General features: G+C 34.3%; 24 protein-coding genes, 2 long non-coding RNA genes and 1 pseudogene across 48 annotated transcripts; 11 read left to right on the top strand and 16 right to left on the bottom strand.

The window, feature by feature from the left end:
• The first annotated feature begins 5,634 nt into the window (after positions 1–5,634).
• On the top strand, positions 5,635–7,133 carry LOC106361820 (probable E3 ubiquitin-protein ligase XERICO). Of its 2 annotated transcripts, none has more exons than XM_013801626.3 (2): positions 5,635–5,878; positions 6,457–7,133. In XM_013801626.3, exon 2 carries the CDS (start codon positions 6,465–6,467, stop codon positions 6,918–6,920), a length of 456 nt encoding a protein of 151 aa, XP_013657080.1. In that variant the 5' UTR covers positions 5,635–5,878; positions 6,457–6,464; the 3' UTR covers positions 6,921–7,133. The 2 variants fall into 2 exon arrangements, with proteins under 2 accessions (XP_013657080.1, XP_048632567.1); XM_048776610.1 differs by having other exon boundaries at positions 5,764–5,933.
• Positions 7,134–12,750: 5,617 nt separating this feature from the next.
• Positions 12,751–18,966, top strand: LOC106361819 (subtilisin-like protease SBT5.3). The gene is made up of 10 exons (XM_013801624.3): positions 12,751–12,995; positions 13,098–13,213; positions 13,300–13,397; positions 13,663–13,827; positions 15,510–15,618; positions 16,509–17,043; positions 17,125–17,222; positions 17,336–17,581; positions 17,670–17,998; positions 18,208–18,966. The coding sequence occupies exons 1-10, from the start codon at positions 12,903–12,905 to the stop codon at positions 18,744–18,746; spliced, it is 2,328 nt and encodes a 775-aa protein (XP_013657078.1). The 5' UTR covers positions 12,751–12,902; the 3' UTR covers positions 18,747–18,966.
• A 270-nt stretch (positions 18,967–19,236) lies between these two features.
• LOC106361817 (probable disease resistance RPP8-like protein 4) lies at positions 19,237–24,189 on the bottom strand. The gene is made up of 6 exons (XM_048776609.1): positions 23,960–24,189; positions 23,163–23,272; positions 21,956–22,849; positions 21,675–21,824; positions 19,549–21,447; positions 19,237–19,411 (listed from the first exon to the last, which is right to left on the bottom strand). The coding sequence occupies exons 3-5, from the start codon at positions 22,839–22,841 to the stop codon at positions 19,568–19,570; spliced, it is 2,916 nt and encodes a 971-aa protein (XP_048632566.1). The 5' UTR covers positions 22,842–22,849; positions 23,163–23,272; positions 23,960–24,189; the 3' UTR covers positions 19,237–19,411; positions 19,549–19,567.
• A 4,735-nt stretch (positions 24,190–28,924) lies between these two features.
• Positions 28,925–31,924, top strand: LOC106361816 (protein DETOXIFICATION 3-like). Its single transcript, XM_013801619.3, has 6 exons — positions 28,925–29,616; positions 29,701–30,245; positions 30,872–30,958; positions 31,047–31,103; positions 31,178–31,622; positions 31,725–31,924. Exons 1-6 carry the CDS (start codon positions 29,371–29,373, stop codon positions 31,773–31,775), a joined length of 1,431 nt encoding a protein of 476 aa, XP_013657073.1. The 5' UTR covers positions 28,925–29,370; the 3' UTR covers positions 31,776–31,924.
• A 771-nt stretch (positions 31,925–32,695) lies between these two features.
• LOC106361815 (60S ribosomal protein L5-1) lies at positions 32,696–46,055 on the top strand. 3 transcript variants are annotated; one of them, XM_013801615.3, is made up of 7 exons: positions 32,696–32,830; positions 33,158–33,227; positions 33,307–33,525; positions 45,038–45,117; positions 45,200–45,316; positions 45,421–45,725; positions 45,809–46,055. In XM_013801615.3, exons 1-7 carry the CDS (start codon positions 32,828–32,830, stop codon positions 45,921–45,923), a joined length of 909 nt encoding a protein of 302 aa, XP_013657069.2. In that variant the 5' UTR covers positions 32,696–32,827; the 3' UTR covers positions 45,924–46,055. The 3 variants fall into 3 exon arrangements, with proteins under 3 accessions (XP_013657069.2, XP_013657072.1, XP_013657070.2); XM_013801618.3 differs by lacking the exons at positions 45,038–45,117; positions 45,200–45,316; positions 45,421–45,725; positions 45,809–46,055 and adding exons at positions 33,614–33,693; positions 33,764–33,880; positions 33,959–34,263; positions 34,350–34,612 and having other exon boundaries at positions 32,697–32,830; XM_013801616.3 differs by lacking the exons at positions 32,696–32,830; positions 33,158–33,227; positions 33,307–33,525 and adding exons at positions 44,071–44,245; positions 44,579–44,648; positions 44,733–44,951.
• Positions 46,056–46,250: 195 nt separating this feature from the next.
• LOC106360098 (GPN-loop GTPase 3) lies at positions 46,251–48,361 on the bottom strand. The gene is made up of 10 exons (XM_013799695.3): positions 48,236–48,361; positions 47,900–48,001; positions 47,698–47,806; positions 47,528–47,609; positions 47,371–47,456; positions 47,175–47,278; positions 46,958–47,088; positions 46,761–46,854; positions 46,626–46,681; positions 46,251–46,533 (listed from the first exon to the last, which is right to left on the bottom strand). Exons 1-10 carry the CDS (start codon positions 48,344–48,346, stop codon positions 46,428–46,430), a joined length of 981 nt encoding a protein of 326 aa, XP_013655149.2. The 5' UTR covers positions 48,347–48,361; the 3' UTR covers positions 46,251–46,427.
• Positions 48,362–56,099: 7,738 nt separating this feature from the next.
• On the bottom strand, positions 56,100–57,383 carry LOC125607052. 2 transcript variants are annotated; one of them, XR_007338317.1, is made up of 3 exons: positions 57,280–57,383; positions 57,043–57,180; positions 56,100–56,735 (listed from the first exon to the last, which is right to left on the bottom strand). It is a non-coding gene; the product is annotated as an uncharacterized LOC125607052 (long non-coding RNA). The 2 variants fall into 2 exon arrangements; XR_007338316.1 differs by having other exon boundaries at positions 57,043–57,383.
• Positions 57,384–62,051: 4,668 nt separating this feature from the next.
• On the top strand, positions 62,052–65,898 carry LOC106361814 (formin-like protein 1). Its single transcript, XM_013801614.3, has 4 exons — positions 62,052–64,250; positions 64,316–64,521; positions 64,618–64,862; positions 64,941–65,898. The coding sequence occupies exons 1-4, from the start codon at positions 62,293–62,295 to the stop codon at positions 65,751–65,753; spliced, it is 3,222 nt and encodes a 1,073-aa protein (XP_013657068.2). The 5' UTR covers positions 62,052–62,292; the 3' UTR covers positions 65,754–65,898.
• A 394-nt stretch (positions 65,899–66,292) lies between these two features.
• On the top strand, positions 66,293–67,687 carry LOC106361813 (rhodanese-like domain-containing protein 4A, chloroplastic). Its single transcript, XM_013801613.3, has 4 exons — positions 66,293–66,950; positions 67,042–67,144; positions 67,255–67,381; positions 67,469–67,687. Exons 1-3 carry the CDS (start codon positions 66,352–66,354, stop codon positions 67,357–67,359), a joined length of 807 nt encoding a protein of 268 aa, XP_013657067.2. The 5' UTR covers positions 66,293–66,351; the 3' UTR covers positions 67,360–67,381; positions 67,469–67,687.
• LOC106361812 (putative rRNA methyltransferase YqxC) lies at positions 67,688–69,912 on the bottom strand. The gene is made up of 9 exons (XM_013801611.3): positions 69,658–69,912; positions 69,264–69,330; positions 69,097–69,179; positions 68,911–69,013; positions 68,653–68,809; positions 68,437–68,565; positions 68,272–68,358; positions 68,113–68,157; positions 67,688–68,008 (listed from the first exon to the last, which is right to left on the bottom strand). The coding sequence occupies exons 1-9, from the start codon at positions 69,752–69,754 to the stop codon at positions 67,859–67,861; spliced, it is 918 nt and encodes a 305-aa protein (XP_013657065.2). The 5' UTR covers positions 69,755–69,912; the 3' UTR covers positions 67,688–67,858.
• A 1,398-nt stretch (positions 69,913–71,310) lies between these two features.
• Positions 71,311–72,909, top strand: LOC106360097 (putative F-box protein At3g25460). The gene is made up of 2 exons (XM_013799694.3): positions 71,311–71,431; positions 71,532–72,909. Exon 2 carries the CDS (start codon positions 71,591–71,593, stop codon positions 72,806–72,808), a length of 1,218 nt encoding a protein of 405 aa, XP_013655148.2. The 5' UTR covers positions 71,311–71,431; positions 71,532–71,590; the 3' UTR covers positions 72,809–72,909.
• Positions 72,910–76,778: 3,869 nt separating this feature from the next.
• On the bottom strand, positions 76,779–79,691 carry LOC106360096 (protein NRT1/ PTR FAMILY 4.1). Its single transcript, XM_013799693.3, has 4 exons — positions 79,479–79,691; positions 79,175–79,392; positions 78,586–79,094; positions 76,779–77,629 (listed from the first exon to the last, which is right to left on the bottom strand). The coding sequence occupies exons 1-4, from the start codon at positions 79,573–79,575 to the stop codon at positions 76,903–76,905; spliced, it is 1,551 nt and encodes a 516-aa protein (XP_013655147.2). The 5' UTR covers positions 79,576–79,691; the 3' UTR covers positions 76,779–76,902.
• Positions 79,692–82,101: 2,410 nt separating this feature from the next.
• LOC106360095 (protein NRT1/ PTR FAMILY 4.1) lies at positions 82,102–84,644 on the bottom strand. The gene is made up of 4 exons (XM_013799692.3): positions 84,409–84,644; positions 84,109–84,326; positions 83,526–84,031; positions 82,102–83,114 (listed from the first exon to the last, which is right to left on the bottom strand). Exons 1-4 carry the CDS (start codon positions 84,503–84,505, stop codon positions 82,388–82,390), a joined length of 1,548 nt encoding a protein of 515 aa, XP_013655146.2. The 5' UTR covers positions 84,506–84,644; the 3' UTR covers positions 82,102–82,387.
• A 656-nt stretch (positions 84,645–85,300) lies between these two features.
• Positions 85,301–86,802, bottom strand: BNAA03G57760D. The gene has a single exon (XM_013799691.3). The coding sequence runs from the start codon at positions 86,462–86,464 to the stop codon at positions 85,616–85,618; it is 849 nt and encodes a 282-aa protein (XP_013655145.2). The 5' UTR covers positions 86,465–86,802; the 3' UTR covers positions 85,301–85,615.
• A 206-nt stretch (positions 86,803–87,008) lies between these two features.
• On the bottom strand, positions 87,009–90,190 carry LOC106361811 (peptidyl-prolyl cis-trans isomerase FKBP62). The gene is made up of 13 exons (XM_013801610.3): positions 89,857–90,190; positions 89,687–89,773; positions 89,217–89,477; positions 89,058–89,132; positions 88,887–88,967; positions 88,599–88,793; positions 88,422–88,514; positions 88,147–88,322; positions 87,938–88,060; positions 87,722–87,868; positions 87,497–87,624; positions 87,313–87,409; positions 87,009–87,231 (listed from the first exon to the last, which is right to left on the bottom strand). The coding sequence occupies exons 1-13, from the start codon at positions 90,038–90,040 to the stop codon at positions 87,226–87,228; spliced, it is 1,653 nt and encodes a 550-aa protein (XP_013657064.1). The 5' UTR covers positions 90,041–90,190; the 3' UTR covers positions 87,009–87,225.
• An 825-nt stretch (positions 90,191–91,015) lies between these two features.
• Positions 91,016–92,435, bottom strand: LOC106361810 (peptidyl-prolyl cis-trans isomerase FKBP15-1). Its single transcript, XM_013801609.3, has 6 exons — positions 92,271–92,435; positions 92,089–92,138; positions 91,950–92,012; positions 91,710–91,800; positions 91,511–91,615; positions 91,016–91,311 (listed from the first exon to the last, which is right to left on the bottom strand). Exons 1-6 carry the CDS (start codon positions 92,338–92,340, stop codon positions 91,226–91,228), a joined length of 465 nt encoding a protein of 154 aa, XP_013657063.1. The 5' UTR covers positions 92,341–92,435; the 3' UTR covers positions 91,016–91,225.
• Positions 92,436–94,372: 1,937 nt separating this feature from the next.
• LOC106360093 (vacuolar iron transporter homolog 2.1) lies at positions 94,373–95,821 on the bottom strand. The gene is made up of 2 exons (XM_013799690.3): positions 95,341–95,821; positions 94,373–94,834 (listed from the first exon to the last, which is right to left on the bottom strand). The coding sequence occupies exons 1-2, from the start codon at positions 95,695–95,697 to the stop codon at positions 94,532–94,534; spliced, it is 660 nt and encodes a 219-aa protein (XP_013655144.1). The 5' UTR covers positions 95,698–95,821; the 3' UTR covers positions 94,373–94,531.
• Positions 95,822–97,744: 1,923 nt separating this feature from the next.
• On the bottom strand, positions 97,745–100,225 carry LOC106361808. Of its 18 annotated transcripts, none has more exons than XR_007338311.1 (6): positions 99,785–100,162; positions 99,437–99,703; positions 99,219–99,330; positions 98,801–98,900; positions 98,507–98,707; positions 97,745–98,407 (listed from the first exon to the last, which is right to left on the bottom strand). XR_007338311.1 is itself a non-coding variant. In XM_048776608.1 (6 exons), exons 2-6 carry the CDS (start codon positions 99,608–99,610, stop codon positions 98,027–98,029), a joined length of 561 nt encoding a protein of 186 aa, XP_048632565.1. In that variant the 5' UTR covers positions 99,611–99,706; positions 99,785–100,225; the 3' UTR covers positions 97,745–98,026. The 18 variants fall into 18 exon arrangements, 2 of the variants coding, with proteins under 2 accessions (XP_048632565.1, XP_048632564.1); XM_048776608.1 differs by lacking the exon at positions 99,219–99,330 and having other exon boundaries at positions 97,745–98,064; positions 98,325–98,407; positions 98,507–98,672; positions 99,437–99,706; positions 99,785–100,225; XM_048776607.1 differs by lacking the exon at positions 99,219–99,330 and having other exon boundaries at positions 97,745–98,064; positions 98,325–98,407; positions 98,507–98,672; positions 99,785–100,218.
• Positions 100,226–106,482: 6,257 nt separating this feature from the next.
• Positions 106,483–109,064, top strand: LOC106361807 (dimethylnonatriene synthase-like). Its single transcript, XM_013801608.3, has 3 exons — positions 106,483–107,578; positions 108,165–108,384; positions 108,565–109,064. Exons 1-3 carry the CDS (start codon positions 106,661–106,663, stop codon positions 108,966–108,968), a joined length of 1,542 nt encoding a protein of 513 aa, XP_013657062.1. The 5' UTR covers positions 106,483–106,660; the 3' UTR covers positions 108,969–109,064.
• A 2,006-nt stretch (positions 109,065–111,070) lies between these two features.
• Positions 111,071–113,296, top strand: LOC125607189. The gene has a single exon (XM_048777025.1). The coding sequence runs from the start codon at positions 111,071–111,073 to the stop codon at positions 113,294–113,296; it is 2,226 nt and encodes a 741-aa protein (XP_048632982.1).
• Positions 113,297–113,542: 246 nt separating this feature from the next.
• Positions 113,543–113,976, bottom strand: LOC125607188 (uncharacterized protein At4g04775-like). The gene is made up of 2 exons (XM_048777024.1): positions 113,857–113,976; positions 113,543–113,767 (listed from the first exon to the last, which is right to left on the bottom strand). The coding sequence occupies exons 1-2, from the start codon at positions 113,974–113,976 to the stop codon at positions 113,543–113,545; spliced, it is 345 nt and encodes a 114-aa protein (XP_048632981.1).
• A 693-nt stretch (positions 113,977–114,669) lies between these two features.
• On the bottom strand, positions 114,670–116,000 carry LOC106359212. Its single transcript, XM_022717329.2, has 4 exons — positions 115,977–116,000; positions 115,567–115,907; positions 115,419–115,500; positions 114,670–115,353 (listed from the first exon to the last, which is right to left on the bottom strand). Exons 1-4 carry the CDS (start codon positions 115,998–116,000, stop codon positions 114,670–114,672), a joined length of 1,131 nt encoding a protein of 376 aa, XP_022573050.1.
• On the bottom strand, positions 115,946–120,336 carry LOC111214668. Of its 2 annotated transcripts, XM_022717683.2 has the most exons (3): positions 118,065–120,336; positions 116,940–117,790; positions 115,946–116,862 (listed from the first exon to the last, which is right to left on the bottom strand). In XM_022717683.2, the coding sequence occupies exons 2-3, from the start codon at positions 117,786–117,788 to the stop codon at positions 116,143–116,145; spliced, it is 1,569 nt and encodes a 522-aa protein (XP_022573404.1). In that variant the 5' UTR covers positions 117,789–117,790; positions 118,065–120,336; the 3' UTR covers positions 115,946–116,142. The 2 variants fall into 2 exon arrangements, with proteins under 2 accessions (XP_022573404.1, XP_048632563.1); XM_048776606.1 differs by having other exon boundaries at positions 116,940–120,336.
• Positions 120,337–120,521: 185 nt separating this feature from the next.
• LOC106361805 (ER lumen protein-retaining receptor) lies at positions 120,522–122,125 on the top strand. The gene is made up of 6 exons (XM_013801606.3): positions 120,522–120,835; positions 120,979–121,178; positions 121,266–121,406; positions 121,570–121,650; positions 121,717–121,844; positions 121,951–122,125. The coding sequence occupies exons 1-6, from the start codon at positions 120,607–120,609 to the stop codon at positions 121,988–121,990; spliced, it is 819 nt and encodes a 272-aa protein (XP_013657060.1). The 5' UTR covers positions 120,522–120,606; the 3' UTR covers positions 121,991–122,125.
• Positions 122,126–122,287: 162 nt separating this feature from the next.
• On the bottom strand, positions 122,288–124,483 carry LOC106361806 (galacturonosyltransferase 8). Its single transcript, XM_048776605.1, has 3 exons — positions 124,116–124,483; positions 122,819–124,048; positions 122,288–122,737 (listed from the first exon to the last, which is right to left on the bottom strand). The coding sequence occupies exons 1-3, from the start codon at positions 124,269–124,271 to the stop codon at positions 122,462–122,464; spliced, it is 1,662 nt and encodes a 553-aa protein (XP_048632562.1). The 5' UTR covers positions 124,272–124,483; the 3' UTR covers positions 122,288–122,461.
• Positions 124,484–126,369: 1,886 nt separating this feature from the next.
• On the top strand, positions 126,370–132,871 carry LOC106360092 (annotated as a pseudogene).
• A 69-nt stretch (positions 132,872–132,940) lies between these two features.
• Positions 132,941–133,584, bottom strand: LOC111214205. Its single transcript, XR_002663710.2, has 2 exons — positions 133,437–133,584; positions 132,941–133,204 (listed from the first exon to the last, which is right to left on the bottom strand). It is a non-coding gene; the product is annotated as an uncharacterized LOC111214205 (long non-coding RNA).
• Positions 133,585–136,009: the final 2,425 nt, after the last annotated feature.

Raw genomic sequence — 136,009 nt, 5'->3', positions numbered from 1 at the left:
CATCCTCCACTTTGACATTAAGGAGAAAATGAGGAAACCAACTGTGTTCGGGCAAGCCTTCTACATTGAAGAGATGGCCACTCCTGCTGATGAGCATCTTGAAGAGTTACCACCTGAGGACGACGAGGAGGGAGCATCTCCCTCTACTCATTCCCTATAGAAGGTAAACCACCACACTCCCTTGTATATACCATTTCATTTTTTGCATATTAGTCTTCTTTTCGGTATCTCTCTCTACTTGACAACACAGAGACTGTGTAACTCAAGTTTGGGGGAGGTACCAAGTATTTGATCATGTTTGCTTTGATGTTGTTTCATTGAGTCATGCATTGCATACCTATTTGCATAAAAAAAAAAAAAAAAAACAATCATTTAGTTTGCATCATTTGCATTTCTAGGAGAGTCTAGAGCATATAGGTTGCATTCACTTGCATTGGGAGCAATGATTTTAAATGCCTTGTAAAGAACACTACGTTGCACCTGAGTAGCTTTTGCACCTCTCAAAAAGACTTGTATGTTTCGAGCCTTGAAAACTCTTCCTGAAACTTGTTGATTGCTGAAACTCAGTCTTTGAAGCCAACTACAACCTTATTTGAACTGAACGAACTTAATGCCTCTTGCTCATGGTCCCTTGTGTACTGAGTCATGGCTATACACACTTGAGTTGTCACATCCTTTATGCCAATCTTATTTTGACAAACTCTAGTGGTAGACCACTCCCAAAACCCTTCCCTCCTTTTAAGCTTTCATTGTTTGATGAGTGAGGCCTTTTTCGGAAAGTCTTACATGTGCATAATGTTGAGAGTATCGGGAACGACAATGCTTGATCTTCATTCTTGCTAGATTGGGCACTCTATTGTCTAGCTATAGGTGGGGGGTGAGTGTTGTGATTATGATTTGGGAGGAATGAAAAGGAAAAGAATAGACTCTTTGTGCTTAAGTGAATTGTTTTATTGGGATAAGTAGAGAAGCCTCTAGCTCAAGTTTTGAAAAGTCTTGGCCCCCAGCCTAAAAAAAAAAAAAAAAAAAAAAAATAAAGGAAAAAGAAAAACGAAAAAAAAAAGAGAAAAGAAAAAAAAAGAAAAAGAAAAGAAAAAGGGGGCTAGCAAAGTTGTTAAGAGCTAAGAAATGTTTTGAGGTTGTGAAAAATCCCTTGTAGATTTCAAAGAGAAAGAGTTGATGTTCTTAGGATCTTTTGGTGAGAGATGTGAGTTGGGTTTGACATTGGGAAATGATTGTGTAGTTGTTTGTTTGGGAAAAGGGTAGAACAATGGAGATTGAGCATTGTATGCATGAGTTGATCCCTTTCTTAGATATATTATGTGCAATGTCAAGGCTACTTGTTTCGAGAGTAAACCACCTTAAAGATCATATGTTTTGAATCTCTTGAATCACTTGAATAAAAGCCTTCCCTTACCCAACCAAATGACTTGGACCAACTGACCATTTGCAAGAATTCACCTGATGTTTTGTGCTTAATGAATGTGAGAGTTGGTTGATTTGAATGTGTGGATGCTTGATGATGAGTGTAAGAACAAAAAGAGTTAAGATAGGCCTAGAGAAGCTAGAGTGTAATAAGAGAGTGTGCTAGTTGTGTTTCTTTTGGCTATGTGCTCCCACCTTCAACCTCTCTCCCTATGAGTTCTAGAAAGTTCACTTGTGGACAAGTAAAAGAACAAGTTTGGGGGAGTTGATATCTTGCATATTTACATTGTTTTATCCATTCATCCATGAGCATTTTCATCATATAGATTAGGATTTAGCCATGTCTAGGTTGCATTTTGCATTCATTGTCCTTATTAGGTGCTGGAGTGTGCCATGGAGTGATTTGAGATGTTTGGGAGCATTATGATCCAAAATGGGGTGAAAGATGAGCATGGATGGAGGCCTTAGAGAAATCTTCTGTTGCTAAGATTTTGTGGAGACACAGAAAATTGAGTTAGCTTTCTAATGGAAGTGGTTTCAAGTCATTTGGAGATGTAATGAAGGAGTTATGATCAATTTACTAGAGGCATATCCATCCTGGTCGAGCATCGCGGAGGGACCTTCCAGAGCGACACCATAAGGTAGCTCCCAACCCAGAGCGACCTTCCAGAGCTACACCCCTACGTCACTCGCCTTTTCATCACTTTGGAGGCCAAAACATAGGCCTGGAGGGACCTTCCAGAGCGACACCATAAGGTAGCTCCCAACCCAGAGCGACCTTCCAGAGCTACACCCCTACGTCACTCGCCTTTTCATCACTTTGGAGGCCAAAACATAGGCCTGGAGGGACCTTCCAGAGCGACACCATAAGGTAGCTCCCAACCCAGAGCTACGTCTCGGAGCTACACCACGAAGTCCCTCCGCGTGTTTTGCTTGGACGAAACTTATGATTTTTCAGGGACCTTTTGGTCATTTGTTTTGATGTTTTACACTTTCTAAACCTAAGTTAAGTACTTTGTAAGCCATTGGAGGCAAAGATAATCTCTTTTCTAGAGAAGAACTAGTAAAAAACCTCTTTTGATTCAGATTTCATTGCTTTCATCTTGTGTTCTTGTTGATTTCTTATCTATTTCTCTACATGGTTAATCTAAAATCCAATATGGGTTTAAGAGAAATCATGGAGATTAGTGAGTAATCACCTTTTGAATTCATGGGTTAGGGAGATTAAGGGTGATTAGGTTAGAGCTAGGATGTTTTAGTGTAGATCATTCATATTTCCTTGCTAGTAGAGTAATCATAATGCATCTTCTGAGTTGGCCACTCAGTTGTTGATCCTTAGGCATTTCTCACCCGAAAGGTGTTCGATGAAATGCCCGAGACAACTCTCCTAGGCTTTTAGTATACTTTGCCAAAGACATTTGTTGTTAAAGGTGCTAAGATAGCTAATAAACTTGTTAGTAATGATTGCTTTCATATTATTCAACCAAAGACATTTGATGTTTGAGATATGTTAGCAAATGAGCATTCATCTAGACATAGAGCTTGCTTAGAATTGTGTCTAGGCTTAAGGTCGATAGTTTGATTGATCATTTGCCATCCTTAGTTCGATACTTGATCACCCAAGGTCTAATCCCTATACCCATGAGTTCTCTTTTCCCTTAGTCAAAAAGTATCATTCTGTTATTGTTTTTTAGTTTTAGTCATAGCTTAAAACCCATCTAAATCATTGTTGCACTTAGATTAAGTGAGTACTTGCATTCTCGGTGCTTTGATATCCCTCAGAACTGGTTCGACAATCTTTTATACTACAACATTTGTCTTAGGAGCCTTGAAAACTCCTAACATCAATGATATAGAACTGTAAAATAAGTAGGTTTTTGGTAAACCAAGTTTTCATATGATTACCTATTTACCTTTTATTTGTACGTTTAGCATTTTTCTTTTGTATGAGTTTGATACTTCTCACGAAAGTAAAAGGTTTCAATTTTATTTTGTAATTGGTTGTCGATATATATAATTGTGTATTTTATATATTAGAATAGTTAAGAATAACATTTTCAATAGTGGTTTTGTTCATAATCTTTCAGTTAAATATCATTTAGTTGTTTCATATCACTTTTACTTTCTGTTATTGTTTACTCTAAAATACTATATTAATTAGGGTAAACAAATATAATTAATATATATAAGTAAATATTGTAAGAAAGTGTTTTAAGTGTTTGGTGATATAAAACAAATGATCATAACTTTTTGGATAGTGACAACGAAGCGGACTAAAATTCTACTTGAGAATTTCAAAAGATATTAGTGAATCGAAATGTAATATTTTTGCATTCATCAAAAATAGATTACAATCTATAATTAATAAATGATTTTTTCAGTGGTTATCAAGAGGAAAAAATATATTCTTATAAAATCTATTATCTTTCCTTTTCCAATCTATGTTATGTCCAACTTCCTTTATCATTGGATATATGTGAAAAGTTCGCGAGTGCTATTGCATGATTTTAGTGGAGCTCCAATCCACATAAACGAGAGATGTATTGAACCAAATGAAAAAAAAATCTGTGTTGCCAAAAAGAGAAAGGCGGTTTTGGTTTTTGTATGATCTATGATTTTAGTTTGATATTATTGACAAACAACTATGGTGTATGGTACGGTTCTCATATCCTCTTCTCACAAGAGTATTGTGTGGAAAGTATTATAGACAAAGTTTGTCTTTGTATTCAGTTGCTATTGATAGTTCTTCTTATGTTTGGACAAGTATATCAGTAGCTATGCTCTTACCATTTTCAGATATCTGATAAAAGTGCATTCTAGATTGAAATAAAAGCATAGAAGGATCCATGGATTCCAACGAGTCATGTGAGACCAGCTCGGCCTAATGTCTTGGTTGTTCATCCAAAGATGACAGTGATCAACTTAAAGAGTGAAATATAGATATGTTTTGAACCAAATGATATACCATTTATTCAGAATTTGTCCGTTATGCAATTCACCCGAGGTGATAAATTTTGTTGAAGCTACAAAATAATGTTGATTATACAATAAAATCTAGTTATAATGTGGCAACGAATATTATAACCGTGAATATGAGGCTATGGTAATTGAAACTAGCATCACAAAGCTTCAAGTCTTTTCTTGAAAAATAAGTGTTCTTCCAAAGATACGTCATCTTATATGGCAGATTGTAAGATATGTCATCTTGTATAGCAGATTGTAAGATATGTCATCTTATGTGGTAGACTATAACAAGACATTTTGCGGTAACACGAAACTTAACACATCGTTATATGCAATGTGATAATTATTACCTTCGATGTGGGGAAGTAAATGAATATATTAATCATGCTATTTTGAATATTTTCATGTTTTGTAGGCCTGGACATTACCATCTACACTTTCATGTCCATTATTTTCCCCATTTTTAATGTTTATATAAACATAGATTATCTATTATGAAAAAAAAATGTTATCGAAGATTCATAACTGGAGAGAGACTTTTTGTCCATGAGTAATATGATATTTGTGAAAATTTTGTGATGACAAACTATTTAGGAGAATCACGGAAGCGGAAGGTGAATGTAAAGCGTGTTTTAAAACGAATACAAAAGAAACTAAGGAAGTGCAACCATTTCATCATTCACTGACACCTTACGTTTATAAAACATATGTTTAGTGGATGGTTCTTGGACTTATGAAGCATAATTCAATATATATGGAAGGGTACGGAAAGAGCCTCCAAAACAAACATGGACTATGGAACTATGATTCAACACACAATCTATCAACATTGTTAGAACATATTGCAAGTTTTTAATTTCAATGATTCAAGATCCAACATCATGACCAGACTTCTCAAAAGGTTTGAATGAATTAGTTATCATTAAAGACATATTTTTAAGACTTGAAGATTATCTATCATTTTTGTTATTTTTCTCTAATATTTGTATAATCTGAAAAATTAACGAGCGATTTCGTGCATAAACTAAATGTAAAAGAAAAGACAAACAATAATATCAATGATATTTTATATATTATAACAAAAATTTTATTAACAATCGTACAAATCACTAAGCTATCATCAACACCAAAATTAATATATTTTCTTTTAGAAACATGGTCTACTCTATTAGCCTGTGGGGAGATTATGTGTATATCATTATAAAAAAGAAGAGCAAATAAAAAATTGCAAAGGAAGTACAGTTGATGATATAAAGTAACCATGGTTAAATCCAAGAACACGAAAGGCTGAGATAGAATAAACTGGGTCGACTAACCATAGTTAAGGCTTCTCTGGTTAAAGATGTTGGAAGCTCTGTGATGTGCTTAACTATTTATAAAATAACAATGGAAGAAGCACTCAAACCAAACCCATCTCTCACTTTTCAGATTCTCCGAAACACCACACACTACCTTTCACCAGAGGAAAACACACACAAAGGGTATTAAGGTAAATTATATCTTTCAATCAGTGACCATCATCGCCTTTCATACTTTGACTCCAGGTTTTTGTTTACTTGATTTTCATTTGTTCCCTTTGTAATTTCGCTAGGAAAAAGGTTGATGCTTTATCAGAAAAATTCTTGATTCTTGGTTTCTTGATAAATTCTTTGATTAACTCGTCAAATCTTGAATCCATTACTGAAGTTTTCATCCAAGTTCCTTGCTTTAGAGGGAAATATTGTATGACTCACTGACATGAGCTTTGATTAAATGAGAATCATCTGTGTGGATTCAAGAATTACTCTGGCAAATTATTTTTATTTTCGAATCATTTGGAATCTCTCAGTCTATAATTGAGTCTCTCTACGCCTAGTTGGAAAGTTTGATATGTAAAATTTTTTTTCTTATTTTTTGTAAAAATTTTTATATATAAATTTTGATAAGATTAGCTGTGTAGGGTTGGACAAACTTGGTTTCAAGTTTCATTTGAGACCAAAAGTGAATATATAAATAAATAAACAAAACATTTCCTCAATGTCTTTTGAGTTCGGTTTGAAGCAAGTTTCTGTTGTTTATTTTGTCCAGATCACAAGATGGGTCTATCAAGCCTTCCTGGTCCATCAGAAGGAATGCTATGCATTATATTAGTCAACGCAGCATTATCAATCTCCATGTTCAAAGGCATTGTCAGATCAGTGCTTTACCTAGTAGGAATCCGTCTCTCTCCTTCTTCAGTAGCATCTTCAGAGATTCCAACTTCCGAGACTTTCGATTTCCGGATCTGCCAGCCTGAGAGTTTCCTTGAGGAATTCAGGAACAGGACTCCAACGCTCAAGTTCGAGAGCTTGTGCCAAAAACAGGAGGACAGCGAGTGTTCGGTATGCCTGACGAAATTCGAAGAGGGTTCAGAGGTCAACAAGCTAAAATGCGGACACTTGTTTCACAAAACATGCGTGGAGAAATGGATAGACTATTGGAACATCACTTGCCCCTTGTGTAGGACTCCTCTTGTAGCAGAAGACCAGCAGGTTTCTTCTTATGTTTGGTGACTACTTTTCTTTGGTATAGAGGCTGTTTTTCTTTTGGTTGGGTTTGGGTGTGTTTGTTGTTGTGTACAGCTACTGCTTTTACTATGAAAATTAGGCTGCGTCACGGTTGATTCTTCAGCAGATTTAGACCGGGGATGGGGTAATCTGATGTACATACATATCATGTGAGTTATATATGTATACCCATGTGTAATGGAATCTCTTGTTTGAACATAGTCTTGATGAATCTATCTGTGTGTGAGTGACACAATGAGTTTACATTCAGATTTGAGGTATTACCTGCAATTGACAGTTGGGTGTAACTGAAATGATATTTGAACTATTTAAAAGGCTTGTCATACAAATGTGGAAAGAAGAGAACATTACTACGTAATATCAATATGGTAGCAGATAAAGTAAATACATCACTCCAAAATCTAGATTCTAGATTCAATGTAAGATGGGGATAAGAGTGAGTGGCCTACACCATTTTTATTTTTTACTTATGTACAACTGTGCACACAGGTGTCAACCAATTATTAACGTTTAAAGTCTTGCATGAATAAGGTCTTGCCATCATTAATATACATAGGTATACCTGGTATCTTGAAATGTAGGCATGACATGGTGAATTCAGTTTTTTTTTTTTTTTTATGGTGAACAAAGAGTTTCAGTCTTTTTTTTCATAAAACAATTTTACAAAATGCAAACGTAAACACTACATGAAAGATGACAAAACAATCTAAGTTTGAATGAGAGCAACCAAAATTAGTTATAGCCTCACCTATTCACATATACAGAACTCCCCAAAAAAAAAAACTAAATTGTGACAGAGAAAACCTTTTGGTGATGTACTACTAGTGTAGTAGTCATTGTGCCATATTTACAAAACAAACCAGCAAAATATGAAGTGTTACGAAATGAGATTATCATCTCCTGCTTTCTGAATTCTGATTGCAACAATTTGGAAACGCAACGACAGAGCCTCAATATCCGAGGATATCCGACTCCAACACCATCCAATGCATATTCTATCTCATTCATCAGTTGTTTTAACGCAACACTGTTTCTTTTTCTGCCCGAAACTTCTAGTAACTCGCAAGTAATTATAACGTCACCGGGACGCTTCCCACTGTTACAACAGAGTACACACAGTTTCATTATCCAAAGTCTTTTATTCACAAGCTTGATAAATACTAACACAGTTTCATTAAGATACTTACTGTGTCAAACATGGCATATCTAGAGCCATGCTTACTTTTCTCAAGATTTTGTAATCAACAAAGCTAATTTGATCCTTGGACCAAATTCGGTATCTCCATCCATTCCAGCTAACTGTAATTCATCAAGCCACATTTAGCAGACTATGTAAGGCCAGGCTCGAATTCTGCATTCTCAGAACAAAATGAGTCAAAATTCAGAGGTCTGGCCCAAAAAGATTCAAGAGAAAGTGATTCATTCTTCTAAAGAAACATACAAACAGCAAGGACAAGGCAAACATGACTTGCCACAAATATATCCATCAAGATAGAAAAAAATACCTAAAATATGCCATGACAGTATTAAGAGAACCATAACAGTAAAGTTAGGGATGGCTAGGAAGTATATTGAGGAGTGAAGAGGGCATAATGAATTAGGGAGCATTTTAAGCAATGAATAGCTAAATACAAGTTGTGGTCCGTTTTGCGTCTTTCCTGTATTGTATCCAATGTTGATAAACTAATACGCTTGCAAAACCGCTTGTGTAGGCTACCTTCTAACTCATACGTGGCCTTACATAGTCTGCTAAATGTGGCTTTGTGTACTTTTATTAGTCCTTGATTATTATGTCTATCTGACAGGACTATTCTTTTTTTTGTCAGCAATTACAGGACTATTCATAAAAGCTATTTTTGTATTCCACACGTTTGTATTTTTTTCATGTCAATAATTTTTTTTTTCATGTCAATAATTTCAATAATAGCCTTACCAAAAACTCTAGAAAAAGGACCAATGAACTTAGTTTTCCTTTCTTCTCTGTACAGACAACTGAATTCTATTGGTCTAGTTAGTGAAGTTTTGTGACTTCCTTTCAATTTAAAACATACAAATGCGTTTTAATGTGTATGTCAAATGCCCGTCGGAGTAATTCTATACACTCAGAACGTTTAGTTAAGTAATTTTGAGATAACGATCCAATGCTTGCATCTAATCTACATTTCTAGATTATAGTTGTCACCATGAAAATGTATGGTATCTCATCCAAAGGATTTTAATCGATATAGCAATAAAAATATGTAAGTTTGAACGACTTAAACCAATTCATGGATGATACGAGCGTCGTAAATTAAAGAAGGTGTGGTGGTGCCACATTAAAACGTTGATTTTGGGATCTCAAGTTTTCAATTACCTTTACTAGCTAGTTAGCATCCAAAACAAGTAAAGTAGCCTCCACGCACGCACGCGTATGTAAATATTGGTAGCAACTAGCAAAGATGCATTCAAAGACATGGATAAAAGTAGGGAATGGGTCCATTTGGGAATCATATGAAACCAAGGATGTTGTCTAATTTGTCATTCTATCATTGGTCCATTACGTTATCTTCATGTTCGCGTGTGCAGTTCAACCTTACCGGATTTAGATTCTTCTATCTCTTTTTCTTGTTAAGAATATGATTTGAATATAGTTTTTAGAGTTATAGCCTTTCGATAACATTTGTAAACTTATGACAGTTTCTAAGGTTTCTTTAATTAAAAAGAAAAATATTAATATGCAAATGCGTAATATATTTTTACTGCATAATTATGATATTTCTGATATGTCTATATTTTTTTTTTTTTAAAACAAAATCAGTTTTTTTTTTTGTTTTTGACAACATACATACATCTAATAAATCAGTTAAAATCTTATAAGTTGTTATATTAAACACACGTCATTGGACATACATACATGTTACATCTGATTATAGTCTTAGACAAAACTTGTATTCTCTTTTTTTTTTTTTTTTTGAAAAAAAACAAAACTTGTATTCTCAAGATTAAAAAGAGAAGAAGAAAAAAGCTTTTTCTTATTTCTCTATATCCGGCGTAGATTTATTAGCAATACATTCTTGAATCTCACGGATACTTATTAAAAATTCAGAGGATGTTCCAAGAGCTCAGCCCATATTCCTAAATATATATCTTCTTGTTCCATCCAACAGCTCATTTTCTGTGTAGACAGCTCTGAAGGGATTCTACATGCTTTCACACATTTTAGAAGATATATTGCAAGGTGAAATTAAAGGTCTCCAAATGTAAACTGGAATATAATTTAAAGAGAACTTTAAATAGAATGATTAAAAATGAGGAATCATTTTATTTTTCAGGCATATGGATATTTTAGTCAAATTTTATAGTTATTTAGTCAAATTTTATATTTTTAATTTTTTCATTATAATAATGCATGTTTAAGAAGTATGATTTGTTATAGTAATATTTTATTTACTTGATAAACTATAATTTTAGCATGATTATCCGTAAAAATAGTGTTCTTAATTAAAAGTCTCTCAGTTAAAGATAGTTGGGATAAAAGAATCATTCATTAAAAATTCATACAAAATTTCTTGATTAATTTTCCGCTTGTTTATGTTGTTGAGAAAAATAGTTTAATGAAAATGCAATTAACTAAAAATGATTGGCTAAAAATCTCTCAACTAAAAAAACTAAAATCCTAAATAATTTTTTGTTAGTTTTTAACCTCTGATTCTATAAATCACAAAAGTTTTAATGAATATTATTTAATTAAATTGTATATTTCGAATATAAAATGATATATATTATAAGGGTTGTTAGGAAAAAAATCAATCTGAATCCAAATCCAGAAAAATCCAAACTGAAAAAAAAATCTTCTTTCAAATAAAATTTGGTTGCGAGTAGGCTCAAACAAGTAGTAAATACCCAAGAATTTAGTGTATATTTTGAAATACATTTTGGTTAAAAATATTACTAGTCATTAGAAATTTTTTACAAAAATTTATTGTTAGTCTTAGTTTGGTTTAAAAGAAGAACTTTGACTTTCAATTTAAAGATTTTTTTTTGGAGGGGGGAGGGGGGGGGGGTATAGATTCAAATTAGTTACGAATTAGTTATTTTGTTAGAATTAAATCTTAAACATATGTTAGTCTTGATTTTCCAAATACATGATATATATTTGGTAACGATTATTAAGTTTTAGTAGCGTTATAAGCTGAGGAGTTAAAATACCAACCAATAATTATTTGAGAAAAATTTATATTAGTTTTAATTGATAAGTACCAAGTGATCTTTATTTGAAAAGTTTTTTTTTTGGATCAAATATTTGAAATGTTTTTTTATCTGTTGGTTTTAACTTTTAAGTAGGTAGCATGTCCTTTTTTTGATGAAATTTCATATTTATTGATCAAAAGAGTAACATTTACAAAAAAAAATGAGTTTGATAAAAAGAATGTAGACTAATAAGGCCAAAAAGAATTTTTATGGAGCAATTAAGAAAACTAAGGAGTCACTTCAAACCATCTCCGCATAAGCTCTTCAAACTTGTGATCTCTTCCATACTTAAGAGAAGAAATACGGTTACGCATTGTTCTATCAATGCAACGAGTAACCTGAACAGCTGTCGACCAAGATTTCTGGTGCCTTCTCCTATTATGTTCCCTCTAAACACTGTAAATTGTCATCTGGTGCCTTCTCCCATTACGTTTCCTCTAAACACTGTAAACACCGAGTCCAGAGGTGGAAAGCGAGCATGTCTTATTTTAGGAAAGATATATATTGTTTCTAGGGTCCCTTGTTTTTACATATTTCAAACTGTACAGTTTTGATTGTCTGCGGAAAGGTCAAAAGTTCAAAACATTATATACAGTTATTTGAATACTTATATTATAATTTTAATTCGCAGAGTCTATATGAATCTGTTTGTTGACGACAAAAAAAAATTGTAATTTTAGTTGAATGACTTTTGTTAGTTGATAGTTTCTTCTACTAACTCTCCTCCTAAAAAAGTTTGTAATTTTCTATCGTTGTGCTATCTCACTACCTTTTATGCTAATTTTCAAAGGTTCAATCTAGTAGTCTAATACAATTTTCCTTATTATAAAGATCTAATTTGTTTTAGAAATACTTTTCATCCTTGAAATATAGACAAAACAATCCATGATTAGACTAAGACCAACCAGTCGGAAAGAAAAACAATACTTTTATCAGTTTTTGCTGCCGAATATAGATAGCATCATTGGGACTCGACTCCATTATTGTGACGCAATGTGACCACTTGAGCATCTTATCATTTTTACTCCAAAACCACCATTATTTCCTAAACTTTCCCCTTTTCTGCAACAAATTAATGCTGGAAATCAATTTCTGAAAGAAAAATATATAACTGGAAAAATTAATAAAGAATATAGTCAATAGTTTACATAGAAAATCACTTGTTTCGAGATGATTTTTTTTTTTTTGATGACCCTGGTATCTAGAACCTCGAGAAGATCCGATTAGCGCCAATGACCGTCCATCAGAGTTTAGCCTGGGAGTCCGTTGAGGTATCCAGGAGAACTGGTGATTACCCTATGTAAATTTTACCAGTTACCACACGTTAGCAGGTTTCTTCGTATTGGACCTGAAAGTCCCTCAACATAATCACTTCCTAACAATATTCGAATCTATGACTTCTCAGATTGAGTTTAACCACTGGATCACTAACACGTGGTTATTCAAGATGATATTATGCAGCGCTTTTGGAAGTGATAAGCATATCGTTCTTATTAAAATATTTTTTTACATCATCGTTCTTATTAAGTTCTACAAAACGATATATTACATTACTACTTTTCATATAAAGCTGATAATATATTAATAAAGTAATTGGAATTTTCTCTGGAATAACACTACAAAGAATTTTCAGTTCAAAAAAAAAATAACACTATAAAGAAGCAACTCACAGCACGACCAAAACAAAGAGTCTAGCAAATATACAGAGAGAGTATCAACAAGAAGAAGAATAGAAGAATGAAGCGTACAAATCTTTTATCGTTTCTTCCCTTTCTAGTTCTTCTTCTTCTTCCTCACTTGGGTTCGAAACCCATCCTTGCATCTGAAGATGTACATTCATTACTCCTTTACCATAACAAATATTTCATTTCGCATTCAAAACACTTCTCGATTAATCATTCTTTTCAATGTTTGATGTGTATGTGATTTCAGGTGTCCTCATATGTGGTGTACTTTGGAAGTCATTCCCATGTCGGAGTTATAACCCAAGATGCTATGGATCGAGTCAGAGAAACACATTACGACTTTCTTGGTTCCTTCACTGGAAGGTCTTTTGAACAACCCACTATTTTGTTACTATTTAATATTCATCCTCCATTTAATTGACGTGAGTCTTCATTTTTGTGGAAAGCAGCCGTGAGATTGCCACAGATGCCATTTTCTACTCATACACAAAGCACATCAACGGCTTTGCCGCTCATCTCGACCACGACCTAGCATCAGCTATCTCCAGTAAGTATACACATTGCAGTCCTACTCTTTTGGGAGGTCTCTCACAATATTAAAATTTTGTGTATAGATCGTTGGCTTTTCTTTCTAGTAATATTGAAAGAAGCCTTAACTTGTTTTTTTACTAAACAAAGGTCTTAAAAACCAAAGCATAACTTTATTTGCCTATTCTCTGTATTTGGCTTGAATATACATTATGCGTATGTGTCCGTTTTTATATTTATGATTGAGAGTGACTCTACTACTTCTTTTGTCTTGATTTTTCAAGAACACCCGGAAGTTGTGTCCGTATTTCCAAACAAAGCCTTGAAGCTTCACACGACTAGATCATGGGATTTCATGGGTTTGGAACACAACTCGTACGTTCCTTCCTCTTCCATTTGGAGAAAGGCCAGATTCGGAGAAGACTCCATCATTGCAAATCTCGATACAGGTTTTCTCCTCTTCTCCTTTAAAAATTATTTTTTAATTGTCTTAAATCTATTGGTCCAGCCTTTGCAACTTTGGGAGCCTTGAGATCGGTCTCGGGGAAGATACGCACCTTCCTTTAAAATTAAGAATTACACAATTTCAACATGGATTTGACTTGCACTACAAGAAATATACATACTGTATTTATTTATTTATTCATTAGCTAGTGGTCAAGATCTCTAGATGTCAGCAAGAATCAATCCGCCATTTATATTTCACGCATGTGCGCATGTGCATATTCATTAATATACATATTCTCTTTTCTCAACAAGAATTTTAGCGTCTCTTAATTTTTTTTTTGGTAAAATAGCGTCTCTTAATTATCTCTAATAATATTCTTTATGACTGAATCATATAGTTTGACTTGAATAATAGACAACAAAGATTAACCTTATGATTATAACCGCTTCGCAAAATTAATGTAAGCTATTTTTTATCGTAAGAATAATAATAGAGAAATCACTTAAAATATCGTAAGTTAGATAGTAATTTTCAAAAAAAAATTTATTCAAAATACTCTAGCACAGCTTTAGTGATTATTATTTAGGAAAATAATTCAATTTATCTATACTATTAAAAGGGAATCACTCCTAAAAAATCTACTTAAACAAGGTTGTTGGACTATTTCATTAGATTTAACTATTTATTTGGTCTTAACTTATATTTTTCTAACTATATAAATACTTTACATAGTTTAAATGAATTCATTTATTATTATCTCATAATCTATTATATAATTACTCTAACAATAAATCCATATGAATATATGATAGATTATTCAAATGTGATCATTACCACATATAATTCTATTAATAGTATAAATTTTTAATGGTTTAGTTATATTTAATAGGTATATAATTTGTATTTTAAAATTTTAAGTACTCATTTGGTCCTTACTTTGGTTTCTATTTTTCCTATGCTCGATTATTTATGAGATTCAGTTTAATTTTGAGTTTTTTCCCAGTTTGGTACGGTTCAGTGCACTCGGGTAAATGTATTCAAACCTGTACATTATTTCTTATATAAGAAGAATTTATTTAATTTCAAAAACAAATCCGCGCTTTCTAAGCGCGGGTCAAAATCTAGTATTTTATTAAAGAATTATTAAACATTTATAAATTATTTAAAATAATACTTTTAATTCGTTTCATCACTAACTTAAAATATTTATAAAAATAGTTATCATTTAACAATAAATTTAAAAGAAATATCAAATTTGTGGTAAAAATAGAATTTTCCGTAGTAATACCACATCTAAATTGTTTGGTTGTGTGATTATCAGACACCACAAGACATTAAAAATATTTCCACTTATAAATAAAAATTTGGAATCTAAAAAAACACTCTTTTTGTTTCATACTAATAAATGTATTTAGATTTTTCATACAAGAAAAATAAAATAAAATTTGATCATAAAAACATCATTTTCTGTAGTTACCTATTATCAATAACTTTAAACTAATACCAATTTAATACACATAATTATTGTATGTTTATAAGTTGTTACTATTAATTAATGAACTTCAGAGTTTATTAAAATTATATATTTTAGACAAAGTTATTTTTGTAAACGGAAAATACTGTTATAATTGATTTTATTTTCCAAACAAATAATTTTGAAAATGATTGTGTCTGGTAAAAAAGGTGTGTGGCCGGAATCGAAGAGCTTTAGTGATGAAGGCTTGGGACCAATTCCTTCAAGATGGAAGGGAATATGTCAAAACCAGAAAGATGCCACTTTCCATTGCAACAGGTTTCTTTTCTCTCTCTCTCACACACACACACATGTTTATCCTTCCAAAATGGTGTTTTGTCATTTTCACGTTAAGTAACTATATCATAAGATTTTTTTTTTTTGTAAACTAGTAACTATATCATAAGATACAAACAAAATATGATCACCCTATTCAAAACATAACTGAGTTGACTATGGCTGGAAATAATATAGCTCCTTTTAGGAACTTTTGATGGGTTTCTGTATATTCTTCTGTCACTCACTTTGCCGACTGTTGTAGAATCTTTCTTTTTTATCTAGACACTTGCTCTTAACTTTCTTTGACACCTTTCTATCTATTTTTCTCGGCGAAAGATAAACATGGAATCCCAAAAAGAACAAAATTACTTAGTTTAGTTTCTTTTTAAAAGTTTGAAGAGTATCTTTGTTATCTTTCATTGACTAACCGTAAATAATGTCTATGTAGATGTTATGCAATAAAATTCGAATGATTGTTTTAGAAAGACAAGTAAACATCCAAAGAATCCCAAAGCCTAACTAAACAAACCAAATTGAATTGCAAACAGTTTTCAAAAAAAAAGTTTCGATAAATGAATAAACAATTATTCAAACCAATCACATTTTTAGGTAATTTACTTTTTATATAATCAATAACGTTAAACTAAAAATTTATTATTAATGTTGGTTCGCTCAATGATTATTAATGAAGTTTCAATAAATGCATTTCGTAGCCTGTTAATTCATCAATAAACACATGTTTAGATGTAGGGAAAAACTAAACTATTATTGTTGTGTAATTGCCTATAGAAACCATATTATTTTATTTTTCAAAAGAAAAGTAATTGCATATAGAAAATAGTGAATTTTTTTACTGACATCTTTGACTGAATAAAAATTGTGCATGAAAGGAAGCTTATCGGAGCAAGGTACTTCCACAAGGGCTACGCAGCTGCCGTGGGACCTCTCAACTCCTCCTTCGACTCTCCACGCGATATCGACGGCCATGGCTCCCACACTCTCTCCACCGCCGGAGGAGCTTTCGTCCCCGGAGCCAACGTCTTCGGCCAAGGCAACGGCACGGCTAAAGGTGGCTCCCCACGTGCCAGAGTCGCCGCCTACAAAGTCTGTTGGCCACCGGTCAAAGGCAACGAGTGCTACGACGCCGACGTGCTCGCCGCTTTCGATGCCGCCATCCACGACGGTGCCGACGTCATCTCTGTCTCCCTTGGAGGCGAACCAGCCTCGTTTTTTAAAGACAGCGTAGCGATCGGGTCGTTTCACGCCGCTAAGAAAGGGATCGTTGTCGTCTGCTCCGCCGGGAACTCTGGACCGGCGGATAGTACGGTTTCGAACGTTGCGCCGTGGCAGATAACCGTCGGAGCTAGCACCACGGACCGCGAGTTTGCTAGTAATCTCATTCTTGGTAACGGAAAGCATTACAAGGTACTTAGATTAATTTCTTGAATCATTTTCTTGAATTTTAGCTTGAATCTTTGAAATTAATATCGTTCTTGGTTGATTTAGGGACAAAGCTTGGCACCATCATCTTTGCCACATGCTAAGTTCTACCCAATAATAGCAGCTTCGGATGCAAAAGCTAAGAACGTTACAGCTTCTGATGCGTGAGTTTTTTTTTCAGACAAGCTCAAGTTGTTAACTCATTCCAAATATTTTTTTTGCTTAATTAAAAAAAAAATTATGACCATCGTTGACTTTGTGTCATCTCTTTATGCAGACAATTGTGCAAAATTGGATCGCTTGACCCGCAAAAGGCAAAGGGGAAGATATTAGTGTGTCTTAGAGGAATCAACGGGAGAGTGGAAAAGGGACGAGCCGTGGCTTTAGCTGGTGGTGTAGGGATGGTTCTCGAGAACACTAATGCCACCGGGAATGATCTAACCGCTGATCCTCATGTTCTCCCTGCCACACAGATCAGTTTCAAGGACAGTCTTTCCCTGTCAAGATATATCAGCCAAACCAAGTAAGAGGATTATATTCTTCAGTCACTTAAGTCAAACCTAACTTGTGTCTTAAGTAATAAAAGAAACAATCATTGTTTATGTATGTAGGAAGCCTATTGCGCATATTACTCCTTCAAGGACAGTTTTGGGAACAAAACCAGCACCTGTAATGGCTGCCTTCTCGTCCAAGGGTCCTAGCTCGGTGGCTCCTGAGATCCTGAAGCCGGATATTACTGCGCCTGGTGTGAGTGTGATCGCTGCCTACACTGGAGCAGTATCTCCAACAAACGAGAAGTTTGATCCTCGACGTCTTCTGTTCAATGCTGTTTCAGGAACCTCCATGTCTTGTCCTCATGTCTCTGGCATTGCCGGTCTTCTCAAAACTCGCTACCCTTCTTGGAGCCCTGCAGCCATCCGCTCTGCCATCATGACTACTGGTATGAATGTATTTTGATTCTGTATCTTAGGCATCACGTATAAACACATTTAAGTTTTATTGATTGAGGCCTTTAACTAACTATTGCTTCTTTCATGAATTTTTTTTTTCTTGTTCTTGTGTTTGAAATAGTATTAGTTTTTCTTAATCTTTTACTTAATCTTTTTATTTGTGAAGTTATATTTATTTACTCGGTGTTTGGTTTTGTAGCAACAACAATGGATGACATTCCCGGACCCATCCTAAACTCAACCTACATGAAGGCAACGCCTTTTAGTTTCGGGGCAGGACACGTCCGACCAAACCTAGCTGTGAATCCTGGTCTGGTTTACGATTCAGGCATCAAGGACTACCTCAACTTCTTATGCTCCCTTGGATACAATGCATCACAAATCTCTGTATTCTCTGGGAAAAACTTTGCATGTTCAAGCCGTAAAGCCAGTCTTTACAACCTTAACTATCCTTCCATCACAGTTCCAAACCTGTCATCGAGCAAAGTCACCGTCTCAAGAACAGTTAAAAACGTTGGAAGGCCGTCGACCTATACCGTCCGGGTGAATAACCCAGAGGGTGTTTCTGTTGCGGTTAAACCGACGAGCTTAAATTTCACCAAAGTTGGAGAGCAAAAGACGTTTAAGGTGACCATTGCGAAGCGTAAGGGGAAAGTGGCTAAGGGTTATGTGTTTGGAGATTTGGTTTGGTCAGACAAGAAGCATCGTGTCAGGAGTCCCATTGTGGTGAAGCTTTGACTTGGTGCAATCCAAGTTTATATATCTATAAGAAGGGACTAACTAGATCTTTAGTGCCGATGATGATATTTGTTCCATGAATTTTAAGTTGTTTATGTTTGAATTTTAAGGCTTACAAGAAGAATGGCCTAATTGTGATTTATGTTAGAGAGACTCATGGTCATTCTTCCGCAGTGTACTTGTTTGTGCTGATCATCAAAATAAAAATGGCACATTATCATTCTGATTGTTATAAAATTTAATTTAAGCTAACCGGTTTTTCTTCAAATTCCTGATAATTTAAAAGATGATCACAAAAGATTCAAAGCAGAGTTATGAATAGAGCCTAAATATATAGATAGCACAATATGACTTATGAATGATAAACTAAAGTTTGAACACTTTGGCTGGTAATGAAATCGTTGCCAAGACATAGAAGAGTATGTCATATTCTGTATGTATTAGATTGCTCATAAAACAAGGGAAGAGAAGGAGAAAGGCGATGAAAGGATGGTTCACAATATTATATCAAACTTAAATAGAATGAAAGAGAGAGTTTGCAAGTATGCAACATACAAACGTAAGTTCGTAAATACGATATGTTTGAATATTATACATCAACACACAAGATAAAACGACTTATCACATCACACACAATCGGTAGCATATCAGGTCAAGATTCTCACCTGCAAGCCAAAAAACATAAAGTTTAGATCAATGTATATAATATAATATAGTTGAGACTGTCTAACGTGACTTTCACAACTAACGCCAAAAAGGATACATAACCAACGAAATGGACATAAACACCAAAAAGATTTACCTGGTAGACTTCATTATTCTTATTCGCCGACACAATTGATAAACTGAACATCAGGAATGTGTTGGACTCTGCAGTAGTGTTCCCCACCTGGTTCCAATTTCTTCGTCCACTCCTTGTTCATTCTTTGAATCTTCAGTTCCTTCAAGCAAGTCATATACTTCAACCCGTCATGTAGCTCCTTCAACTTTTCACATTTCTCTATAGTCAAAGTACGAAGACATGGCATCGACCCTTCTTCTACTATCCACTCTTCCACTTCTTCTTGTTTAGATATTTGTAGAGCACATAACCGAGGGAATCCAGATTCCGAGCACACCATTCTCCTCCCGACGAAGCAACTATCTGATAAATCAACCGACTCCAGATGAAGCAGCTTTTCAAGAACCCGCATTGGATCCTCCTCCATCCTGCAATATTGCAGACATATGTGTGCAAGTAAAGGAGGGAATTGATCTTGCTCAAGAGACCTTGGCATATGCATGACCAGCGTTAAACTCTTTAGACGATTGCAGTCCCTAGTGAAATCTCCCCCGTTATAAACATGTGTTTTGTCAGAAGCAACTAAAGTAAACTGCTCCAGCTTACTTAATCCACGAAGAGATGAAGATAGTGTTTCAGAAGTACACCCACCATTGAGATATACACGGAGAGTCCTGAGCCTAGTCATACATAGAAGGTCTGTCACACTGATGTTTTTCGTTGGGAAATACCACAACGTCTCCAGCTTTACTAGAGCAGCCAATTCCAACTTCGTTTTATCGTCCATAAAAGCTGGTAGCAAAAGGTACCTCAACTCTAGCATCTCTTTTAAAACATTTGGGACATGAACTACCTGATTGACGCACAAGTTCAAATAGAGCAGAAACTTTAGGTTCCCTAGGGAATGAGATAGTTTAGATACGCAAGCCCCGCGTAAACTCAAGAATCTCAAGTGGATGAGCTTCCCAATACTGGAAGGTAACTCCCCTCCTTTAAACTTGGCTCCATTCAGATCTAACATCCTGAGTAATGGTAAACTTCGGAATCCTCGAGATGACTGCTTCCACAAGTTTCCCTCAGCTCCAAAACACAAAATAGATCTAACCCTTTTATTTTTTTTACGTCCCAGCATATGGAGTGCACTGCCACCATGTACAACGAGTCTTCGAGATCTGCTAGGAATGTGAGCATTGATGGTAGTGGTGGAAGTATGTGCGTTGATGAAGTCAACAAAGTTCTCTTCTTTGGCTTTTAATAAACATACTTCTCTCATGATGTCATGCATCTGACAGTAACCCGATCCCCAGCTCGAATAGCTATTTACAATAGTGACCATATTTCTCCTAACTAGGTCTTCAAGGTAGTCTTCTTTACTTTCTTGAATGGTCGCTCCATTGCAAACTGACTTTATTATTCCTTCTGCACCCCAGTTTGTGAATAATTCCTCAACGTCCATTTTGTAGTCTTTAGGGAAATGAGTCTCCCAACTCGAATTGCTTTTTACAACTGTAACCATATTTCTCGTTACAAGCTCTTCGAGATAGTCTTCCCCACTTTCCCGAATGGTGGTATCTCCATCATGAAATGATTTTATTATTCCTGCTGCAGCCCAACAAAGGAACAATTTCTCCAAATCTATCTTGTAATCTTCGGGGAAATGAGCTAGGTAAAGGAAGCAATGCTTCAAATGCATTGGCAGATCTTCATAACTCAGACACAATACTCGGTAAACTGAACTGAGTTTTTTATCATCTAAACCAGATTCTCGTGCAACTTTGTCACATACTTTTTCCCATTCAGAAACCGTAGGTTTCTTAGCTAACAAGCCTCCTAGCACTTTAACGGCCAAAGGTAGTCCTCCACAATGTGTGAGCATTATTTTCTTACCCATGGCTTCTAGTTCTTCATCAACAACAAATTCTGCAAACCATCACAAGGCAATATTTTTAAAAAAAAGATTTTAGCCTCAAAATAAATAGGTTGCATAACTAATATACGTAGGATCAAATATGATTAGACGTATCAAATATAGTTTAGTGAATTAATCCATAATTTATTTGATATAATAAACATTTGGAAGGCATAACTCATAAGAGAAATCACGATTTTTGGCCTTACGAAATCATAATATTCTTATGAAAACGTACCAGTTGCATCTTGTTTAGGGAATACTATGCTCTTACACAGCTGCCAACTTTCTTCGAGGGTAAGGGTTCTTGGTCTAAAGGGAAAACATGTTGGATCTGCGTGTAAACCCACACCTTCATTGCGAGAAGTAAGTATCACCTTAGAACCACCTGCCAAATACTTTTCATGTTAGCTAGGGATGCATTTCATAACCCACGTGAGTTGTCATGCTATAATCTCTTTTATTACAGTAATTGATGAAACGGAAAAGGAAAGTAATGTATATGCAATCAGAATTTACCTCTTTTTAGGGGAAACGCCGCTTTGATTCTGTCCCAAGCTTCATCTTTCCATACATCATCGAGGACAATCAAATATCTTGACGTTTCCAATAATTCACAGAGTTTTCCTTGAAGAGTACACTCATCCATCTGTTTAACGTCTCCATCAAGTGGTCTAAGATCTTGCAATACCCTTTGCCAAATGTTCTTTTGAGTGAACTCTTGCGAAACATAGATCCATGCAAATCCTTTAAAATGACGTCGGACATCAACATGCTGAAAAACTTGTTTGGCTAGTGTTGTTTTACCAATACCACCCATTCCGGATATGGAAACCACTTGGATGTCATCATTGTTATCCACCAAGTGACCAACCAGTGTTTTAACACTTTGTTCCACTCCCACGAGATTGTTTTCAGAACTTGGACGAAAGGTTTGTTGGGTCTCCCGTTGCACCCTTTGTCTCTCTTGCGAAGACACTGAACAGTCACCATCGATGATCTTGTGTATTCGAAAATCACACATTTGGGCAATCAGCTTAGAGATTCTCTTATTTATGCCTTCAATATGTGTAGCAAATTTCAGGCGATTATATAAGAAGAAAGAATTTCTTTTCACACACGTCATGATCCCTTTTTCTTCTCTACTACGTTCTTTCAATAGATAGGAATCTTCTGTAGCTTCAGCATCCTCAATAACGTCCTTGACATCTTCCAAGAGGTTTCTCAATCTTTCACACCCATATTTCTTGGCATCTGCATCTTCCAAAAATGATTGTAGCGCTCTCTTCTGACGTATTAAATCATCAACTTGCTCGTGAACTCCACGCAATCGCTTAGTTTCTCGATTCACGACGCCCAAGAGTTTCTGCATTCCATTTACGGACGATACAACTTCCTCAGCCATAACTACTCCTGTTCCACCGTCAACACATTAGCCAACAAAATAGTACTACAAACTTGTAGTGAGATCTAAACCTCTTTACAAGAAATAATTGTTTGATCTACTGAGACATGAATATCTTTTATTCTTTCTTCAAACAAACTGGTAAAAGTTAATGATTAAATGATTCACATGCGTCAAATTCCTAAAAAAAAACAAGATTTTGTACAAATCCAAAGATTTTATATATTAATGCAGATTCGACTATAACAGAGTACACAAGACAGATCAAAGCAAGTGCATAAGAAATAATAATGCAAACCGGAAAAAAAAAAAACGAATTACCTATCCTGAATCAGCTCACTCTCTTCTCTGGTGGTCGCGGCGTTCTTTGGAAGAAAGAGGTGATTGAGAGGCAATGAAATAATAGACTCCTCGCCAATCTTTTCAACGACCTGGATCAACAGTGTGAAAATTAGAATTTCAAAAGTTTTGAGAATTTAAAATATTTTTTTAAATAAAACAGTGTACGGTCCAGAATCCATGCTCGAGTTTACCTTTTTACAATAATAATCTACCCCAAACTTTAAGTTACTCCAAATTCAACTAAAAACTCAAAACAATTACTCTCTTTACTGTCGAAACAACTAAAAAAAAGACTAATATGTATTCTAGATTTTGTTAGGATAATAAGATTTACTCTATTTTTCCTCTCTCCTTATTTTTATTATTGTTTTTTACTCTTTTCCACTTCTTTGTTTGCTCTGTTTTACTCTAAATGTTGACAGAAAAAAAAAAGAATCATTGTTCCTTCAAAGAGAAGAAATTGGTACAGGGAAGAAGCCAAAAGAAAAGAAAAAAAGCAAACCGACCTAGCCGACAAAGCTATTCCACTGACACATTTCTTTGCAAAAGTATTTTCACGGCCAAAACATATGAACACTCTCAGACGAATTCTCTTTCTCCCTCAAATTCACGAGCATACCACGTCATCCTCTCCCGTAATATAGGCCAAACGTAGGGGAGGGGGGGGGGGTATAAAAGTAATGTAATAACTAAAATTTATTACCAAAATTAAACATCTCCTCCTCTATATATAATAGCGACTAGGTTTGGGTGGTTGGCAAAAAAAAAAAACTTACTGAACTTATTTCACATTTGGTAACTTCACCGAATCATCGCTCAATCAACACAATACCGCTTTACCACTGGCCTTCAAATTACTTTTGCAGGCTTCTCCCACTCAGATTTGCTAGATTTTTTAGTGTGATTTCCATCAATCGTGAGCAAGTTAAACACCGCTACAACTTCTAACAATTTCAGATTAAAATATTTGCTAGAACGCTTTCATACAAGAAAACTCTAACTCTACTTACTTCAACTCAAGAAGGGTTGAAGAATAACCTCAAAACTCAACTCTTCAAAAGGAAGAACTCCACTCCATGAGGATCAAACAAATCCATAAGAGAACGAAGAAAATTTAGAATCTAGAAATAAATAATCAAGCAGAATCACATGGGAAAGAAAACACATTAAAAAAAAAAAAACAGAAGGATGCTAGAGAACATGTGAGAGAGTTATTATCAAGAAAACAAAGCAAACCAAATATGCAGTCGGAAAAACAGATTCGCGACAACGAAAGAAAATCCGATCAAAATGGAGAGATAACTAGAGAAATTTTGAGACTCTACCTCTGGTGGATTTTTTGATCTATTCGGATTTTAGTGGCATGGTTTCTCCAGATAAACTACCAGCTCCCCCAATTTCTACGGTAGGTTTATTTGTCGTTTCTATTTATCATACATGTGATGTTCCAATCATTGACTCTTCACTTTGTGGCCCAAATCGAAACCATATCAGAACCAGTTGAGCTATGCACCATCACTGCAGAAGATTTTCCAAATCTGATGAAGTTCGATCAATGTATCATTGATTCCTTCCACTAGGTCTATGCTGAAGATGACACATGATGAGATAGAATCGCTCCACCTTCTTCAATCCAACTTGAAGATGAGACTATGTTGCAAGCTGGATATCTTATGTTGACTGATAGTGCAAAATATAAACCAATTCTACACACTGTTATGTTTAGCTCCTACTCCCTAATCTTGGTCTCCTTATGCTACAGTGATGAATCATGTGCTAAATGACTAAATGAAAACTCATCATCTAAAGATGGTCTTTAACAAGGAGCTTCGGCAAGCGAATCCAAGTTGATGGTTGTTTCCTCGGTCAAAAGAATCCATCTAGTAAGAGCTCTCAAGATCTTTGGATCTCATCCAATGGAGGAATCACAAGTATAGGCACAAAGAATCAACTCCTAAACATCATCTTTCAAATGTAAGGAAAATAGAGTTACCCCATTTGCAACTCAGAATTATTCATCCTTCATCTCAAATGCTAAAGAACACCTTTGGAATGCACGGATGAAAGGCAAATGTAACTTGAATCGTCACTAATTCTATATACTTGGAGAACGGTACTCCGATAGGCGATAGTAAGTATTTCCAGACACATTCTTTATGAAGGGTTAGATAAATCAATGGGAGTATGTGGTAGGATATAGATTAATAGATAGTTTTATCGATGCTTAGTGTCATCTGGAGGTCAAAATCACGTTGTAGTAAATAATCTCCTATAGGGTAGTAAGGGTCTCGCATATATACTCGCAAGTTAGGGAAATTTTCATTTATGTTTCATATTCTTGATGAGGGAATTGGTTCTTTAGCGTGGAATTTGGCGTGTAGATGACTGCTTATTGTTTGTATCACCGTGAATCCCATCCAAAACTAGGTTATTTGCCAGTTATCTCTATCGTTCCCGTTTAAAGACATCCCAAACCTAATATACTCTTTTAAGGGCATAGATTAGATTGCTTAAAGTGATGCAAGATTAGAAACCAACATTAACCAGTCCAACCAAATACCGACCATAAATACTGCTCCAAAGACACGTTCCGGTACAAAAGATTTAAGAAAAAAGTTTAAGCCAGTCAATTGAAGTTCTCTTGGCTCGACCACCCAACTTAGACGATCTAACCACCCGGTTCAACCAGCTCAGTCTCGACCAAAAGACAATCAGACTAGAAGAAGGCATAGTTGAATAAATCGACCCAAAGGAAGTGTTTGCAAAGGTTAGCTCAAATCCAGTCCAACCCAGCTTCAGCCCAGCTGAGAACAACAAGGAATGACCCATATTTCCATCAACACATTGCCTCACCTTGCTTGTTATCGACCCGCCCCAACCATATCTGACCCGCCTAACTCGCCTAGACAAGAATCAACCCACAGATAATTCTAGGTTCATGCGTGTCCAACCTAGCCAAAGACATTCATTGTCGATCAGCTTAAACAACGTAAGTGTGATATCGCAGTGAATTATTGAATTAATTGATTAACAATTTGTTTCCTTTGGGTTTTATTTTTTTGTTTCCTTTTGTTTTCCCATTTTTGAGTAAGAATAATATTTCAAGGCCATTTTTTAGCCTCTACTTAAGGTCCAGTCGAGTCATGTATGGTAATTTGTTTCCTTTGAGTTTTATTTTTTGTTTTGTTTTCCCATTTTTGAATAAGAATATTTCAAGGCCATTTTTTAGCTTCTGCTTTAGGTCCAGCTCGAGTCATGTATGATAATTTGTTTCAAATCTTCTAGAAGGGCATAGCTGCACCGGATCTCATATAAATCCCTTATAAGCAGCCTTGTATCATTTAGCTCATATCAATTTAAAAAACTGAGTTTTTGCCATAGCAAAACATCTACCCTAAGTCTTTGTGTGTGTGAAGCGGCGCATAGCATCTGTCCAAGAATCTTGTGGCGTTCATCAAAATTTTGTAATATTTTTTTTTTAAATCAAAATTTATCCAGAGGCTAAATCAAATTATTAATTTTTATGTTTCTGTTATTCACAGATATTTCAAAGTCGTTGCTGATATGAATCAGGCTATTTATTTTATGGAAAGTGTACTCTTTAACCAATAAAAAAAAACATAATTCACTAGCTAACCAATATTACACTATATTTCCTATTTTCTCTTCATATCTCTCTTTACAAACTAATTTCTCCTTCTTGGTTATTTCACAAATTAACTCTTTACTTAACCATTTGAGTTTTGTAGCTTTCTTCAAAAAATATTATAGAAATTTCACTCTCATAAACCATTAGGAATATGTAAAATTTAAACTCGACAATAGCAGTGGATACAAGATTGAATGTTCAAACTGCCTTGTGGTGCAAACTAAGTGACTTTTCAAGTGATAATTCATACTCGTCTTGATGTAAATAATTCAATATATAAATGAACGGTGCTCGTAGATAACAGAGCATTCATTCATCTTATGTCATAGATTGGATATTCCGACCACTAGTAGAGTAGTAGTCATGCTTTCAAACAAGTCAAAAAGAATATTGCTACACTATCTGCTTCGGCAGCACGTTCGTGACTGTCCACTTGTTTAGCGATTTTAGTCGTTGACAAGAAACGTGATCCCCAAGTTTAAATACGTTTAACAAAAAAATCAGAGAAATTCTTTTTATTTATGCTTCTTTTTACATGGTATTAGAAACCGCAAAAACGATGAAATTACTACATATCACCAAAGAAAAGGATGAAGATGTGCTTTTGAGTATTAAATTGGCTTTTTGTTGGATGAATGTTTGTGCCAACTACCCATGAATTAATCCTACCAAAAAAAAAACTACCCATGAATTAATCTACTATAAAAATATTTAACAGCTCAATAAATATTGGGCTAATAGGAGATATAGGCTCCCAAAACTGATGAACTAATAGGAAGTATGTATAGGCAAAAACATTAGTAATCTATCTTATTAAAACTCAAGTACAAAATTGGAGTGTTTGGAGACTTGAATAGGATTTTTAAAAATTTGGAGTGTTTGGAAACATGGATTGCAGTCTTTTAAAAAAAATATTTTTATTTGAAAACAAGGATAGTAGTATTAATAAAAAAAGTAATGGGCTTATGTTTTTTTTAAAAACTGAAAGTTATCTAGGCCACTTTTAAAATATACCAAAATGGGTCAATCTAATTCCGTAAATTTTTTTTTTCTAAACTAACCATAAAACAAGATTTAAACTTTATATACATATTTCAAATCAAAATAATAATTCAAATTTGATTTATATCAAAAATTGATTCAAAAATATACATATATTCAAAAATAGATTTTTACTAAACTATTTTTCAATAACCATTATAAAAAAATATTGTCAATATATATAAGAAAAATATAATACAAAGCCCAATTTGAAATACCAACTCAAATTATGGTTTTCATATTTCATATTAAGTTTTAAAAATATAATATATGTAATTATTTATATGATGGTATGTATAAAATACTATTAATTATATGATTACTTATATGATGGTACATATAAAATACGATTAATTATATGATGATAAAATACGATATATAATAATGACTAGGGATGGGCTTTTGGATACCCATACGGGTTTAGTTCTGATCGGTTTGTATTTTGGATTTTCGGGGTCAAAGATTTCAGCCTTATTAGAATGTTTCTAAATTTTGGTTTGAGTTCGATTTGGATCTTTGCGGGTTTGGTTTGGGTTTGGATAACTAATTTAAATTATTTTTAAAGTCTTAAATCATTATATATTTTAAATTTCTCAAAATGTATAAATAAAATAATATATTACGTATAAATTTGAATAACATATGTCATAATACTTAAGCTTAACATATCAATTGGCTTGATTTAAAATTTTGGATACGAAATCAATAATTATTTTAAGTATTTTTGGTGATTTGAGTATACTTTAACTATTTCAGATATTTACTTTTGACTATCTATATATATTTTCAAGTATTTAAACCAATTTAAAAGTATCTTTTTTGATGTTTTATATACGTTAAATCTAAAAATAATTAATATATATAAGTATATAAATCTATTTTTAGATAAATTCGGATACCCAAATACTTCGGTTCGGATCAGATTCGGTTCTCTAAATAACAAAATTTTGAATAATTAGAATATTTAATCAATTTATGTTTGGGTTTGGTACTATATCTTTGGATCGGTATCGGTTATGTTCCTCGGATTCATTTTTCCAAATCCTAATAATTACATGAAAAACAAATATCAACATATTTTTCAAAATATACACCCGCGCGCCTGCGCGGGTCAAAATCTAGTTGCTGATTAACAAAAAAAACTTATCGTATAAATCTTGATGCATCCCATGATTCCAACACATTTTAATCGGTTATTTAACCTAATATAGTGTTTATGCCCATAGATTTCGACCTCATTATATATTTTAATTTCTCTTTATTATATCATGATATGGAAAGTTCACACCAATTTCCTCGTGGAGTGTTTCCTTTTTTAACTCGACCCAAAAGTCATCTAAATTCTCTTTTTTAAGTCATCTAAATTCAATAATAATAATCCTATATTTTACAGAAAGAAAAGTCTTCACAGACATTGACACATTGGTTCCTTCTCTTTATAAAGATTCAAATTATCTTGAAATCAAAGGCAGAGACTTCAACACTTCTAAGACGATAATGGAAGAGCCATTTCTTCCGAGAGACGAGGAGCTAGTCCCAGGTAAAACGACATGGCAAAAAGGTCATCTCACCGTCGAACTGAAGAAATTGAGCCTCTTAGCCGCTCCTATGGCCATCGTGACCATTGCTGAATACCTTTTACCTGTCATCTCAGTCATAGTTGCCGGCCACAACGGTGAGCTTCAGCTCTCCGGCGTCGCTCTTGCCACCTCCTTCACAAATGTCTCTGGTTTCAGTATTCTGGTAATAACTATGCCAAAATTCTCTCCTCTTTAATTCAAGAATCTAATTGAATTGATTCTCAAGTCTTGAAAACGCTTTGTGCAGTATGGTTTAGTGGGTGCTTTGGAAACTCTTTGTGGCCAAGCTTTTGGAGCCAAACGATACGAAATAATCGGAACCTACACATACTCAGCAATCGCCTCTAACATCCCAATCTGTTTCCTCATATCAATTCTTTGGATTTACATCGAGAAGCTTTTGGTCTCCTTCGGACAAGACCCTGACATCTCCAGAGTCGCTGGCTCCTACGCCTTTTGGCTCATACCGGGTTTGTTCGGACAAGCTGTTGTCATACCACTCACTAGGTATCTTCAGACACAAGCGTTGGTTTTGCCTCTGCTCTACACTGCCGTAGCCACACTTTTGTTCCATGTCCCAGTTTGCTGGACTATGGTTTCTGTGTTTGGTCTGGGAAGCAATGGAGCTGCTATGGCTATTAGTGTGTCTTTCTGGTTTTATGCATTGATACTCGCATGCTATGTGAGATTCTCCACATCTTGTGAGAAGACTCGCGGCTTAATATCTGATGATTTTGTGTCTTGCGTCAAACAATTCTTCCACTACGGAATCCCATCAGCTGCAATGGTTTGGTAAGTCATTTTCAAGTTTCTTGTGGATCAAGTTACACTTTAAAGCTAATATTTTCGATATTTTTATTCCAAAAAAGTTTTTATCATAAAATATAAAATAGACTAAATAGTATACAAGCGGTGACGGCCCTTGGACAAAGCCACCTGCTTCCAGCCGATTATTTTATAAATTAATTTCTGCCACAATTTTCTTAAAGTTCCCATTCGACCAGTGGTATGTTTGTTCCAAGTTACGGTCAACAACCAGCTCCTTTTTTTTTGTTTCTAGTCCGTAAATTCCTAGTACCGGCTCTTTATATAAAACCAAAATAGTGTTCATTAAAATGTCTAAAATATATAAACCTAGGGTTAATTTAAAATTAGGGCTAAGATATTTAGAAGTGGAGTTTATGGATTTATGGTATAAAATTCACAGTAATACTATTCTAAAATATATATATTTTAATTTTTTAAATTGTTTTGTTAATTATTGCGTTATTCAATGGGAGTTTTTTAGTATTTAATAAATGCTATTTTGATAAGGAAAACATTTTTTTTCTCATTCGGACAACTATTTAGTTGGACCAGTGCTGGTTATATACACTCTGGCTTCCTCTCATCCCGCTTGCATTTTTGTCTTTTTATAGCCTAGAATGGTGGCTATTTGAGCTACTCGTACTCTGGTCAGGTCTCCTTCCTAATCCAAAACTTGAGACCTCTGTTCTTTCGATATGGTAAGTATCATATATAAATACTTTTTCTTCTTCTTATTTTTTTTCTCTTTACTAGTGATGATTATTAATCCAATTTTTTTTATTTTAGTTTTACAACAGCAGCTTTGCACTATGTAATTCCAGGTGGAGTGGCCGCGGCTGTGAGGTATGATTTAAACTCTCAGACCTAATCATCTCCACAATTCCTTTCCTCAATATTTTGTGATTGGTTTCTTGCAGCACACGTGTGTCTAACAATTTGGGAGCTGGGAATCCTCAAGTTGCTAGGCTATCAGTATTATCAGGGCTTTGTCTCTGGCTTGTAGAGTCAGTTTTCTTCACCACACTTCTCTTCACCTGCAAGAATATCATAGGCTATGCATTCAGCAACAGCAAAGAAGTTGTGGATTATGTGGCTGACATAGCTCCTTTGCTCTGTCTTTCTTTCATCCTTGATGGCTTTACTGCAATTCTAAATGGTGTTGCTAGGGGAAGTGGTTGGCAACATATTGGAGCTTGGAACAATGTGGTGTCTTATTATCTCATAGGAGCTCCGGTTGGAGTTTACTTAGCTTTCTATCGTCATTTTAACGGAAAAGGACTGTGGAGCGGTGTTGTGGTTGGATCCGCTGTGCAAGCCATTGTACTTTCCATCATCATAAGTTCAATGAATTGGAAGGAACAGGTTAGTACTTGGAATAGAAGACTAGCCATTCCAGCTTGTTACACTTCCATATTCTGTTTTGTTTATAATGCTTTGAAGTAATTGGACTCTATGATTTTGCAGGCTGAGAAAGCTAGGAAGAGAATACTATCAAGTGAGAAGGGATTGTCATAAATGAAGGGTGTTTCAGTTACTCTATTTTGTTTCTTAAGTTTTGATGTATAAATGTAATAGTTCTATAATCAACAAATGAATAAAAATATATTTTGACCAAAAAAACAAATATTTTGATTAACATTGTTGGTTTAGCTGGTCTGGTTAACATTGTTAGTTTGTTACTAATTCTCATGTATATTAACATTTTTAGTTAGTGTTACAAAAAAAAAAAATTAACATTTTTAGTTTAATTGAAAAACATAACGTTTCTTTTGCATCTTCTTCTCCAACATCTTTAGCATGTAGTCTTTCCTTGATATGGTATCATAGACAAAAATCAACCTGCAACATTAGCTAATAGCTATCATTAAGTTATTGGTTTTTATAAAACATTTCATGTCCACCGTCCACGCTAAATAAGCTTGGTATCAGTGCTTTTAAAACCAGATCAGAAGACGAAAGAGATAAATTTTTGGATCACAATTCAATATGGTTCGACCGGGTCAAACATAATTCAATAATCTGGTTTAATATATTTTTATTGTATAAATTTAAAAATAATGTTAGTAAATATGATACATAATTAAAATATAAATGAATTTAAAATATAAAACATTATAAATATATACTAATTTTGTGTATATATGAGTGGTTTATAGATTTTTGATAGTTTTAATGTTTTTATCAGTTTAATAACTCTACGATTCATGATCGAACCAATTATTAGATTTAATCCAGTTATGCAACCGGTTCATGGTCAAACCCTGTTCAGCCATCGGGTCGGTCGGTTTTAAAAATACTGGTTGGTATATTAGAATGAGAAAAACCCTCAATCTCTCAGAATAGATTGGAAACACAAAAGCCCAAATATAAAGTCTAATGGGCCTCTGTAGAATACATACCAATCCAGACCGTTAAAACATTAATCAGCCCAGATAAATCGCGTCCGTTGAATTAAGCGACAGCCCAAGAAGGAGTCGTCTAGGGTTTTTCATTATAAGACCTTCGCATTTAGGGTTATACCGCCTCTTGTCTTCTCGTCACTCATCTCACACCCTCAGCTTCAAACAATGGTAAGCCCTAGCCTTCTCCTCTCTATCTTCTTCTTCCGCCATGGTATCTCTCCTCAAACTATCTGATTCTGCATTTCATTTCGTATAGAAGTCTCTTGCATTGGTTCTCCTCTGTTTCCTCAGCTTATTTTCATATTCTTCTGAGCTTTGTTAACGAGAATTCATGAGTCTGTGGTTGTAATCTTCATGGGTTTTGGACTTAGATTTATAAAGGCTGTACCTTTATGCTATGTTTTATAGGTCACGGCTTGAGGAGAACAGTTACATCGTTAGATCTTAGGGATTTATATGAAAGTCTTAATGAAATAATTTGATTTGTATTGATAGGTGTTTGTGAAGCCCTCGAAGTCGAATGCTTACTTCAAGAGGTACCAAGTCAAGTTCAGGAGAAGGAGAGGTATTTTTATTTTATTCTTCATTACTTTCTTTGGATTGTTATTGTCGTTGTTCTGATAGGTTTGTTCATTTTTGTGCAGATGGTAAGACTGATTACAGAGCAAGGATCCGTCTCATCAACCAAGACAAGAACAAGTACAACACACCAAAGTACCGTTTTGTTGTCCGCTTCACCAACAAAGACATAGTTGCACAGATCGTGTCTGCAAGCATAGCCGGTGACATTGTCAAGGCTTCTGCCTACGCACATGAGTTGCCTCAGTATGGTCTCACTGTTGGTCTTACCAACTACGCTGCTGGTACTGATCAGTCCTTTGCTTTAGTTTGTTTTCTGGTTATGTCTTTATAGCTTGCTAAAGAGTACTTCTTTATTGTTGTAAAAACCAGCTTACTGCACCGGGCTTCTTTTGGCTCGTCGTGTTCTGAAGATGCTGGAAATGGATGAGGAGTACGAGGGCAACCTTGAGGTATGTTTTTACTTTTGTTTCATGTACTGGTCTCTAGCTGTAATCTCTAATCTTTTAAAATAATGAACAGGCTACCGGAGAGGACTTTTCCGTTGAGCCAACCGAGTCTAGGAGACCATTCCGTGCTCTTCTTGATGTTGGTCTTATCAGGACCACCACAGGAAACCGTGTCTTTGGTGCACTCAAGGTAATATATAACTGTTGTAATACCTTATTCTTATCTGTTGTGTTGTGTGTTTCATGAGTTTGTTTATTGTTACTGTAGGGTGCCTTGGACGGAGGACTTGATATCCCCCACAGTGACAAGAGATTTGCCGGTTTCAACAAGGAGAACAAGCAACTCGATGCTGAGATCCACAGGAACTACATCTATGGTGGTCACGTCTCAAACTACATGAAGATGTTGAATGAGGATGAGCCAGAGAAGTTTCAGACTCACTTCAGTCAGTACTTGAAGAAAGGAGTTGATGCTGAGAGCATGGAGGAGTTGTACAAGAAGGTTCATGCAGCCATCCGTGCAGACCCCAACCCCAAGAAGACTGAGAAACCTGCTCCCAAGACACACAAGAGGTAAATCATTTACAAAAACATTTCATTCTTTCTTAATGCTTTTGGTGCATTGGTGCCTGATTGTGTGGTTTTGACTGATAAAACAGGTACAACTTGAAGAAGTTGACCTACGAGGAGAGGAAGAACAAGTTGATCGAGAGAGTCAAGGCATTGAACGGAGCAGCTGGTGCTGATGATGATGATGAGGACGACGAAGAGTAGAGCGTCATAAGCCTTTCTCCTGATGTCTCTTGTAGCTTTTTACATTTTTGCCAGACTTAAAACATTAAGCTCGTGTTTTCACATTTTATGTCCGTTTTGAGTATGAGGATTGCTATTTTCTATCAAGAAGTTAATTTTTTTTTTGACATTTTCATGATTTTGGAATTTTTATAGTTTGATCTTATTCGTACTTTAATGTTCATTGCTCAACCAATCAATCATTCATTATCAGAGTCTGATATAACCTTTCGAACAATTCAATGGATTAGACAATACATAAAAATCTTGAGTATGCAAAATAGACTTTTAACTCTTTATCTGAAATTAAGAAAGCAAAAAGTGATGTCTAATGAGGGTGTTCCAAACGATTATGAATCAATTTTTTTCTTTTTTTTTATTATTAATTAATATTGGTTAGCATTGTTGGTTTAGCTGGTCTGATTATGCTCTTTATGTTTCTTAAATATGTTGATCATCACAAATCAATTATTTTAGTCTAGAAAGCCTCTGGTTAACTATTCCAGAATCTTATTATTCAGCTAAACGATCAATCTCACGATCACACGTTGCAAAGCCTTACATACCTTCCCTACTTCATCAATCACTGATCAGAAAGTCATTGTTGCAATATTCACGTTACATATTGTTTCTTTCCATTCTACAGATCCTATAGCAAATGCCATTAGCGTTCTCATTAGTCACACATGCACATTTCACAGCATTTGATTTTGCATAATGTTTTTTATGGTACTATAGGGTTTAAATTTATTCAACTCTCTTTTTCTTATGAAATTTTATCGACTAACAGTTATGAGAAAGATGATGTCTCAAACAAAAAATTTACATTGCTGGAATGGATACAGTTCATTGAATTGTAATCTACTAATAATAGCAATCCCAATTAATTCCAAAGGTTGTGTGCTTTTATAAAGATCTCAATTTTTGTTAAAAGTTGTGTTTGTTCACTAAGATGTCTTTAAAGGTTGTATCATTTCAATATGAAACTACTGTAAAAGTTTATGAATAAATGTGAGAGTTATTACTGCACAAAAGGAGACAAACACCACACCAATGTTGGTCGAATAATTGAGTTTCCAAGTACGTTACGATACGCTTTATGTATTAAGAATCGTAATATGTTATTAAGTTAATTATTCACTTAGAGTCATGAGAAAGAAGAGACACAACTCTTAAGGAAGAGACACAACTCTTTATCTAGTTCTTTTGTACTGTTTCGAGTCTATTTAAGGTAATTGTTTCTCACACAATAAAAAGTAATTGTGTTATTAAAGAGAGCACCGTGATATTGATAATCACAAGATTGTGATATTGCAAACTGTTTTTACTCTGTTATCACAGAACAAAACAGAGTCTAGAATCCTTAACAACCAAAAACGATGTGGAACACTCCGATAACCATAGGAAGAAGAATCATGTTAATATCACTGAGATATCGATAACCGGTCAAAACCGCCATGGATCGAAAAATATGCAAAAAGGTGACATCGATTGAAGAAATTCAAACTCGCCAATATCGTCATGAAGACTGTAGATGTGTTATGACTAAAAACGAAAGAAAGCAAGAAAAGCGGTAGTTACATAGGTCGCGTCTTTAGAGCATGTTTATAGGCGTTCTTTAGGTGAGGTTGTTAACATAAATGGATTATTTAATTAAAGGAAACATGTGATTTAAGCTTGAGACGTCCCTTAATTAGGAGCATGAAGGCACCGTCCCTTCTTGCCATAGCAATCCCAATTAATTCCAAAGGTTGTGTGCTTTTATAAAGATCTCAATTTTTGTTAAAAGTTGTGTTTGTTCACTAAGATGTCTTTAAAGGTTGTATCATTTCAATATGAAACTACTGTAAAAGTTTATGAATAAATGTGAGAGTTATTACTGCACAAAAGGAGACAAACACCACACCAATGTTGGTCGAATAATTGAGTTTCCAAGTACGTTACGATACGCTTTATGTATTAAGAATCGTAATATGTTATTAAGTTAATTATTCACTTAGAGTCATGAGAAAGAAGAGACACAACTCTTAAGGAAGAGACACAACTCTTTGTCTAGTTCTTTTGTACTGTCTCGAGTCTATTTAAGGTAATTGTTTCTCACACAATAAAAAGTAATTGTGTTATTAAAGAGAGCACCGTGATATTGATAATCACAAGATTGTGATATTGCAAACTGTTTTTACTCTGTTATCACAGAACAAAACAGAGTCTAGAATCCTTAACAACCAAAAACGATGTGGAACACTCCGATAACCATAGGAAGAAGAATCATGTTAATATCACTGCCAGAGATATCGATAACCGGTCAAAACCGCCATGGATAGAAAAATATGCAAAAAGGTGACATCGATTGAAGAAATTCAAACTCGCCAATATCGTCATGAAGACTGTAGATGTGTTATGACTAAAAACGAAAGAAAGCAAGAAAAGCGGTAGTTACATAGGTCGCGTCTTTAGAGCATGTTTATAGGCGTTCTTTAGGTGAGGTTGTTAACATAAATGGATTAATTAATTAAAGGAAACATGTGATTTAAGCTTGAGACGTCCCTTAATTAGGAGCATGAAGGCACCGTCCCTTCTTGCCATAGCAATCCCAATTAATTCCAAAGGTTGTGTGCTTTTATAAAGATCTCAATTTTTGTTAAAAGTTGTGTTTGTTCACTAAGATGTCTTTAAAGGTTGTATCATTTCAATATGAAACTACTGTAAAAGTTTATGAATAAATGTGAGAGTTATTACTGCACAAAAGGAGACAAACACCACACCAATGTTGGTCGAATAATTGAGTTTCCAAGTACGTTACGATACGCTTTATGTATTAAGAATCGTAATATGTTATTAAGTTAATTATTCACTTAGAGTCATGAGAAAGAAGAGACACAACTCTTAAGGAAGAGACACAACTCTTTGTCTAGTTCTTTTGTACTGTTTCGAGTCTATTTAAGGTAATTGTTTCTCACACAATAAAAAGTAGTTGTGTTATTAAAGAGAGCACCGTGATATTGATAATCACAAGATTGTGATATTGCAAACTGTTTTTACTCTGTTATCATAGAACAAAACAGAGTCTAGAATCCTTAACAACCAAAAACGATGTGGAACACTCCGATAACCATAGGAAGAAGAATCATGTTAATATCACTGCCAGAGATATCGATAACCGGTCAAAACCGCCATGGATCGAAAAATATGCAAAAAGGTGACATCGATTGAAGAAATTCAAACTCGCCAATATCGTTATGAAGACAGTAGATGTGTTATGACTAAAAACGAAAGAAAGCAAGAAAAGCGGTAGTTACATAGGTCGCGTCTTTAGAGCATGTTTATAGGCGTTCTTTAGGTGAGGTTGTTAACATAAATGGATTATTTAATTAAAGGAAACATGTGATTTAAGCTTGAGACGTACCTTAATTAGGAGCGTGAAGGCACCGTCCCTTCTTGCCATAGCAATCCCAATTAATTCCAAAGGTTGTGTGCTTTTATAAAGATCTCAATTTTTGTTAAAAGTTGTGTTTGTTCACTAAGATGTCTTTAAAGGTTGTATCATTTCAATATGAAACTACTGTAAAAGTTTATGAATAAATGTGAGAGTTATTACTGCACAAAAGGAGACAAACACCACACCAATGTTGGTCGAATAATTGAGTTTCCAAGTACGTTACGATACGCTTTATGTATTAAGAATCGTAATATGTTATTAAGTTAATTATTCACTTAGAGTCATGAGAAAGAAGAGACACAACTCTTAAGGAAGAGACACAACTCTTTGTCTAGTTCTTTTGTACTGTCTCGAGTCTATTTAAGGTAATTGTTTCTCACACAATAAAAAGTAATTGTGTTATTAAAGAGAGCACCGTGATATTGATAATCACAAGATTGTGATATTGCAAACTGTTTTTACTCTGTTATCACAGAACAAAACAGAGTCTAGAATCCTTAACAACCAAAAACGATGTGGAACACTCCGATAACCATAGGAAGAAGAATCATGTTAATATCACTGCCAGAGATATCGATAACCGGTCAAAACCGCCATGGATAGAAAAATATGCAAAAAGGTGACATCGATTGAAGAAATTCAAACTCGCCAATATCGTCATGAAGACTGTAGATGTGTTATGACTAAAAACGAAAGAAAGCAAGAAAAGCGGTAGTTACATAGGTCGCGTCTTTAGAGCATGTTTATAGGCGTTCTTTAGGTGAGGTTATTAACATAAATGGATTAATTAATTAAAGGAAACATGTGATTTAAGCTTGAGACGTCCCTTAATTAGGAGCATGAAGGCACCGTCCCTTCTTGCCATAGCAATCCCAATTAATTCCAAAGGTTGTGTGCTTTTATAAAGATCTCAATTTTTGTTAAAAGTTGTGTTTGTTCACTAAGATGTCTTTAAAGGTTGTATCATTTCAATATGAAACTACTGTAAAAGTTTATGAATAAATGTGAGAGTTATTACTGCACAAAAGGAGACAAACACCACACCAATGTTGGTCGAATAATTGAGTTTCCAAGTACGTTACGATACGCTTTATGTATTAAGAATCGTAATATGTTATTAAGTTAATTATTCACTTAGAGTCATGAGAAAGAAGAGACACAACTCTTAAGGAAGAGACACAACTCTTTGTCTAGTTCTTTTGTACTGTTTCGAGTCTATTTAAGGTAATTGTTTCTCACACAATAAAAAGTAGTTGTGTTATTAAAGAGAGCACCGTGATATTGATAATCACAAGATTGTGATATTGCAAACTGTTTTTACTCTGTTATCATAGAACAAAACAGAGTCTAGAATCCTTAACAACCAAAAACGATGTGGAACACTCCGATAACCATAGGAAGAAGAATCATGTTAATATCACTGCCAGAGATATCGATAACCGGTCAAAACCGCCATGGATCGAAAAATATGCAAAAAGGTGACATCGATTGAAGAAATTCAAACTCGCCAATATCGTTATGAAGACAGTAGATGTGTTATGACTAAAAACGAAAGAAAGCAAGAAAAGCGGTAGTTACATAGGTCGCGTCTTTAGAGCATGTTTATAGGCGTTCTTTAGGTGAGGTTGTTAACATAAATGGATTATTTAATTAAAGGAAACATGTGATTTAAGCTTGAGACGTACCTTAATTAGGAGCGTGAAGGCACCGTCCCTTCTTGCCAGGTGTCGCAATTCTACTGGGGAAAGAAAAAAACACGCTCCCACCGTTTCATCTTTTTTCATTTGTTCGAGTGTTGTTTCGTTTCTCTCCTCTCTCTGCGAAAGACGAATCGATGGCGATTCCCTCCTTTCCGTGGCTCTCCTTGACGGAACGACGACGGCTCTATCGGTGGGGCTCGGCGACGAAGGAAAACCGCGGTGGGTCTTGTCGTCGTTTGAAGACTGTCCGGCGACTGTTGCTGTCTTTGTATAGTGTTCACGGGTCTTTGGAGTTCACGGGTCTTTGCACTCTTGTCGTTGATGTTCTTATATATACTTAACATTATGATCACAAGCCATTGCCATCTCACTTTCTTTTGATCACAAGCCATTCTCTCTGATTTTAATCTCACATTCTCTCTATCCTTCCATTCTCTCTGATTTTAATCTTTTTTAATTGTTAAGAAGCTTAATTAAGCTACCACCAATAAACTCCAATAATTAACTATCTTTTAGCAAAATCTCTTATCATAATTTTAATAATTAAAAAATCATTACAATCCACCTAAGAGACACTAATGGGTCTCACTAATAAACATGCTCTTATTGCTCAGAGAGAAGACGGTTATATATTTTGATATCCCATACCTTCCATTTAGAATAGTTTTAGTAATAAAAAATTGTTAAAATATCCAAATTAGTGTCTTTCTCTAATTATGTGTATTTTCATTATGCAATATTTATAATAAATGTGTATTTATATTCTAATAATGTATTAAATTTGTATATGTATTAAGAAGGTTTTCATAATGCATTGTGGTGTTTTTTTGTAATGACATGTCTTTTAAAATAAATTAACTTAAAATAACTATTTTAAATTTGATCTTTGAAAAACTATAAATAGTCCATGTTCTTGCCTTTGGTATTGTGTGATTATAGGAGAGAACTTCTCAATTAGTAAAGTATAACCATCACATCAACACCAAGCTCACATTGATCACATCATGTCCTGGTGTAGTGTCTAGGAAACCCTAAGAAGCCACAGTACAATGAAGGGATCATCGTGAACCCTGACCTACAAAATGGTTTAGAGGGCTGGTGACAATACGTCAATATGGAAACGACAAAGTTAATTTCACAGAGTTTGAAGACAATAAGTTTGTTATTGTACGATGGAGGAATCAACCTTATGATAGTGTGTCACAAAAGGTTTGTTTGGAAAAGGGACTGGTCTGCACTTTCTCTGGTATATATAATTTCAAACTTGTGATTTTTGGCTCAAACTCTTTCCTTAGAATTATGTCGATTGTTATCTAATATATTTTATGTAACATGCAACTTGGGTACAAGCAGGCCAAGGGAACGTTCCCGTAAGAGCCGTCTTCAAGAAGAATGGTGAACATAAGCATGCAGGTTGAGTTATTGTTGAATCCAAATGCTGGTCTATGCTCAAAGGTGGTTTTACTTTTTACGAACCTGGTCCTGTATTTCTACTTTGAGGTATCTTCACATACAAACATAGTCGTGGTCTAGATCATCCGCCTAAGAAAACTACTACTTAAATATATTATTAAAAAGAAAATTGCAACAATAAGACTAATGTTATTTTTAAAGGGAATGAATATTTGAAAAACTAATTTCTGATTTTTTTTCTTTTTAAAATGTCAAATAGACATTAAATGTATAAGAAACTACTATTTTGTATATTTAAAAAAATTATAATAAGAAGACCAAAGTTTTTTTTACGAAGGATTTATTTGAGAAAAATAACTTTCTGATTTATGTTTCTTTAGATTTGAAATATCAAAAAAAAATGTTGTGTAAATGGAAACGGAGAAACTGACCAATGATGTTTCTTACTGGATTATTTACATAACCTCTGAGATTTTGGTGTACAGCGTCTCGTTACCATTCACACAAAAGTGTAACTCTCACAATTAGCATGACGAGGAAAATGATTTGTGAAGCTCAGAGCCATAAACAGCGCCGATGACCAGTGAGCTAGTACCAAATGCAACCATCTCCATCGTACATAACAGACTAGGGTTCTCATTGGACTGCACCGTAGAAAGTAACATATATGGGGACAAGCATTCCAAAACTGGGTCACTAAGAGATTCGGCGTGATAGATTTTGGGAGCGCAATGAAATGGTACAGCACAAAAGTTGTAAGAGGAAAAGAGGTTTACTCAACCACATAGCGATGATACGAACCTGTCTTTTTATCATAAATTTTTATAGGTTTTGAAAAAGTTGTATTTTTCTATGAAGACGTGTTTTTCATTTTAAAAACTGCATATTGTTTAAGGGTTCTCAAAATGTCTCATGATATTTTTTTTCTAAATGTTTCTATAAGTTTTTGATATAGTTATTGTTTAGTTCATTTTCATATCAATTTTATATGCATTTAAAGAATATTAAAATTATCTAAAAAATATTTTGATAATTTAACTTCTGGATAATTTTATTATTTTATACTTTTATAATCTATTGCAACCACTGATGATACTAACATATTTGTTGGTGAACCATTACAACTATGATAAACAACAACAACTATTGATAATAGTATATTTTAGTGATGAACCATTGCAATTCTTAATGACAACCCTTGTAATTATTGGTAATGTTAGACTTGAGTTATGGACCATTGCAATTTTTGGTGATAACCATTATGATAATTGGTCAACCATTGCAATGTTATGGTTGTTAATCATTGCAACCCTCAAATTTCTATATAGAAATTGTACATATTGACAAATTATAATTAGAAGCAAATAAATTATAGAAATAAAGAGAAAATTCCATTTTCAAACAATCAACAAAGATCTTCAAAATATATACATACAAATACGAGAATTTTCATTTGGTATTTATGTATCTTAGCCTAAAACACAAAAAAAAAAATTTTATTTGTCAAATTATTTTTTAAGAAAGAGATTTCATGCGTGATTTTATCATTATCCAAGTTCATAACTCACATATTCTAGATTATATCCCCAAGTAAATAATACACTTATTACTAATAATACCAAAAAAAAATAAAAAATATTTGAAGGTGAATTCTTTCATCTTTAAAATTGCATAGGTTTTAATTAATGTTAATTTTGTTAGTTGGTTAATTTTATTTATTATCCTTTAAAACAGACCAAATAAGTATGTAAAGATATATCTTTTCATTTATTTCTCCTTTTTTCCTGGAAAATGGTATATGAAATGTGTCTTTTTCTTATTTGTTCAATTTTACATACTATCATTTTATATTCTATCTTTTGTAGTAAAAAAAAAATCATTTATCAACCGACTTTCACAAATTAATTTTAATGAAAATATAATTTATACTGCCGCACTAACACAACTCTAAATTTTTGAATTATAATTTATTTTTTAATTTATAAAAATTCCTTGCTAACTGTAACTATGTTTTTCATAAATTTAAGTATTCTAACCACACCATGTAATCATTCTTTTACCATACATATATTTTTACGTAATTTCAAAGAAATCAAAGAAAATATATAAAATATGGCATATTATTTTTTACGAAATGAGTTTCCGTGCAATATCGCACGGGTTCCTTGCCTAGTGCACCATAGGAATATATGATACCAATTCAGCCTAAGAAAAAATAGCTTTGTCAATTCTCTTAGTTTCGAGGTACCAAATCCTCCTTCACCTTAAGGAAACAAAAAAAAAAAGTATTTACATTTCTCAAACAAAAAAAAATATATTTACTAGGAGTTCATGACCATGAGAATACACAGCATCACAATGGCCCCATGGTAGTAGCTCTTGAATCCCGGAAACCGAGCACCAGCAGCTAAAAATGATATACATTTTATGAATTGTGATCTGCCTGTATGAAAGAGGTTTCAAATTCTTTCAAGTGGGTAGGCGGTTGTGGGTTTTATAATCATGACTGGTAACTGTTTTGGTGGTAAAGAAAGACCAAGATATAATATTGGTGGAATTCCCACACTTAATCTAGTAATCACAATTACTACATTCAAGTCGTAGCTATATATTGCTGCAGTAGTTACACTAAAACACTGATTACCAGTCATGAGCCACATGCTCAAGAACTACACAAACTAGTTACAAATTTCTAAGTTGTACATTTGTTTTAAGCTACCACATATTATTCAGTTTCCATCATTTGTACTCTGTTTCAAAAAAAATACCATCATTACAGAAAAAGTCTCATAATAATGTCACACCCAAAATATTAAGATAATAGTCCAACACATATTTGCATCAGATAAATAATTACAAACTCTTGTTGACAAAAAAAAAATATCAGAAACCAATAAAATAAAATATTGTTGAGTTATTGCATTTTATAAAACATTTTCGAGCTAAATAAGCTTAACTCAGAATAGTTTGGGAAGACAAAAGCCCAAATATAAAGACTAATGAGCCCTTGCAGAATCATTATACCGATGTAGACCGTAAGAACATGATTAAGCCCAGATAAATCGTGGCCGTGGAATAAAGGGAGAGAGCCCAAGAAGGAGTCATCTAGGGTTTTTCATTATAAGATCTTGCATTTTGGTTTATGTTCCGCCTCTTGTCTTCACGACACTCTCAGCTCACACCCAAAGCTTCCGCTTAGCTTCAAACAATGGTACGCCCTAGCTTCCATCTCTCCGCCTTCTTATTTTCTTCTTAATTTTCTCAAACAATAAGATTCTGCTTTTCATTTCGTTTAATATGGAAATCTCCTACATTAGTTTTCTCCAGCGTTTCTTTAGATATTTTCATATTTGTCTGAGCTTTGGTAACGAGAATTCTTGAGCTCTGCTATAATCTTAATGGGTTTTGGTCTTGATGTTTAAAGGCTGTACCTTTACGATCTTTCACATAGATCTTTGCTTCTTTAGGAAGAACAGCTTCATCGTTAGAACTTGGGCTTTATATGATAGTCTAACGATATAAGATTTTTTTTTTATATTGATAGGTGTTTGTGAAGCCATCCAAGTCGAACGCTTACTTCAAGAGGTACCAAGTCAAGTTCAGGAGAAGGAGAGGTATTTTTATTTGACTCTGCATTACTTTCTTGTTGATATTGTCTGTGTTCAACCCGTTCTGATAGTTTGTTCATTTTTGTGCAGATGGTAAGACTGACTACAGAGCAAGGATCCGTCTCATCAACCAAGACAAGAACAAGTACAACACACCAAAGTACCGTTTTGTTGTCCGCTTCACCAACAAAGACATAGTCGCACAGATCGTGTCCGCAAGCATCGCCGGTGACATTGTCAAGGCTTCTGCTTACGCTCATGAGCTGCCTCAGTATGGTCTCACCGTTGGTCTTACTAACTACGCTGCTGGTACTGATCAGTCGTTTGCTTTAGTTTTCTTGTTATAGTTGATTTGTTCTGTCTTGCTAAATAGTTAGTACCCTTGTGAAACACAGCTTACTGCACCGGGCTTCTATTGGCTCGCCGTGTTCTGAAGATGTTGGAAATGGATGAAGAGTATGAGGGCAACCTTGAGGTTTGTTGGTGCTTTTGTTTCTTGTATCTGGTTTGAGCTTTATCTCTTGCTGTGATCTCTAACCGTACAAAATCATGAACAGGCTACCGGAGAGGACTTTTCCGTTGAGCCAACCGAGTCCAGGAGACCATTCCGTGCTCTTCTTGATGTTGGTCTTATCAGAACCACCACTGGGAACCGTGTCTTCGGTGCACTCAAGGTATATAAATTGCTGTAATGTTTTATCATTGTTCTTATCTGTTGTATTGTGTTTACATGACAAGCTTTAATATTCTTTTGGGTTTGTTTATGGTTTAACTGTAGGGTGCGTTGGACGGAGGACTTGATATCCCTCACAGTGACAAGAGATTTGCAGGTTTCAACAAGGAGAACAAACAGCTCGATGCTGAGATCCACAGGAACTACATCTACGGTGGTCACGTCTCAAACTACATGAAGATGTTGAATGAGGATGAGCCAGAGAAGTTTCAGACTCACTTCAGTCAGTACTTGAAGAAAGGAGTTGATGCCGAGAGCATGGAGGAGTTGTACAAGAAGGTTCATGCAGCCATCCGTGCAGACCCCAACCCCAAGAAGACTGAGAAACCTGCTCCCAAGACACACAAGAGGTGAGAGCATTTCATTCTTTCTTAATACTATTGGCTCGTCTTGGTGCATTGGTGTCTTATTGTGTGTTTTGATCTATAAACAGGTACAACTTGAAGAAGTTGACCTATGAAGAGAGGAAGAACAAGTTGATCGAGAGAGTAAAGGCACTGAACGGAGCTGCTGGTGGCGACGATGAGGATGAGGACGACGAAGAGTAAAGCGTCTCAGGATGTCTCTTATAGTTTGTTACTTTTTTTGCCAGACTTTTAAACTTATGTTTTCACATTTTAATTGCGTTTGAGGATTTTGAGTATGAGAATGTTAAGCTTAAATCTTTTCGACTTTTTCATCAATTAGTCTTTATAGTTTGATCTTAAGCCTATATTCATGCTCATTGCTCAACCAATCAATAATGTATTATCAATTTTTGATTTAACTTTTTTAGCAAAATGTTAGCATACGTTGTTTATCATATATGATTAAACAACTCATACTCTTGTTAGAACTTTTTTGGCAAAATGTTGGCAAACGTTATATATCATATATGATTAAACAACTTATACTCTTGTTATAATATCGTGAATTTGCAGTCGTCTTTTAACTCAGGTTTAACATTCAGTATCTGAAATTTAAAATGCAAAGAGTAATACATCTAATGATCAAACCCACAGCTGAGAAATTAGTTCTGAGGCACTTCAGTCTACTAACTAGCCACTACTCTTCTAGAGCTCTAGTTGATCCATGTCTTCATCAAGTTCTCTGATCTTGACTTCAGCATCTTCTCCAAACTGAATGCACTTGTCGATTTCAGACAGTACATATTGTATGCTGCCCCACAAAACATTTATCAGGTACATTTTCATTTTCATACTAAAATTAAACATGCAAGAAGCTAAAAAAGTAATTGGTTTTGAGTTTACCTCCTCTCTTTCCTCAAATCAAGTGGTGTGAATCTCACCATGCTATACTGCTCCACCTTCAAAACAAACAATTCAAAATCAGGTTCCCATGATCCAACATTCAACTCGGTTTCAACAACGTGTAAGAGCCATTACCAATTCAATGAAGGCTTTGTTCAGTTTTGCAAATTGAGGAGCCATCCTTTGGTCTAACCCAGCCAGCATTGTGCGAGGCTCCGCATCCAAATATCTTTTTATTATGTTAAAACAACACAAGCAAATGATACTATTATAAATTTCAGGGAAACAAAAAAAAGTAAACAAAGAAGAAGAAGGGAGAAAGCAAGACTCACTCCTCAATGTTGCTTTTATCCTGTAAGAGATCCATCTTAGAGAGGATGTTAACATGAGGCAGTTCAAGCTGTATCATTGCAGAAAGAGATACCATACATCCGCTGATAAACTTGGTTACGTCCGTTACAAACTGGTCCAAGATACATTCTCTTCTATCTCAAAAACACTAAATGTTTTTTTTTTCACTAAAAACTCAAAAGTTAAGGGAAGAAAAACCTGAGAGTCAAGCAGATAGACAGCACAGACACTGAAGTCATTCTTCTTCAAATGCTCCACAAAGTTTTTGAGCACAGGTACATGTGTAAAAATCTCTATCTGGCCTATAACCACACAACATAAAAGTTAAAAACAACAATCATGGACTACAGATGTAGATAAAGTCTTTAAGAGCTATAAGAGAGAGTAGAGACACCTGGACAGTCAAAGACTAAGTAGTCATCGTCTGTGAAATTCTCCAACTCTTCATCCAACCAATTATATAGACTGTCCTCAAGGTACCTTTGAATTAAAGTTAAGGTTTCTTCACGAAAAACAAAATCACATAGACTGCTAAAGGCCTAAAAGGATACTCCATACAACGGATGAGAGCAGCATTGGGACCACATTTAAGCTCCTCCATAACAACATCAACGGAAACAAGCTCTCGGATATCTGCATCCAGACAAGAGGATCATTGTGAAACTAAATTAAAAAGAAAGAAAAACAGGGACATTGAAGAAGCAGAGAAGTGAGAACTCACCCATTGCCACAGGATAGTTAAAGACTTCTGCAGCAGGATCCAAGTTAACTATGTGCATTGTTCGTCTGATAGTTTCACAGTGTTGGTTTAAAGATGAGCAATAAGTTGACTGCTCCACAAAAACATAAACTTCAACATGGATTCTTGTATTAAAAAAAAATAAAGAAATGCAGAGATGGTTTTGTATGAAAAAGAAACAAACCTTTCCGCTGCCTGCTGGGCCAATAACAAGCTGTGCATAACGCATTGTATCAACCTCTCTCTCACACAAACTCAGATGGTGAATTAACTGGTAAGCAAGATACTATACAATAATAACCTCAAAAATGTGAGAACTTTAAAGACAAATATAAAAATATAATCAAGGGTTAGAGTTTAGTTTGCATGAACCCCTAAACCAAAGCAAATGAAACTAACAAGCCTAAAAAAAACTGTAAGCGCCATAAGAAAAAAATCCCAAAAGATAGAAGATCATAAAGTTGCAAACTTTGAGATCAGAAACGAAATTGCAAAGAGAAAGATCAAAGCAACTCTTTACCTCTTTCGACTCTCTCTCGGACTCGTCGTTTTTTCTTCTAACGTTGTTCAGAAAATTGAAGAAATGAGAAAGCTCTAAGGGACATTTATATATTATTGGGCCTTTTATCATAAGAAATAAATCTTGGGCCAAGTTTTATGAGACCTTTTTCGTCATAAGAAATCATTTAGAGATATAAAACGTTTTGAGGCCTTTTTCTCATTTTTCAACAGGTTGGAAACCTGTAACTTGTAAGCCGTATGATAACTCTTCAATTTTAATATAGTTTTTTTGGGCATTTTTCTATCAAAAGAATATCAAAGCAGTGGTCATATAACCAGAGCCGGCCTGGGTTTAAGATTCTCTTCTCCCAACCTGGGTTCGAATCCACTGATAAACGGCCAATTTTTTAAAACTTGCTTCTAGTCTTGTATTCCCTAGGACCGGCACTGCATATAACATAGTATTCGGTTAGAGAGAGCTGATAGTAGCGATTGAGATGCGATTGCGTTCTTCTCTCAGTTATCCAATCAAGGCATGAATAAATGAGTCGATGGGATAGTAATATGCTTATGTGTTTTTTTTTTGTTCTTTTCTCTAGTTTAGAAGTTTTTCAATTTAATTTATGGCGGATTAAATTCTTTCTTCCAATTTGTTGTTACAATCTACTGCATGTATGTTTTTGCCATGATCGATAAGACAACCTACCCAATTAAGTTTAATCAATCAAGTGTTTTTGGTGGTTATTGTGATTGTATGATGACTTTTTGATGTTTGAAACAAATCTTAACAGATTTTTTTTAAGAAAACAACGTCCACCAGAAAAAAAAAACTATGAAAGAGGATTTCAAGAATGAATGAATAATTTACTTTCAGAATTCAGACAAAAAAAAGAAATTTCCAGAATTTATATTTATTTTTGGTATCAAAATATATCGTTGAAATCACAATATGCATCAAGGAGACAACAACAATACGAATTTGAAGATATTATTGTTTCTCTACTATATTTGATATTCGTGCAATCGTTAAATTTTTATTTTTTATGGTTGTATATCTACATTGTATTCTAAACCAAAGAATATCCATTGTTCATAAAGAAATAAGTAATTATTTACATTTAAAAAGAACATAATTTATCATTCACCTAAACATAATTTGACGAATAATAAAATAGATTTTATAATACCATTGGTCATATAATAAAAGTTGTTAATATATTTTACATAGAAATTTTAAAATGTCATCTAATTTAAAACAAAAAAAAATCTTTAAAATATCAATCTATTAAGAATGGGAGAATGTGGCATTTAATTTTTTTAACAGTGGCTCAGGCCTGAGGCCAGTGGCGGACGGATAGAGTAGTGTACGGGGTCACGTGCCCCGAATTTCTAACTTTCTTTGACAAATACTATAATAAATGCCACTAACCCAAAACTAAAATGCAGTGAAGAAAATTTATGTGCCCCCAATTATGTTTGTTTCTAGATCCGCCCTTGCTTTACCGAGGCTGATGACTAAACGTAAGAAAATCTCTTGTAGGAAATTTTTGAGCCTTCATTGTCTCTTCTATAGCAGTGATGTTAACCCCATTCTGATGCTGCCGAAGCCTTATTAACTGGAGACCGTTCTCGACAGCCCAGTTGATGGGCACTAAATTAGTCCTAACTAATGCAAAATGTGGACTTTGACTAGCCGATATAATGGGTTGGTACACGACAGATCGTTGAACAACAGAATATTAAAAATAGAATTGGCGGAGTGTCATGCGATTTCATGCTGTGTTTACTTTGTCAAGTCAATAAAATTCGAAAGCAATTAATTTTAAATCACCACTGGTAATATCATACTATATTCGTATATATCTCATATTTTAAGCTATAATATGTAGTATGTCAGAGGTTCAGTGGAATCTCGAGCTTCGAGGCTTGTTCTTTGTTTGCAGCGCAATTTACAAAACAAAAATAAATAGAAAAACTAAATTGCCTACACAATTATTGTTCAATAATACGACCAATGCACATACTCATATGCTTTTAGTAGTGCACATCATATTTGTTTTTGTTAAATGCAACTACATAACATAACTAATGAAGTTATTATCACAAAGAGAAGTTCGTCCCTCATGCATTGCTGAATTCATCAAATGTAGCAATTACAGGTGGCCACATGTTAATATACTCACATTTTAACTCCAATTGTATAGTGATAGAGCCACTTGTTCGTTTATGTTTGCTAATCATTATTATAATGAGAAAATGTCATCATTATGTTTATGGCATATGCTTTAGAAACCTTCCCGTTGTTTATTTTGTTGTTTGCTTCTAATAACTACTTTAATACTGATATTCATTCAGATTTCAGTGTAGATACTTCTACACTTTTGTTTACTGTTTTGTTTTGATAACACACTTACTAATAATATACACCCACCATCTCTCAAACTCCCGCATGCAGAATTGTTTTTAGGACAGACGCTTAATTGTTTATTATTGAATGATTAAGAATGCGCACTTCATAATATTTGAAACTAAGAGTTACTACAACTCTGAAAAGTATAAAATGTTGGATTAACAAGTTCATATTGTTAGGACATGGATGATACTCGCTTAAAAAGGAAAACAAAGGAGGATAATATTTATGAAACTGTATTTAAAACAAATAAAATATCCAAAATATTTGTTTTTAACTTTTGCATTTTCTTTTATCTTAGTTAGAGTTTTTTTTTAAGTATAGATCATTTGATATCACCTTCCATATCTTGACTTTAGGGGTTGTTTAAGAACAAATTTGTTCCGCCCTACCTTTTCTAATTTATTATTATTATTTTATTTGTAAGAATTAGTAACAAAAAAGGTAATTAAATGGCGACATATTTGCTATTTGGCAGTGTGTTTTTCTTCTCCCGTTGATAAACATTCAAGATCTTAATGAGTTTTGATTGGTAAAGATTTTTCTTAATGCAGAACTGTAAAGAAAACAATTAAGTTGCAAAAAAATTAAAACATGCATCAAACAGGTGAAATGATTTTCTTGTGTGACTGGATAAATTTTGCGAACTACAAATGATATATGTCACATATTTTATGCACTATTTATTCTATTATAAAAATAATAAGTATTATTACAAGATAAAAAAACAAATTAAATTTATTTCAAATATTTCACTTGTCTTACCCTTATAAGTATTTACTTTATTTCAATACATTTATAATAGTAGATTAGCATCATAATGATTTATTATTTAAAAGTTATTAGTATTCATTTTAGAATTTAAAACATTATTATCATAATTAATAATATAAGATATTAGTAAAAGAACTACTAGAGATTCGGTTTTTTTCCCTTGACAGCCTTTAAGAGTTTGAAAATCTTTTAAAGAGACTCTTAATTAATAAGAACGTAACTGAACGAAATGTTCAAGGTTCTAAATGAAATGTGTCAGTTGAGTAACCGAACGAAATGTTCAAGGTTCTAAATGGAATGTGTCAGTCGAGTAACATTGAAGAGCTTCTGCATGGTTTTGAGCCAAGAGTTTGGGTAACTCGAGTCGCAACCGTTTGTGTAATACAATTACTAATTTAGTTACATTGTGAATTTGTGATCAGTGCCTAATTTAATTACATTGTGATCGGTGCCGTGCGAACCTTTCTTGGGGCCTAAAGCGAATTTTATATGTAACTAGGGTTAAACCCGCCCTACGGGCGGGTAAACAAATATACAAATAATTTAAATATATTTAAAATGTTCAATTCATTTTTAGCTAAACATTAATTTACTTTTTATATATTTATCATGTTAAACTTGTCTATCTATTTTACAAATCATAAATTTAATTAACTCTTAAAATTAGGGCTGTTCAATATGGTAAAACCGAACCGTACCGAACCGAACCGAAATAGACAATATGGTTTGGTTTTGATATATACCATATAAACCGAATGGATATAATTTTATAAAAACCGTAGGATTTGGATATGCTTTGGTATATAACCGATTAAACCGAATAAACCGAACAAAAACCGATTAAAAGTAGAAACATGTAAATATGTATCTATTTATAACAATACATGAAAATCTTTTTGTTATATAAGTTAAATTTGTGTTAATAACTATTACCATAATTTTATAGTAATAAAAAACTTTAATTTGTAAAACACTTGAACTATAACTAAATAACAATACATCGCAATTCAGACATCTTATTTTCTAAGTCTTTTTTTGATCTTTTTGATTTATTTTAGTCTTCACTAAATTAATATGAAGATTATAAATTTGATGGAAAATTTTCAATTGAAAAAGCATGACTTTAATGAACACTAAATATGGAAGAGTGGAAAAACTTTTCTTTCATGTTTCTGTTTTGTTTCATATTTTTATTTTCAAAATTTCAAGCTTTGATTTTAGTTATAGATTTGATTATTTTATTTGATGGTAGAAGCATTTTTACTTTTTTGTTCATTTATTTAAACATGTAATATATTTTTAATAAATGACTGTGTTGACAATATGACTAAAATTCATATAATATGATCTCAAACAAAATAATTATGTTTTTTGGTATAAAACCGAATACACCGAAAACCGACGGTATATAAACCGAACCGAACCGAAGTAAATATGGATTTAGAATGGTAGTTATATTTTACTAACCAAAATACCGAAAACCGAAAATAACCGAACCGAAACCGAACCGATATCCGGATTGAACACCCCTACTTAAAATCATAAAATAGATTTTTTGTTTAAGTTTGTTATAATTTAGCTTATAACGATATGTCACCTCAATTATTTTTAACAAAACAACATCTTTTTTTTTCTGAACAACAACAAAAAAACATCTAACAAATAGTTGTAGACTTAATCTAAATCGAATGTTAAATTTTCTAAGTTGCTCTCATTTTTATATACAGTCACACACGAAAAGTATTATCGTAAACTAAGTTTGTCATCATCTACCTTTATTGTGGAAAATCATCATCTGTCGACTTAAAAGAACCGTTTCTTATGTGTTTGCCTCTTAAAATTTTCCGACAAACAATAATGTTTTTTTTATTTTAATATATATGAAGATGTTTAGTTATTATGTATTGTATATTTTATATTTACTTATTCGTATATACAAAATAAGAAACAATAATGTTTACCTTGTTTTCTAAATTAGCACATCTCATTTAATTTTCGATGATCCTAGACTGCTTTTGTTACAATGAAACAATAATGTGATAAAGACCAAACGAATATTATTAAAATTCATCACATTTTTTGACCGAGCTACGATTCATTAAAATAAAAGCAAGTTTACCCACCACAAAAAATTGTCAAGTTTAGAGATAAGAGAGTTGATTTTGCCACTGCATCAACCTCTTTATTACATAATATAGGGATACGATGGAAAGAGCAAGCTTTAAAGAAGCTGCTGAAATGGTCAATATCAAAGAGAATGCCATTACTCTCCTTGATGAGTGTAGCTTGGAGAAAATTAGACAACATGGATGCCTTAAAATCGAAGAAAAAAATATGAACAATAGTTTGTCATTTACTTGTGCAATAAGTTGATCATGCTAACCGTTATCCGTATATACCTATAGATATTATATATTAAAATTTGTATAACTTTATATATAATTTGATAGTAAATGTGACGATAACGTTTTACAATAATACAATGTTTTCTAAATTAAATTCTTATCCTAAAAAATGTGTAAATAAGAATTATGATGTTAATATCTGAATGATGAAAATCAACTGATAAAATCTACACTATTATTTATGAAGTGATTTTGCTTATTTGTCATGTTCTCCATGATTTTAGATAATTTTGCTTATTTTTTTTTTTTTTTTTTGTCATCAACAAACAGACTCATATAGATTCTGCGAACCAATACGGTAACTCCGCATCCATGTGAACGACGAAAGACGATTGTTTTCTGGCACATCGTGCTAGACTATCCGCCTTTTGTTTTTCTTGTCCGGGGTACATGAATGATCTCTGAGCTAGTAAAACATGTCTTCAGTAGCTTTATGTCGTGCAGATAACTCTCAAACGCCGGCCATTCCTCTGGTTCCGAAACCATCTTCACCAATTGAGAACAATTCGTAGCAAAAGTAACTTGAAACTGATGTAAATTCTTCATACATTCCATTGCCCATATCAATGCTTCCATCTCTGCATGAAGAGGTGAAATACATGCCCTAGAATTTCTTGCACCCATCAATCCCTGAAAGCCCTCGAGTATGCTATACCATCCTTGACCTGAATAAGGTTCTTCATTTTTCCAGGAACCCTAATTTTGCTTATTTGTCATGTTTTATTAGGTTTTAACTAAATTATTGATTTATTATCTGTTATTAGCTGAGTCATTAATATATTAATTTAAAAATATCCTTAATGAATCTTGTATATAATTAAAACGAATGTTAATAATATTAAATTTTTGTGTTATATTTTAAAAAAAAATAAACAATATCTTCACTGAATTTTATATATTATTAAAAATGAATTTTATTTTAATAGTATAAATTTTATATGTTATATGTTACATTAAATAATTGATTATAAAATAATATAATAGAATTATAAAAAATAAGATTATTCTTATCTATATTGTGTTGCTATCTGAAAACAATATTTTATTATAAACTTTAAAAATTTAAGATAAAAACAATTAATAATAATATTACTCAAGCAAAAAAATCATATAAAAAAATTTTCTAAACTATTTCTAAGATATGAGTGTTTTAAAAAAAAATAACACAATAGTAAGTATATATTTTGATAAAAAATATTTGACATATATAAATACTTTGATGTTTGATTTAACTATTTAAAACAATAAATAATAACTTATTATGTTGGTTTTAGATTAATAAAACATAAGCTAATAAGTATCCATAAGAAGTTTATGCCCATATGTGCGGGCAAAATACCTAGTAAATCTTTATTAGTAAAGAAGAGTAAGCCAAACCGATGGTTACGTTTTTATACATGCAATAAAAACATAAATTATAAAAGAAAAGTAAAACATATTTATGGATATTAATTATGAAGTAATCGAATTATTAAGTAATCGATTGAAGTTAAACTTGTGATCACTCTAAAGTCTAATGCCATTGTGCTCACTCTAATTATTAATTATTAAATTATAAAAGGAAAATATATTTATGGATATTAATTATTAAGTAGTGCCATTGTGATCACTCTAATTAAATGGATGGTATATATTTTACATTCAAAAATTTCTTACTCACCTTTGTGAATAGTAACATATTTTGTTATTATTAGTGGTTGTGATAATGCTTATTAAGACGTCGGCTGCTATTCCGGATGAGTTTTAGTTTTGATTTACTTGCATGAGAAGTAAGGAAGAATATGTGTTTTAATTTTGTAACCATATATGAGAGTGAATAAAATAACATTAGAGAGGATGAGTTTAACATTTTCACCGAAGCAACATATAAACTATCCCTCCACAGCTTTAAAGTGATTTGTTGTCGTTCACGCATGATGTTATGTGTCATTCTTTTTTTTTTTGGCTTAATGTTATGTGTCATTCTTGCACTCCTAATGTTTTGTTTTCAATATATCTCGTGGAATGTTGTTATTATGTAGATTTAATGAACCATATGTAACTTGTTTGAGATGTTAGTGATGGTATCAGGAAGTGTGGTGTCGCAGGAATAAATTATTCATTTAGATAATAATGCTTTCGATGTGCAGACGATTTGAAGTGAAGTGTGGTGCTTATTTCTTAACAAATAGAGCTAAAGAAATAGATGTGCTGACGATTTGAAGTCATATGACTTTGTAGTGATTTGAAATTAAATTAAAAACTATAAGGCGTTGTGAGTGTAAGCCGGTAAGGTAAACTGGATAAGGCCAGTCTGGGTGGAAGTGCAAATTTATTAACTTGCAAATGTCTGAGCGGTGCAAATTTAGAAAATATAGAGCAACAAAACATAATCTATAAAAGACTTGAAGTGCTCTGACTTCGTTGAACTTGGAAATAAAATAAAAAAGCTAATGCAACGGACAGTCCACATGTCTTGCAACTTCAGCTCCCTTTGTTCTTCTAAATTACTTATTGTGTTGTTTCTTTCCAGAGGACTCAGCTTTCTTCTCTTGTCATCATCGCTTCTGTTCCTATAAAGACAATGCTTTAATTAGATAACAACTTGCTTTTGAAATCGAACATATCAGACGAACAAAAGATCATAGAATGAGAGAACCACACAAAAATCCATTTTTAGAATGAGAGTTCAGAAGCCTGAAGTTTATAAAAAGTGACTCTTGGCTACCAAAAAAGTTTTGCAGAGAAGGTGAAAAAAGAAAAATCAATCAATTGAGCAGACTCTTGGAAAGGAAAACACTTCGGAAGAGATTTTTCAGTGAGTAAACGCCTCCTTGTCAACCGAGAGTAACCGAGTAGTCAGTCATCTTGAACGGGTCGATCAATTATTTCAAGGTGAAGTGAGAGCTATCATCCTCATCTCAACTCCATCTCCTCACATAGCCACGTATCTAAACACAGATAAACAGCAGAAAATTATATTTTTGGCATCAAAAACACATATGGATTCAAACACTAAATTTCTCTCAAACAGAGCTACAAAACAATGTTGCGCTTGTGGTTAAACACAAACAATCCAAGACCTAAACTTTCTATGTTAAATAGACAAAACAATAAGCCTTACAGACAATCAAGCAATATTCAGGACATCAAGGATACACTTTCATTTCGTAGACGAACTAAAACTCCATAATCCATAATCCAATATCAAATTTCAATTTCAGATTCAAATCATAAGAAGAAGAAGAAGAGAGTGACCATGATGACCGAGATCCCGAGAGGAGGAATGAGAGGTACAGAATCAGAGATCTCCACGACTCCTTCGTGCTTAGGGCTGATTCGAACCGATGAGGACTCTCCGTTCATCGCAGTTTCTTGTGTTGCAGCGAGAAGCCACTAAAGAAGAAAGATTGATTAGTTAGCCATTCACACAATAAAATTAACTTTGGTGTTATCACGGATTGAGAGGATGATGTTCAAGGAAAGAGGGCTTACCTTTTATAGGTGCATAGAGACCAACTTGCAGAGGGATAAGATGCATCAATCTCAGATCATGCTCGACGCGGATTGATGGTATTAAGAGGTTTGTTAAAGCGATGAATTAATAACCTCTAACGTTTCGAAGAATTAGAAAGGAACGTGTAAAGACGCAACCGAAGCTTCTTACAGATAGGCCGAAAACAATATATGATTGGCCCACAAACAATGTCCAATTCGATGATCCAATATTCGGTGGTGATGTGGAGAGATGAAGCTATATGATTGGCTAGAATTTATAGTCCTACGTGGACAGGCTAAATGGGGTTTATATTTGGCTTTTAGTATAGGTTAGATTATTAAATACTTTCTCTGTTTTTTTATTATTTGATGTTTTACTCTAATACACAAATATTAAAAAAAATTAGTTTTTATCAAAAACATCACTAAATTACAATATAAATTAGTTTATTTAATTATAAATAAAAATAAGAAAAATTTAATTGGTTACACAGTTTTTGATAAAATTAAAGTTACATAAATTTATACAAAATTCATCTATTATGATTGATGTGTCATAAATACAGGTGTGATTATTCTCGATCCTAATAATATCGCATCATTGCATTTTGCAACTAAAAGAGGAAAAGGGAAGGTTAATGGACTTTTTTAAGTTTTCAAAAAGGCAACGTTACTAATTTACTATACTCACACATCTTTTTGTGAAAAGCTTCCACGATTCAACTTTTCTTTTTATCTTTTGTCTGTGGCAATAGAGCTGAATCATTAATTTTGAGTGTCTGGATGCGGTTATGATTTTAGTGGCCGTTCAAAAAAGAAAAACGTGACCAATCAGACCATACACAGATACACTTATATGCGAATCTAGTTTCACAATTTTCACTACAAACATAATTGTATATAACTGTCCTCGGTTCCCAGGCACTAACCGCCACGACCAAAAATAACAACTGATGACAACGATCAAGTGACTAAGTGCAACGATCAGCGATAGGCAAATAACTGTTCAATTATTAAGGATTAAACTTTATAAACTCAAATTTTCATATTTCAAACGAACTAAGACTAGTCGCAAAAACTATCATTGCGCAGAAGTGAACAAAATCGTAACATTGCTAGAACATGTTGGGTTTGATTCACTAAAATCTAAAGCTACACTACTATTAAATGAATAAGATTTTAGGTCACATGCCGCTGCCTCCAGGCTCCAGTGACCACAAAACATCATTATAATATGTATAGAATGTGGATTGTTGGGTGTTTTAGGCCTTGAGTGAATTTTTTTTTAATTTTTTTTTCTCCGTCTTCTATCTTTTTGACTCATCTTTTGCTTATTTTTAGAAAGTTAATGATATATTTAATTAAAACTTTAATAACAAAATAATATTATATAAATGTAAACATGAAAGTATTAGTTATATACTATACACATATTCGACTAAGTATATATGTATTTATAACAAGGTTCCCAAAAAAATTATAACATATAAGATACGGGAAAATGAACATTTAAATCTTCAACTATTTAAAATCAACAAGTTTAATACCAAAGTATTGCTTGCACAATTTTATTCTCCAACTAATAGTTGACTTGGCAAATTAGTGACTAAAAAAATCAGCCGTTAAGTCATAAACTATTCTTGTTAGTTTTATATCAATTATCTTCGACATTGAACCAGGAAAATTCGAAATTCCAAAATTCAAATCCTAATTTTGAGTGAAGACGATTTCCGATAGTGCTTGACAATACATAGTTTTTTTCTCTTCTTAAGACTTACTTCTAAGCAAAAAAAAATAATCTATTAAAATTTCTTTTATATGTAATATTTTTATTTAACTGAAACCAAAAAACTTAGAGAAAAGACAAAATCATTAATTAACATGATAAAAATAGGAGAAATTTTATAGGATATGCCTTTCTAAATTTTTGTCCGACAACGAAAAAAGTGATTTCCAGTGATATTTGTTTAGTGATCGGGCCGGATTTGCTTCTTTATCACTGGAAATCGCCTTTGTTGTCACCAAAAATCGTTATCATTCAAAGTTAGGGTTTGAATTTGGGAATTTTGATTTTTCAAGTTCAATGACGAAGATAATTGATATAAAACTAAGGAGAATCGTTTATGATTTAACAACTGTTTTTTTTAGTCACCAATTCGCCAAGTCAACTATTAGTTGGGGAATAAAATCGTGCGAACAATACTTCGATATTAAACTTGCTGATTTCAAATAGTCGAGGATTTAAATGTCTATTTTTCCTATAAGATACGTTAGATAAAAACCCTCAAACTTGCGAGTTGGTGAGCTTGTATAAGCTTCTCTATTAGATTCAAAGAAGAAAGCATACATCTTAAATACTTACAATTCTCCAAATACAACCATTTTCCTTTTGAAGTGAATTTGACCGATACTCTCAAACACCTATATGATGCTTGATTTTCTTTGACAAGCATATAACAGTTATATAAGCCGATTCTTGTTTGATCTTTAAACCCAACCCTCTTTGAGTAGATCATTGGCCTAAGAAACTTCACAACTTCCAATTTCAGTAACCTAATTAGCTTTATAGTAGATAGAGCTAGTTACTAACTTCTTACATTCGCTGAAGATTACATTTCCACTTCATTGTCATCTACAAACAGAGATTATCTTATTTAATTTGATGCATCTCATTAGTTTCAATAGCTTAAATGTACACATTATTATATTTTGCTGAGGTATGTGTTCCTGCTGCTCTATACCATATTTAGTGGAAGAGAAAATAGTAAATGACACGAGAAAAATTCAGTCAAAGCTTCACATATTGCAAAATGGTCGTTAAAATCGCGAGGAATAGACTGCATCACAGTAATCAGAGTTAGACTACTTGTAAGCAGAAAATCTAGTTAGTGGTATGAATATACAAACCTATTGCAAAGGAATTATGAAAGTACAAACAGCCGTATTCAAAAGTAAAATTTCGAAATTTTAAGTATTAGCATTCATTTAATTTTCAATTTAATATTTCGTATTAGATGTTAGAAACTATTTATTAGAAATGAATACAGTTTTACACTCAATTATCACATATTCTTTGTCAGATTTAGTAAAAAAGGGTCTTGAACCGATTGATGCGCCTGGTGGAATGTGATCGGTTTGCTCCTACGAAGCATGGTGCATACATTGCCGTTAGAGTCTAGCAACGAATGATCATACTCAATTACTAGTTTCTTTGGTTGCCTTATTGTGGCGTGATTTCGTTTGGCAAACCATAAATGTTTCTTTAACAGTCATTAATAAGAAAAAGTTTTTCAGTGAATAATGATAACTCTAACAACTTGTCTAATCAGTTATGTTTAGCATTATTAAATTATTAGAAACGAATCAAATCATTGGTAGTCTAGATTATTTAAGAACCTATCAGTAAAATTAGGAAACAATAATGTGGAAATGAAAAATTTCTGTATATATATTCAGAGACATCGACGTTGGTGGCTGAAAGTCATATATGTACTTGTACATTGGTTACGGGTGTTATAATCTTTAATCCAACATTTGGTATACAGAGCATCTGGGGGAAGCATGAACCGACCATCAGAGAAGTGTCGGTAACAAAAAAAACAATTCCCACAACACACCCACTTCCTCAAACAGTAATACACCATCATTTTATATTTAAATCCACAAGAGCATCATTATTAATGAATTTTCTACTTGGAATGAGTTTTCATGATTAAAATAAAGAAAACCAATAAACAGAAAAGAAAAATAAAGATAGAAAAAGAAGAAAAAACGATTGTCAGATGAAAAGTTTTAAGAAATGAGAAACTCCTTTTGAGCACGTACTTATTTGATTACCGCCGAAAGAAATGGAGTAATAGACTACGTTGCACGGAAGCTTCATCGGACGTCCGCTTCCCGCTTCGGAACCGGAATCGGAATCGGAACCTTGCGGAAGCTTGCGGAATCTCGCTTCCAAAACGTTTCTAAAATATTCTCTTTAAAAATTTGTTGGAAGCTTACGATTCCGTTTTGGAATCACGCTTCCGTTTTTTAAAAAAATGCAATGTATATCAATAAAATATAAAACCATAATTTTAATCTATATAAAATAAAAAAAATTAATAGTAATGAATATTGAGTTATAAATATACAAATATACAAATAATACTATAAATTATCTTTATGCATTGAGATTTTTTATCAAAGATATAGCACATATTGAAATATATTGTGTCAATTATTTATGAAGTATTAAAAATGATTAATATAATATTTTTTGTAAACTTCATTTATGTGTAGTTTTACAGTTTTAATATAAAATCATTTCAAAATTATTATAAATGAATAAATGCATTATTTCAAATTTAAATCATATAATTTTTAGTCCTAATTTTTTTTTAAAAATTAATATATATATATATATATATATATATATATTTATATATGGATATACGCTTCCAACACGTACCCGCTTCCTAATATTTTAAAAAATCTCGCTTCTGCGTTTCCTTACGCTTCCGCTTCCACGTACCCGCTTCCCGTTTCCATGTAACATAGGTAATAGATGATTTACAATATTTTTAGAATAATAGAATAAAATAACAAATCAACTTGCATCGCAGTGTGCACTGTGCAGTGTGTACACTGACGCGGTAGAAAACCAACGCTATTACAAAGTCCACGTCTTGAACACGTGTCAAAACATAACTAGTCATGGTCAGAAACACAGGCCCTACTACGTGTAAGGGAATCACTAACCACTCTCCTTCCATCAGCTCTTTTGGACTCTCTGCTCTCTCCCCTCTTTACACTCTCTCTCTCTCACCATAAGTAAAAAAAAAAAACACGAACCCAAGGAAAAAAAAAGAGTGAAGAAGATCGTTCGACCATTACAGCAGAATCTTAGCTGGATCCACCACTCCAAATTGTTTTCTCATTTTCATCGAGAAAATCCCGAAGAAGAAAAATAAACAGAAAGAAAGAGAGAGTCCCTACAGTATCAGATCTAGTTCACTGAAAAAGAACACAATGCTCTTCTTATTGTTCTTCTACTTCCTCTTCTCCTCCTCCGCCCTCGCCGACCGTCGAGTCCTCCACGAGCCCTTCTTCCCAGTAGATTCTCCACCACCATCACCTCCTCAATCTCCACCCCTACCTAAGCTCCCATTCTCCTCCACCACTCCTCCAGACGCCACGTCACCTCCTTTCTTCCCTACATACCCTTCACCTCCTCCGCCTCCCTCTCCAGCCTCCTTCGCCTCCTTCCCCGCCAACATCTCCTCTCTCATCGTCCCTCACGCCACCAAATCTCCACCTAGCTCCAAAAAGCTCCTCATCGCCGCAATCTCCGCCGTGACCTCCGCCGCTCTAGTCGCCGCCCTAATCGCCTTGCTCTACTGGCGACGAAGGAGAGGAAGAAGTAGCCAGGAGAGTAACGCACCCGATGATAGCAAGACGTGGACAACCGACAGCAGCCGCAGAGTCTATCCACCTCCTCCTCCGACGACAGCAGCGCCTTCAGCACGGCGCAATGCTGAGGGTAGAGCTAGTAAGCAGAGAACTACGACAACGACGGCGAGGAGCTCAGCAAACACTAGCTCAGAGTTTCTCTACTTGGGAACGATGGTGAATCCGAGAGGAGTCGAGGATCATCAATCCGTGAGTAACCGTAGCAATAACGGTTCGAGCTCGAGGAAGCTCGAATCTCCAGATCTACAGCCTCTTCCTCCGTTAATGAAACGAAGCTTCCGGCTAAATCCTGAGGTTGGATCGATAGGAGAGGAGGATGAAGAAGAGTTTTACTCCCCCAGAGGCTCAGCGAGCGGGCGGGAGACGCTAACCCGGGTCGGATCCGAGTCACGGAGAGTTTTCTCATCGGTCCCGAATCAAAACGTTAGATCTGTGAATAACGACACTATCTCCTGCTCATCGTCAAGCTCAGGGTCCCCCGGGAGATCGACGTTCATCAGCATTTCTCCGTCGATGAGTCCGAAGAGATCCGAACCTAAAAAAACTGTAATCTCCGCACCGGAGCCACCACCGAAGACTTCTCCGGGAAGCTCTGAATCATCTCCGTCGAAGATAACTGACTTTCGATTAGTTAGATCTCCGTCCCTCTCCCTAGCTTCCTTATCGCCGCGTCTCTGCCCGGGGAAAAACGCTGAAGGAGGAGGATTAGGTCAAATCTCGAGATCTCCGACGGTTACATCTCTAACGACTTCACCAGAGAGAGAGAACAAAGAGGAAAACTCTCTCCAGAACCTCGACGACGACTCTCCTCGAAGCTCTTCGCGATCATCCGCTTCAACGTCCCCGGAGAGACGACCTAACGATACTCCAGAAGCTTACTTGCGATCGCCCGTGCATTCATCTGCCTCCACGTCACCGTACCGATGCTTCCAGAAGTCTCCAGAGGTGTTACCTGCGTTCATGAGCAATCTCCGTCAAGGATTGCAGTCTCAGCTACTCTCTTCTCCGGGACAAGGCTTCCTCAACGAGTTGGATGCGTTGCGTTCGGAGAAAACTTCTCACAAGTCGCCGCCGGAGAAAGGTTCTCACGATCCACAGTCTGCTTCGTCGTCGTCTCTTTCGTCTTCTCCGGATAGAGACTTTAGCCATAGCTTAGATGTGTCTCCACGAATCTCCAACATCTCATCTCAGATTCTACAGCCTCCGGTGTCTGCAGCACGAGTGCCGCCGCCGCCTCCGCCACCTCCTCCACCGTTTCCGACGTGGGCACGGCGGAATCAAGCGACTCCTAAGGTGTCCAGACCACCTCCTCTCACGCCGCCTTCGAATCCTTTTGTGATCCCATCGGAAAACCTTCCAAAGACTTCACCGGAAGAGACTCATAAAGAGACGTTTAGTGCCAATGAGCCTGCAGAGGAAACTCCGAAACCGAAGCTAAAGGCGTTACATTGGGATAAAGTTAGAGCAAGTTCCGACCGTGAGATGGTCTGGGATCAGCTTCGATCAAGCTCCTTCAAGTGAGTTAATCTCATAGTTTCTTTGTCACAATATGGTTGTTGAAATTTTATTGGTGTGGTTGCAGATTAGATGAAGAGATGATTGAAACGTTGTTTGTGGCAAAGTCGTTGGACTCCAAACCAAATCAAAGCCAGACCACTCCAAGATGTGTTCTCCCGAGCCCGAACCAAGAGAACAGAGTCTTGGACCCTAAGAAGGCTCAGAATATTGCAATCCTGCTTCGTGCACTTAATGTCACTATTGAAGAAGTTTGTGAAGCTCTTCTTGAAGGTAACCTATACTTCGTTTCACATTTCATCTGCGTTTGCTTAGCTATGATCTAAGAAGTTGATGTACTGAATGATTGTTCGTTGTTATGTTTTTCAGGCAATGCTGAAACACTTGGGACTGAACTTCTTGAGAGCTTACTCAAGATGGCACCAACGAAAGAGGAAGAGCGCAAGTTAAAAGAGTACAAGGATGATTCGCCTGTGAAGCTTGGACATGCTGAGAAGTTCCTCAAGGCAATGCTAGACATCCCTTTTGCGTTTAAAAGAGTTGACGCAATGCTCTATGTAGCTAACTTTGAGTCCGAGGTTGACTACCTGAAGAATTCTTTCGAGACTCTTGAGGTAATGTATAAAGCAAAGCTATCTTCTCTCTCTTGTTACCATTTGTGTTTGTAACGAATCATACCTTTTATGGGGTAGGCTGCTTGTGAGGAGCTGAGAAACAGCAGGATGTTCTTAAAGCTTCTAGAAGCGGTTCTAAAGACAGGAAACCGCATGAACGTTGGGACGAACCGAGGCGATGCACATGCGTTCAAGCTCGACACGCTCCTCAAGCTGGTCGATGTCAAAGGCGCTGATGGGAAAACAACTCTCTTGCATTTCGTTGTACAAGAGATCATCCGAGCAGAAGGCACACGTCTCTCAGGTGACAACAATACACAAACGGATGACATCAAATGCAGGAAACTCGGACTCCAAGTTGTATCAAGTCTATCTTCAGAGCTTAGCAACGTCAAGAAAGCTGCTGCGATGGACTCTGAAGTGCTAAGCAGCTACGTCTCCAAGCTTTCTCAAGGCATTGCCAAGATCAACGAAGCAATCCAAATCCAATCAACGGTCACAGAAGAAAGCGGTAGCGAGAGGTTTTTGGAATCGATGAACACGTTTCTGAAAAGAGCTGAAGAAGACATCATCAGAGTACAGGCTCAAGAGAGCGTAGCGTTGTCTCTCGTGAAAGAGATCACAGAGTATTTCCATGGGAACTCGGCTAAAGAAGAAGCGCATCCGTTTAGGATATTCTTGGTGGTTCGAGACTTCCTCGGAGTAGTGGACAGAGTCTGCAAAGAAGTAGGGATGATAAACGAAAGAACAATGGTTAGTTCTGCTCACAAGTTTCCAGTTCCTGTGAATCCAATGCTGCCACAGCCTCTGCCTGGACTATTCGGACGAAAGCAGTCTTCTTCTTCTTCGTCGTCTTCATCTTCAGACGATGAACATAACTCATCTCATTAGTTTATTAAGATGGGATCAGCTTTGTGTTGTGTAAAATGTATCCAGTTTGTTTTGCCATAATATATAGAGAGAGAGGAGGGAAACAGAGACGGAAGTATTTATTTTTTCTAAATTTGTGTAAAATAATATAGGTTTACATTTTAAATTTGTTCATCTTAAATTTTATGAATAAATCAGAATTCACTAGAAAATCAAAACAGTAGTGTTTGAGAATACTGTTTTTTTTTTCTCTTCTTATGACTTACTTCTAAGCAAAAATAAATAATCTATTAAAATTTATTTCATATGTAATGCTATTTTATTTAACTGAAACTAAAAAACTTAGAGAAAAGACAAGAGAATTAATTAACATAATAAACTGCTATAGACAAAAAGCTGGGAAAATTTGTTGATAAAATTGGGATTGGCAATTTTATCTAAATTTATAGTTCTCAAAACATTATTTAATCTAAATTAATAATTGACAAAAGTAGTTATTTACAGTTTTGCCATCATATTTTAGTGTTTATCCAATTTTACAAGAATAACCCTTCATTTTTTTTTTCTTATCCTCTTGGCGCTTCCTTCCACACTCATCGTCTCTCCTCGCCATTTAGTTATGTCGTCTCTTCCGACAATTCTCGCATCTTCTCCTCCGCGAAACCTATCCAAACCCTCCACTCCTCAAACTCCAAATTCCGACCAAACTCGCAGAGCTCCATTCAACAACATATCTCCTTCACTACACCTTCTGTCCAAAACCCATCTCTGTCTCACCCTCCCTCAGACCATCCTCTGTTCCCCTGTCCTCGCATCAACAGCCCCCTTCACCTCAATCTCCGACCAATCCACCGGCAAAATCGACCTGGAGTCGATTCTGATCACGATCGACAACTTCTTCAACAAGTACCCTTTCTTCGTGGCGGGATGCACATTCATCTACCTCGTCGTCTACCCGGCGGCGATCTTCTACCTGAGGAAGTACAAACCGATAACCGCCATTAACGCGTTTCGTAAGCTCAAGAGCCAGCCTGATTCGCAGCTTCTTGATATCAGAGACGACAAGACGTTGGCTTCGTTGGCGTCTCCGAGTCTCAAGTTTCTGGGTAAGAGCTCGGTTCAGGTTCCGTATAGCGAAAATGATGAGCCGGGGTTCGTGAAGAGAGTTAAAGGAGGATTCTCTGATCCTGAGAACACAGTTGTTTGTGTACTTGACAAGTAAGGATATTTAGACCAAAAGCTTCAAACTTTGTAATGATTGTTGGACATTGCTTTGTGTTTGTCTTACATGTTTTGATGTGGAAGGCAGTTTTGATGGTAACTCCATGAAAGTGGCTGAATTGCTGGTTGAGAATGGATTTAAAGAGGCTTATTACATCAAAGGCGGTGCCAGAGGGAAGAATGGCTGGTTGGTATGTTGTCCATGTGTCTTCAGATGTTTCGGTTTTTGGTAGATATAGACTACATTGGTTGTTTATGTTTTTGGTCATAATGGTTTTGGTCTTTGGTTTGCTGTCTCCAGGCCATTCAAGAAGAGCTTTTGCCTCCACCTGTGCATATGTATACTGCCAAAAATGCAAAATCTTCAAATAACAATGAAGCGTCCATTGTTGGAACTGAAAACTGATTCGAGAACATAGCCTAATGTGGTATGCAGATTCACGTTCCTCGATTTTGTGCTTTCACAAAAGTTATATTTCTCTCCCGTTTCAATTTTTTTTGCCTCCATTTTACAGCGGCAAGACATGATGATGATACTACAAGACCATTAAAACATTACAATGAGAAAGCTTCCCTAGGTAGAAGAAGACTTGTTATACATTAAAAGACATGTTTTAGATCTCAAGAGCTGTTTTTGCTTTGTAAAAGCTATCCTTTTGCGACAGTCCGAATACTATTTTTCCTTTGCATTTGTATGATAAGTTTCAACCATCAAAGGAAGAAGTGTTCATGTATAAGACCAAAATACTCTTCTTAACATCCTTTGAAATAATTTAACTTGAGATTACTTTGGAATTTATCTTTGGGATAAATGATATCATCAAAAAAAAAAAATAGTTTTAAAATGAGGAGTGACGATAAACAATAGTATTTCCCCAAGCAATGAAGATATATAAAGTCTAGTACTACTCTTCTTCTTCGGTTTTCTTAACAGTCCCTCGGTCGAAGCGAACCAAGAACTCTATGTTTCCATCGGCGCCCTTGATGGGAGATTCGATAAACCCTTTGTTGGTGAATCCACAGCTCTCAACACCATTTATTATCCTCTCAAGAACCTTCATACAGACATAAACAAGACATCAAAAATTGTAACTACTTCGTTAGAAAGAACAGACAAAGATTCATTTGCCACAATGACTAAAGGGCAATACAAACATACCTCCTGATGTACTTCAGGGTCTCTCACTATACCACCCTTCCCAACCTTGAAGAGAAATAAAAAAGTTGAAGAACAAATTGTAACAAATTGCAGAGATGATTCGATATAGTATGCTTTTCTCAGAGTTTACTGGGTAAATAATCAAATAGTTTTGATTACCTGTGATCGTCGAGCTTCAAATTGAGGCTTAACTAGGGTAACTAAAGTTGCATCTTCATTCATCACATTCATAACAGCTGGCATCACCTGCATCAGTTTTAAGCATATAAGAAACATAACAATCATCATAGTTTCTGCAAACAAAATGAACAGAACCAAACTTACCTTGAGAATGGAAATGAATGAGAGATCAAGTGTCACTACATCGACTTTCTGTGGGAGACCTGGGAGGTATCTCACATTTGTCCTTTCCATAACAGTCACTCTCTTGTCATTACGAATTTTATCCGCAACCTGTTACAATACACTGACTAATTAGTAATGGAGACTCAGATTGCAGGAAAAAAAATCAAACAATCTGGTTTGAACAAAACTTAGCACCTGACCATAACCAACATCCACACCATACACATGAGCTGCACCATAACGAAGCAAACAATCTGTAAACCCTCCAGTAGAAAGTCCAGAATCAAGAACCACTTTCTCAGAAACATCAACATCTAGCTTCTCTATTGCAGCTTCCAACTTCAGCCCACCTCTGCAATTTGAAGATAACAGTAGAGAGGACAGTCGACAAAAAAAAAACGAAGATCTCAAAGCACTAAGGAAACCTTATAAAGATAGGGTAGGAATAATCACCTACATACGTATTTGGGAACCTCAGCTGTAATCTTTATGGATACATCATTTCCTACAGGCATCCCAGCTTTACTAGCTCTTTTCCCATCCACAAGCACTTTGCCTAAATTAACATACACACTACAGTTAATCCTTTGTAGCATAGTTAACACTAAAGATTAAGCTACACCAACTTTATGTATGTACCTTGTAGAATCCATGATTGTATTAGAGTGCGACTGTATTCCTGATACCTTTCGAGACATGCCTCATCCAGTCTCTGCTTCTTGCTGATATAGAGCAAGAAGAGTTTCATTCATTACAGAAAGATGTAAAGCTTCTTGATTTTGATATTAAAAGAAAAGACAGCTTACTTCTTCCCACGTATAGCAGAAGCAAGACATCTGACAGAACTGGCTTCTCCTGCTTTAACCCATCTCACTGAACAGATAATCACAAATCATCAGTGACGAAAATGAAAAAAAAAAAAAGACAAAGCTTTCAACATTTCATCTAAAACTGAACAACATTTTTTTAATCACAAAGGTTGTCTCTTTCCTCTAGAACTTGACAGCTAGGACTATGAATTTGGGTTTTCCCATCGATTATATTGATTTTGTTCGCCTAACATGAAATTGACAATGCACTCTAAGTGTTCGTGGAAATTACTCAACCAAGAAACTTCAGACAGAAGAAAAAACAGTCTCTAGCAACAAACCCATAAGATAAGCAGATTACGTACATCTGCGAAGAAACCATAGAACATACCAGAGAGAAGAGGATTGCGAGAGTTGGAGAAGAAGCCCACGAGGGAGCTGCTGTAAGAGCGCAAGGTAATGGGAGACTTAAGAACATGAGAACCCATCTTTTTGTTCCTCCTTGGGGGAAAAGATCGACCAAAGTATTGATCTTCCTCTTAACTTCAAAATGGAGAGGATTTGATACTTGTTTTAGGTTGCGAGGACCGAAGCCTCTTCATGAGTAAAAAGGTTTCCGTTTTTTTCATTTCTTATCTTTTTACTTGTCCATCAAACCAACTATGCTTGAAATAATTAAAAAGATCCTTAAGGTTTGTTTGTTGACAAATATAACCCCTAACTAAAACGACAATCAGCCATATAGACCATGATTAACTAAGAAAAACTAAAAATCCTCTTTTAAATAAGAGATATAAGAATATCATTATCTCTGGTTTTTTAGGGTGAGATTGTTAGGAAAATATAAGAAACTGTTTCTTAATTTTTAACTTAAATAGAAGAGACGGGGGTTAATCATGCTTGTTTGGAATTAACTCAAATTCCATGAAAGTTCTTGCAAATAATTCAAAATTTATGTTAATGCTTCCAGGCTATAAAACTTTTCTTGATCCGCCATGACCACCAGCACTTTTTTCCCCTTGAAAGAGAAGGATCACTACGACGATATTGATGTCGGAACTTCCACATGATTAGAGAAGATATTCTGTCGTGTTCCAAAATCATAATGATTATTCGAATACAATGACGGTTCAACTTTAAATACTTGAGCCTTGGGGCATGCTCATGGAAAATTTCCGAGTGCCCAAACCTAGCCTTTTTTTTTATTCTCGTATAATATGTTTGGATTTTTTTTTAAAAAAATAATTTTGCCAAAGTGAGAGTTTCTTACCTATATGTACAGTTATTTTAGTCAAATTCTCTGATGTTAAGAAATAAACTTTATTTTAGAGACTGAGATTCTCTAATATTGGTAGTTCCAAAGATTATATTGTGTAGGTAGGTACTCTGATAAAACCCATGAACATATGTTTTAGGTACCAAAGCATATTAAAAAATTTAGAAAACATGTTTTAGAAACCGGGACTTCTAGCTCTAGTGGTAAAGGGCTTACAGCTGTGAGTATCGCCACCTGGGTTCAAATCCCGGCCACTGGGGAATTAACAGTTCGGCATTACCAGAGACAGAGGACCGACACGTGTTTTTTAGATTTTGATTGTAATGCAGTGATTAATTTTGCTACTACACGACGGACAAGGCCAGAATGACGGTTAGAAAATCTTCTACAGTGTATATAACATTGGTCTAACAGCTTGTGTGCTAAATTAATGCCATGAGTTTTTTTTTTTTTCCTTTTTTCTTTCTTGAAATTTTTCGTTTTGATAAGGAAACTAATTTGGTCTTATAACTTTGGATATATAATATTTTAAATGGAAAGAGTTAAAAATAAGAAAATCAAATAGGAAATTGGATAATAGAACCAAATAGGAAAAAAGGAAGAGGTTCTTAAACAGATATATACTACTCAAGAAACATAATCTGTTAAAAAAAAAGAAACATAATCTGTTCGTCTATATTCGAAAACCCTAAACAACACCCATATCCACCAAAACTCACAAATTGATAATGTCAGAAGTAACATCCAGCGTTAAATTAGACCAAAAAAAACATCCAGCGTTAAAATATCACGATGTGGGGATAAAGAATCCAAAACTGTCCTAGGCTGTGGGCAAGTTTCTCAGGAGTGCGGTGCGATTGATGAGTGCTGTTGGGTCGAACGCAAAACTGTAAATTTCTTATTCATCCAGTTTTTTTCTTTTTTTTTTTATAAAAGTTTCTCATTCCTCTATATTAAAACTGAACCACTGATCTCTAAACTTATTGCAGATTCAGATACAAGATAACATATGGCTTGAAGGAGATCCTGGCTTCCCAATACTAGAACAATGCTTCCCAAAACTAGGAAACTGGAGAATACGGTTGATAAAAAAAATGGATTGTGTTACACCAAGAAGAGGACACGCAACAGAATGATGATGTCTGATCTACCAGATGATTTGTTAGAGGAGATACTATGTCGCATTGAGGCTACATCTCTGAAACGCTTACAATCTACTTGCAAACGATGGAACCATTTAATCAACAATAGGAGATTCACAATAAAACACTTCGAAAAAGCTGCAAAGCAGTCTCTGAGTCTCATGCTGAATCCGAATGGGGTTTACTCGGTGAGCATCAATCTCCATAGATCTTCACCTGTAGAGGTCACGGAAAAAATTGACCTGATCTATCCTCATTCAAGTTTAGATGAATGCAGGATCTCTGAATACTGTCAGACTGACGGCTTATTGCTATGCGTCTGCATTAACGATGTGTTTGATTTCTCTAACATGTATAATCAAGATGCTAGGTTTGTGGTATGGAACCCGTGTACTGGTGAAACCAAGTGCATCCAACCCAGGTATCCTTCCACGCTAAGCCACACCTATTCTCTTGGATCCTACAAAAACAAAAAATCCAACGATATTAGCTACAAAATATTGAGCCAGTGGGGTTGTGGCGAAAACCAAGAATTCGATATCTACGATGTTAGCTCTAATTCATGGAGGACTCTCCATGTCACTTTGGACTGCAGGTTTGAGTTCTTTAGTAACGTGTCTTTGAAGGGAAAGACTTATTGGTTTGCATCAGATGAAAAAGAGAAACAGCTCGGCATATTCTTAGTCAGTTTTGACTATACAACTGAAACATTTGGACGTCTTAGTCTTCCCCATCAGCATCCTAGCTATCAAACAATGTCTCTTTCTGTTGTTGGAGAAGAAAAGCTTTCCGTGTTATTACAACACAAAATTTCATCTAAGACAGAGATTTGGGTGACAAATAAGATTGGTGAGACTAAAGTGGTGTCGTGGATCAAGGTCTTAGCAGTCGATTTAAAGCCTGAGCTTGATACTTATCATTGTATAAGTTTCTTGGTGGATGTCGAGAAGAAAGTCCTAGTGTATAGTGCATTCGTGGTAGGAAAAAACGAACACGTGGAATACATCGTCGGGGAGGACAATGAAGTTAGGGAAGTGGCCCTTGGAATCGAGTATATTCCATTTTTTCTGAATTACGTTCCAAGTTTGACTCAAATCGAGCTACACGCAAACCTTTGTATTTAGAAATTTCGTAATCTGTATATATTTCACTGGTTATCTTTTTTTTTTCTTTTTTTGAATAAATGTTAAATTTGTATTCATAAAAAAAACCTTTATACATCAAAGTGCATCATCCTTTAATCTAATTTATATACTCCAAACTGAATTCACTCCTTATAAAATATTCACCTTCTTGTACCAAACCATACTTGTAATGTACCTTCCATTCCCTTCACTTTCTTTGATCTCAACTGACTCAACTTATTCTCACTCCCTTATCCACCATTTTCTTCAAGATTGTCAACGGCAACATTTTTTCTCCATGTCTGACTTTGTTTCTTTCACGCCACAATGCATAAATTGCAACCTGAAAGGTATACCGGAGACAAAAGAGCAGCTTATTTTCCATCGATCTACCAGCGATTAGTTGCACTATATCAGACCAAGAGTTTGTAAAGGAGGTTCCCATGATTCCTCTAGTGAGGCTTTCCCAAACTTGAGATGAGTAGGCACACTAAAAAAACAAATGATCTCTATCTTCCGGTGCACTCTTACAAAGCTCACAGGTAGTGTCCACTCCATGATTCCACCGGACGATCCTATCCATTGTAGACAATTTGTTCAAGTTAGCCAACCAAGCCATAAACGCATACTTAGGTGTAGCCTGCAAGAACCAGATACACCGAGCCCAATCACATTTGTCCTTTGTTTCTCGAATTAGCCTCCAAGTCTCTCAAGACGAGAAAGAGGCTTTGATCGATCTTCTTTAACTACAAAATGCAGAGGATTTGACAAAGCCAACACAGAAACTTTGGATACTTGTTTTTAAAGGGTTGCTAGACCAAAGCCTCTTTCCGAGGACAAAGGTTTCCGTATTTTTTTTTTCATTTTCAATCTTTTTACTTGTCCATCAAACCAACTTACTTGAAATAATTTAAAAAAAAACCTTAAGGTTTGTTTATTGACAAATATAACCCCTAAAAGTTTAAACAACAACAATCAGCCACCAGTAGACAGCTGGAGACATCCGTTACTACGACAAACGAGGTCATATGCCGGCTAAAGTTTGATTTTTTTTATGTAACCATCTTAAAATTAGCTCATGAAAGTGCTTCCAAATAACCATTTTAAAATTAGCTCAAATTTCTTGAAATGACTTCCAAATAATTCAGATTATGCTTATATCTCATTTTTCTTCAGAAGAGAAACGACATCCTGCTCAACCTATCCAAGAAAATGAAATATAGAAACAGATACAAGAAGTTTCTTATTCAAATCAGAGACGATCATCTACCGTGGTACGTGTTAGCTTTGTTTGTTTGATAACCCCTTACTATTTTTTTGTATCTCTTCTTTTCTAACTCTTTTTCTTTGTATGTATGTATGTCAAACCTTATCTCTTAGTAAATCCGCACGAGCACATGCAAAGAAAAAAGAACCAGTGACTGTTGATGCATGCTCCATATGCAATAGACAATTTTTTTCAGTCAGAAAAAATTAGTGAAGCATGAGAGGACCTTTCGTGAGATAGAGGAGAAGCAAACATGCCGGAACATCTTTAATCATGCTGTGAGGAAACTAAGAACACCCATAGTTAAAGTTGCAAGTTCTTGGGAAAAATAATCCAAAGTGTTGATGCATGCTCCATATGTAATATCAGTCTTTGGTTTGCATGGTTTGTCTTGTATTGGGAAGCCAAGATCACCTTGTAGGCAAACAACACCAAAAAATCAAATTGTAATAGTAGATTTTCTCCCTTCTCAAAGTCTCCAATTTATCAATAGATGCACTAAAAGTTGACAACTCATCAATTTTTAAAAAAAAATATTAAATCTAATAACTTAATTTTCTATATCGCCAAAATTCTTTATCAAGCATCAAATAAATAGCAGTAGTAAATTAGCACGTGTTAATCTATCTAAAAATCTAAAGATCTAATTCATCAATATACAAGGGTTATACGAATTTAACTAATTAGGTAGTTTTTGTTAATATTTTAATAAAGTTATTAGTCACATTCTAACACACATATATATTACTGACATAGAAATTAAATTAGTATTTCATCAGACATGGCAAAGCATAAGGTAGTGAAACTATCCCTTAAGACATCTAATATGAAGGTGCAACGTTAGTTCAGTTTATTTTAAACTTTTTAATTAATTTTGCATGTTAGACCTCCATAACCAAACATAGAAAAATGTTATCAAAATATTCAAAAATCGACTTATCAGTTAGTCTAGTGATCTATATATCAATATCTCTACATAAATAAATTATGTTTTTCTATTTTCTCAAACTTCCAACTCATCAATGGATGCAGTTGACACCTCATCACAATTTGTTTTTAAATTATTAAATTAATTTAGTTCAACCAATATTTTAATATCAATCATTCTACAACATGTATTAATTTAAAATACATAATAAATTAAAAATACATAAATTTCAAAAATAAATAAATAAAATCATAAAAATAAAAAAATATTAACTATACATATAAAATAGACTTTTCTTTCTTCTCATGAAGCAACCTAGACAAATGGCACCAAAATCTAACAATTCATCACCAATTTTAAAATTTTATAAATTCTTTCATTTTTTTTATTATTTGGTCAAAATATTTAACAAACCATTTAATGGTTCACAAATTTTTGTTCTAATTACATGTTTTCATGATGACATCATCTAGAAATAAAATATATCATTTAATATTTAAATCTAAATTTATCTACATATAAATATATTTAAACGAATATGAATATCATTTTTTCTTTTCATGATGGTTAATTTTATGTGTATATTACATAATTTAAGATTTATTTATTTTAAACTTATATATATGTGTGTGTGTCTAAATTAATAAGAGATATCTTTAATGAATTTTAGCATGTTATATACACAACTAAAATAAATAAAAACTTTATTTGTCAATTTTCTGTTCTAAACTGAAACTGAAATCTTTTTTTTAATTGTATTTTAATTTTAAAATTAAAAACTGATTACTATAATATATTTAACACTTTATATTTCCAAACGTTTTTAAAGGGATATTCTGTTAATTATTAATGTTACATATTTAAAATCTCATTACATAATAAATATTATAAACATGATATATATCAGTCAACTTTCTGTTTTCAAAAAAGTTTTGTATTAGTCAAAATGAAACTAGAATACATAATAAATAAAATAAAAATAAGATAAGATAATTTTTATAATAAACAGTTATCGTAAATTGTTAAGTAAATAAGAGAATAATTATTTATATAATAAAACCAACATAAAATAATATTACAAAAAGGAAATAAAATAAAATAATAGAATCACTAATTATACTCTGAAAATTAAACAATAATATTTAGTTTAAAAACCTTAATCAGTTTGGATGATATCATTTATTTGATAAGTTTTTAAACAAATATGTAAAAAAAAAAACTTAAACTATGTTAGGCTATAAGCTAATTTGATATAAAAAAATTTTTTAGTGAAAATTAACTTTCACCCTATTTAAATCAATATTTTTTTAAAAAAATGTATAATAGAAACAAAAATTAACAGTAAATTTAATATATATATATATATATATATATTTATAATGTAGTGATAAATAATTCATAAATTATATATTCAATCTTAACCACAGTTTTAAGTAATTTTATTTTACTTATTAAGGTAAAACAAATATTTAAAATGTATAAAAATTATATAAAATTTTCTTCTTAAGTAGACAAGTCTATAATTTCTAGCAAAAATAACAAAAAAGTGAACGTTAATGTTAGATAATTTTCAGTTACTTTTTCATTTGTTTCGGGAGTTGTTGATAAAACGCTGACCAGTGTGGTACCCCTCACCGTGCTTAGCTAAACGGAAATTTCAAATTTCGTTCTTGAAAAATGTTTTTTTTTTTTTTGATAAAAAAAAAGAATTCTTGAAAAATGTTATTTTTGAAATTTCTTAATTAGGGTAGAATCACAAATTGTGAAACTTTAAATGGGTTTTGTCCAAAAAAAAAAGAATCTTTAAATGGGATAGTTACTATTTCGTCCCTTTATTACAGTGACATCCCAACCATCTTGCGAACCACCACAAGCACATACTTTGTCTTCTTGTTTTGCTTAATATCTTTTCGCCCAGAAAATATAATTAAAAAGATTAATGGTGTTAAGAACACACAAGACCGCATAAAACAGCTCGAGCCTAGAGCCGTTAACATCTTTTCCGTCGAGCCATCCCGTGACCGCTTTAGTGATATCCACAAGAACCGTACTGAGGAAGAAACCTAATGCGGTGGAAAACCACCCCAACGCCGTGCTGATGCTCTTCATACTCGCCGGAGATTCTCTATAGAAGAACTCTAACATTCCTCCAAGAGTCAACATATCCGAGAAACACAGCAAAACATACTGAAACTCTAACCAAAACAAAGAGATTTTGATGTTGTTGTGAACCAACTCGTGTTTTCTCTTGGCCTCCACGATGGCTGCTATAGCCATTGAAACAGAGGTGAGAGCTAGGCCTGCTCCTATGCGTTTCAAATTGAAGCTCGTTGACCTTTCGTTATTGCTTGAAGAGATTCTTTTCCCAAATAGTTCGTAGAAAGCTATAGAAAAGAGCAAAAGTAAGAGAGCAATAGCGTTGAGAGAAGCGGGAGGAACCTCGAAGGACTGCGTGAGTTTTTTGTTCATCAACATGCCTTGTTGTACGGAGTAGGTTGATAGTTGTGCCAGGCAACAGTTCATTACAATTGTGCTCGCAAAAATTGGTAGGAGAGCCAGAAACGTTCTTGTTTCTTCAACTTCTGTTGCTGATATATTATTGTTGAGCTTCGCTTTATTTAAAAACCTGAAAATCAAATACCAATAACGGTCTTGAAGCTCTATTTTGTACTGAATCATAATTATGTTATAACGCATTTGAATCATATAAATCATAAATCGTTAGATAAAAATGAACTTTGTTATATATATACAAAAAATAATGAGAATCTATAGCCTTTTTTTAATATGCCAATCTATGGCTTTTGACAGCCATTATTACTCCCTATGTTTCAAATTGTAGGTAGTTTTGGCTAAAAACACTAATATTAAAAACATAATTATTTATAAAAAAATATCATTTAACATATAATTTCAACCAATTATAAAAAGCTAACATAATTCAATTGGTAATATAATATTCAACAAATACAAAAATTGCATTGAAATGCTAAAACTATTTATATTGTGAAACAAAACATTTTTGCTAAAACTACTTATAATATGAAACATAGAGAGTATTAAATTTACCCACCTTTTTCAAAATTAGTTACGAGAGTCTAATTATATACTCCCTCTGTTTCATAATAGATGAAGTTTTGGTTTTTTGCACACATATTAAGAAATTATCTTTTTTAAACAAAAAATCATTAAAATATAATTTAAAACTATTTTATTTAATTATAAACAAAAATAATAAAAACACAATTGGCTACACAGTTTTTGATAAAGTTAAAGTTACCTAGATATGTGAAAACATCATCTATTATGAAATAAAAATAATCACCTAAAACATCATTTATATTGAAACGGAGGGAGTATATCTAATCATTTTAATTGAAAAATATATTTTTATTTATAAAAAGCAAAAATATCAGTTGAAATACATGCACAATCAAAATTATGAAAGCTTATAGTTTCTTCATTAATTTCTATGGGAACCATGTTTAGTTTATCTTGTTTTAGGACGTAACTAGGAATTCGGAGGATTATGTTAGTGCAAATATAAAATAAAATAAATAAAAAGTACGTGTTTCGCATTACTTGAATTTGTTGTGATGAATGCTTTTGTCGGTAGAGTTATGATTCTGCGTCATCTCTGCATCCGCTACAAACCTATTTCGGTTTCTTGCGGCAGAAACAAACACGTTCACAATTCTGGTCAAAGGGCTTCCCGTTGGACGCTTGAACCGATACATAGGAAATCCCACGGTGAAAATAAAGAGCGCAGAGGCTAAAATCACGGTGCAGATATCGAAGCTGGAGCTCCAGCCTTTGTTCTCTTCAATCCAAACCATAATTGTAACGGCCAAGAAGCCTCCAAAGCAGAGAGAGAAGAAGTACCAACTGAAGAATCCTGAGATAAGTTTCTGGTTTCGACTATCAAGCTGGTCGCCTCCATGAGCAGGCAAAGAGGCTTTGACACCTCCAACACCTGTAGCTACTGCGTAAAGTCCCGTGAATAGAACCACTGATTGAAGAGTCGAAGGAGTGTTATCTCCTTGTGGTTGTAACTTAGGGATATGAGCTTGGATGGTCAACAAGGTCAAACCCTATAAAAAGGAGATATTTTTAAATTTTATATAGACCCTTTGATTATTTTAAATGATTTAATGGAGTGTTTTCTAGTTACCAGGAGTTCAATGGAACAAAATATGACGAAAGCGGTGAAGCGAGTGAGAAAAGAGTCAGCAACAAAACCACCAAAGATAGTGAGCAAAAACGACGTTCCTGTGAAATTGGTCACCATGTTTGATGCTTTGGCTGGTGAGTAATGCCATGATTTCGTGAAATATGTGATGAAGTTGGTTGAACATGCTAAGAACACCATATTCTCCATCATCTCCACAACTACAGTAGCACACACACCAAATCTCTTATAAATAATGAAAGTACAATTTTTAAGGGTTTTTTTTTGTTGAGTTATAGAAATTTACCACAAGCAATGGAAGCAGCTTTAATCCCACCATGCTTGCCAGGGGTTGCCTCTTTACCTCTCCAATCTTCAAATTTCTCTTCCATCTCATTCTGCATCTCTACGATCCCTTAGAAACAAGGATGATTGAATAGATATATTTGTGCCTAAAGTGATTTATTAGGTGCCGTGTATTTATTAATATTTGGACATCACCGATGGTGGTTGCTTTGTGGATTTAGTTTGTATAAGAAAATAAGATGATAAATGTAAAATAAAGTAATTAAGAGCAGAAACGGAAAGCAATACTATTTATTGACCTGTTTTACAAATGTCCACTGATTAGCTTTGCTTGGACATTTGCAAATAATGACACTATCATTCCACTTTTATACATTTAGTAAAATTGTCATATATATTTTAAAATACATTGAGAAATGCAAGAATATCTGTATCGCCTTTTTCTGTTAATTTGTGCTCATATATTCAGAATTATTATCTAACATGACATAGAAGTGATAGTGTAGCCACTGAATGATATCCATGTATTGTATCAATTACAGAATACTTATATTAAAAAAACAAAAAAATTACAGAATATTCCAAATTGTTATAAAAAAATACTCTAAGATAACTTTTTAAGTAATATTGGATATATTTGTTCAAAAAAGGTAATATTGGATATCATGCAGTCAAGTCAAAAGGTTCATGCATCTACAATTCTTATCCTTTCTTATATTCAAAATCAAAAATATACCAAAAATAAGAAATTTCTAGTTTCTTAGACTTGCATGGAAAGGGGAAACATTCACAAAACTCTTTAGCTAGCATTTTCTTTTTGTGCACAAATTAATTAAACTTAGAAGAGGCCTCATGCCCAAGGTCAGGCCCGAACTGGGTCCATTTCTAAAGTAAATTTTGCCAAACAATCAGCATCACCATTACATTGACGAAGAAGATGGAGAAAACAAATATCGGCGAAATCAGAAGAGAGCTGTTGGATATCTTTCATAATACCATGGATCTCTTCGTTCCGGATGTCGTTGTTGCGCTAGTTTAGGTTGTTTGAAAAATAGGATAAATAATTAACTATTAATTATTTGAATAAAAAATATTCGAGTCACTAATTTTTTTTTTGTTTTGCATAATTTGGTTTATAAATAGTATTTTTAGGATATTTGGTTATTTAGAAATCCAATATAATTAATATTTGTAGGTATATAATTTGTATTTTTTTAAAAATTGAAGTATTCATCTTGGTTCTCAGTTCCAATTCTAAAAATATAATATTTTCTCGGTTATTTATGAAATTCAGCTTAAATTTAATTTTCTTTATCCAGTTTGGTACGATTCAGTGCACCCGGGTAAATGTATCCAAACCCATGCATTATCTTATATAGAAATTATATAAGAAGAATTCATTTAATTTCAAAAATAAACCCACGTTAAAAAAGTATTGGTCAAAATCTAGTAGTTAATTATATATCCTATATTTTTTCCAAACAATCTAAACTATCCGATTTAAAGCGCAAGATATTTTACATTTGTGAAAATTCAATAAAACGTATCATATCCATTGTTAGAACTTGTAAAGTAAATAAACATGTTCTATTTAAACCAGTTTTTTTTACTAAATCCATTTAAATTTCCAAACCGTCTAGACCCATTTTATATTTTTTTTATGATAAGATTATTCATTTAGTTCACATATAAGAATGTAAGATCAAATCTTAATAAGTGATTGCATGTAATTAATTAAATTATTGTTTCATAGTTGAATAATTGACATTAAGACTTTTAGTTTCTAATTCACGTAAAAATGAAGAAAATTTTTTGTTATACACCAAAGAATTCTCCATTACAACCTATAAATTAAACATAACAAATTTATACTATTAAACCATAACTAAATTTTATACTATTAATAGAACTATATGTGATAATGATAATGTCATGTGTAAACATGTTTGAATAATCTGTCATATATTTATGAAGATTTATTTTCAAAGTAATTATAAAATAAATTATGGGAGAATAATAAATGAGTTCATTTAAATTATGTAAAGTACTTAGAAACATATAAAACAAAACCAAAAAAATAGTTAAGTCTAATAAAAGGGTCCAGCAACTTTGTTTAAATATTTTTTTTTTAAATCATAGTTTAAATTCGGTGGAAAACAAAAATGAATGGAAAAAATGAATTGGGCTTGTCCAACGTTGGGCTGCATGGATGCGGATCACGTCCTGATGAACAAACGTGCATTCACGGCGTCATCAAACCCCACAGAGCGACAGCTAACGGCGTCTTTATTCAACGTTGTCACTTCCAAACTAGATCCAGCCCTTCTCGTGCACGGACCGAACCACTTGTGTTGCAGGTAAGAGAATCTCCGCTATGGCGGGAGAGACAAGCCACGGCTCTTCAACTACCAATTCGCCGCGACGCACGACTCTCTCACAATCGTCCTCAGATTTTCCTCCTTCCCAACAAAAACACGAGGCAGCAACACACGCAGTTAAATTTCCCTTAACATTTTAGATATTTTTCAATTACTTTTTCATTTATTTTGGGCGGGTTAAACCCTAGTTGTTAATAAAACGCTGATCAGTGTGCTACCACACACCCTGCTTAGGTAAAGGGAAATTTCGTTCTTAAAAATATTACCTTTGAAATTTGTTAATTAGGGTAGAATCACAAATTAAGAAGATGGTTACTATTGCGTCCCTTTATTACAATGACACCTCAACCATCTTTCGAACGACCACAAGAAACAAGTACACAAGTGACTTGATTTAGACTTCCACTACATCACGAGACCACACATACACACATTATGCTTAGCATCTTCACTAAAAGATTATGTCAATATTTAACAAAACTAAAGAGTACTTTTGACAAAAGACGACCACATACTGTCTTCTTCTTTTTTCTTAATATCTTTTCGCCCAGAAAATATAATTAAAAAGATTAAGGGTGTTAAGAACACACAGGACCGCATAAAACAGCTCGAGCCTGGAGCCGTTAACGTCTTCTCCGTCGAGCCATCCGGTGACCGATTTAGTGACATCCACAAGAAGCGTACTGAGGAAGAAACCTAATGCGGTGGAAAACCACCCCAACGCCGTGCTGATGCTCTTCATACTCGCCGGAGATTCTCTATAAAAAAACTCTAACATTCCTCCAAGAGTCAACACATCCGAGAAACTCAGCAAAACATACTGAAACTCTAACCAGAACACAGATATTTTGATGTTATTGTGAACCGCCTCGTGTTTTCTCTTGGCCTCCACGATTGCTGCTATGGCCATTGCAACAGATGTAAGAGCTAGGCCTGTTCCTATGCGTTTCAAATTGAAGCTCGACGACCTTTCGTTGTTGCTTGATGCGATTCTTTTTGCAAAGAGTTCGTAGAAAGCTATAGAAGAGAGCATAAATAGGAGAGCAATAGTGTTGAGAGAAGCGGGAGGAAGCTCGAAGGACTTTGAGAGTTTTCTGTTCATCAGCATGCCTTGTTGTACGGAGTAGGTTGAGAGTTGTGCTAAGCAACAGTTCATTACAATTGTGCTCGCAAATATTGGTAGGAGAGCTAGAAACGTTCTTGTTTCTTCAACTTCTGTTGCTGAGATCTTGTTGTTGAGCTTCGCTTTATTTAAAAACCTGAAAATCAAATACCAATGCCGATCTTGTTATAACGCATTTGAATCATATAAATCATTAAATAAAAATGAACTTTAATACATACAATAATTAACGAGAATCTATGGCTTTTTTTAAAATATATATGCCAATCTATGGCTTTTGAAATAAGATCAATACCCATTTTTATTGACCCACGTCTTTTAAATTTAGTTAGGAGAGTCTAATTATCTATTTTAATTGAAAATATATTTTTATTAAAAGGTAAAAAGATTAGTTGAAATACATGCAGAATCAAAATTATGAAAGCTTATTGTTTCTTCATTAATTTCTAAGGGAACCATATTTAGTTTGTTTTGTTTTAGGACTTTGGAAGTCAACAAAACATAATTATGTTAGTGCAAATAAAAAAAAATACGTGTTTAGCATTACTTGAATTTGTTGTGATGAATGCTTTTGTCGGTAGAGTTATTCAGCGTTATCTCTGCATCCGTTACAAACCTATTTCGGTTTCTTGCGGCAGAAACAAACACGTTCACAATTCTGGTCAAAGGGCTTCCCGTTGGACGCCTGAACCGATACATAGGAAATCCCACGGTGAAAATAAAGAGTGCAGATGCTAAAATCACGGTGCAGATATCGAAGCTGGAGCTCCATCCTTTGTTCTCTTCAGTCCACACCATAATTGTAACGGCCAAGAGGCCTCCAAAGCAGATAGAGAAGAAGTACCAACTGAAAAATCCTGAGATAATTCCTTGCTTTCGACTATCAAGCTGGTCGCCTCCATGAGCAGGCAAAGAGGCTTTGACACCTCCAACACCTGTAGCTACTGCATATAATCCGGTGAATAGAACCAGTGATGGAAGAGTTGAAGGAGTGTTATCTCCGTGAGGTTGTAACTTAGGGCTATGTGCTTGGATGGTCAACAAGATCAAACCCTATAGGAGTATACTTTTTAATTTCTATAAGTTTAAATTATCATTTTAAAAGATTCAATGGAGTGTTTTCTAGTTACCAGGAGTTCAATGGAACAAAAGATGACGAAAGCGGTGAAGCGAGTGAGAAAAGAGTCAGCAACAAAACCACCAATGATAGTGAGCAAAAACGACGTTCCTGTGAAATTGGTCACCATGTTTGATGCTTTGGCTGATGAGTAATGCCATGATTTCGTGAAGTATGTGATGAAGTTGGTTGAACATGCTAAGAACACCATATTCTCCATAATCTCCACAACTGCATCAGCATACACCAAAGCTCTTATAAATAATGAAAGTACAATTTATAAGGGTGTTTTTATTGAGTTATAGAAATTTACCACAAGCGATGGATGCAGCTCTAATTCCACCATGCTTGCCAGGTATTGCCTCTTTACCCCTCCAATCTTCAAATTTCTCTTCCATCTCATTCTGCATCTCTACGATACTTTTGAAACAAGGATGATTTAATAGATACTTTGTGTTTTCGTTTATATAAGAAAATAAGAACAAATTGCGTGAGAATGTAAAAACAAAGTAACTAAAAGCAGAAACGGAAAGCAATTACTATTTATTGACCTGTTTTACAAGTGTCGACTGAATAGTTTTGTTTGGACATTTGCAAGTAATGACACTATCTTTCCACTTCTTATATAATTAGTAAAATTGTTATATATTTCTTAATATGTATTGAGAAATGCAAGAGTAATATGTATCTCTGTATTGGTTAAATCAGTTTATTTTGTATTCATGTATTCAAAATTATTATCTAACATGCCATAGTGTAGTCACTGAATGATATCCATGTATGATGTATCAATTACAGAATATTCCAAATCTTATTTTAAAAATGCTCTAAGGTAACTTTTAAAGTAATATCGGATATCATGCTGCCAAGTCAAAAGGTTCATGCATCTACCATTTCTTTCCTTTCTTATATTCAAACCCAAAATATGCCAAAAAAAAAAGAAATTTCTAGTTTCTTAGACTTGCATGGAAAAGGAAAACATTTACAAAACTATTTTTTGTTTAGATAGCATAAGTTTTTGTAGTGGCAAAGGAAAAGAGTTGATGGGTTCGTAATAGACGACAAAAGCTCTGGAAAAGCGTAAGATACATACATACAGTTTTGTCAGTGGCAATCAACTTATTGCATTTGTAATGAAAGCGCATTTAGGCTAACTTGACGAGCAGTCCTAGTTTCACATCAATAATGTAAAACTATTATTAACACAATTCAATAAAATATTCTTACATGTCCAATTTCATATCATAGGTTAATAATGCTTCATTGTCATATAATATGACTCTCATAATCTCAGTTATTAATTATCACAACTCTTAGCATGTGATTATTATTAGTTGTTCAAAACAAAAGCATATGATTATTAATGCCACTTAACCCAGTGGTAGAACGTTAACTTTGACATCATGGCCTTAATTTTAAGATGCTAATTAATATTTTAGTCTCCTTAAAATCCATTGGAAAAAAGTGTAGTCCCTACTTAACTATTCATTTAATACTAGTACATGCTGCATGGATGCGGATCACGTCCTGATGAACAAACGCCCATTGACGGCGTCATCAAACCCCACAGAACGACAGCTAACGGCGTCTTTATTCAACGGCGTCACTTCCAAACCAGATCCAACCCTTCTCGTGCACGGACCGAACCACTTGTGTTGCAAGTAAGAGAATCTCCGCCACGGTGGTAGAGACAAGCCACGGCTCTTCATCGACCTCTTCGCCGCGGCGCAAGCCTCTCTCACAACCGTCCTAAGATTCTCTTCCTTCCCAACAAAAACACGAGGCAGCAACTGCAACACACGCGCGTATTGGGGTGTGGGCCTCGCGATCTCGAACTCGGAAGCAAAGTCTAGATCGACAAAGTAACGAACGGATGTCTTATCACCAGGGGGTTTGTAAACGACGTCGATGAAGTCGTAACTCCCGGCGGTGAGTTTAGATGACGAGTTCCATTTCGAAACGCAAACGGCGGCGTTGTGTCCGAGCTCTAGTAGAAATGATGCTACCTTGTCTTTGAAAACATGTTTCCGCTTGGATCTGAAAGCGGAATATGCTTCCGCTGCTCTCGAAACGTGAGCTAGCAATATGTTTTGGTAAGGATCATAGTCGGAGAAGCTCAAGGCCATTTTTAAGATTTTCTCACTAGCTTCTTCACTGGAACGTTCCGTTGCGGAATTTTCAGACAAGTCGGAGTCAGAGTCGTAGAGTGTTTGTGATCTGTCTTCGAGACCATCTTCTAGAAACTCGAGTTCGCAGATTTCGGGAGAGTCTTGGTCTTCTAGTGTGCTGCTGTGGTTGCTGAAGATCCGAGCCTTGGCTTCATCGTCTAGTGGGTCCGTGACACGTTTTGTTTTAGTGAAGATCGCCATAGATGAGTGTTTTTAGTGACGAGTGAGAAGTGAAAAGGTGAGAGAATCGAATTTAAAGTGAGCGTTTGAGTGGTTATGGTGGAGCATTTAGCTGGGAATATTCCTTTGTTTCTTTTTTCTTTTCTATGTTTGTTTTTTATTTTTTGGCTTTTACAATTTGTTATGGTATCTCATCTGACGTAAGACCAGTGCCTAGGAAGGATATCCGATGGCACCTGAGGATTTTTTCCAAGTCGTATGGACGAACAAGATTTAGAGCAGCCAAGTATATTCCTTTTTAATTCTTACAAGAATATTAATATACCCTAAAGCAAAGTTCATTTTATGCACCGTTCGTGTTTCTTTTTATTCTTCATTGGTCACATCAATTAACGTAGGACGTTTAGTAGAAGTGCTTCCATCCTAATTGGTTGAACTTCGGTAGAAGAGCAAGACCGTGTTTGATTTGATCAAAAAAAAAAAGAGCGAGAGCGTGTTTGATAAGTTTCGATAGAACGTGGCAAAGCTCTGAACAGAGCAACCAAAGTTGTGAACGATTAGGAAATCAACATGTAAAAATTTTCCTGGTAAATTCTAATCGATTCACACAAGGGACGACGAGAATCTCGGTTATAAATTATCAAAAGCTAACATTTAATAAAGAACAACAATGTCTTGAGGAGTCTTATCTAAAAACACAACTTAATCGAAATTAGGCAAAGGTACAGAAAAGAGAAAAACATCCAAAGCGAGTGAACCACATTCTCCACGATGCTGCTGCTTCACTTCTGCACATTCTCACCCAAATAAAGTTTGGTTAATTACGCTTAAAATCAACAAAAATGTTCTGGTATTAGAGAGATACTTACAGAGAGTTTTGCAAACATGTTTCCGTAAAACTTGGCCTCCTTTTTGTTAAACTCCTTCATTTTCTCCTTCAGCCTTCTCTGCTCCACCTTCACTTCCCTATCATTTCGATAAAGGCCAAAATGACAATTTAGATTTGAACTTTATAATCTATAATGTTCACCCAGTATATGAAAGAAGACAAACCTGTTGTCGGGATCAACTTCAAGGGCCTTCTTGACATCAAACTCAGCCAAGTCCAAATCAGCCAACTCCATGTAAGCCTGCGCTCTCCTGTATAGGGCCTTCACATTGGTGCTTTCCAGCTCTAGCACCTAAAACATATATCCAAAGCAAATCATTTTCCATCATTATTAGCTCTGAAGTTATAAAAAAAAGGATATGTAAGTCTTAACCACCAATTAGTTTTACCTTTGTGCATAGCTTTTCAGCCTGCCTGTATTCTTTCAACTTCAGTTTGCAAGCTGCATCGTTCAGATTGCACGCCACTTTCAACGCTTTCGCTTGCTTCTTCTCCTCCTCGCTGAAGGATGAGTCGTATTCAATGTATTTGACAGCCTGAGAAGAAACCAAACCATGTGAGATGATCTTCAACGTAAAATAACACTAAAGCTTCATATTTATTACCTTCTCGTATCTCTTGGAAGCGAGTGCGTATTTGCCTGCTTTGAACTTGGCATTTCCTTCTTCCTTCTTCTTACCAGCAGCTTCAATCTTCTCCTCAGTGTTCATGTCCCACGATTCCCTTTCCTAAAAGAACAGTGACAAACAAGTGTTGGACACCCATATTTGCTTTATTCTCTGAAAGAGGGGTAAACATCCAAAACTGAACTAACCTTGTCGAAAGACACAAGGTCAACCTCATAATAGAGGGTTGAGTTTGGCGGCACCACAGCTAATTCCTGCTTTGACTCAGTTGAACCAAAAGCATACTCTGGGTCTATGGTCACCAATGCCACTTCACCCTTCTTCATCTTCAACACAGCTTTATCAAGCCCATCGATCACTTGCTCTGTTAAAAAGCACCCAGTAAAATCAATTAGAACGATAAAAGTTGGAACATCCAACGAAAAGTTTACAGAAGTTTTGCAGAAGTGTAGATAGTAGATACCTTCATCTGTTTTGAACTCAAAGGGCTCTTCACCTTCACCGTGACCTTTCTTTAGGAACACAGTACCATCTCCAAGTTTCCCTATCAGTTTCACTGCCAGAAAGGAACAAAAAAAAAGACATTTAAGAAACTGTTATTGGACAAGAGATAAGTGCACTCAAAATCTGAAATATAAACCTTTCACAACCGCCCCCTCATTGGGACGCTCATATCCTTCCCCTTCTTTCAAGATTTTCTTGATGACCTTGTTGTCATCGGTCACTTCAGAAACTGTCTTCCAGGAAACTAACTCCAGCTCGATCTCAAGGGTTGCGTTTGGAGGAACCGCAGCTTCACCACCAGAGGCTGGCTTGCCCTTCTCCCCGAAACCATCTGTCGCATTAATAAGCAAGTTGGAATAAGAGATGATGTGCAACACCATACCAAGATCAATAAAAACACAACTGAAAAAAAAAACCGTCTTACATTGTGGTTTAACAGTCAGAAGAACCTTCTCTGCCTTCTTCATGGTTTTCACAGCCTTAGCAAGTGCAGGGCAGAAGTAACCTATATAATGACACAGACCACAAAGATTGTCAGGGACAGAACATACTATCTTACATCTCCATCATTTGTCAGAAGAAACAGAGCACTAACCGTCTTTAACCGTGAACTCAACACCATCAGATTTTCCAACAACCGTACCATCCTCAAGCTTAGCCACATACTTAACTGAAAAAAACAAATACACAGGAAAACACAGTTAGAGAGATCGAAACAAACGCACACAATTTTCTTAAGAAAGTGGACACACACCAAGAACTTCATCGAGATCCTTAGGCATTTCCCACTTCTCCCCCGCAGCAACAATCTTCTTAAAAACGCCACCATCCTTGCATATATCCTTGACACTCGACCAAGAAAGCAACTCCACATCAAACTGAAGCGTGGCATTAGCAGGAATGGTCGGCGGCGAACCAGATTCCCCATAAGCCAGCTCGGAAGGGATAGTGAAAACAGCGTTTTCACCTTTCTTCATAGTCTTAATACCAATATCCCATCCTTTAATAACCTGACCTGCAACACACATTGCCAATACAAAAGAATCAGCAAACAATTCACACAGATCTCTACCAAAGTTAATCTCTTTAGGTCAATAATGATAAAACCTAGCAGCAAAATAATACTAGAATGTAACTATAATCTCAAATTCAAGATACTGAGACTAATACGCGCTTGGGACTGAGCTTTATCGATCATAATCAAAGAGATTTCAATCCACTGACCTTGACCGAGAGTGAATTTGAAAGGCGTTCCTCTGTCACGGCTTGAATCGAACTTGGTCCCATCGAGCAACGTACCAGTGTAGTGCACTGCAAAAGAGATCGATTAAATTTCAGCTGAGTCAAATCGAAGGATTAAAAAATTGGAGATTCGAATTCGATGTTATGTTTACCTTCGACTTCATCGCCGTTCTCAGGAGTCTCGAATCCTTCGCCTTCCTTGAGGAGCTTCTTCTTCAAGCCTTGCTGGATCTCCTTCTCCTCGCCGACTTTGAGGAAGGAGGCGTCGTCGCCGAAGTCCATCTCGTCGTCGCCGTTCATTCCGCCGACGGGAGGCATCTCGAAATCTTCATCCATCTCGATTCAAAAGCAGCGTAACGAATCGCAAGAGAGAGAGAGAAAGAGAGAGTAGCGGTTTGAGAGGAGAGCTGAGGTTGGTAATGTGGTTTTATATATAAAAGGTTTTGTGAATAAAAGGGTTTCTAGAGACTTCCTTTCCTTTGAGCTCCCTTGAGATAGAATATTTGTACGAGAGGGAGCAAAAGGATGAGAAGATGACGGCGTTAACTTACGGAAAGATTGTTCCAGAACACTAACAAATATTGGCTTCGAATGTTGCAAACCGCTCTGTCCGCACCGCAGTTAACAGTGACAAAAATCTCTACATATACCATATATCTATACGTTTTTATAATTATTAAAACGACACCGCAGTTAAACCGCTTGTCCCGCACCGCTCAAACCGCAGTTACCATTCGGAACCAATGTTTCGCTTGTGACGCCGTTAACATCTTGTACAGTATGTTGATGACGTGTCATGATTACGTCAGATATATTATACTGGGCTTTAACTATTTACAATGAACTCTTTATACGATTGGCAAAAATGTTAAATAATGCCCAACAAGATTTGGTTAAACAAAAAAAAGTTAATTCCACGATCTTTCGTTTGATTATGGGTTCGGCTCCGGTTAGTAAGGGGTGATATCATGGCGATTAGTATTTTTAAATTCCACGATTTTGCAACTTTTACAAAAATTAATAACCACATTGACAGGAGTGGTACGTACATCTTCCGAAGTTACTGTTTTAGCATGTCTAGGATTCAATCATGTGGGTGAAAGAAATACTGATCAAAAGTAGCTCACTCGACAAACCTGCCAAGATAAATATGACTATGCTACTTGAGATTTCCTCGTTGTTTCGTATTCAAAGACAATTCGGTTTATTTTCTGTTTTCATTAGTCATAATGTTATGAAAAACTATGCTTTATTTTATGGTCATAACATTTTATTGTCTGCAAAGATTTATCTTGGACTAACACAGTAAAATGGATTTATAGACCGACTTTCTGCGCTTCCACGTTATTTTCCAACTGCCAAGTGCCAACATAACTAATGTTATGACCAAACACACAATTATTGTCCTTAACCAGCCAAAAAGTAAACGACCCTAGTCTCTACCATGTTCGAGATTCAATTGCAAATGAACACGACTTAACAAGTTTCATTTGAAATGAAAAAAGTAGGAAATGGATGCAATCAAAGCTCATTCTTCGTTTTTGCATCGCCGGATGGTTTCCCGTTCACAGCAACTAGCTCGGTGTCGAATATCAATGTCGCCCCACCTGCAATTCACCACCACATTCACTTTCTTTCTCTTTTTCTTTTCTTTGCAGATTCAAAAACCTCGAAATCTCTATAGCAATATAGGCTTCTGATGAAGTATTTATGTATAACCTCTATCTCTTGGTTGTTATTTAGTTATCATATGTTCTCTTCTAGCCTCGTCATTAATATAAAAGGATGGAAGATAAGATAAACTACCGGGGATTTTCGGTGGTGAGCCGTTGTCACCATAACCAAGCTTGGACGGGATTTTGAGCTTTCTCTTCTCACCTACACAAGCTCCAAGTAGACCCTGGTCCCATCCTGCAACATTCAGATTAATTGCATTACATTCAATTTCTATCCCATCAATAAAACAAAAGATGCAGGGGCAAACAAATGCAACTGAAAGACACACCTGGAATGACTTGACCACTCCCAAGCTCAAACTCAATAGGATCACCTCTCTCAAAACTTGAATCAAACACAGTTCCATCTGTTAACTTTCCCTGAATGAAGAAGAGGACTACGTTAACCGTCAAGAACGTTTTAGATCAGATTCATTATCTTAATTTGCTCTGAAGCTAATCCGATACCAAAACGAATGAAATGAATTTCTCCAAATCATAATAGCAAGAAGCTTCAACAAGACACATACTCGATAGTGGACCTTGATCTTGTCCCCTTTGTGAGCCTGAACATCACATGTCTTCGGCTTGAACTGTACAAATGAACAAATGTAAGCAAAACTAATTACATAAACCAAAAGAGTAAGGAAGCTGCGTGAAAGAGCGAACCTTAACACCAATCTGCAACTCTGTCACATCACCTGACTTCTTCGCATAAACTGAACATCATCACCATCAACAACAACACAAAGCAAAGGAGATCAGCTCGAATATCAATTAAAACACATTGTGTACATGATCAATCACAGTGCAAGCAATCGAGAACGATAGAGAGAAGACGCTGCATTTACCTGATGTTAAGACGGCAAGGAGAACCAAAACTCCAGCAGCTTTCATGGCGGATGATGCAGAGCTCCTCATCGTCTTCGATCTATCTTACTTGCTCACCTCTCTAGATCTGTTTTTTTTTTTTAGTATTTGACTTTTTTTTAACAGTGACCAAGTGTTTTTAATGGGCCTTCATATAGCCCAAAAAGCGAATATACGATCCATACAGATTTGCTCTCCACGTGATTAACGTGATTTTAGGCGGCGAATCACAGACATTGAGCGCAGATCACGAGTCATTTACATATTGTGCCTTTTTCCAAAGTAGCAAGGGAGTTATTCAATTCTTGCATTTTTCCACATTTTTTTTTATCTTTAGACAATTGTCGATAACTTTAGTTGTCTATTCGTGTTTATTTACATTTCAATCAAATTAATATACGTAAGTATTTCTTCTTTAAATCTGAGTTGTTTGAGTGTCCACTGTTCTTTAATAACTAAGACCATCTCTAATACTCCTTCCGTTTTTTAATGATAGATTTTCTAGGAAAAATGTTTGTTTCATAAAGATATATTTTTTGTGTTTTTTATAAAAAAATTGTAAATTTCAAGAAAATTAATTGACTTTATTGAATTACTATTGGTTCAAAGTTATTAAAAATTGAAAATTACAAAAAGATACATTTATTATGGTAGTTTAATGTGTTTTCTTAATATGTGTGAAAATATTAGAAAATCTATCTTTTAGGAACAGAGAGAGTAGTTTATTTAATTTTTACTCTAAAATAGAATAACTTTATAATAGAATTTGAGTTTGTTCCAATAGTATTACTATTTTACAGTAGAAAATAGAGTGATAAAAAAACAAATTACTCTATATTTGGAGTAAACCTATTTTTCAATCTATTATGTAGTGAAAAATATAGTACAATCAGATCATTTTACTAACTCTATTTTAGAGTGAAAAATAGAGTGAAATTGAAAATGCTCGGAGAGTGTGTGATTCATGTTAATTATCTAGAAGCCATGAATTGAATTTGTTTCTGTCATACAAAATTCATGGTGAGAGAGTCAATAATTGCATCACTATTTCATTTTTAGCCATAAATCATTGACAAAAGGAGTAAAGAGTACCCTTCGGCCATTTACTTGTTTGTGAGATCAACCACCACTCCACTTTGCATTGTGCAATCAGCAATTTAAATTTATAACACAAAAGTTAGAGCAAAGCAAACAAACAACTATATTTTCGGAGCGCCTCCTTAACTGCATCTTGAGTTTAACATAAAGAAAGGTGTTAAACGGAAAGAGAATTAAACGTCTGTATGTGAACATACATGTTGCCGTATACCTAACTCTCTCAATGTTCAACTTTCATCCAAAGACACAAAAATGCATGATGTTTCATCCAAAGACACACAAAGTGCATAAAAGACAAAAACTAAGCCCACAAAATATCACCATTCTAGTCCATTCTTGAGGATGGCTCAAAGTTTTCGAGGGATTTACTGTAGAGTATCGGCCGTGTGTAATGGTTTGTGGAACAATTACAAGGGTGGTTTTAATTATGTCTACCGAAAGTTACTTAAGTAAATTATAGTTGATGTAAACCTATGCATTCCAACATTAATGGATAGTTAATGAGTCTTAGAGCAGTCTGACTTTTAGATATGGAGCACAAAACCAACACTCTTTTAATAATTAAACAGGTGTTCCACTCCCGTTTTGGATAAAATTCAAAAGTTAGTTGCTTGCATGAGTAGGTCCGTGACCATTTTTTTTTCTTTTTTTTGGACAGCAGGTCCGTGACCATTATAATACGTACTACTTGCATATTTTTTTTCTTTCAAAGGCTCCCAGTGGAGTACTGTGTGGGGTACGTAGATCGAACAATATCAGAATTCATGGAAATTGTTGCTATTTTACCCACACCACACTCATCTTACACTAGTCTCGAGTTTAGATATGCTAGTACTTTAAATAACACTCTATAACCAGTAACCAGTTCTTGTAGTTGCGTTTGGATATTTTTCAGTGCTTTAATGAGTACCCTGATTAGTAAAGGAGACGTTCCCTGCTGACTTCTAGGTATTATCACTTAAAATAAGTAAACTGTCAAATGAAAGATCGATTAACAAAACCATTTATTTAACCTTTTTGGGTGTTTATTGTGCGCTTGATGTATTTTACATTTCATACATAGTTGAGGTGAGATAGCGTGCTTATATGATACAAACATTATTAATTGAGATGCATGAAAACAAGATGATCACCGAAAGAGTGTCTAGATTTGCATGGCTTCGGAACCAATGAACTTGGTAAGACCAAAGGTAAGAACCATAGCCATCCAGCCACCAATCACCACCCTAACGCTTGACTTGAACACACTTGTTTTTCCCAGGACCGCACCGGTCACTCCAAACACCAATAATGCCAGGGTGGCCACAATCGCTACCACCGCCATTCTTACCTTATGATTCTCTATGAATACAGCTGCAAGAAGCGGCATTGCTGCTCCCACTGAAAATGCTAACGCTGATGCCAGTGCTGCTTGTCCTGGATTTGGTAGCCGCTCTTTCTTCTCCTCCTGCCATTAAGTTTACATATGTCATGTCATTAAGGTCCCAGTATAACATCCCATAACCTATTGGTATCTCTTATATATATAAAATGTTAGTTTCAAGTGTTCAAAAATGCCAATTTATATATTAGCATTCATATGTCAAACAAAATAAATACTTTTTGCCAACACAATTATTTTCAGAATATATGTAGACGGTGAAAATTCAAACGCAAACATATTTTGTTTAACATAATGCTGCGCTTTTGGCTTACGAACCTCATGGTATTTAAAAAAAACGATGCGGATTTGGGTTGGAAAAAAAAAAACAAATTGATATCAATCTTACACATATTGAAGCAAAATTTATACTATAGATTGGGATGCATTTTTCAGATACAAAACAATCGTGACGGATTACCAATCTTTCGGTTTATTTTTATGGGAAATACGTAATATCAATTTTTTTTTATTTTTATTGTAGTTAAGGTTTAGTGTTTAGAAACCACATGGTTACTGTGTATACACTTTACCTCATCTTGTTCGTCGATTGCTGATAGTGATGTCTCAGTCTCAATAGCTCTCTTCATCTGAGCAGTTTCAATATCCCTTTGTGTGCACACAGAAACAAACTCTCCAATGGCCATACTGCACGCACCTGCTACAAGGCCGGCAAAACCAACAAGCAACATTGCTTTTACGTCTTCTTTGATAGAACCAACACCCATCATGAGAGACGCGACTGTGACCAGACCATCGTTGGATCCGAGCAAGGCAGCTCTTAGCCACTGAGCTCTCTGCATGTAGTCCACCTCCTCCTTCTCTGCTCTTGGACTGATTCTATGTTGTTTTGGGCTGCTTCTTTCTGAAAGCTCAAAGTTGGAAGCCATGCTGTGTAATTCTTACTAAGTAGTACTTAAACTTTGTTCTATGAGAAGGCTTGTGGAGAGCTCACGCCTTAAATAGAAAATAAGAGTGGGAAAATTTGTTTATTGATTTTTTTTTGTGCACTAAGAGTGTGGAGAGCTCACGCCTTAAATAGAAAATAAGAGTGGGACGATTTGTTTATTAATTAGTTGTTACTTTTGTTACCTAATAATATACGGTATACAAGAGAAGTGAGAGAATGGTGGTAGTAGTGGTGGAAGCGGTAACGTTGGACACTATACTGCTTTAGAGTGGAAATAGAGGTGGATGGATTTAAATAGCCACCCAACAGTGCCATTGTCGTCAATTCGTGATAAACAATATTATTGGTGAAATACTGAAATGAGTGAATGTGGTGTATCTCTTGAATAATATGATTGTTACTATTTGAATTAATTTTTCACCTGATTGTCGTGACTAAGTATCATTGGGGTTCTGTTTGTTAAATTGACAACGGTTTTTTCGATTAACAGAGTAACCATAATGGTTTAAACGTGACCTATTGCTGGATCTTGCTAGATAATCCCATTATTCCTTTCGTAGGGCTCAGAAGGCTTCTGCGGATTAATATATTATACGAACAATTTAAATACTTTTATAGTTAACATACTAATTTATATGTTTTTGTTAACAATTATGAAATAAAAGGAATATTTTATCTAGTAAAAATCTGTACACTAAACGTCTGAAATAAATCTTGCCATATATCGTATGTAACAACTCTCCAGGATTTTTTTTTTGGTTAACAAAGTTAAACTCTCTAGGATAGAAATTTAATAACTCGTGGTAATAAAAAGCAACAGAAATATTAGTCAAAAAAAGCAACAGAAACAGAACAACATTTTGTATTTTGTTTATGTTTTACCTTTTTATTAGAAATGTAGAAAATAATATTAGAATTGTAGAAAATAATAATTATTTTCATGTCCATGTCATTGCTAACATCATTTTGAGTGATATGTCATTGCAAACATCATCTCATGATCCATTTTTATTTATATTTTAACCTAATCTCATGAGCTAAAAATGTTCCTTTTGTTAATAAAACTAGGTCGTTTTCCGCGCTATGCGCGGATAATTGATTTTTAAATTTGACAGATTTGCAATTTTTTAACATCTAACTTATAGTATAAAAGGGAGGAGATTACATGCACTGATTTTGGTTGTTGAAATGTTACTTCTAGCTTTATTTTGGCCTTTCTAAATTGTAATAAATCTGTGTTTTATAAGTTTGTTAGAATAGCATGTTTGGAAGAGGGCTAAATGTTGCTTTTTGTTAGGTTTTCTTGATAATCATCATTTGAGTTATATTGGTGTGTTTTTAGCTCAAGCTCATGTATTAAAGTTACTCTTATCCTGCTTTAGAAGCTTTTGATGATTTTTATTGTATGATCAAAGTAAAACTGTGTCGACAATGATTTACTTTCCTGTAAATAAGACGTATTAATCATAGTGTATTTCATTTTTAAAAGTTGATTTCTTTTATCTTTATATATTTAACGAATAATGTTTGTCACCAAGACAATTTCACATTTCCAATTACCTATGCTTTGCAGTTCCTTGAACATAAATATTTAAATTTACAATATTGAGTGAGTTATTTTTATATGTAAAAAATAATAATGAAAAAGGTAATGTGTTTTTAATATGAATAAAAACTATATTATATGAATAACACTAAAGAGATTAATTGTAGTTACAATTAATTTTAAAATCATAAGCATGAAGTTTAAGTGCAAAAAAAAAGAACCCTCACAAAGAATCAACCACAAAAGAAAAATATTAAAGGGAAACTGATGAAATTAAAGGAAGAGGTTTGGAGTTTCTGGAGTGTTCTCGATGATTTGGTCTGGTAGAGAGAGCAGTGGAGTGGAGAGATGATAAGTAGCTTAGGGACTTTGCAGTGCGTATTTTTAAAACACATGGACACTGTAACATTTTCAAACTTACAAATTCCATGTTATCCTACCTAGACATAAATTGCTGGTGCATACTTAAGGGAAAGAGAAGTAGCAATGAGTTCGTTGCTTATCTTACAGTACCAATTTTCAGAATGTACGTGACAAATCTCTATGATATAAAGTTACAGATTATGAACTGCAAAGTCTTTTATATTTAAAGAGCTAACGCCTAGACATCAACATTGGGTTTTCAAGAGAATTAACATTGCCGCAGGTCAGTCTCCAGCTGATTTCAAGATGACTGACGGAATCAACACCAACCCTTTCTTGCTCCATACATATTATTTACAAAGAAGAAGCCAAAAGGTTATCCGCCCGACCAAGCAATAACTTATGCAATTTGGAGTTGATCCTCGTACAGTCCAATGTCCATAGAGCAAAACAAATGCAAATATACATTTTTTCAGTTCCAAAATATAAAAATACATAATATAAATTAAGCTGACATGAGGCTCAAAGAAATTAGTGTTCAACACAAGCTGGTTGTAGATGAGGCTCTGATTATGTAAATGTACATATACAACTAAGCTAACAATGCATATTACCCGGTCAGTAAGAGAGGAGATAAAAGAAATAAGATCATGTGAAAACAAACAATCACTAAAAGAAAAAATAATATACGGATTTACCTGGGAAGAGGCATGTTTCTTTTCTAGGGGTGCCACAGGGCCTGTTTTTTTCCGCTATTTTCTTCAAGATGCGCAACTGTCTCCTAAATTGATTAACAACAATGCACAACACTGACAATGTTAGCGATTGGGTGTAACACAATGCTTTCTCAGAGATGCAAACACAAGTATTATATTAAGACTTTTGATAGATAAAACTTGAATTCATTAGCAGCTGAGTATGGTACTCAGTTATCTCCCTAGATATTAACTCCATGATAGCCTCTTTAGTAACTTTTCTTCTCTCGATATCAAATTCCGTCTTTGTAATGGGCTGACACGAAGGATCCCTCTCCACTGTTGCCAAACCTTTTAATTATGGATCAAAAAGGGCCTAATGAACGCTTCAATTGGAAATGCACATTGTATAGTCAGAGCTGGAATTTTCGAAAAAAAACTTATATGATAAACTTGCAAAGTAATCAACACAATTTTACCTGTAGAAATGTGGTGGGTGTTCCAGGAAAAGTCATATATAACTTGTATGAGTTTTGACTCAAACTTGTACAAACAGAAAGCTTTAAAACCAGAGCAACACTGAAAGTAAAAAATAAAACAAAGAACCTTAGTAGAAGATCAAACACAAAAGAAAAAAGAGAAAGATAAGTGGGCCTAAATTATATTGAGATATTTATGTAGAAATTGAAGAGTCAGTAAACATACGGGAGCCGAACGTCAAAGTACCGATTCTAGAAACTTAACTATTCTATACAGATTACTAACCATACAAATATAAACAGAACCATGAGTATGGAAAGTAACCATGATTAGAACGTCAAATATATGTCATACTCATAGCTATAAACTTTACTATTCTATACAGAGAATGTGCAATAGTTGAAGACAATATACTACTTAGTTTGCAAATGGATCAAGACACACTGTGTGGTTGCTATTGCCACTTCGTGAAGGACCGGGCGTTGAATGAGCATCTGTTCATTTAGCAGTTTCATGTGGCCAACGACATCTACATCAATGGTTGGGAAGTTGCAGTTAAATGGGGCCTTCAAATGTCTATAACTACGCAGATAAGCAATCAAATTGAATATGACTTTAAAGTTGTAACAGCTTACAATAGAGGTCACCCCTGAGTCCATAGTTGGCTTCAAAACCTCATGTAAGTTAAACCTAAACCTGTCTGCGTCAATAGGGAGGCACATGTGGTCAAGATCGGAGAGGACAGAGCTGTGCGTGAAGCAAATGGCCAAACCAAGATCAGCAACTCGATAGATCTCTTTGCTTTTCATAGCAAAAAAGTTCCTGAACTATAAGTGAATCCTAGTTTGAGGTCAGGGAGGTAGAGTGGAGCACAATTAGATGAGACCTTGCATCACAGTGTCCTGCTGGAAAAGAAACCAGTGAGTGGTTAATGAGATTTCTCTATAATCCATGAAACAAAATTGGGAAAGAAACATTCATACCGGAGACTTGCTGGAGATATAAGCCGATTTCATAGCCATATCTTCATTTGGTTGTCTTAAGGTCGCAGATCCTCAATGAAAGTTGATGTAGGGTTATTTTTTTTTTTTAATTTTTTTTTTTGATGTAGGGTTTATTAGTTTATATAAGAACAGAAAGAAGGGGAGGTGAAAAGCTTTGATGGGGTAATATCTCTTATTATTAAGATAGTTTAAAGTACAAAATTGAATGAGTGAGAGCAACAGAAACTTGGATTGCAGAGGTTATCGTGAAGTTGAAGAGACAGAGACGACTTGGACAATGCTTGGAAGGAGGTTTGGGCTCTTTTTAATATTTTGAGCTCACGTGAATTGACCGACCCGTTTAAAACCTGTTTCAAGTAACAAAGATGACGTGGCGATTTGGAAGCTTCTGATAGGTTGATTTTCTTAACCAACGTGGCATAGCTAGAATTTGAGGATATCTTCCTTTTATTATTGTTAGATCTTGCATGCATTTCTCTCTATATGCGTTATGAGTGGGACTGATATTACTAGTACACAATTTGAATTAAATTGATAATCTTGAATATGAGTGGGACTGATATTAGTACACAATTTTGAATTAAAATTTGAATGGAGAGTCCTTATTATCTACTGATGATAAATAATTTTTTTGTTTGTCTTACACCATTCTTTAAATCATGATGGTTGTAGATGACAAGGTGAATTACACAACGATAATGTCTACAAAGAGATTGGAGGCCTAATCTGAAACGATTCGATAACGAGTGTGTGGAGAAAGTGCACATCGATTAGTATTTGAACCGACAAGATGCGGTGAGGGAAAGGATAAGGTAAAGGTTATGGAAAATTAGAGAAAGGAGAAGAAGGTTAAGGTTCTTAAAAGCTCTTTCTAAGAACTTGAACCTGTTCTCAAGCATGTGGTTTGGTCTTGATCTAGAGGCCGGTTTAGTTGCTGAGATTCAAAACAAGACAATCTCGGTAGGAGTGATTCAACAAGAAATCAATTGATGATGATCTCTTATGTAAATTCACTTTCGTGGTTGAATCTTATGATTTTTTTTAATCACGCAGGAAGCAACATGGATTCTGTTTAAGCAACTGAATCGGTTGAAAAAATAGGAAAAGCTGTTGAAGAAACGGAGGGAGAAAAGAAAGCAAAACTAAAGCCATGAAGATGATGACTGAACTGGACTCTGAATAATTTTCTTAGTAGTGATTGTGGCAAAGGAAAGGATGTTGACATGAGTCTCACAGAAACAAGGCTACATGGCAAAGGAAAGGATGTTGACATGAGTCTCACAGAAACAAGGCTACACCAAACGTTAGAGTCGAGAACGACACTTATAATGTGATGAGGATTCGGTTAGAACACCTTCTAATGCCATTTGTGTAGGAGTTGAGTTGCAAGATGTGGAAACTTTTGTTGCAAGTTTCTTTGGTGAAGATTTTAGCAGAGGAGGTCTTTTGAGTATGTCTCCTATTGAAAGTGTGTAAAAATGATCGAAGTGAAATATGCATAGTGTAGTGTTCTCCTGATTATAGACATGTCCTCGTGAATTTTCCAGTGGAACCTTAATAATATAGGCATCTTTTCCGTACTTGACGAAGAAAATATATTGACGTAAGGCCTGTAACAATGAACTTAAGGACAAAGCCTTTGAAAGGTATCAGCCCTGACGATCTAACTGTATTGAAGACTAAAACTGCTGAAGACCATACGTATTTCAAACTGTGGGTTTTTAAATATATGTGTCCAGAAACAGTTTGTTGTTATAAGGAAGGCCACAATATCTCAATCTCATCTAGCTAGCTCTATGTATTAAGTTAGGTAGCTGAAACACCATTAGTCTGAGCTTCAATGAGAAAAGCAATTTTTGTAACTCCTCAGGAGTTGCTTCTCGAACAAAAATGATGGTTATTGTGACCAATAATAACACAGCTGGTATAAGCATGGTGAACAAAACGATCAAGGACGTGCACAGAAACTTTCACGTAATAGAGAGGACCATATATGCATGTGCAGCTGCAGAACAGAGAGTGCATATCACATGAGCTAACAGAGAGGATGAAGTGATGAATAAGAGCTACGTCTTCATTGATGTGAGTTGGGCCGCATAAGCTTACAACAAAGTTGTGGTTATTTATGGATTATGACACAATGAAAACAGAAGCTTACGGTGTCAAAAGTTGTTTCTTATTTTTCTTTTACGTATTTAAGCATATATGCAGGGCTGGCTTAGGGGGACAAGCGGTGCGAACCCAAGCCCATGTTCCCAAGTATAATAATAATTAAGGGATTCAATTTTTTTTATAAATCTATATTTTTATATATATATAAATTATAAATATGATAAATATTGAAAATGGCTCAAAATTATTTGATATGTATATAGTTTTATTTTCATTATAAAATATTCAAAATATTACTGATTAAATTTTAAAAATATTTTAAACACTATCTGCATATAAATTTTAGGGGGTAAAATTTATTTTTGCCTTAAAACCTCTAATAATGTTGAGCCGGCCCTGCATATATGATATAATAAATTATATGATATGCATGTTCAATAACAATATTTTGAAAATTATAATATAATTAACTGTTAAAAATAACATACATTTTCAATACAAATTTCCAATCATAGTTCAGAGTGCTACTAACTAATTAAAGACATATGAGTTTATTTCAAGCTTAAGTCTTTTACCACTAGACTACCTTGGTTAACTTTCATAGAACAATGTTTTGTGACTTTTGTCATGTCTATTATTTAATTTTTGAAAAAAATTATACATTTGTGGTTTCCTTTGGTCAATTTTTGGCTACCTAGTCAGTTTGTTTTTCTGTTAAATTAAATATCGGTAATCTCTTTATTTATTAATTAATAAAAACCTTTTGACAAAAAATAATGTAAAAGGATACAAACGTAAACATAGTACGTGTAGAGACTAAAAAAAGTCGTTTGTGTTAAGTGTTAACTAACTTTCCACTATGCGGTAATCCGTTCGTCGGGATAACATAAGACTACATGTATCACGTTTTTTGTGGCCAGTGAAACTCTTAACGACTTTTACACCTCTTTGCTTCCTTTTGTGGTTTGTTTCGTGTTTGGTGTGTCCAATATGCATGGAAACGGATATTTATGAAAGTCTTCCCACATGTCAAACTGGAGACATTTAAGGATAGCCACATGAAGATAATTACTATACAACAATTAGTACGGCGGCTCATGTCGCTTTTGCTTGTAATGTATGGTGCGATTTACTACGGACGTTTTATTCAAAAGGGACATCAACAAAAAAATCAAAATATAAATCTATAATAATATTAGTGGCTCTGTTATTATATGGCCCAAACCATTCCTCCACAAAATTGATGGTGTCGTTAGATCTTTATCAAGCACTAAGTTCCTCCATAGATAACAACTCTTCATAAAAACGTCACACAAAATTTAGTGGTTGTAAGTTCGTAAGAACTTTTGACCAAGAAAAATAAAATAATAATAATAATAAGTTCGTAAGAAGTTATAAAAATATCCGGTAGTTTAGATCTATACTATTATTTATGAAGTGATTTTGCTTATTTGTCATGTTCTCAATGATTTTAGGTAATTTTACTTACTTGTTATGTTTTTATTAGGTTTTAACTAAATCATTAATTTATTATTTGTTATTAGCTGAGTCATTAATATATTAATTTAAAATTATCCTTAATGAATCTTGTATATAATTAAAAATGAATGTTAGTAATATTAAATTTCTATATTATATTAAAAACAAATTTTAAACAATATCTTTACTGAATTTTATATATAATTAAAAATAAAATTTATTTTAACAGTATAAAGTTTATATGTTATATGTTACATTAAATAATTGATTATAAAAATTAAGATTATTCTTATATATATTGTGTTGCTATCTGAAAATAATATATGATTATAAAAGTTAAAAAACAATTGATAATAAAATATTAGTCAAGCAAAAAAATTATATAAAGATATTTTCTAAACTATTTGTAAGATATGAGTGTTTTAAAAAACATTAACACAATAGTAAGTATATATATTTTGATAAAAAAAATATTTGACACATATAAATACTTTGATGTTTGATTTAACTATTTTAAAACATAAATAATAACATATTATGTTGGTTTTGAATTAATAAAACGTAAACTAATAAGTATTCATAAAAAGTTTATGCCCGCATGTGCGGGCAAAGCACCTAGTTGTTCAAATAAAAAATATCAACTAATCGAGCTATCCGAACAAAAACATCAGATACTTTCATATATTTGGATAATAATATTCAGATAATTCAATTGTTTTCTAATTGATATTTTAGACAATTTTAGATTTTTACAAATATAACTAGTTAATTTATAAATTATATTCTTAGATATTTAACTATTTCTAAATTAAATATAACTACTATTTTAGGCACATTAATTTTATTTTAGGTATTCAGATATTTCTATTATTATTTTTCATTTTGGTTTGGTTAGGATTCTTTAGATATATAAAATAAAAACCGTTTAGGTATTTAAATCTTTTGGTTTGATTAAATGTTTAATTCATTTGGTTTGGTTTTGTCTAATTATTTGGTTCGGATAGAAACCTTGCCCTATACTAAGTCTAAAACCTAATCTAGTTAAGACTAGGGCTGGTATTTTTATCCGTTAAATTTGATTTGATCGTTATTCGTTTTGATTTGATCTGAAAAATTTGGATATCCGAAAACTTTAGAAGCAAACAAAATAATAAAATCAGTAACCATTAAAATTGAAACAAATCATAAGTAATAAAATTTTGAGAAACATATATGTCTTTTGGCAGATATATAAATACATGTATATCTCGATTATATTTAGAGTTTTAAATATATATGTTTATATAACTAATATTCTGATTAAATAAATTCTATTCACATTATCATTTATAAAAGTATTAAATAGAAAAATATGACAATTATAAAATTTACAATACATATAGTTTCACTATTTATTTTACTGTTTGTTTTATAAATTATGTAAAATTAATTTTAAAAATTAATTGTATCAATTTTTATAGATTATTTGTATTAGACAAAACATATGGGATATCTGTAAATATTCATAAATATCTATATATTTCTGAAATCAAAAACTAGATATTTGCAACACATGAATCAAATCACACATACTGAAAATTCTGCAAATATTTTATCTGTGCCCACCCCCAGCCAAGAACCGATATTAAAAAAATTATAAGAAACAAAGGTTTACATTTTTATTTATATCAGCTATATTGGTTTAATCTGTAAATACTGGATTATAGATATAAGTCTATAACTACACAACAACTTTACATACAATTTTATTAGCTTTACAAATATTTCGATCTGTATATGATTTATTTGCATTACTACTACGATGGACATATTTCTAGGGTCATTGTTTTTTTTCTTTTTGTAAAAGAGCATCTAGGATCATTATTGTCTCACTGTTAACTAATTGAAATTTGACCTTTCATTATACAGTGCTAATTGATTATTGTCTTACTGTTAACTAATTGAAAACCAGGACTTGTAGTTTGGTGGTGATTAACTTGAGGAAAAAAAACTCAATACAGTGTAGGCACCAGGGTACAAGTCCCGGTCACTAAGAAATTAACATTTCGGCATTGCCAGGAACAGGAGACCAACACGTGACTAGTCTGGACCATTTCTGTGGAGCCAGGATATCCTTGTATAATTCAAAAAAAAAATTGAAATTGACCTTTCGGGACACATTTTGTAAATAAACTCCATAAATGTTTTTCTATAATATTGATCCTAATTCCTAAAGCATCATATTAAATGTTATGTAAGTTATGATACCTTCCATAGTGAAAACCCGAGCATTTCAAAAAGTAAATTCAAAATGAAATTTTTTTATTCCAAAATCAATTTTAAAATTACAAATTTTGAAGTTTTTTTTGTCAACTCGTAATTTCATTAAAAGCTCATCAGGCTAAATTTTGGAGTTTTAAATAGTCTAACTCCATATTTGAAATTTCAATGTTCACTTCATATTTAAAGTTTCATGATTTTTAGTCCTTTTAATTATCTAATTCTCATTTTAGTCTTTATTTTTATTTTACCTTTGAAAAATAAAAAGGAGAAATTCTAACTTTCTCTTAAATTTTATATCAATTTTCAAATTTATCATTAAATAATGACCATTTTCATAAATACCTTAAAATTATGATGAAAAGACAAAATTAGCAATTCTTAAATCATTTATGAATATTTTAGAGTTATTTATAGAAGTTTATAAATTTAACTCCAACTCTAGTTACTAAACCTTAAACAATAATCAATAAACGCTAAACCCGAATATTAGTGGTCTCTAACTTACTGTATTTCAAGCAATTTCTCAAATACAAATAATATTAATAACAATATTACAATACATAATTCAATACAAAATATAAAACGAAAAATATAAAACTTACATCATTAAAAAAAATACAATATTTCAACATTTATGCCTTGTAGTCTACAAATAAAAATAAAAAGACTCAATTTCGAAATGCATGTAATATTCTATTAGAATGTATTATCTTCCAGTAATAGCTTGTATAATATTTTTATTATATGTTCTATCATTATACAAAAAATTATGATTTTTATCAACATTATCAATAAGAAGAACTATAGCGTAAAATATATAACTTTTAAAGTTCAATTTAAAATTATTATTTTTGAGAGAGGAAAATAGTATTAAGTTTTGAATTTGAAGTTTTGCCAACTTCGAAATCAAAGTTGATTTTGGAGATGTTCTTAGCTTGTGTACTATATATAAGCGTCAAAGAGACCTAGCTATCTTCTCATATCTTAAACACAATATCAACCATGATTATTTTCTTTAGTATTCATTTTTCTCTATTCTTTTTGGTCCTTGCAATCTCCGGTTACGTTTTTCTTCGGAAACAGAGTAAATGTGAAGGTAACAGCTCAACCATCCCTGAGCCATTGGGAGCTTTGCCTTTGTTAGGCCACCTCCATCTTCTGCGCGGTAAAGAGCTCGTTTGCAAGAAACTAGCTGCCATGTCCGACAAGCTTGGTCCTATCTTCTCCCTCAAGTTAGGGTTTTACAGGCTCGTTGTAACCAGCGATCCTGAGATCCTCAAAGATTGTTTCACCACCAACGACTTGGTTCTAGCCACCAGACCCAACATAGCCTTTGGTCGGTATGTAGGTTATAACAACGCAGCCCTCGCGCTGGCTCCCTATGGAGACTATTGGCGTGAGTTACGTAAAATCACCACCGTTCATCTCTTCTCAAACCAGAGTGTGGAGATGCTTGGTCACATTCGTTATGCAGAAGTAAACGAGTTTCTTAAACACCTATACGAAGGGAGTGATGGTACTTCGACGGTGAAGATTGACATGTCGTTTGAGTTTTTGACCTTCAATATAATCCTTAGGAAGATGGTCGGGAAGAGGATTGGATTCGGCAAAGTGAAGAGCGAGGAGTGGCGTTATAAGGAGGCGTTGAAGCGTAGCGAGTACTTGGCTGCTGTTTTCATGATAGGCGACGTGATTCCATGGTTGGGATGGTTGGATTTCACGAAAATTGCTCAAATGAAAAGCACGTTTAAAGAGCTTGACTCGGTCATCACTAAGTGGCTCGAAGAACATCTTGAGAAAAGATCAAGAAAAGAGGAGAATCAAGAGAAGACTATCATGGATCTATTGCTTGACATCTTACCAGAAGATGTTGTGATCTGTGGACATGTACGCGATGTAATTGTCAAGGCAACTATTTTGGTATGTGCGGGTTTAATACTTTCTTTAATTTGGATATATATTATGAAACGCAACATCGGTAATAAGTTAAATAATACAGTAAATTTCTAAAAAAATTAAAATGATAGGACTATAAAATTTTATTAACTTAAATGGAAATTTTAAATTACATTTTAAAATTTTATATTCAAAATATATATTTGATTTACGGTATCATATATTTAAATCTCAAACATTTTAATTTCATCTATTTTGTTAGATTGTTAGATATATTTTTATGTATTGGTAGTATATATCATAGAATATATATTTGTATTTTGATAAATCATAAAATATTTTTTTTAAATAGAGCTGAACTTCAGTTTGATGAAAAAATAACAATGTTTTGTTAAAGCTCATTTGAAATTTATATAAATTATATATATAATAATTATTAATTTGTGATTTTAATGGACCATGTATTTATCTAAGAGTATTCTGAATTTTGTTATCTTATTCTTTTATAAATGATGTTATATTTTACATTTGAGAACGAAAAATATTATAAATTTATTGCGATAAGTACGTACTGGTAGAACCAAGATGAATGTCCGGTAACTTGTTGTAGGTTCTTACACTAACGGGATCAGACAGCACATCCATCACCCTGACATGGGCGGTATCACTGCTACTTAACAATCCGAGCACTTTAAAAGCAGCACAAGAAGAGATTGACAATAGTGTAGGGAAAGGGAGGTGGGTTGAAGAATCCGACATTCGAAACCTCAAGTACCTACAAGCTATTGTCAAGGAGACTCACCGGCTTTACCCACCGGCTCCTCTTACAGGTCACATATCAAAGGCTCTCGCAATTTCTTGTTTTGTCAAATATCCTTATCAATCTAGTAAATATTTTCTTGGTTGTGAATAATAAATAATTATCCTTTTAATAAATAATAAATAGATAATCATGATATTTGGACTATTTTACAAATATTCTCTCTGCTTCAAAAATGATGAATGATCAGGAATCCGAGAAGCAAGGGAAGATTGTTTACTTGGAGAATACCATGTTAAGAGAGGCTCACGCTTGCTCGTCAATATCTGGAAACTTCACAGGGATCCTAAGATCTGGCATGACCCAGAAACCTTCAAGCCTGAGAGGTTCATGGAGGAGAAGTCGCTATGTGAAAAGAGCGACTTTGAGTTCATCCCGTTCAGTTCAGGAAGAAGGTCGTGTCCAGGGATGAATCTTGGCCTAAGAGTCGTTCACTTAGTGTTGGCTAGGTTGATTCAGGGGTTTGAGTTGCATAAGGCGTCTGATGAACCTCTGGATATGGCTGAAGGGCCTGGTTTAGCCTTGCCAAAGATCAATCCAGTGGAAGTTGTGGCTATGCCCCGGCTTGAACCTGAGTTGTACCATTCACTGTAAACCATGTTAATGTATTGATATTATATGTATGGCATCTGAGACGAGAGAAGTATGGTTTTAACTCTCCCAACTCAAATAATTTACTATTTTAAAATAGATGTCTTCACTAGTTCTCACTCATTCCATAGGTCTATTTAACTTTTGCAAAACAAAAATAAAACTTAAACATTCTGTCCAAATAGTTTTGAACAACTAGGAAATTATCAGATAACTTTTTAAAAATAGTAAGTTATAAGAAGATAGATTAAGTTACGAAAAAAGTTACGAAAGCATTTTAGTTGGAGTGGCATTTTAATGTGCGGTTACCTACCACTCGAAACTAAACATAATAACAACATTTGTAATACGGTTTGGTTTTATGCAACTTTCAGTTTGAACTTTGAAGTTAGTAAGATAAATTTTAGATATACTTTGATAAAAAAAAAATTTAAAATATACAATTAGTTAGTCATTATAATACTTATGTAAAATCATTACATCCATTTTCATTTTCTACATTTAACTAAACTACTAAAATTTCAGTATCTTTGTTGATTTATTCGAGACATAATGGTTCTAAGAACTAAAATAGATTTCAGTTAAGTTTTCCGAACTAAGATAAGACGCACATTTGGTCGGTGTCGGCTTAAGCATTTTCGTATATGTTTATTTTTCTTAACTATGCATTGTATATTTAAAGTTTAAACCATATAGGTAAAGAGTTCAAAACAAAACTAGAAAAAAAATATCAATAAAGATCTATAGTAAATAACACATTTATTTTGTGTATGAATGATTAAAGATTTTTTCAAATCAAAAATCTATTTTTTACTTCTCGAATAGTTCTCAAAAGAAATAATCTTCATAATAATTCATTTTTTTTATTAATGCTTCATACTGAATTAACCATGATTGTCACTCTCTTTTTATTGACCATGATTGTCACTCTCTTTTTATTATTCTATTGATATCACCTAGTCAAAGAAATCATTGTATGAAGCAGTTTATTAACTAGAATTTTATATTATCTTTCGGAGTAATTATAGTTTTGACAATAACTTCATTACCATCAAATTAAGAATCATCAATAATTGAATCCAGTAATAAGATCTGTTGTCATCATCTGCTTTAAGATTTGTCAATTACATTTTTAAACAGTTCAACTGAACCGAAATTTTCATCTTTCCAAATCAATTAGAAAAAAAATCCAAAAAAATCAATCAAGACTTACGAAATTTAAAATAAATTGACAATTAAATAAATTAAAAGAATTGGAAAAAAATCAACATACCAATGTACGTTTATAGAAACAAAAAAAATCAACTGCCATCGGTTTGAAGCAACAAATTTCTTTTCCTTTTTCCTTTCTTGACAGTAAAATATTGGGAAAATTGGGAATATAGAACAAGTAAAGTAAAGTATTGTCCCCTTAGAACAAAATCATTTTTTGTCACTTTTGGACATTCACTACCCTTTTTGTATATAAAAATTCATATCAATTTTTTTAGAAAGCAAAAAATTCTGGAAAATTGTATATTTGATGTAGATAAGCAACTGCATAGAAGAAAAATAAATTTGTATTCAAAAAATGTTTGAATAATAATTTCAAAAATGGGGTAAATGGGTTAGAAATGCAGATCTACCATCTACGGAGGTTTAGAATATATAATCTAACAAAGACATAGTGATCTACCTGTCGTAGCATGCGCAATACACCGAAAACATAAATAACTACTAGGGAAGAATATAAATTCCTCGTTTCCTTTATGCTCTACGTAACTGGTAGATTTGATGCACTACAAAAACAAATTAACCTACTAAGGTAGGAAATGCATTATTCGGATTGTATTTTTGTCTACACCGGTGGTATACAATATTCTACCGGGCCTTCTAATTTCTAAGTAGACAGAATGCAAATTCTACCTAATAAAATTACAAAATCCGAAAATCTAGCCAAAAACGGTTAGGAAATATACAGAAAATCTTTTAAATGTTTTTAATTTCCTTTTTTAATTTTTTTTCCTAAAATCTTGTCATCTTCTTCAACATACCACGATTTCTAAAATTCAACGTGGAAGTTTTCTTCATTTTTTAGTTCTTTCAAACTTTTGTCATTCTAAAATATGAAGATTAACGTATATGCTTCATGTGGGTTGTGGAAATCGTCTCTGAACAATGGATGGGGATTTCTTGTCGATGAAGCAAAAGGAGGCAGGTTACTTACTTTGGACACAAGTTCAAGCTTTGAAAACCTAAAGGTTATGGTGTGTGAAGACTTTGGAATTGATATTAACATGGTCAATATCGAGCTGAGTTATTTACCTTCTGATTTGATCAATAGCATCTACTCACCCCCTGTTATCATCACCAGTGAAAGACAAGTTCAAAATTTTCTGACATATGTAAAGAACAAAGCTTCGACGCAGTTGTGTGTGAGTACTCAACCCTCTAACATAGCGGAAGGAGGTACGGAGTCGCATAATAGAGAGGAAGCGCCAATGGAGTCCGACGATTCAAGTGATATGGATTCAGAAGAAGATGTTGAGGTACCTGACACTGAAGATGACAAAGAGTGTGACAAAGAGAAGATCAATGAAGATGGTGTTCGCTTTTCTTTGGTGGATGTTGTGAAGAAGGGTCAATCTTTTACTTCCAAAACACTTTTGAAGGCAACATTCGAAATATGTGCAATGAAAAATAATTTCGACTACGTGGTTGTCAGATCGGATAAAAAAGTGTGGTATATTCGTTGCTCAGATGATGATTGCACCTGGCGTGTTCGTGCAGAGGGCTTAACAGGCTCATCGTATTTTATCATCAAAAAGTATGTACCTGATCATTCATGTGCTGCATCCAATAGGAAGGGTTCTGTTAGGACAGTTTCTGCAAAAACAGTGGGCACTTTGATTATGCATAAGTATGAAACTGCTAAAGAAGGACCGAGATCGGATGACATAATCCAGTATATGCGTATGGTACATGGAGTTGAGATATCCTATTCTTTGGCATGGGATGCCCGTGAATATGCAATCAACGCAGTGAAAGGTATTCCAGAGAAAGGTTACGAAAAAATTCCTAAATACTTGCATATGATGAAGGAAGCTAATCCAGGCTCACACACGTTTTATGAAAGGGATACAAAAGGGAGATTCAAATTCCTCTTCATCTCGTTTGGTCAGAGTGTTCGCGGTTTCTATGCTGCAATTCGAAAAGTTATTGTGGTGGATGGGACGTTTTTGAAGAGCAAATTCAAAGGAGTCTTACTAGTTGCTACTGCATTAGATGGAAACTCGAGTTTATATCCTATTGCCTTTGGAATTGTTGACTCAGAGAATGACCTCGCGTGGAACTGGTTTATGAGACAACTTAATATGGTCATTGCTGACGACCATTCTTTAGCTTTTGTGTCTGATAGGAATTCCTCAATTGCTAAAGCTATTGCGAGAGTGTATCCGCAAGCTCATCATGGAATTTGCATTCACCACTTGCTGAATAATGTTGTAACATATTTCAGCGGAAAAGGTGTGGCTGGTTTGGTTGCAAAGGCTTCTAAAGCTTATCGAGCCGCTGATTTTCGTAAGGTCTTCACTGCTATTTTTGCTATTAGTCCTGAAATTGGTCAGTATCTCATAGATGCCGATGTGAGGAAGTGGGCTCGTTGTCAGTTTCCGGGTTACAGATATGATATGAGGACTACTAACCCTGCGGAGTCGATAAATGCAGCTTTGCGTACGCCTAGAGAGTTTCCAGTGATACCTTTGTTGGACAGCATTAGGGAAATGATGACTCGATGGTTTTTCAAGCGTAGAACTTTAAGTTCTAAGCATTCGAAGCCACTGACCATTGCCGTGGAGAAGAAGATTGACAGAAGGATTGAGAAGGGTAAAACATTTAAGGTGTTTCCAGTTAGCGATCATCGGTTTTTAGTTCAAGGTGACACTTTCGACTGCTCGGTAGACTTGGTCAGACGCACGTGTTCTTGTGGGAAATTCGATCTGATGAAAATCCCATGCAGGCACGCCATAAAAGCAGGCTTCAGTGTTGGAATAAGACCACACACACTCACAGACGACATGTACACTACTGCCTCATGGCGCTCGGCTTATGAAGAAAGCATAAATCCTATTAGCGTCCCTGAAGATACATGGAAAGTTCCATCTCATGTGGAGAAGTCGAAAATGCTTCCTCCAGAGAGTAGACGAGCTGCGGGTAGGAGAAAGAAACGCAGATACGAGACAGCCGAAGACAAGATCCGTTCGTCACAAGGAACTCAACGCTCTACAGTTCGGAAATGCAGTCGATGTGGGATTGAAGGTCACAATAGGAGAACATGTGATAGAGCAATATAGGATTCTCAATTCGTTCAATGCAAGTTATGTTTCAGAGACTGTGTTTTTCCTTTTATCTCGTTTTATGCAAGTTATGTTTCAGTATTTTCATGTTGAATTTTATGTTTAATAGACTATGCGTTTTCTTCTTCAGATGATGATTGGAAGTTGTGTTTCAGTTTGTTCATGTCAAATGATCCAATAGGTTTTGCCATTAGAATTCAATAGAAGTTTTATTTTAAAATGAAACAGAGAACCATTACATTATCAATCACGTTTGGACCAGAGACATAAAATAGTGAGAATGGATCCTAAACAACCTACATCGATCGAATTCTTATGTTTCATAACTTCCTCCTCAACTGTCTTCTTCATGGAACTTCTCAGATCTTCAATTTCCTCGCTAATTCTCGTCTGATGCTCATCCATCCTCTGAATCTCATCTAACAGAGCCTCGTCTACCCACTTAAAAATATGGTTTTCGTTCTTTCTCTGTTCGAAAACACAAAAACAAGTCAATCTCACATCTGTTTATTCTTCGATCATATTGAATAATGATGAATAAGTAATTAAAGATTTACCTGTATACCAATCTCGCATCTGAAGAACCGTCTGTATGGGTTCTCTTTGGTTTTTGAAACATATGTGACAATCCCCTTCCCACACCAGCATCTGGAAGGGATTCCTTCACTGTGATTCATGTTCGACATTCTTTGTTCAGAAGGAACGAGAAGTTTTTTTTTGAGATGTAGGAGAAACAAACGATGGAGTATGTAGGGTTTCAGGCCATTTGATGGTCTTATATAAGATTTTTTTAGGTCAAAAGTTCTTACACTCTGGTTTGATTTTAGGGTAAACGTAAAACGTGTTTTGAGTAATAAGATTTCTCGTGATTATTAAGAATTATTTGTGATTTATAAGGTTTGTGTGGATTCATTGGGTTACCTTCGTTTGTCATACTTTAGTAGCATTTAGGGCATAGATAGGGGTTCAAATGGTTTGTGATTCTTTAGTGGCATTTAGGGCATCGATAAGGTTTCAAATAAAATTTGTCTTGATTATTAGATTTTTTTGTGATTTATAAGGTTTGTGTGGATTCATTGGGTTATGCTCGAGGTTAGAAATTGATATGAATTTTTAGGGCATAGATAGGGGTTCAAATGGTTTGTCACAACAGTAAAATCAAGCAATAGTCCGATCTCGAGATTAGAAATTGATATGAATTTTTAGGGCATAGATAGGGGTTCAAATGGTTTGTCACAACAGTTAAATCAAGCAACTAAATATTTCAAATAAAGTAAAAACTAAAGAGTAACTACAAGAATCAAAGTCAAGAGTCAAATAAGAGAGCCAATACCAATCTATTCCTTAACAAGTAATAAACGAAAGCTACTTCAATCAAGTTCCACTAGAGGATTTGTGATCAACTTCGGTGGAATGTATTGTGCCATTCTCAAAATAAGTTCAGGATCATTGGCAGCTTCCCATAGGTCGTAAACAATCTTTTGGCGCGCTTCTCGAATGTTGCTGTCATTCACCAGAGAGAAGTCCAAGCCTAGAAGATGACATTCAATGTGCTTCAAGGCATATACTCCACAATCACTGCTACTCTTGTTTAGTAAGTAGGGCATTGGGGCGTAACTGACAGTATACTGCTTGACCGTGAGTTGCTGCCGACTCTTTGAAGAGTGAACACATTTGACAATTCTAGGGATGAGAATGGCAAATGGCTCTACTTCCTTGTTGTATTTCAATCCCTCACAGTCAAAGACCTCTATCGACCGAGAAACAAAGTTGACACACATAGAGATCCAGTGTTTACCGACATTAAGAGGCACATACATGCGTGTGACGTCAAGATCCCACATCAGTCCTGTTCGTCCGTGTGGTGGAAGTTCACCAATGCCGTACCGGTGAAGCAATTCTGATACTTTGAATTTCTTCTTGTCCTTCCGAAACTCTTCGAAAGAGGTCTTCATTTGATTACTGAACATGCAGCTCATGAATGCTACTTTTGTTGGTTCCCATCGTCGCAAAGTAGTCCTCTCAGTGAATAAGTACATCATAGCATCAATTTCCTGAAAATTTTATAATAGATTGTAAGTCGTGTAATGAAAATATTAAGGAACAAATTTAGACTCACGTGATTCAAAAGCCATTCTGTAGGTCCCATGACGCGTGCTGCTAACACACTTGTTAACATAGAAGGTCCAATTTTCAGTTCCCTGCAATGCAAAAGTCAGTTCAAAATGATACAGTATCTAACGTGTTGAGAAACAATATAAACTTACTTGGAAGTTGAGGACCACTCAATTATTTTGGCCCATGCATCCTCAGGGACAAACACTAGTGAGTGATCAATGTCATGCACCCGGTCCTCAAGTAATTCCTCATCTTTCAGAGTTGGTGGTTTCCAATTCGGAGGCTTAAATGAAGACAGTGGAGTAATCCATTCTGCTGGTTCGTCGTCCTTGATTTTTTGTGAGGGATCAAAGCCTTTAACATGTGATGCTTGAGAAAGGTTTCCCACGGCGTCTTGTAAAGATTCTTGCGTCCCCTTATCTACATAGTTCGATGATTGTGACAAATTCTTCAAAAAATCAAACATGTCATCGTCATCAGTTTTAAATTCCTGTAAATAAAGCCAAGCATAACAACATTAATAGCAAATAGAGTCAACATAGTGACAAAATTACATTACAAAATAGCCAAGCCAACATGTCATAGTTATCAGTTCACTTCATAGCAAACAACAAGATACATTACAAGCCGATATGCAACATAGCACAATACAAGGATATTACAAAATAGTCAAACCACAGAAACACTTACAACCGAAGATGATTCGTCCTACCTAATTCAAAGCTTCATGTTTTGGTTACCTTTCTTACTGGCCGAGGGCTACGACGAAGCGGAGGAGGATCAACACTCACAGATGCCTTGCCTTTGCCTTTTCCCTTTGCTCCTGAAGGACCCGGACTCTGTGATGATTTCTCTTGCTCTTTCCCAAGTGTTGCAGAAGGACAGGGAATCTCAGAGGCTAGGTCTCGTCCCACAAAAACTGAAGGACCCGTAATCTGCGACACTGTTGCCTTCAGTTGAGCCATCTCATTGTCGACCTTGTCAAAACGCTCTTGTATATCCTTCTGCAGCAGCTCCTTAAAAGAATTGAAAGAAGAGTTGAACAAACCTTCAATGAAGGTCTTCATATCACCGGAGACAACACTGTTATGTTCAGCCGCCCTTTTACAAAGAAGTTGTTTCTTTCGAGACTCGACACCAGGATCAATAAGCTTACGCTTGCCCCTTTTTGTAACAACACCCGGTTCCTCTTCAACAACAGTCGGTTCCTCCACAGGTGTTTCTGTGACATTTTCAACTTCAACATCCTCTTCTGCGTCAGATAACTCTATATTTGGAGGCAGAGTCTCAACTTCCCAAGTGAATTGCTTCCAGTCTTGTTTGGCACTGATCAGAGCAACAATGCGATTGACTCTTTCGTCATTCTTCTCATCTTCCCTAAAGAACTCAGCATTATCAGTTGCATCCAAGCTCCCAGTAGATGATATAAACGGGAACAACTCTCCCTGGGAATAAAAAACGAAACAGTAAGCTTCAGTTGTTCGATTATAGAACTCAACATTAATATAAGAAATATAACTACCTTATCAAAGTTGGACTCTAGGCTGGTGATATCTTGATATGATACTTTTCCACTTCCTTTCCAATTCCTACATCTCACTTTCGTCACATTGTTTTTGATCTTTTTACCCACCATAGAACCGATGTCTGGGATTGCCTCCATAATCCATATCTGAAACGCATATGAGAATCCATCCAACACATAGCTGTTCTTCAGATGCACATCTTCCCTTGCCTTGAATATTGATGCAAGCAGCTCATCATACGCGCGAAGACCCCAAGGATACATCCTCATTTTCTCAAAATCCATCACCAAACGGATGAACTCGTGAGGGATAAACACTCTCAAATCCTTAGCAATGAGGAATCCATGTATAATACACAGATACACTAGTCGCACCCTGTCCACATACGTCCACTCCTTACAGACTTTAAGGAGCTCATCCCTTATAACCAACAAGTTGATCTTCTTATTTTCCTTCAGCACAGTGCTCCAGAACCCTTTATCACTCTTCCAGTTATTGAAGTCTACGTCGGGTTCTTCTTTGAACTTCAATCCAGTCACAGCATAAAACTCTTGCATAGAAAACCTGAGAGGCCTCTTTGCAAATAGAAACCACAATTCGTGAAGCTTGGAAACCTTGAGCTGCTTGCATATGAAGCTGTGAATAACCTTCCCTGAGTAAATAAGCTTGTTCTCTACTATTGCCAGAATCGGACCAAAGACAGGGTCTTTCAAAACTTCTTGATACTCATCCCTGAGAACCACCTTCAGCGTCCCCAGAATCGTGCGTCTACAGGTGTTGTTAATCTTATCAATCTTGGTCTCAGCTCCTTCTTCAATAATGCGTTTTGGAAACTGGTAATCCATTCCTATAAAACATGAAACAGAAAACATCAACTCATTAGCCTTTTAAGTCCATTACGAATTCAAAACACAAAGCAAAGTCAATACCAAACAAAAAAAGAGTTCAGAATCGTATAGAACAAGAACTACAATGACCTCACAATCAACTCAACCCACAAACGAAAATCAAAACCATAAACGCGAATCGATTTGTATTTTTAAACAATTCAACCTCTTTATACTACATACACGTAAACGAAAACGAAAAAAAAAACAGAAAGGGGATTTCCAAACCCTAACCTTCAATTCCTTGTAATCGATGGTTCAAAAGAGTACAGACGACAGAAGGAGGAGGACGGAGAGATGTGACGACGCGTTCGTCGTCTCCGACGAACTTAAACGGACACAATAGAGAGAGAGAGTCGACGGTGGAATCGCCTCTGAGTTTTAGAAAAGGGGAGTCGGAGACAAAGAAAGTGATGCGTCTTTTTTACTGAATCCAGGAATTTTTAACTTATTACTTTTAACCTATTTTATTAAAAAGGACAAAACAGGTTTTTCATTTTTTTTTGTTCTAAAGGGACAAAGATTGAGTTTTTTATTGTAAGGGGACAAAGATATGCTTCTTTTGTTCTATATCGGCAAAATTCTCTAAAATATTTTAGTCTAAAAATTCGGTATATGGTAAAGTAGAAGGGCTTACTCTAGCCTACGAGTCATGACTCATGGCGACCAAAAACGGCCTAACCAATAAAACCTGATTTTGACCCATTTCAAAAGTTAGCCTCAAGACAAGAAAACAAAAAAAAGATCTATGCTCTTAAATTCTTGACCAAGGAACGCTTGAGGTTGATTTAAGATTAGGCTCCACATACAAATTTTGTACAGCGTATAAGCTCCAAAGCATTAACAATGACATGAAAGCTTTTTCATCTTTGGATTCCGACACATTTTTTGAGTGATATTGACACATTTTTGTTGAAATTAAAATGTGTATAATGTTTTTAAAATAAATGTCCAAGATTTTTGTTCAAATGTGTAGGAAAAAAAGGATTCATTTGATTAAAAATTCCAGTTACCGGAAGCTGCAATTTCATAGTCGCTTCACAACCGACTTATCTCTCCACTGCTGCTTGATCTCTCATTCAACAAAGAGTTATTTCTTCACTCATATTTTTCAAGTGCTGCACATATTTAATAGAAGTTGGGTGAAAGTTCCCATTTGGAAGATAAGTTGATATGATGCATTTGAGCTTTATGTATTGGCAGTTCTATGGAAATTTTTCTTGATGAACATCGGTTTTGTAATGTAAATGAAAGCTTTTGATAGTGGCGTATAAAACTCAGCGGCAGCACTAAAAATAAAAGTTTACCGGCATTATTTTAACTGTTCCTCACGATCTTTACATAGCACGTTTTTCACATATATTATTTTCTTTATTTTATTATACTTGTTTAAAAAAATTGATTGGACTATATAAATTATACTTATTTCAAATCAAGTCTTTTTGTCATCAGTTCGATAAAACACGATCCATAGCCAGCTCTACAATCGGGAGAAACATGACTTAATGGAATCGACCTCCGGTGGGAAGTCACAGAAATGGACATTTAACAATTTGACTAGAAACACTTCCTCACTTTAGGGTTTAAATCAAGTTATAAATATATAAATTGTAAATGATATAAACCGGAGCCAGTTCTCGTGTGTGTACCGCCACCTGGATTCGAGTGCAGCCATCTAAAATGTTTTAAGTGATAAGAAAACATAGATTTTACGGGCCTCATGTGATTAGTCATTGAGCCTAAAAAACCTTTACAATCACACCACAGTTGTAAAAAAATAAAGTGAAATTTTATATATCGTCATCTATATAGATCTTGTGGATTCTTTTCCTAATAGAAGAGAAATGGGCATACAAATAATCAAAAGTCATAAAATTTATTGATGACCACGTACAATGGTTTCAACACCTATTTCATTATCAACATTTTCTTTTTCACCTTTTAACATTCAACATCATCTTCTTTTTTTTCCATTTCATTTATTCAACACCTATTTCATCTCAACTCTCCTCTACAATGGTTTTTGTTTTAAAAATTTCAACACCATATCCCACTATCTTTAATTTATATATTTATCTTTTACAACATAATAATTACATACTAATAATTTGATTGTAATTAAATACAAAACGAAACATAAGATATAAGGATTATTATTGAGATCCATTTAACAAAAATAAGTTTAAAACACTAAAAATAGTTGATTATAATGAAAATGACATTTTTTTGTATTCAAATGAAATGAGAGTAGTCTCTATTTATAGATAAATATAATTTTTATATAATTTTGATATTTTTTAAAAAAAATTATTATATCATAAATGCTTTCAAATTATCAGGTGAGAATAAAAATCAAAAGAAATATGCTCAACTAATAAAATTTGTTTTGTTCAGTCTAAAGCGACAAGTGGCAGCACTGTGACAAAAAGAAAAGATTTCAACAGTTGAACTTTACAACGGTTGTTGAATTCACGTAGATATACAATATTTCAATATTTTCATGAGGGGTTTCAATCAACACTTCCATTATACATAGTCTAATAAAAGGTGTGAAAATTAAAAACCCAAGGACCAATCAGTCCTACGTGTCATCATACCATTCGTTACTCAGATCAAAAAATAAAATCTCCACGTCACCAGCTGCATGCCCTCGTCGTGTCTCCCTTTACTCAACAAAACGTATCCTTCAATTTTCACCAACGTCGCCTAAAATCTCTGAAACACACACAAAATAACACACAGAGAGACAAAGAGAGAATTGGTTTTCAGATCGAAAATGGGAAAAAGAAGAGGAGTCTCCGCAGTGAACGTGGTTTTCGGGTGGCTGAGAAAGCAATCGAAGAAGGTTAAGATAGCTTTAGGGGTCATCCTCTCTCTGCTCCTCGTCGTGTTTCTTAAATTCACCGTTAAGAATTACAATCACTTCTTTATCGCCTCCGAGCTCATCCATGCAGCCGGAATCATAATCCTCATCTACAAACTCACCCGACAAAAGACTTGCTCCGGTAATAATCATGCTTGCGTTACTAATAAGCGCTGACTTATTAATACAAGTGAATATTTTTTTTTAATGTTTTGTTATAATATAATAAGCTCTAAACTTTGGTTTGTCTGATGAAAATGTGAAATGCATGGTGTAAATCATTAGGTCTTTCTTTAAAGTCTCAAGAAGTGACAGCAGTGTTTCTTGCGGTGAGACTGATCTGCAGCATAAACATGGAAGGTGATATCCATACAGTTCTCGATTTCGCCACGTTGGTTTCGACGCTATGGGTCATTTATATGATTCGGTTTACGCTGAAAGCATCTTATATAAAGAGTCTTGACACCTGCCACAATTACTATGTGGTAAATATGGTTTTGGATTTAAAGAATGTGATAATTTGTTCCTTCTGTCAAGATGATTAAGTAACATGTTTTTTTTTAATCCATCAGCTTGTTCCATCTGCTATTCTTGCGTTGATTATCCACCCGAAAACGAGTTATAACTACATACACAGTGTCATGTGGGCTTTTTGCGTTTACTCTGAATCAGTCTCTGTTCTGCCTCAGCTTCGATTAATGCAAAATGCCCAAGTAAGCCATTACATTTCAATGTTAGCTAATGTAGACGTTTTTGGTGACATATCTACAGAATTTCAGGATTAGTCTAGCCTTAACTCCATGAACCATGATTAACCCAGTCATCTGTTATCTATAAAATAACAAGTGTAACATTTTTCTCTAACAAAAATTGCAGATCATAGAGCCTTTCACAGCTCATTACGTGTTTGCACTGGGAATCGCTAGATTCTTAGCATGCGCTCATTGGCTTATCCAGGTAAAGTAGTAAGATTCTTCCATAATTACTAAGCTTCAAGAGACTAATGAGTCTGAAAGTGGATAGGTCTTTGAGACGCGTGGACGTTACCTATGGCTGATCGGCGCTGGTTACTTTTGGTTCCCGGTGGCTCTAGTAGCCGAGCTCATTCAAACCTTCATCCTTGCCGACTTCTGCTACTACTATGTCAAAAGGTAATCGCAGAGTTTGTGAGCCAGAGGCATTAAAGATTTGAATATGTTTGTAACGATTTGGGACTTGCCAACATTGTTGACGTGTTTTATTATATATTATTTACAGTGTTATGGAGGGTCAGCTCGTACTGAAGATGCCGGTTTAGATCGGCACAGATGAATACATTTTAATGGTAAAAACAATCTAGACATGTTTCTTTCTGCCTTTTCCTGCTTTCTTGTCTAAGAATGATTAGAAAAGTTTAAGGAGTATCAATATAGCTAAGAATAATCTTGTTTTCCTTTTATCTATTTAGACTATTTATATTGTGGGGGAGCCGAAGATGAGTTCAGATCGTTCACTAACCCACCCGAATCGTTTTTAGGCACCCTTTTTATTCATCATTTTGTCCGAATTGGACGGTATTTAGAATTACAACCATTTTTTGTTTCATAAAAAAAAAGAATTCAACCATTACTGTTTGATATTAATATTAAAAGCTTTGATTATAGGTTGCCACAGAATTACGACAGCTCTGAACAAAATACAATTATTCTAAATCCCCTCAAAAATATATAAATAAACAGACAGAACAAACTAAGTTACAAATATCGTAGAAAAAAATAAAATGCTTAGTTCAGAGTCCGAAATTGCAAGCCTGGACAAACTCCAAGTCGTAGTCAACGTGTTTGGTCCAAAGCGGCCTAAACTGGTTCATAGCTATGTCCAGCCACGGCTTCATATTACCATTGAAGTGTACCACCGCAGCGTTACGGATCTCATCCATACTAATGCTCGGATTATAACCCAACCCAAGCACATGCCACGATTTGTCCAGCGGCTTTGTGGTCGAGTAAAACGTGATCAGCCCCGGTGGCAACGTCCCCAGCTTCCACAGAGCCCTGTTCTCATTCTGCAGTTCATAACAAAACAAAACTCAATAAACACATTCTTCTCAAAACGGTAGAAAACATTATCACAACATAAGGTATACCAAATTTTGCCAGTAGTGATACTCTTCAGTGCACTTCTCTCTTCTCCAAGCATCGAGATCAAAGAAGTTCATCCCATAAGCCCACGCGCACGCTTTGGGATTAAACTTCTCTTTGATCAAAGGATGGGAGAAGTTCATGTACTGAGCATACCGATGGAACGAACCGAAACAAGTCTCAACAGCTCCATTCACTTTCCCATCCATATCAATCTCCCAAAGCCCAGTCAAATCCTTCTGCACAACCACGTCATCATCCAAGAAGAGTATCCTATGCAGCTTCGGGTACATCTCAGGCAAATAAAACCTCAAGTGGTTCAATATAGACAGATACTTCGGGTTCCTAAACTTCATATTGGTTGTATCTTTAGTCGCGTTCTCGAGCTTATTCTCGAAATAGAACTTCTGGAGATTCGAAGACTCCAACTGCTTCAACACGGGAACGTAAGAAGAGTTCAAGAACGTGTAGTCCTCCACGGCTTTCACTTCCACGTGAGCTCCTTTATACTCCTTGAGCTTGAACATAACCTGCATCGCCCCGAGATTCATCTTATCAGTCACCACGTGGAACACGTGCTTCCACGGCTCCTTCGCGTTCTTCACAGCTGAGTTCACCACCACCGAAGCTGCGATCACGTTATCCGAAAAGATCGCGTAATGGTAAAGACTCGGATCCTCTAGCTCCGCCGGTTTATCCTTCCCTTCGTCGGTGTACTTCTCCGGATGAGCGATCCTCTCTTCCATCAGCCTCATCGCGAGGCAATGCAATCCTTTCGGGATCGATTTCGCGGCGATCAAGCTGGAGAACGCGCCTTGCTTCTTGGCCTTGGTCAGCTGCTCGTTGACGGCGAAGATCGTGTCCTTGAGCTTCTGGATCTTGAGCTGGTTGTCGAAAGATTCCTTGGCTTCGGCGATCACCTGGCGAGTCATCTTGATCCGTTCCTTGACCTCTTTCTCGAACTGACGAAGCGTGGATTCGTCGATGGAGGAGGATCCGTCGGAGTCGTGGAGAGATCGGTAGGAAGGTTTGTTGATCAGATCTGTGTAGTTTCTCGAGAGATCCGCGAAGATCCTCACGAGCTTCGAGTTCTCGAGCTTGAGTTTCCTCGCGTAGGACGCGTAGGCTAGGGCTAACGATCGGTGGTCGTCGGCTTGTTTCCGGATCTGGAGGAGACGTGGCTTGAGCGGATCCGGTTTGATATCCAGCATGGATCTTCTGATGAATCCGACGCCCTATTAATTCCACAAAAATGTCACAAATCGGAGATTGAATCGGAGAGATTGGTGGAAGAGAACTTACGGGAAGGAGGAGATCAGGTGAATCGTTGTTAGACTCGGAAGCGAAGAGGAACGAGAGAGTGAAGAGGGAGAGTGCGATAGTGGCGACGAAAGCTGTGAGTCTGAGTTTAATCGCCGGAGATCCGCCGCCGCGTAAGAGTCGGTGGTGATTAGCCATTTCGAGCGAGTGCACTTGTGTCTTACTTGCTTTACAGTTCCATTCACTTGAAGCTATTAATGGAGTGACTGGATCGTGTACGCGGCCGAATAAATCTCAAATGATTGTTTAAGGAGAAACAATAATGTCGGTAACCATTTTTCAAAATTTTATCAAACTTTCATTCACATTGCCACTTGCCAGTTAGTGTTTATATACCAGATCTGTAAATTTGATTAAAAGAACATATAAACTTTTATATAAGAAAAATACCTAAACTGATGCATAAATGAAACTTTCTTAAAATTATTTCCAACGACATTTAATTTTACCCTCCAAAATAGAGTTTGCCAAAAAAAAATTATCCACTTTTAGTAAATTTTCTATTCTACAATAAAATAAAAAGTAGGAAATATTTTTTTCTTATTTTATAGGTTACTTTTTACTAAAAATGAAATTAGATGAAGTGAAACTCATTCATTACTGTACTTTGGGAAGAAAAAAAATGGAATAATATTTTTTTGTTCTACCCAAGTGGCGAATTTAAAAGTAGTTGTAATTGGTCTGTCTTTGTTCTTCTCCACCTCAGACTAGGACCCATCGGAAACACTTACTACAAATTCAAATCCCCTATATATCAATTGAGAAGCATTTGAAAAGATGTAACCTCAATTTTGTATTAATTAAAAAAGACTCCTTGCTTATGTGGCACATCTAAATGCCTTCTAAATCTATTTTCTAAGAATTCTAGAGCACCTAATATAAACTATAGTTTAATCTAAAGTTGTCCCATTTTTCCATAAGTATATAACACTATAGAACATTATATTAACCTAAAATATAAGAAGTATATATTCTTTCCTTAAATAAAAGCTACGGAATTACCTAATATGATTTACATATATAAGGCAATAAATGATTATGATTAATAAAGATTTGATAACAATTTTGCATCTTTCTTCTTTTTTGTTTAATTTTATATTATTTAAAAAATTAAACAATCACAGTAACCATATAATAAAAATAAATAGATTTTCTCTTATATGTTATATTTTGAATTTTTTAAAATGATTTTAAATTACAAAAATGAGAAAACTTTATATGTTATATATATATTTTTTTTAAACGGCTTTAAAGTACAAAAATGAGGACACTTTATATGTTATATTTTTCTTATATGTTATATTTTGAATTTTTTAAAATGACTTTAAATTACAAAAATGTAAGTTTTCCTAAAGTATACGATTAAAAACATTAAAATGACATGTATCAATTCGATGGTTGGTCTGAAAGCTTTCAAAACCATATGGAAGATAAAAGTCAAAATAGTTCAACTGTGGAAACAATACTGTTCACTTTTTTCAAGAATATGTTCGATGGAAAAAATAAGGTTTTTATGTCATAATTTGTTTAATGTCCACTAGAGAACATTATACTAACCTAAAATATAAGAAGTGTGTATTCTTTCCTTAAATAAAAGCTACGAAATTACCTAATATGATTTACATATATATGACAATTAATGATTATGAATAATAAAGATTTGATAACAATTTTTGCATCCTTCTTCACTTTTGTTTTATTTTATATTATTAAAAAACAATCACATTAACCATATAATAAAAAAACAGATTTTTTCTTATATGTTATATTTTTTTATTTTTTAAAATGACTTTAAATTACAAAAATGAAGAAACCTTATATGTTATATATATATTTTTTAAACAACTTTTAAAATACGAAAAATGATGACACCTTATATGTTATATTTTTCTTATATGTTAGACTTTTTCTTATATGTTATATTTTGAATTTTTTAAAACAACTTTAAATTATAAAAATGTAAGTTTTTCTTAAGTATATGATTAAAAATATAAAAATGACATGTATCAATTCGATGGTTGATATGAAAGCTTTCAAAACCATATGGAAGATAAAAGTCAAAATAATTCAACTGTGAAAACAATACTGTTCATTTTTTTTCAAGAATGTGTTCGATGAAAAAAATAAGGTTTTTATGTCATAATTTGTTTAATGTCCAATCCGATCAACCCATGATAAATTAATTATAGTTTTGTTCCATAATTTTTAATAAAAATTGATTCGCTAATAAATTATATAATAACAACAAAAAATATTATGTATAAATAAAATGATCAAATATATAAATTATCGATAATATATACAAATAAACTTACCCTGCGCAAGGCGCAGGTCTTATCCTAGTTGATGTTAAACCCAAGTATTTTCCCCGTCTTGTATCGTCTCTCTAACACTCTTCTTCTTTGCAAAACATGTTGAAGCTCTCGTGTAATGCGACTGATAAGTTACTGAGCTTCTCCTCGCATTCTCATCAATCGAATCCAGTTCATCGGATAAATTCCTTCTCCGTCTCTTGTTCCCAGATAAGAAAACCTGGTTTGACTCCTCTGCGGGCGGCTGTATCTGCTGATCAAGAAAGTGTGATTCGCAGAACAAGGTTTGGACACACTCGCGGGTCGGCTCCGGTTGGGTAGCTTGACGGAGGATGGTTTATCGTATAAAGAGAAGTTCATAGTCAGATCCCACGAAGTGCAGAGTAACAAAACCGCTACGGTCCAAACCATTGCCAATCTTTTGCAGGTTAGATTGTAGTTAGTTTAAAACTATGTATGAATCTTGATTGGTCAATATTTTATTTTGTTGGTTTGATGTATTTAGGAGGTGGGATGTAATCAGTTTCAGAGCGTTGGATTTTCGACTGATGGGTTTGCGACAACACCTACCATGAGGAAACTGAATCTCATTTGGGTCACTTCGAGAATGCACATTGAGATTTACAAATATCCAGCTTGGTATTTTTTTTTTTGCTGTGTATGTTTTGATGACACAACAAATGAGCAGAGATTTTGAAATTTTTGGTTACAGGGGTGATGTGGTTGAGATAGAGACATGGTGTCAGAGTGAAGGAAGGATCGGGACAAGGCGTGATTGGATTCTTAAGGATCTTGCTAACGGTGAAGTCACTGACCGTGCTACTAGGTTTCCCTCTCATCATTGTTAGCTTTCTCCATTGGTTTGTGCAATGGAATTAAATTTTCTTATGTTAAAGATATAATTTTCAGTTACTTGGATTTATGGGACTGTCATGATTTGTTGTACCTATGTGTTACCGTTTCAGCAAGTGGGTGATGATGAACCAAGACACAAGACGGCTACAGAAAGTTTCTGATGATATTCGGGACGAGCACTTGATTTTCTGTCCTAAAGAACCCAGGTAAAAGGATCTTTGTGTCCAGGCCAATGCAAATGCTTGCTGCTCAATCATATCGTTATATTCATGAAATGCCAACTACTCTTGTTTTATGTATATCTTTGTAGATTAGCATTTCCTGAGGAGGAAAATAACAGAAGCTTGAAGAAAATCCTCAAACTCGAAGATCCGGCCCAGTACTTGATCATTGGCCTTAAGGTATAAAATAGAACAATAAGATTCTTTGTAGGACCCAACATTCCAAAAAGGACTTTATAATCATGTTTCTTTGCAGCCAAGACGAGCTGATCTCGACATGAACCATCATGTCAATAATGTCACCTATATTGGATGGCTTCTTGAGGTTAGTGTCATCAGGTTCTTTTCAAAATAACAACTTTAGTAATAATCATATAACTTTGTTTCCTGTTAACGGCAGAGCATACCTCAAGAGATTGTAGACACGCACGAACTTCAGGTCATAACTCTGGATTACAGAGGAGAATGTCAGCAAGACGATGTGGTGGATTCACTCACCACCTCAAAGAATGGCTCTGCAACATCAGGCACACAAAGCCACAACGATAGCCAGTTCTTACATCTCCTAAGGTTGTCTGGAGATGGTCAGGAGATCAACCGTGGAACAACCCTGTGGAGAAAGAAGCCCTCCAGAGAGACAATCTCTAAGCCATTTTAATAACACCATACGAGTCAAGGGACCAATCATTTTCACATAAACCTCTTTGGTTATTTGATTAAACAAGTTACATGATTGATAACAGATTCTGCCTATTACAAAGTCTCATAAAATTCCAAACAATGTGAGATAAATAAATAGAAAACAGAGAATTGGTAAAAGAAAAACAGAGTAAAGATACTTTCAGAGTCCTATGTCAAAGCTTCTCAGTTAATCTAATCATGAAAGAGTTAGCCGCAGAAGCATCTAAGACGATCCATGAAGACTCAAACAGCTCATGGAAGTAATCAGCTCTACTCTCTTGAACTGCTTTTCTAAATGCATTACCAAAAGCATACAATACGGTCTATGTTCTCCAAAGTTTTCCAGAAATTATACTTAACAATGTGATAGTTCCGGTTGATTCAAAATCTGTCTAGGAAGCATTATCTAAGTCTTCTGAATGGCCAAAGTATCATGTCTTTATTATTGGTTCACAATAGCTTCATGACTGGATTCATAGAAATTGTTAAGTAGCATCTAATAATCCTCGACTAATCATTTTATTAACTATCAACATCCGATATTACAAATGTCTTTAGAAAGGAAGGAGTACAATGGAAATATAACATCCCGGTTTGTTGGTATATGAAAAGGTTTAATATAATTGATTTGGCTACATATGTCATCAAAGTGCACTTACTTTTATGGTCACATATCAGTTTGCAATTCTAAGGTTAAACGTGCTTTATCTGAAGTAGCGAAAAGATGGATGAGGTATAGTGTGAGTGAGGCCAAAACACGGAGAACTGTCATGTGGTGATTACATAGTTAGCAAATAACACTTTTCAGCCTCCAAAAAATTAACGCAACATCCGTCAGAATGGGATCCATGGACCGAATGAGCAGGCATGAGAGGTTCGAGCAGGCATGAGAGGTTCATTGAGATGTCGGGGCATTATGGAATATGCTCCATGGCATATGTGATACAATAGCTTTACGTGCGAGAAGATCTGCACAACAATTACTTGATCTGTTTTTGAAGTTGAAAGAAACCTGAGAAAAATGACTATGCCAGCAACCATGACCGGTTTAATGGGTGTAAACAGTGCAATCGCCTTGAATCTAATCTGATGTCTCCCTATTTCTTTATAGTTAAAAATCCAGTTTTTTTTTAAATACATGTAAATTATATGTTAACTATATATTTATAAAAGGCCTAAAATATTTTATATAAATTTCTGTTTTTATCAAAAAAATTAGAAATAATTACTTACAATATTTGTTTTAAAAATATATTTATTGAAAAGTTTAAGTCAATATTAATTTTAAGGGTCTACAAATATTTTTTTGCACTAAAACCCATAAATCTCTTGAGCCGGCCCTGCCAGGACTGTATCTTATATATGTAATGATTGAACTGACTATATGCACAGCTGAGGATGTTGTTGATTGTTTCATTGTCCACTTCAAATACCACATTAGTATATCCTTACGCCCAACATGCTTGCATATCACATACAAAAGCTGTCAATTTTGCTTGTGCTGCAGTTTCTCTTCCCTGAAATTCTCCCATTCCACACTCCATGAACGCACCATTATATTACTATTACGAATGATCAAACCCACGCCTGAATAGTTGATTCCTTGATGGTGGGATGCATCATAATTGCATATGACCCACACTGTTGGAGGACGTTTTCATTTTCCAGAGCTATGGATTCTCGTTGTAGATGTTGTTTGCTCCGGTGTTGATGTAATCCATTCTTTCACATTTTTTTTGTCAGCATTCTTTCACATCTTTGTGGCTCTATTTATCTAATAACCCTCCTTTATTAGAAACAAAGATGAGCAAATAAAAAACAATAAAATAATATTTAATTGTAATATATATATATATATATACATATATATATTTAAAAAATTAGATACTTGCAACTAAAAATAATATTAAATTTTGAGTATTTTATTTTTGTTGTTCTTGTAAGAAATCACATGCTTGTAATTTGTCTTTTAAACTAAATGTAATGATCTTATATTTTGATTTTTTGTTCTATTTTATTATAAAGGTAAGTAAAATAAAATTGCTCGAAATTACCGTTTAAATTCAATATATAATCATGGATTATTTTTCCATCTTATATATTAGTTTTTAAATTTGTTAGTAATTTTCTCTAATAGTTGGTCTGAGATTCACGCATGGAATTTGTTTTGAGTATATATTTTGCTAACACTTATTTTAGTTTGAGATGTTTTATTATTTATTATGTCTGAGTTTTTTTTATTTTTTATTTTATGTTAAATTATTTAATACTATAATATTCGGTTTTAGTCTTGTTGCGTAAACTAAATTCATAATAAGATTGTTGATACTATTTTCATTTTGAAGGTGTAGATCTTTTGGTATATTTTTCTTATTTTATATTGCGTCTCTTTTTGGATTATACAAATATTCTGTTTTTAATTTTTATATCAATTTCGAATTTGTGCTTGAAGAGATTTTTGGAATTCATGACATAAGATTTTTTTCGTTTACACATTCAGTTAAATACAATAATAATTGATGTGAATATAATTATTGATGTAAAAATTTTGGTTAAATTGTTTATAGAGTATTACTTTGTAAAGTATTTATTGGTTATTAAATGTTTTTTAATAAATTTGATTTAAAAATTAAGAAGATGAATAATATAAGACAATTTATTCAATTTTAAAAATTTATAGCATATATCAAAATTTAGTATATCTTTTGTTGAGTTGGCTATCTAAGAAGGGAGAAAAAAAATTATTATAATAGATTTTCATATCGCTTTTTTTTATTATCTCTATTTGTTTTGTAATATCTGTTTTTGAAAAATTATTAAATGGATTATACAATCTTCAACGGAATGGAAAGATGATATAAAAATATTAGATAAACTGAAAAATATCTTTCTGCAATACAAATATTTTTTAATAATTAATTCATAAATTTGTTAGTTCCTATAGTCAAAATATACATTTAGAATAATATAGACTGACAATATATTTTCGACTATATATAAGCATAAAAACTCACCTCTCTTATTTATTGGTAAATATATTTTATTTGTAATCTATATTATTAAAACTGAAGTACACTTTAGTAATGTTTGGAAACATGAATAGTACTATAACTGAAAATTGTTTGGAAACGAAGATAGCAGTACTACATTAATTGTATTTCCATATTTCACTCATATTAATTATATTGTCTTAACAATATTTCACATCATTAATTATATTACCATAATAATAATAGTATAGATTTTATTTAGTAGTTAATCAATATTAGTTTTGTGTCAATTATAAAATCAAAAAAGTAAAATAACTGAGTTTTGCATAAGGTTAAACGTTTGTTTTAATTTGTTTTACTATAACATTTTTTTTTCAATCAGTGGAAAATTACGTAGCCAAAAACATAATTCAAAAACATGTTTAGTGAATAAAATCATAACTTAAATCAAAATAATAAAAATGAATTACATTCATTGTCATATAATTTTTCACTCAATATAATTGCTTACTAAATAAAAAAAAAACTCTTTCAGTTTCACTTAATTTAGCAAAACACATAAAAAATATCATTTATATTAGTTTATAAAATCAGTTAGGCATGAACACTAAATATCCACTTAGGTACGAGTCGTTCCTTTCGGGTATCGTTTTATTTTGTTTTAAAATTACTCACTCCTTGAATATTATAAATTTATGTGTAGGTTTTGAGTTGAATCCTTTTGAGTCTGGATGAGTTTGGTTCTGATGTATATGACCCTAAAATATCTAAATAACCAATGTATTTGAAACGGGTTTGGATATTTGTACCAAAAATAACCATATTATCTGATTCGATCCGAATCTTTTGAATACAATTAGTTATATTACGACATATCTAAAATATAAAACACTAATTATGAAAAACAAATATTAATGTATAAAAATATAAGTATAGTTTTATTTTAGTAATTTCATTAATTATATTACTTTAACAATATATCACATCATTAATTATATTTACCGTAAAAGTAATAATGTAGATTTTTATTTATTAGTTAATCAATATTAACTTTGTGCAATTATAAAAAAATAAAAATGTAAGATAACCGAGTTTTGCATATGGTTAATAGTTTGGTTTAATATGTTTTACTAAAACTTTATTTTGTCTTAGTTCCAATTGGTGAAAAATTACATAGCAAAACACATAATTCAAAGGCATAGTTTATATGAACAAGATAATAATTTAAATCAAAATAATTAAAAAGTATTACATTTATTGTCACTTAATGTTTCACTTCATATAACTATTTTATTAAATAAAAAATTCTTTCTATTTTTCTTATTTTTGCCAAATATATAGAAAGAGTTTCCTTTTTAATCTATTTGCAAAATCAGTTAAGTATGGACATTCGGATACTCATTGAGGTACAAGTTGTTTCTTTCGGGATTAATTTTTTTGGATTTTTAAATTAGGCGCCACTTGGATATTATAAATTTATGTATGATGCTTGAGTTGGATCCTCTCGGGTCTGAATGATTTTGATTTTGATGTGTAGAAATATAAAAATATTTAATTAACCAATGTATCTGAAAAGAGTGTATATTTGTACCAAAAATAATCTTATTACCCGATTCAATCCAAATATTTTGAATACAATTAGTTATACGACGACACATCTTAAATATATAACACTAATGATAAAATAACGAATAATTTATAAAACCGTAAAAATTAACACCCGCACGGGCGTGCGGGTCAATCTCTAGTAGTGTATTATGGACAAAGAGGTTTTGTATAACAAAAGCAGTCTTGTTGTCTTTAGGTTTAACGACAAGGAGGCTTAACAAAACAATTGCAGTCATGATGGTCTTTCTGCCCAACAATTTTGTTTGTACACTCGCAACGCTCAAATTGTTGATTTACTTGTTCTTGTGGTCGCTGTACTTCGACATGGCACTTCTTGTTTCCATCAGGGCTGCATTTTCCAGGAACTCGACGATACCATTTACACATAGGGTCTAGGCTATTCACTTTAATAATTTTCCCGAGACCAACAAAAATAAACAAAATAAAGTTAATATTTGATAAAATCATTGGCTAAATAATGATTGATAAGATAATCAGATTGTTCTTTCAAAAAAAAAAAGATAATCAAATTGTAATTTGCTTTTTTGTTCAACGCCAACTTTGTTTATAGGAATAGTCAATAATTTCACAATTTTCAGATATAGAATCAAATGAAAATAATAAATAATATATTACCTTTGACAATGTTCGAAACGTGAGACATGAGAACGCACAAAAGAACAACTGAAATAGCATACTTCATGATTTAAGAAATTGATAAAAAGATTGTTTTTGTTATGTGTAAAACTTTATGTTATTCTTTATCAATCTCGTGAAAAGAATATGTTTTTTTTCGTTGTCCATACATATCATATATATACTGAACACACACTAAAAATAGATCTTTTATGAAGTCGATGAAATCGATTATAAACGTATGGTGTGGCCAATTCAACAAAATCGATGAAATCGGTAGATTATATTTGAAAAAAAAATACTTATTTCTACTTTTTGTAGGGATTGAGAATACTTAGGTCATTCAAGTTGACATTGCCCACATATATGAAAATAAAAATCAACAGTAGCAATAATATATAATTTGTAGGGAAAGCTATTTTCTTAAATTAAATTAAAACTTAGTCTTCTTACTTTTTAATTTTTGAACAACAAATCTTCTTACTATATAAAGTAATCGTATGATTTTGTTTCTTACTAAATATCACCAGGTTTTCAGTAGTAATCGTATAAATTTGTTTCCTGTTAACGGCAGAGCATTTCTCTAGATATTGTAGACGCCCACGAACTTCAGGTCATAACTCTGGACTCACTCACCACCACCACCTCAGAGATTGGTGGGACCAATAGCTCTGCAACATCAGGCACACAGGGGCCAAATGATAGCCGGTTCTTACATCTCCTAAGGTTGTCTGGAGATGGTCAGGAGATCAACCGCGGGACAACCCTGTGGAGATAGAACCCCTCCAGATAGACAATCTCTAAGCCATTTTGCTCAAGTTTCTAAGGTTGTCTCATTTTTTAGTAACACCATACGAATCAAATTTCACATAAACCCCTATGGTTATTTGATTAAACAAGTTACATAATTGATAACAGATTCTGCCTATTACAAACTCTCGTAAATTTCCAAACAATGTGAGATAAATAAACTGTAAACTGGTAAAAGAAAAACACTCGGAGTTGAATAACAAAAAGATACCTTGAGAGTTGAGAGTCATATGTCAAAGGTTCTCAGTTAATCTAATCATGAAAGAGTTAACAGCAGAAGCATCTAAGATGATCCACGAAGATTCAAACAGCTCGTAAAAGTAATCAGCTCTACTCTTTTGAGCTGCTTTTCTAAAAGCATTACCGAACGCATTCCCTCTTACCGCACCAAGTCTCGACTTCCCACAAACTCCAACCACAAGTATCTTCCCTGGCTGCTGAGATGCGCAAGCGCATAGCATCCGTTTCATCCTAGCTCATTTCTCCCTCAAAGTATCCATTAGAAAGTAGCAAAATTTGGTCAAAGCCTGAGGATATCCCAAATACTTAGCGTCGATGGAATTCTCAACCTTCATCCATCTGAACTTCCTTCCACTTCTGATGCATCCAGTTTTGGTGATTGCAGGACTTCCTTGTCTTAGAATCGCTCTTTGAACTTTGATTGCTTATTGCATCCCGGTACGCAGTTTATCTAAGATTGTTCAATGACAAAGCATCATAAGCTTCTCCAAACTGTTGTGAAGCAGATGAGCCACCTGAGCTAAGAAACGATTCAAGAAGTGCTGTAATACCGTACACAACATCAGCGACAGAGGCCCTTGAGCTGCGTCTAAGTTTGCAATAAACACTAGGTTTAATCGTGTTTTGAAAGCTTTACTTGTCATGGCCCCAAGCCAAATGGTTTAGTTCCTATCAAAATTAGAGAAAGTACATGGTTTATCAATACTTTAAGGTATATTATTTCATCCGTTTTTAAATTCAGTTTTTGTTATTTTAATCTTATTAACATTTCATTTCTTTTGAATTTATTTCAGAATTGTGTATGGGAGCTAGATGGTACACATATACCTACAAAAATAGTTGGACACTAGGTGGCAAGTTATCCTAATCGACAAAAAGCAATATCACATAATGTGAATATTCGTGAATACTCTAAAAAATCATTCTTTTGGGAACAAAATAAGTATGTTCTTAGTTAGTGGATGGAAGGGTTTAGCACACAATTCAAAAATATTAAATGATGCTTTAACTAGGTGAACAAACAATTTTCAAGTACCAAAATTTAAACATTTAAAGTTTATTAATAAAATAAATGTTTAAAAAGTAGAAAATATTTATCATTTAAACTTTAGGTAATTTATATCTAGTTGATTGCGGATTTGAAAATCAAGTCAATTTTTTTTTCCATTTTGTGGTGTTTGAAACCATCTACAAGAATTTGCTGGCCAAGGACGTGATCGTAACACTGGATTTGAATTATTCAATCTTCACCATGCTAGTTTGAAAGTATGATATAAACAAAATTTAGAATGTTTAAATTGAGGTTTGCGATTTATAAATCTGCACCTAATTTTTTTTGCAAAAAACAAGTTGGATTAGTATTAGCATGTGCAAGCATTGCATAACATTCTTCATAAAGAATGCTGATAAGATGTTGGTGAATTTCATACTGACGTACTCAACAAAATGCAACTGCTGCCAATCAAGTTGTTCGAGAAGAGCATTTAGGAATGCAAGAGCAAGACAAAGTAAATACAAATACT

Source organism: Brassica napus, chromosome A3 (genome assembly GCF_020379485.1).
Source record: "Brassica napus cultivar Da-Ae chromosome A3, Da-Ae, whole genome shotgun sequence".
NCBI classification, from domain to species: Eukaryota; Viridiplantae; Streptophyta; class Magnoliopsida; order Brassicales; family Brassicaceae; genus Brassica; species Brassica napus.
This window is presented reverse-complemented; position numbering and strand designations above follow the sequence as displayed.

Excerpts from the sequence above, each read along its gene's own strand:
- LOC106361820 (XM_013801626.3), top strand. The coding sequence starts at position 6,465 with ATGGGTCTATCAAGCCTTCCTGGTCCATCAGAAGGAATGCTATGCATT.
- LOC106361819 (XM_013801624.3), top strand. The coding sequence starts at position 12,903 with ATGAAGCGTACAAATCTTTTATCGTTTCTTCCCTTTCTAGTTCTTCTT. Across the intron at positions 13,828-15,509 it reads CATTGCAAATCTCGATACAG|GTGTGTGGCCGGAATCGAAG; the intron begins GTTTTCTCCTCT and ends CTGGTAAAAAAG. Across the intron at positions 17,044-17,124 it reads GTAACGGAAAGCATTACAAG|GGACAAAGCTTGGCACCATC; the intron begins GTACTTAGATTA and ends TGGTTGATTTAG.
- LOC106361817 (XM_048776609.1), bottom strand. The coding sequence starts at position 22,841 with ATGGCTGAGGAAGTTGTATCGTCCGTAAATGGAATGCAGAAACTCTTG. Across the intron at positions 21,825-21,955 it reads GGCGTTTCCCCTAAAAAGAG|GTGGTTCTAAGGTGATACTT; the intron begins GTAAATTCTGAT and ends AGTATTTGGCAG. Across the intron at positions 21,448-21,674 it reads CCCTAAACAAGATGCAACTG|AATTTGTTGTTGATGAAGAA; the intron begins GTACGTTTTCAT and ends GATGGTTTGCAG.
- LOC106361816 (XM_013801619.3), top strand. The coding sequence starts at position 29,371 with ATGGAAGAGCCATTTCTTCCGAGAGACGAGGAGCTAGTCCCAGGTAAA. Across the intron at positions 29,617-29,700 it reads TCTCTGGTTTCAGTATTCTG|TATGGTTTAGTGGGTGCTTT; the intron begins GTAATAACTATG and ends CGCTTTGTGCAG. Across the intron at positions 30,246-30,871 it reads CCATCAGCTGCAATGGTTTG|CCTAGAATGGTGGCTATTTG; the intron begins GTAAGTCATTTT and ends GTCTTTTTATAG.
- LOC106361815 (XM_013801615.3), top strand. Across the intron at positions 33,228-33,306 it reads CAAGTTCAGGAGAAGGAGAG|ATGGTAAGACTGATTACAGA; the intron begins GTATTTTTATTT and ends ATTTTTGTGCAG. Across the intron at positions 45,118-45,199 it reads AGTATGAGGGCAACCTTGAG|GCTACCGGAGAGGACTTTTC; the intron begins GTTTGTTGGTGC and ends AATCATGAACAG.
- LOC106360098 (XM_013799695.3), bottom strand. The coding sequence starts at position 48,346 with ATGATAAAAGGCCCAATAATATATAAATGTCCCTTAGAGCTTTCTCAT. Across the intron at positions 47,279-47,370 it reads CTTAGTCTTTGACTGTCCAG|GCCAGATAGAGATTTTTACA; the intron begins GTGTCTCTACTC and ends GTGTGGTTATAG. Across the intron at positions 46,855-46,957 it reads GATAAAAGCAACATTGAGGA|ATATTTGGATGCGGAGCCTC; the intron begins GTGAGTCTTGCT and ends CATAATAAAAAG.
- LOC106361814 (XM_013801614.3), top strand. The coding sequence starts at position 62,293 with ATGCTCTTCTTATTGTTCTTCTACTTCCTCTTCTCCTCCTCCGCCCTC. Across the intron at positions 64,251-64,315 it reads CTTCGATCAAGCTCCTTCAA|ATTAGATGAAGAGATGATTG; the intron begins GTGAGTTAATCT and ends GTGTGGTTGCAG. Across the intron at positions 64,522-64,617 it reads TTGTGAAGCTCTTCTTGAAG|GCAATGCTGAAACACTTGGG; the intron begins GTAACCTATACT and ends TATGTTTTTCAG.
- LOC106361813 (XM_013801613.3), top strand. The coding sequence starts at position 66,352 with ATGTCGTCTCTTCCGACAATTCTCGCATCTTCTCCTCCGCGAAACCTA. Across the intron at positions 66,951-67,041 it reads GTTGTTTGTGTACTTGACAA|TTTTGATGGTAACTCCATGA; the intron begins GTAAGGATATTT and ends TGTGGAAGGCAG. Across the intron at positions 67,145-67,254 it reads GAGGGAAGAATGGCTGGTTG|GCCATTCAAGAAGAGCTTTT; the intron begins GTATGTTGTCCA and ends TGCTGTCTCCAG.
- LOC106361812 (XM_013801611.3), bottom strand. The coding sequence starts at position 69,754 with ATGGGTTCTCATGTTCTTAAGTCTCCCATTACCTTGCGCTCTTACAGC. Across the intron at positions 69,180-69,263 it reads TCTGCTATACGTGGGAAGAA|CAAGAAGCAGAGACTGGATG; the intron begins GTAAGCTGTCTT and ends GCTCTATATCAG. Across the intron at positions 68,359-68,436 it reads CATTCATTTCCATTCTCAAG|GTGATGCCAGCTGTTATGAA; the intron begins GTAAGTTTGGTT and ends AAACTGATGCAG.
- LOC106360097 (XM_013799694.3), top strand. The coding sequence starts at position 71,591 with ATGCTTCCCAAAACTAGGAAACTGGAGAATACGGTTGATAAAAAAAAT.
- LOC106360096 (XM_013799693.3), bottom strand. The coding sequence starts at position 79,575 with ATGCAGAATGAGATGGAAGAGAAATTTGAAGATTGGAGAGGTAAAGAG. Across the intron at positions 79,393-79,478 it reads AGCTGCTTCCATTGCTTGTG|TTGTGGAGATGATGGAGAAT; the intron begins GTAAATTTCTAT and ends GTGCTACTGTAG. Across the intron at positions 77,630-78,585 it reads ATTCATCACAACAAATTCAA|GTTTTTAAATAAAGCGAAGC; the intron begins GTAATGCGAAAC and ends TTTGATTTTCAG.
- LOC106360095 (XM_013799692.3), bottom strand. The coding sequence starts at position 84,505 with ATGCAGAATGAGATGGAAGAGAAATTTGAAGATTGGAGGGGTAAAGAG. Across the intron at positions 84,327-84,408 it reads AGCTGCATCCATCGCTTGTG|TTGTGGAGATTATGGAGAAT; the intron begins GTAAATTTCTAT and ends ATGCTGATGCAG. Across the intron at positions 84,032-84,108 it reads TTTGTTCCATTGAACTCCTG|GGTTTGATCTTGTTGACCAT; the intron begins GTAACTAGAAAA and ends ATACTCCTATAG.
- BNAA03G57760D (XM_013799691.3), bottom strand. The coding sequence starts at position 86,464 with ATGGCGATCTTCACTAAAACAAAACGTGTCACGGACCCACTAGACGAT.
- LOC106361811 (XM_013801610.3), bottom strand. The coding sequence starts at position 90,040 with ATGGATGAAGATTTCGAGATGCCTCCCGTCGGCGGAATGAACGGCGAC. Across the intron at positions 89,774-89,856 it reads GAACGGCGATGAAGTCGAAG|TGCACTACACTGGTACGTTG; the intron begins GTAAACATAACA and ends TCTCTTTTGCAG. Across the intron at positions 88,794-88,886 it reads TCTGACTGTTAAACCACAAT|ATGGTTTCGGGGAGAAGGGC; the intron begins GTAAGACGGTTT and ends TTAATGCGACAG.
- LOC106361810 (XM_013801609.3), bottom strand. The coding sequence starts at position 92,340 with ATGAGGAGCTCTGCATCATCCGCCATGAAAGCTGCTGGAGTTTTGGTT. Across the intron at positions 92,013-92,088 it reads AGTTGCAGATTGGTGTTAAG|TTCAAGCCGAAGACATGTGA; the intron begins GTTCGCTCTTTC and ends TCATTTGTACAG. Across the intron at positions 91,801-91,949 it reads AGATCAAGGTCCACTATCGA|GGAAAGTTAACAGATGGAAC; the intron begins GTATGTGTCTTG and ends TTCTTCATTCAG.
- LOC106360093 (XM_013799690.3), bottom strand. The coding sequence starts at position 95,697 with ATGGCTTCCAACTTTGAGCTTTCAGAAAGAAGCAGCCCAAAACAACAT. Across the intron at positions 94,835-95,340 it reads CAATCGACGAACAAGATGAG|GAGGAGAAGAAAGAGCGGCT; the intron begins GTAAAGTGTATA and ends ACTTAATGGCAG.
- LOC106361808 (XM_048776608.1), bottom strand. The coding sequence starts at position 99,610 with ATGAAAAGCAAAGAGATCTATCGAGTTGCTGATCTTGGTTTGGCCATT. Across the intron at positions 98,408-98,506 it reads TCAAGTTTTATCTATCAAAA|GAGACAGTTGCGCATCTTGA; the intron begins GTCTTAATATAA and ends TAATCAATTTAG. Across the intron at positions 98,065-98,324 it reads AGAAACATGCCTCTTCCCAG|ACATTGGACTGTACGAGGAT; the intron begins GTAAATCCGTAT and ends TTTGCTCTATGG.
- LOC106361807 (XM_013801608.3), top strand. The coding sequence starts at position 106,661 with ATGATTATTTTCTTTAGTATTCATTTTTCTCTATTCTTTTTGGTCCTT. Across the intron at positions 107,579-108,164 it reads TTGTCAAGGCAACTATTTTG|GTTCTTACACTAACGGGATC; the intron begins GTATGTGCGGGT and ends AACTTGTTGTAG. Across the intron at positions 108,385-108,564 it reads CCCACCGGCTCCTCTTACAG|GAATCCGAGAAGCAAGGGAA; the intron begins GTCACATATCAA and ends ATGAATGATCAG.
- LOC125607189 (XM_048777025.1), top strand. The coding sequence starts at position 111,071 with ATGAAGATTAACGTATATGCTTCATGTGGGTTGTGGAAATCGTCTCTG.
- LOC125607188 (XM_048777024.1), bottom strand. The coding sequence starts at position 113,976 with ATGAATCACAGTGAAGGAATCCCTTCCAGATGCTGGTGTGGGAAGGGG. Across the intron at positions 113,768-113,856 it reads GATGCGAGATTGGTATACAG|AGAAAGAACGAAAACCATAT; the intron begins GTAAATCTTTAA and ends GTTTTCGAACAG.
- LOC106359212 (XM_022717329.2), bottom strand. The coding sequence starts at position 116,000 with ATGACATGTTGGCTTGGCTATTTT. Across the intron at positions 115,501-115,566 it reads GAGTGGTCCTCAACTTCCAA|GGAACTGAAAATTGGACCTT; the intron begins GTAAGTTTATAT and ends TTTGCATTGCAG. Across the intron at positions 115,354-115,418 it reads CAGAATGGCTTTTGAATCAC|GAAATTGATGCTATGATGTA; the intron begins GTGAGTCTAAAT and ends TAAAATTTTCAG.
- LOC111214668 (XM_048776606.1), bottom strand. The coding sequence starts at position 117,815 with ATGTTTTCTGTTTCATGTTTTATAGGAATGGATTACCAGTTTCCAAAA. Across the intron at positions 116,863-116,939 it reads TAGAGTCCAACTTTGATAAG|GGAGAGTTGTTCCCGTTTAT; the intron begins GTAGTTATATTT and ends TTTTATTCCCAG.
- LOC106361805 (XM_013801606.3), top strand. The coding sequence starts at position 120,607 with ATGGGAAAAAGAAGAGGAGTCTCCGCAGTGAACGTGGTTTTCGGGTGG. Across the intron at positions 121,407-121,569 it reads GATTAATGCAAAATGCCCAA|ATCATAGAGCCTTTCACAGC; the intron begins GTAAGCCATTAC and ends CAAAAATTGCAG. Across the intron at positions 121,651-121,716 it reads GCGCTCATTGGCTTATCCAG|GTCTTTGAGACGCGTGGACG; the intron begins GTAAAGTAGTAA and ends GAAAGTGGATAG.
- LOC106361806 (XM_048776605.1), bottom strand. The coding sequence starts at position 124,271 with ATGGCTAATCACCACCGACTCTTACGCGGCGGCGGATCTCCGGCGATT. Across the intron at positions 124,049-124,115 it reads CACCTGATCTCCTCCTTCCC|GGCGTCGGATTCATCAGAAG; the intron begins GTAAGTTCTCTT and ends TGGAATTAATAG. Across the intron at positions 122,738-122,818 it reads ATCACTACTGGCAAAATTTG|AATGAGAACAGGGCTCTGTG; the intron begins GTATACCTTATG and ends TATGAACTGCAG.